Below are 138,546 nucleotides of genomic sequence, written 5' to 3' on the forward strand. Positions count from 1 at the left end.
TCAAAAATCTAAACACATGTTTAGATTGAACATATCAAAGAACCCCAAGAATTCAATTTTTGCTAAAATCAAACTAAGTTTAATTTTGGACCCTTTGGACCTTAATGTAGACCAATTTAAAAAACGGGACTTAAAATTAAAAATCTAAATACACAGTTAGATTTGGAATATCAAAGAACCCCAATAATTCAATTTTTGATGAAATCAAACAAAGTTTAATTTTGGACCCTTTTGACCTCAATATGAACCAATTTGATAGCGGGCCCACAAATAAAAAATCTAAATTCATGGTTAGATTCAGCATATCAAAGAACCCCATATATTCAATTTTTGTTGAAATCAAAAAAAGTTTAATTTTGGACCCCAACTTGGACCAACTTGAAAACTGGGCCCATAATCAAAAATCTAAACACATGTTTAGATTCAGCATATCAAAGAACCCCAAGAATTCAATTTTTGTTAAAATCAAACTAAGTTTAATTTTGGACCCTTTGGACCTCAATGAAGACCAATTTAAAAAACGGGACCCAAATTAAACATCTAAAAACACGGTTAGATTTGGCATATCAAAGAACCCCAATAATTCAATTTTTGATGAAATCAAACAAAGTTTAATTTTGGACCCTTTCGACCTCAATATGAACCAATTTGATAGCGGGGCCTACAAATAAAAAATCTAAATACATGGTTAGATTCAGCATATCAAAGAACCTCATATTTTCAATTTTTGTTGAAATCAAACAAAGTTTAATTTTGGACCCCAATTTGGACCAACTTGAAAACTGGGCCCATAATAAAAAATCTATATACATGTTTAGATTCAGCATATCAAAGAACCCCATATATTCAATTTTTGTTGAAATCAAACAAAGTTTAAATACTGGACCCTATCTTGGACCAACTTGAAAACTGGGCCCATAATCAAAAATCTAAACACATGTTTAGATTCAGCATATCAAAGAACCCCAAGAATTCAATTTTTGTTAAAATCAAACTAAGTTTAATTTTGGACCCTTTGGACCTCAATGAAGACCAATTTAAAAAACGGGACCCAAATTAAACATCTAAAAACACGGTTAGATTTGGCATATCAAAGAACCCCAATAATTCAATTTTTGATGAAATCAAACAAAGTTTAATTTTGGACCCTTTTGACCTCAATATGAACCAATTTGATAACGGGGTCCACAAATTAAAAATCTAAATACATGGTTAGATTCAGCATATCAAAGAACCCCATATATTCAATTTTTGTTGAAATCAAACAAAGTTTAATTTTGGACCCCAATTTGGACCAACTTGAAAACTGGGCCAAAAATCAAAAATCTAAATACATGTTTAGATTCAGCATATCAAAGAACCTCATATATTCAATTTTTGCTAAAATCAAACAAAGTTTAATATTGGACCCTTTGGACCTTAATGTAGACCATTTTGAAAACGACCCAAAATTAAAAATCTAATTACACTGTTAGATTCGGCATAACAAATAAATAAATGTGATCAAAGATTTTACAAATCTAATGCGCCATACTGTGCAATTAAAGATTACTTCTTGAAATTTTTCAATATTTGAAATTTGAAAAAAAAATAATATTTGAAGAATAATTCTTTTTAATTTCTGAAATCTGAAATGAGAAAAAATTGACCCCCCACAATTTCTTTTTATCCCCACCCCCCCTTTTCTCCCCAAAAAAATTCTTTCCATCAAGATATGGTCATAATCTCAATTCAAATTTCCAATGGAGTTGGCAACCATAATTACCCATTTAAATTTACCATAGTGCTAACTTAATCTATTTTATAATAGAATTAAAAACATAGTGTCAAATCTTTCATATGGATTTTTTTGTAAAAAAAAATGATGCAACATTTGCAGATATTTTTACTGGTCTTCCTTTATAAATATGCATTTCTTTAAACATAATTTAAAAGCAGTGTAAGGGAACTAACCAAAACGTTGTATTTGGATTACCTCCCTTACACTGTTTTAAATTATCTTTATTGTTCATTAACCATTACTTTATACATAATTTAAAAGCAGTGTAAGGGAGATAATTTCAATGATGTATTTGATTTATCTCCCTTACACTGCTTTAAATTATGTTTTGTACTAAAGTATTTGTCCATTAACCAGGACAACCTTGTTTTTCCCCCTTTTTCGCCCCTAATTCCTAAACGGTTTGAGCCATAACCCCCCAAAGCAAATCCTAACCATCCCTTTGTGGTATGGAAACTTGTAGTATAATTTCAGAGAGATCCATACACCGTTCCACAGTTATTGTCTGGAAACTAGAAAATGCTTATTTTTGGCCCCTTTTTGGCCCCTAATTCCTTAACTGTTGGTACCATAACCCCCAAAATCAATCCCAACCTTTCTTTTGTGGTATTTAACCTTATGGTAAAATTTCAAAAAGATCCATTCACTTAAACTAAAGTTAGAGTGCGAAAACCAATGTACGAAATTTTTTTGCGGCCGTATAATAATTGATCGGCACTGATTTTTGAACTCTTCAAGTACATTGATGATATATACCTATGATATAAGTTTCATAAAATTCTGGTAAGAATTGTACACATGAGAGTGCTAATGATGCAATTTTCCATATAATCAATATTTCCAAAGGGCATAACTCTTTTAAAAATAATTGATCGGCACTAATTTTTGAAGTCGTCCAAGACATTGCTGATTTAAACCCATGATATAAATTTCATAAAAATCTGGCAATAATTGTACACATGAGAGCGCTAACAATGCAATTTTCCATATAATTAATGTTTCCAAGGGGCATAACTCTTTTAAAAATAATTGATCGGCACTGATTTTGGAACTCGTCCAAGAAATTGCTGATATAAACCTATGATATAAGTTTCATAAAAATCTGGTAAGAACTGTACACTGCGGCCACCCCTCTTTTTCAAAATCCTGGGTTGGCATCAGCATTTTGTCAACAATCTGGAATCTTTCTATTAATTCATTTTCAGGCTCTAAAATTTTTGGCAACAGTAAACAATAATATACACATACATAAAAGTTTATTTGAAAAATGTTTGGTACAAATCATTGACGTTATGACATTGATGTTAGTTAACAAAAAATATGTCCAAGGAACACATATTCCTATGGTCAAATATTTTCCAACTTTTCCCTACAATATTATTGATATATTGAAGTTAACTGTCAATAAATTTGTCATTAACATATAAATAAATGAGATATGGTGTATACCAGTAAGTGTTGAATAAATAAGCAAACAGCTTTCTGTAAAATATTTGAACTTTTTTATGCTATAGCTTTTTTTTATTAGGTAGTCTAATTCTAGTGTTCATTCTAAAGAAGCAATATTAGATTTAAAATTTCTGTTCTGAGCATTCGTGCTGAATATAAATTAAACATGTGCTTTCTATACAATAAATATAGTCAAAAATTCATGTCTCCTCTGGAACTATATATAGTGGCAGTACTAGTGTCTCCTCTGGTACTAAGTTAGACTTTTATTGAAGAATTTATTTAACCCTTATACTGTAACAGTCAGTTCTCCCTCTCTCATTATATACTGTAATTCTAGAATTAGTGCATGCCTTTGTTATGCTGATTCTTCAGCAGCTAACAATAATGTAAAATTAATTAATACAATGCTTCCAGTTATGAAATATTGCTAGCAATAATTATGATTGGAGCAAACTTATATTTTGATATTCAACTTGACACCTTTTTAGGCATTAGTTTCTGAATACAACGTATGTGATTTTATACAGATCTGCTTCAAATCATTTGAGTGCAACATATTAATACATGTCATTAAAAAGTTGACATAAATGAAAATAAAGAAACGTCTATAGAAAAGATATTATGTATACTAATTTTGCTGACGAAGAATGTTTGTGACACTTTCTAAGATAGTTTTTTTTTTCAAAATGAAGCTCTAATAACATTTGAAACAAAAATATTCTCATTAAATCAGTTAATGGCTGTTCATGACACTTCACAGGAATGGTTCTATAGAAAACTCCATACATGAACAGGGGTTGGTTAATTCAAATTCCTTTAGAACATCAGGATGAAGAACTCCAATTTTACCAATCACAGAATTGTTAAATATTATCTCGGCACATCGCCCTTCAAAGTATGTTGCATCTGAAAATAACAAAAACAAAAAAACAGTATAACTGATTCTGTAAAAGAATAAGAACTTTGTTCCTGTTATTAACTTCAGTAGTCTTTATCGATGGGGAAAATGAAATGAATGTTTATTCAACTTAGCTTGAAATAACAATTTTTCTTTCTTTCAAATTCATCAAAAGTATAAGAACTATGATTCCAATATACTGATTGAAAGAATGTTTCAAAATAAAGCCTTAAATCTGTAATACTTCTTCCAGTACTATGTGCATTGTAGAGTAAGTACTGGTGTTAACTTTTTCACAACATATCTTCATTCAGTGCTGTACAGATTCTTCATTTACTTTTGTAGATTGTTCCGTTGACCTGTTCATGTCATTTCTGATTTTGATTATTTTGATTGGTTAAGATCTGTTTAGTCCTTTATAACCAGGTTTCCAAAGATTTGATCGTTGTTGAGTTGTACACCTTTAGCGAAAAATGATACTTGGAGCGTTGTCTGTGCAATAACTTGAAAACGCTTTGAAGAAATCTTTACACATTAAGATATGTTGTTTCCTGTGACTAAATGAAGGTCAAGTTCGATTTTCACAATTTTAGCTTTTATTGTTGTTGAATTGTTGACCTTTAAGTAGCAAAAAGTGATACTTAAGATTGATTTTGGCCTTTCCATTTCTGAACCCTACAAAAATTCATTAATTTTTTTACTTGATCTTGTTTGGGGGTCCAGATTTGCAAATATCATTTTCATGCAGGAAAATCCAGTTTGCCATCAATCTGACAGCCTCTTGTTTTATTTCTGTTCTAATTTTAGACCTTAAATATTATTATTTCTGCTGGACAATGGAGACTAACCTTTACATGACTTTATATGATAGCCTTGTTCTGATAGGACAATGAGGACTAACCTTTACATGAATTTATATGATAGCCTTGTTCTGATTGGACAATGATGACTAACCTTACATGACTTTATACAATAGCCTTGTTCTGATAGGACAATGACGACTAATCTTTATGATTTTATATAATAGCCTAGTTCTGATAGGACAATGACGACTAACCTTTACATGACTTTATATAATAGCCTAGTTCTGATAGGACAATGATGACTAACCTTTACATGACTTTATATAATAGCCTTGTTCTGATAGGACAATGATGACTAACCTTTACATGACTTTATACAATAGCCTTGTTCTGATAGGACAATGATGACTAACCTTTACATGACTTTATATAATAGCCTTGTTCTGATAGGACAATGATGAATAACCTTTACATGACTTTATATAATAGCCTTGTTCTGATAGGACAATGATGACTAACCTTTACATGGCTTTATATAATAGCCTTGTTCTGATTGGACAATGATGACTAACCTTTACATGACTTTATATAATAGCCTTGTTCTGATAGGACAATGATGACTAACCTTTACATGACTTTATATAATAGCCTTGTTCTGATAGGACAATGATGACTAACCTTTACATGACTTTATACAATAGCCTTGTTCTGATAGGACAATGACGACTAACCTTTACATGACTTTATATAATTGCCTTGTTCTGATAGGACAATGACGACTAACCTTTACATGACTTTATATAATAGCCTTGTTCTGATTGGACAATAGGGACTTCCAACAGCTGCATCACTCTGTCTAGGAGACCTTTCATGACTTCAAACCCTGAAGATTTGTTATAGTTTACTGCACATAAACGTCTTTCATTTCTTGCTCCAACATCTGTAAACATAAAGATAACTGTTATTGACTGAATAATTGACTGATTTTTCATTATTTCTCTTAAAAGGGTTTGTATAAAAAGACAGGAGGAAGATAACAAAGGGATATTCAAATTCATAATGTTGATGGCAAACTGCCAATGCCATGGCAAAAAATGAAAATCGACCAAAAGACAAAGAACAGTATTTAAAACACAACATATAAACATAGAAAACTAAAGACTGAGTAACCTGAACCCTATCAAAAACAGGAGGTGATCTCGGGTGCTCCAGAAGGGTAAGCAGATCCTGCTCCACATGTGGAGTAAGTTAAGTATAAGTCAGTTAAATAATATACATCATTTTATAAGTTTTGAACACTTTTCTTTTAAAGTTTGTTTTAGACTGTATACTTAATTTTTTAACAATTATGAAATCTTGAAATTACATTTCAATAGAGGAAAAAAAACAACATTTTTTATATTGCAGTACATGCACTTATTGAAGTGCCTTCCTTAATAGAATTATGTCCAAATACTACAAATTGGATCTACATAATTAAAGTATGAGATAATCTAAATGCTGTTTCTTTTATAATTTTTCAAACATTTGCAGAAGAAGATTTACCTTTAGTTTTATCACAGAACATAACATCAGAAATCTCGAAGAGTTTCAGTGGTAGTGGCATATTCTTGTTGTTACATATAGTCTTCAGAACACCGGGAAGTAATGTGGTTCTTCCTATCTGTAATGGAGAAAAAAAAAGAATATGTGGTATGATTGCCAATGAGACCACTTTCTACCAGAAATTAAATGACATAGAAGTTAGTATCTATAGGTCACCATACAGCCTGATTGAAACTTCTTGAAATTGTTTTACTTACATAAAGCCTCCGAGTTGGAGGTAGGGAGGAAGGGAGGGTCAGGGTCATAGAACTACAAATTATATCAAGAAAACAAAGTAAATAGATAATGGTATACAAAACACCTGATAAAGAAGGTGCAAAGAATTTGTACTGGAGGATGAAGAGAATCTATCTTAAAAATTGACATAAATGTTCTATGGTATTTCAAACATTATAAACAGCTTGTTTTGTATTGTATATAAAAAATATCCCGACTGCAATCACATACAGAAGTTATCTGATTGCTGACATAAATGTTCTATTGTACCACAAACATAAAGTCAAACTGTTTCACAAATAAAGCCCACAAAGATATCCCTACTTTAAAACTTGCATCCCTGGGTTTGTTGTAGCAATTTAATATTAATGTATGTCTGCCTTGACCTTTGGGTCATACAAGGTCAGTCAATCATAAAACGTAGGTCAAGGTGATCCTTATTACCTGAAATTCTAGTGTTTTAGGATTAGCTATATGTACTGCATTTGAATCTTTAATGTTCTTCCTCATTTTAGATGCAACATCATCTCTGGAGCACTGTAAAAATAGAAATAAGATCAGTTAAACCACAGTAAAAAGCTTCATAAAAGATTTGTAATGTTTTCTAAATCAATGTACATCTTCTTTAACACACATCATATGGATTGATTGATTGATTTTTGGTGTTTAACACCAGTTTCAGCATTCTTTGCTATATCTTTGTAGCTTATTGGTCAAAAAGCCAGAGTACCCAGAGAGATTTACCGTCCTTAGGCAGGAAAATTGGCAATCTTAGATAGAAGTCTTAACATACCTATCATGAGCAGGGTACTTCACAACTCACAACCTCAGTGTTGACAGGCTAGAGATGTCAAACCTACCATGAGCAGGGTATTACACAACTCACAACCTCAGTGTTGACAGGCTAGAGATGTCAAACCTACCATGAGCAGGGTATTACACAACTCACAACCTCATTGTTGACAGGCTAGAGATGTCAAACCTACCATGAGCAGGGTATTACACAACTCACAATCTCATTGTTGACAGGCTAGAGATGTCAAACCTACCATGAGCAGGGTATTACACAACTCACAACCTCATTGTTGACAGGCTAGAGATGTCAAACCTACCATGAGCAGGGTATTACACAACTCACAACCTCAGTGTTGACAGGCTAGAGATGTCAAACCTACCATGAGCAGGGTATTACACAACTCACAACCTCATTGTTGACAGGCTAGAGATGTCAAACCTACCATGAGCAGGGTACTACACAACCTCAGTGTTGACAGGCTAGAGATGTCAAATTTTGTGAATGTGTTAAATTGAGCATATTTTAAAATATGAACATAACTCAGACCTAATGTGTCATATCATAGCTTATTCAAACATACATACCAGGACAAAAGCTATTATTATACTTCGAATATACCATTTATAGCTTTTTAATTAAAACTAACCAGGGCAAAAGCTAATACTTCAGTAGAAACCCATCATAGTTTTATCTAAACTTACCAGGGCAAAAGCTGAAACTTCAGTAGAAACCCATTATAACTATTTTATCCAAACTTACCAGGGCAAAAGCTGAAACTTCAGTAGAAACCCATCATAGTTTTATCCAAACTTACCAGGGCAAAAGCTAAAACTTCAGTAGAAACCCATCATAGCTTTTTCATACAAACTTACCAAGACAAAAGTAAATACCTCAGTAGAAACCCATCGTAGTTTTTTTATCCAAACTTACCAGGGCAAAAGTTAATACTTCAGTAAATCCTGCACAAGCTACTTCCTGTCTAAGGAGATCTGTCAGTTTGTTTACAGGAAACTGAAATACAAGCATTGAATTATTTTAGCATTGTGTTTAATTCTGATAATGTTTTCTAATGAACATTGTATATATAGTTGCTAATTCCAAGTTAATTTAATACATGAGCTTTATGCTGTATGACAAATATACCTGATACATATCCTTGCAAGTTCAATGTTTCAATGTGCATCTTTCTGCTTAGCTGTTTTGTTCCTTTTATGTTATGATTGATTGATTGATTGATTGTTGGTTGCTTTTTTTATGTTATGTTATTGGAAATAAACATATATTATTTAAACAAGGAACAATCTTTTTAGTGGGTACCAATTTTAGTGGACAGATGAAAAATTTTATTTAAGTAGTTTGAAAACGTTTGCATACAGGCCTAGAGAAAATTTATACTTTGTTGATTATTTAAAACTGTGGTTCATTTATACCATGAAATCCACATGGGTCAGGAGCAAATCATGAAGAATAAACTGTTAGGAAAATGTAATCACATTAAAAAAAATATAAGTATAATGATTGACAGTTCTGAACTCTTATAACTGGTAGATATGTACATCATTAGAGTCAATATTTAGGACGTTACCTGATCAGCAATAGTACTTGTAGCTGGTATTTTCTTTACAATTTTGTTGTATCCATAAGCTATAGCAACATCTTCTATCACATCACATGGGTGAATCACATGTTCCACTTGTTAAGGTCAATAATTAGAACTATAATATTTTTTTTCTTAAAGTTTATGGTGTTGAACTATCAATATAACTTTTAAAACATTGTAAATTGATTGTTTGAATCCGGGATAGATATTTTTTTCCTTTAAATTGGACAACTGCTTCTTCGAGTTAGCCAATAGTATAATGTATATAATGTATTTAGGGGAAGATTCATGAGCATCTGATGAAGCATGAAGGAGGAGTCATTTCCTCAAAGAAATTTTTAAAAGTGCAGAGAGGCATTACTTATGAATTCATCAATAGACCATAATACCCTTAGGCTATGAGTATGTACATCTTCAGTTTTATTGATTGATTTTCTGTGTTTTAACCCAACTTTTAGGCACCGCTTTTGGGCTATTTCGTGGCGGCCAGTTTTTATTGGTGGAGGAAGCCGGAGTGCCCGGAGAAAACCACCAAACTTCGATAGGAAAACTGACAATCCTAGTCAATCAAGTTTGGAGTCGAGTGCAGTGGCACTAGCAGGGTTTGAATTCACAACCTCAGTGTTGACTGGCTAGTGATTACAGTAGTAACTACTTAGACCACTCGGCCACCGAGGCCCCTATCTTCAGTTTTAAGATCTTACAATATACATCTATAAAGTTTCATGAATATATGACAGTACATATGACAGTGTTTAAGCTAGGACTTAAGGGGTCTGTTTACAAGGATGTCATGTCTCATAAAGTGTGGTAAATGGAATCTCTATCTTTAGTTTTAGCATCTACTATGACTTTAATGTTCAATGTGTTAATGTGTGTGTTTGTATGTTTGTGTTTTGATTGGATGTTGAGAAAGGATATCATGTCTGGTTGGTGGGATCTCTACTTTATGTGTGTGTCTATGTTTGTGTTTTGATTGGGTGTTGAGAAAGGATATCTTGTCTGGTTGGTGGGATCTCTACTTTATGTGTGTGTCTATGTTTGTGTTTTGATTGGATGTTGAGAAAGGATATCATGTCTGGTTGGTGGGATCTCTACTTTATGTGTGTGTCTATGTTTGTGTTTTGATTGGGTGTTGAGAAAGGATATCATGTCTGGTTGGTTAGATCTCTACTTTATGTGTGTGTCTATATTTGTGTTTTGATTGGATGTTGAGAAAGGATAGCATGTCTGGTTGGTGGGATCTCTACTTTTTGTGTGTGTCTATGTTTGTGTTTTGATTGGGTGTTGAGAAAGGATAGCATGTCTGGTTGGTGGGATCTCTACTTTATGCGTGTGTCTTTATTTGTGTTTTGATTGGATGTTGAGAAAGGATAGCATGTCTGGTTGGTGGGATCTCTTCTTTTTGTGTGTGTCTTTGTTTGTGTTTTGATTGGGTGTTGAGAAAGGATATCATGTCTGGTTGGTTAGATCTACTTTATGTGTGTGTCTATGTTTGTGTTTTGATTGGATGTTGAGAAAGGATATCATGTCTGGTTGGTGGGATCTCTACTTTATGTGTGTGTCTATGTTTGTGTTTTGATTGGATGTTGAGAAAGGATATCATGTCTGGTTGGTGGGATCTCTACTTTATGTGTGTGTCTATGTTTGTGTTTTGATTGGATGTTGAGAAAGGATATCATGTCTGGTTGGTGGGATCTCTACTTTATGTGTGTTTGTATGTTTGTGTTTTGATTGGATGTTGAGAAAGGATAGCATGTCTGGTTGGTGGGATCTCTACTTTATGTGTGTGTCTATGTTTGTGTTTTGATTGGGTGTTGAGAAAGGATATCATGTCTGGTTGGTTAGATCTACTTTATGTGTGTGTCTATGTTTGTGTTTTGATTGGATGTTGAGAAAGGATATCATGTCTGGTTGGTGGGATCTCTACTTTATGTGTGTGTCTATGTTTGTGTTTTGATTGGGTGTTGAGAAAGGATATCTTGTCTGGTTGGTGGGATCTCTACTTTATGTGTGTGTCTATGTTTGTGTTTTGATTGGATGTTGAGAAAGGATATCATGTCTGGTTGGTGGGATCTCTACTTTATGTGTGTGTCTATGTTTGTGTTTTGATTGGATGTTGAGAAAGGATATCATGTCTGGTTTGTGGGATCTCTACTTTATGTGTGTGTCTATGTTTGTGTTTTGATTGGATGTTGAGAAAGGATATCATGTCTGGTTGGTGGGATCTCTACTTTATGTGTGTGTCTATGTTTGTGTTTTGATTGGATGTTGAGAAAGGATATCATGTCTGGTTGGTGGGATCTCTACTTTATGTGTGTGTCTATGTTTGTGTTTTGATTGGATGTTGAGAAAGGATATCATGTCTGGTTGGTGGGATCTCTACTTTATGTGTGTGTCTATGTTTGTGTTTTGATTGGATGTTGAGAAAGGATAGCATGTCTGGTTGGTGGGATCTCTACTTTATGTGTGTGTCTATGTTTGTGTTTTGATTGAGTGTTGAGAAAGGATAGCATGTCTGGTTGGTGGGATCTCTACTTTATGTGTGTGTCTATGTTTGTGTTTTGATTGGGTGTTGAGAAAGGATATCATGTCTGGTTGGTGGGATCTCTACTTTATGTGTGTGTCTATGTTTGTGTTTTGATTGGATGTTGAGAAAGGATATCATGTCTGGTTGGTGGGATCTCTACTTTATGTGAGTGTCTATGTTTGTGTTTTGATTGGATGTTGAGATAGGATATCATGTCTGGTTGGTGGGATCTCTACTTTATGTGTGTGTCTATGTTTGTGTTTTGATTGGGTGTTGAGAAAGGATATCATGTCTGGTTGGTGGGATCTCTACTTTATGTGTGTGTCTATGTTTGTCTTTTTTGATTGGATGTTGAGAAAGGATTTCATGTCTGGTTGGTGGGATCTCTACTTTATGTGTGTGTCTATGTTTGTGTTTTGATTGGATGTTGAGAAAGGATATCATGTCTGGTTGGTGGGATCTCTACTTTATGTGTGTTTGTATGTTTGTGTTTTGATTGGATGTTGAGAAAGGATAGCATGTCTGGTTGGTGGGATCTCTACTTTATGTGTGTGTCTATGTTTGTGTTTTGATTGGGTGTTGAGAAAGGATATCATGTCTGGTTGGTGGGATCTCTACTTTATGTGTGTGTCTATGTTTGTCTTTTTTGATTGGATGTTGAGAAAGGATTTCATGTCTGGTTGGTGGGATCTCTACTTTATGTGTGTGTCTATGTTTGTGTTTTGATTGGATGTTGAGAAAGGATATCATGTCTGGTTGGTGGGATCTCTACTTTGATCTTTCCTCCTTGTAATACTTCAGATCTCAAACACATTTTAGTCAGAAGATTGGACATAGTCTCTGCTGAAATACTGAAACACAGTTATATATCTATTTTTAACAACTACACTCGACTTATATTTAGTACTTAATTATCTGCTATAAATGAAAAAGGAATTGAATTGAAAATCAAGTAATGACAGACTATTCACCTGATCTTTATAATGATCAAATTTAACTGATGTATCAATATATCATAGAAAGCTTTATCTATTGTTGAAGACTATATGTTGACCCCTAGATGTCTTTCTTTTCTTCTGTTGTTGGGTTGCAGTATTGTCTGTATTGATGACTTGTATTCCAAACCCCATTGTGATCATAATGATTTTTCTGTAGATGAAAATTCTAAAAAGTTTTAAGGTTCAATTTTGATTTTTTTGTCCTTCCAAAATAAAATTAATATAAATCACCAATGAATAACAATGTCTACAGCCTATAATAGTATAACACTTGGTATCCCTATTTTTCTTATATTTTCCCTATGATTTGTCTGTATTAGAATTATCTATCCCATGCTTCTCGAGTGATATGAGTTTCTATCAATTGAATAGAAAGGGAATGCATGAGGTCATAAGTCTACATCATTGATCTTGCCTAGGGAAAAGAACTAAACAGATCATCATAGTCTGTTCAATCATGAGGCGTTTGTTGCCATTCAATTAGACTGCCTCTGGTTTAAATTAACATCAAAAGTCTATATATACAAACCTTATTCCTACTTTTTTGTTGACATCTTCTACATCAACCTCTTCATATCTGTAGGGCAATTCCTAGAAAACATATTTTTCATATATGATACCTTTAAAACTTAAGAGCACTTTTATTTTCTGATACTTTTGAAATAAGAATTTATCCTTAGAATTTGAACTTCTGGAAATAAAGAAGTTTAAAGATTCTTCTAAAATGAAATTTGAAATCATGAAATGAAAATTAGATAAAAGAAACCTAAATCCAATTTCATCAACAAAAAAAGATGACACAAACATAAAGGGAATCTAGTTCTTTATATCAATATAATTCTGACTAAACAGAGATTTTTATTTTATTGTGAATATACTTACTGGGTACACGTGTACTGAGCCATCAGAATGTGTAACCTCTACTGGTTCTACTCTGAAACATAAATTTAGGTCACATTGATTCATTTTATTTATCAAATTTTAAAATCAAATGGCTCCAGAAATATATGTGTAATAGAGGAAATGCTTCTCAAGTCTGACAATTTTCTGATAAAAATTTGGTAATTACAGTTCAGAAAAATGAGCAAAAATCGTGCTCTTCCCTTAATTTGTACTCCAAGAAGATGGCTTAATTAATAAAGCTTCATAAAATAAATGGAGAATGTGTCCATGGGACACAGATGATGCCCCCAATTGCATATAACGTTATAAAGGGGCATAACTTCGGAACGGTAAAAGTGAAGACACCAAATTCCAACCTGATCTGACTTTTGTGGTAATAAGCATTGTGTACAAGTTTCATAACATTTGGCTGAGGCAAACTAAAGTTAGAGAACAAAAACAAATTCTGGGTGTTAAGTACATACATAAAGATGGACGCACGTAAATACATACAGACAAACAAGGGTAAACCTTAATGCCCCCTCTGCTAAGGCGGGGCATAATTATGTTAAAATGTTTAGCCTAGTTGCATAACAGAATTCCAAATTACATGGGCTTATAAGACAGAAGGTAAAAATCAAAAGTTCAGGATACAGCTGTTTTGTTTTCATTTTGGATCTCAAGACAGTAAAAATTTTATTTCGAAGCATGCTCTCAACTTGGGTATAAAAGGATTTTACTTTGATATGATTGATTCACCATTAGCTGTTCTGCTTATACTAACATAATCACTAACTTTTAACATATAAACTAAACCAAACTTTCAACCTGATGTTCAGTAGTTGTCGTTTGTTGATGTGGTTCATAAGTGTTTCTTGTTTTTCTATATAGATTAGACCGTTGGTTTTCCTGTTTGAATGGTTTTACACTAGTCATTTTTGGGGCCCTTTATAGCTTGCTGTTTGGTGTGAGCCAAGGCTCCGTGTTGAAGACCCTACTTTGACCTATAATGGTTTTTCTTTTACAAATTGTGACTTGGATGGAGAGTTGTCTCATTGGCACTCATACAACATCTTCTTATATCTATTTCAAAGTCAAATAGACCCCCACTGACGGACAGGGTCAAATAATCTACATGGGAATGAGATGTACCAATTCTAATATTTTTATAACTGCTTACCATGTATCATTGACCTATCACATGTTATGTTCCTTAAACTGACATAATCCTAAACTTATACATTGTTGACACGGCCAAAAACGGCCGATTATTCTTTCCTGTTGGACTTCCTGTAGGCAAGACAAGATTAATCACTGAGATTTGTCATAACCATTTCTATGATGCTTTTAGCTTTGATTAAATTCAACTATAGTACATATTTACTCACGTGAATGGTTGATCACAATATTCACTGAACATTGTCACCAGTGTATCTAAGACAATTTTAGCTTTGTTTAAATCTGTTGCTGTAGATTCTATGAAGACATTTCTGGTGTCCAGTGTAATCTTACTGTGGTCACCTAAAAAATGTATGTAGATGGGAGTTAAGTTTTCAAAGCAACAATTTTTTCCAAAACAACAAAATGTATAAGAATGTATAAGAAATTACTTTGCCTTGATATGGAAATATCTTCTCAGCACCCTGTTATCACAAAATAAATGAATCAACCAAATGGGTGATAACATTTTCTTCTTGTCACTTATGGTTAACAATCAGGTTGCCTCACTAAACCCATATCACCATGTATGTATCTAGAATAACAACAACAGGGCTATTCCATTAAAATAAGTGGGGGAGGGAGGTGTAGGAAGGGACTCTCCAAATCCCACCACAACCAACATACTTTCTTTTGTGTAATTTTCCATGCATACAATGGACATAAATCCATGCATGCGGTTTAGTGTGAGCAAAAGCTCTGTGTTGAAGGCCGTACTTTGACCTACAATTGTTAAATTTTTATACATTGTGACTTGGATTGAGAGTTGTCTCATTGGCACTCATACCACATTTTCTTATATCTATACGATTAATGAATCCCCAAACTTAAATCTTCTCTTTCTACACTACAACATTTATTTAAATTTAACAGCCCTAACCTCAAACATGATATTAAATGTTTCAGTGTGAATATTTTTATTTATTTCATTCCTGAAAATATTTCTGTAATATTTACCGTTTATAATAGGTGGCATGGACAGAACAACATTGTTCCTGTCATAAATAACAGGGTAGACTGGCTTTTCTCTGATGATTGGAAGGTATGGCTTCAAGTGACTATCTAACTGTAAAACAGTTAATAACAAAATAATATAACAACATTGTTCCTGATGTAAATAACAGGGTAGACTGGCTTTTCTCTGATGATTGGAAGGTATGGCTTCAAGTGACTATCTAACTGTAAAACAGTTAATAACAAAATAATATAACAACATTGTTCCTGACGTAAATAACAGGGTAGACTGGCTTTTCTCTGATGATTGGAAGGTATGGCTTCAAGTGACTATCTAACTATAAAACAGTTAATAACAAAATAATATAACAACATTGTTCCTGATGTAAATAACAGGGTAGACTGGCTTGTCCCTGATGATTGGAAGGTATGGCTTCAAGTGACTATCTAACTGTAAAACAGTTAATAACAAAATAATATAACAACATTGTTCCTGATGTAAATAACAGGGTAGACTGGCTTGTCCCTGATGATTGGAAGGTATGGCTTCAAGTGACTATCTAACTGTAAAACAGTTAATAACAAAATAATATAACAACATTGTTCCTGACGTAAATAACAGGGCAGACTGGCTTGTCCCTGATGATTGGAAGGTATGGCTTCAAGTGACTATCTAACTGTAAAACAGTTAATAACAAAATAATATAACAACATTGTTCCTGACGTAAATAACAGGGCAGACTGGCTTTTCTCTGATGATTGGAAGGTATGGCTTCAAGTGACTATCTAACTGTAAAACATGTAAAAACAAATAGTATAACCCTGTTCTATTGTCCATAAAGGTTGTTTCTTTCTTGACAATGGACTCTAGTAATTTTTATCTAAATAATATGGTAAAGTTTGAGGTAAATTGCTTAAGGCATACAAGTTCAAGACTGATGTGTTTACACTGGATGAACAGACAGAAGAACTATAGCATACTGTAATACATCTTTGGTTAAAGGGGGAAAATCTGTGTTTTGAATAATGCTAGTTAAGTACAATACAATAATAAAACATCACAATGTAAGTCTCTAAGTATCTAAGAACAGAACTCTGCAATTAGATTTACTATACTGGTATTCAACGAAGCATGAAATATAGTTTGTAATAGCCTGTCCATTCCAGACTGATATGCTTTTATAGCTCAATCCTACTATAACTATGAAACATAGAATGTTATCCATTATCTCATGTCACAGTTGTCTCCCTTGAATTTGAATGTCCAAGTTCATAACCTGTATAAGTTGTATGAATTTAAACACAATGACTTACAGAATACATTTCCATCATTTCTGGAGCAGTGAATTCTTTTGTTTGACTCAGAGGTTTGAATTTGATGTTTGCTGGTGGCTTGGCATCATAGATAAACGGGCCTTGAATTGTGTCAAGGTCATGGGTTCCTATAGCAACCAATGTCCTTCTCCTGAAAACAGAGTACACATAAAAAACAGTTGTTCTTCTACTTAAAAAAAATAATATGTATTTGTTTTTCTCATTTTCTCATCACTTGGCGACCGTCATCTGTCGTCATCCGTCGTTAACATTTACAAAAATCTTCTCCTCTGAAACTACTGGGCCAAAGTTAACCAAACTTGGTCACAATCATCATTGGGGTATCTAGTTTAAAAATTGTGTCCGATGACCCAGCCCGCCAACCAAGATGGCCTCCATGGCTAAAAATAAAACACACACATAGGGGTAAAATGTAGATTTTGGCTTATATCTCTGAAACCAAAGCATTTAGAGCAAATCTGACAATTGGTAAAAATGTTCATCAGGTTAAGTACTAGTTTTATCTACCCTGATATTTTCAGATGAATCAGACAACCCGTTGTTTGGTTGCTGCCCCTGAATTGTAATTTTAAGTCAATTTTGCAGTTTTTGGTTATTATCTTCAATACTATTACAGATAGAGATAAGCTGTAAACAGGAATAATGTTCAGCAAAGTAAGATCTACAAATAAGTCAACATGACCAAAATGGTCAATTGACCCCTTAATAGGAGTTATTTCCCTTTATAGTCAATTTTTAACAACTTTTTGTAATCTTTTACAAAAATCTTCTCCTCTGAAACTAATGGCCACAATCATCATTGAGGTATCTAGTTTAAAAAATTTGTCCGATGATCCAGCCTGCTGACCAAGATGGCCGACATGGCTTAAAAAAGAACATAGGGGTAAAATGCATTTTTTGGCTTATATCTCTGAAGCTAAAGCATTTTTTTGGCTTATATCTCTGACACTAAAGCATTTAGAGCAAATCTGACATGGGGTAAAAATGTTCATCAGGTTAAGTTTTATCTACCCTGATATTTTCACATGAATCAGACAACCTGTTGTTTAGTTGTTGCCCCAGCATTGGTAATTTTAAGGAAATTTTGCAGTTTTTCGGTAATTATCTTGAATATTATTATAGATATAGATAAACTGTAAACAGCAATAACGTTACGCAAAGTAAGATCTACAAATAAGCCAACATGACCAAAATTGTAAATTGACCTCTTAAGGAGTTATTGCCCTTGATAGTCAATTTTTAACAATTTTTTTTAAACTTTTGTAATCTTTTACAAAAATCTCCTCTGAAACTAGTGGCCCAAATAGAATCAAACTTGGTCACAATCATCATAAGGGTATAGTTTAAAAAATGTGTCTGATGACCCTGCCTGCTAACAAAGATGGCAGACGTGGCTAAAAATAGAACATATGGGGTAAAATGCAAGTTTTGTCTATTATTCTGATATCCGTTATAAATAGAGGAAATCTGAAAAGGGTAAAATTGTTCAGAATGTTGAGCTCTACCAATTCTCCATATACATCAAAACTGTCAGATGATTTCCTGTAGGAGTTATTGCCCTTAAATGACAAATTTTACCTCTTTTTTTTTCTCGATTTTTGCCTATTATCTTGAAAACTATAATAGATAGAGAGACACTTTAAATTGCAAAAATGATCAGAAAGACAAGTTCTACAAATAAGTCTTGTGATTGAAATCGTCAGTTGGCTCCTTATTTTGAGTTATTGACCTTTGATGACGATTTGTACAATTTGTTTTGCATTTTTGTCTTATATCTTAAAACTTATAATAGATAAAAAGAAACTTAAATATACAAAAATGGTCAGCAGGACAAGATCTACCATTAAGACAAATGGCGGAAATTGTCCGACGACTCATTATTGGAGTTATTGCCCTTTAATGACGATTTTGAACATTTTTTTTGCGTTTTGTCTTGTATGATAATAATTATAATAAATATATAGAAACTTAAATAATCAAAATTGACTAGCAAGACAACCCCTACTAACAAGTCAAATTTTGCTGATATAATTAGTAACTGGTACTCTTTATAGGAGTTATTGCCCTTAAATTAGGATTTTTTTTACCCTCTTTTATGTTTGGAGCAAAAGCTAAATAAGATAGAGAGAAAATAAACAGACTTCAAAGATGAGCAATATAAGATAAAAAAACAGAGATTTTTGTCATTAATTCTATTCTCGTCTACAATGTTGGAGAGTCCTTTGTTGAATATGCATATAGAACAAGGTGAGCGACACAAGCTCTTTAGAGCCTCTAGTTTGTACTTATGATTGAGGAGCTTCAGTTAAATTTGTTATAATCTTAAAAAAAAATGACCAAAATACCAATTTCTAACCCTAAATAATAATATAAATAGATAATTATTTGAGGCTTTTTCATCTTATCAAATTCAAAACTTCATCATTAGTAAAGGTTCAGTTCCAGAATTTGTCTGTAATTGTCTAGTTTTGTTTAATTTATTGGACTGTAGAATGTTACACAGTGATATTTAATTTTGACCACATCACAAAGTCTTATTTTAATGATACAATTTAGGTTATCTCCTTTTTATGATGGTGGTCTTCATAAGAAGAGTATTTTTTCTTCATTTTCTTATGTAAGCACCAAAAATTCATGATACTCATAAATTGACTTTAAAAATTATTTGTTTGCACACAAAATCCTGTAGCCAAGAAAGACAACTGTAGATAAGGGAGATAAATTGACAGTTACTAATTAAGGGAGATAAATGGACAGTAAATAAGGAATATAAATATATTGAAACAATGATTACATACCGACACAGATTATGATGTAACTTATCCTGTAGTTCAATGAAACTTTTATAACTGTCTGGAGTAAACTTAATGTTCCTAAGAACAGCTGCAACTCCATATGGTCTGACTTGCTGGGTCTGACAAAAAAATATATACATGTAAACAATCTGTTCATATCAAAATAGCCATTCCATATACGAGTTGTAGAATTATAGATGGTTTGAATTAAAACAGTACAAATATGTTCCATTCTAATGTTAGCTATAAGCAAAATTTTCCATGACAACATGTTTAAAAGTTTATGTTTTGCAATGGAGAACCCCAAAAAAACAAACAGAAAAATAAGAGGTGCAAAACTAGAAATGTATGAAGTTAATCTGCTATGTAGCATGTAAATACAGTAGATTTTGTAATCAGTAAGTTTAGCATGGATCAAACATCCTGTCGAAGATGAGAGGGAAGCTTGCTATCTGTGCTGTAGTATTTATAATTCAACCAAATATTTTATTTGCCTTTTGTCATGTAGCATTTAAATTTACCAAAAAACAGCAGAAGAAGACATTATAATGGCGAGTCGAATTACTTACGGCTGGTAGAATTTTCATTTGCTGTAATTTTTGTGGTTTGACAGTTTTATATCTTGGACACTGCTTCCTATAAAATAAATAAAAGCCGTCAAGAATATTTTGGTGAATTGATTTTAAGATCCCTATTTGAACCCTTCTTTATTATCTTCATAATAAGGATGCAAGTTGCATCCTTTTCACTTTATATTTTTGTTACTGTAAATTCAGAAATTATTGCGTGCATTTATTATTGCGATTTTTGAAGAACGGTCAAAAATGCGAGATTAATTATTACGATTTCAGGATAAACTGCATTCAGATATATCGATCAGATATCAGAATGCAAGTTCTTATTATTGCGATACTCACTCAGTCGCATTATTCGCATTAACAAAAACCTCGCAATAATTTCTGAATTTACAGTATATGTTAGTCACTTCTTCACCAAAATTCTTCAATTGCTCCTCAATGATGTTATTTACCAGTCGTTTCTGTTGGCTTATATAGTATGACAAAAACACAAACCACAAACAAACATCAGCATATATACTTCAATTCTTCACCTAACAAAACTGTTTCAGACTAAGCTATTAAGATTTTTATTTGTGAATATGAATGAATCACATTCAAAGCTTACTATTACTTTGCTAAGAATATTGTAAGAAGTGTCTAGGGACTTTAAACATACAAATGTTAATGAACGTAATCTTGATATTGTATGGTATTTTTATAACTCAAAACAAAGTATTTCAAGAAGTAGAACTTTTGTTACTATATCCATCTATGACAACAGGTTGAACACAGGTGCTACAGAATTGTACACAGTCATTGCTATTGGCAAATCTATGGCAATAAACTTTCAGTGATATTAGATATGAACTGAAGAAATTTCTGTTTTGATTGTTTACCCTTTTAGTTTTTGTTTATCCTATATTCATCCTATTTGATATATTGTGTGTCTTTTTAAATTCATCAAATTATGTTAATTTTGTTTTTGGACTCTGAATTACTTCATTTGTTTGGCATAATTAGCATTTTTTCATTTAATAATCAGAATCAAAATGACTGTCTTACAAGCATGACAAGTTGGATGTTTGAATTGGCATGCTGTAAAATCTAGTTCAACAAGGCTAATGACAGTCAACCACCATATGTTCCCATGGTGTAAAATCTAGTTCAACAAGGCTGATGACAGTCAACCACCAACTGTTCTCATGGTGTAAAATCTAGTTCAACAAGGCTGATGACAGTCAACCACCAACTGTTCTCATGGTGTAAAATCTAGTTCAACAAGGCTAATGACAGTCAACCACCAACTGTTCTCATGGTGTAAAATCTAGTTCAACAAGGCTGATGACAGTCAACCACCAACTGTTCTCATGGTGTAAAATCTAGTTCAACAAGGCTGATGACAGTCAACCACCAACTGTTCTCATGGTGTAAAATCTAGTTCAACAAGGCTGATGACAGTCAACCACCAACTTTTCTCATGGTGTAAAATCTAGTTCAACAAGGCTGATGACAGTCAACCACCAACTGTTCTCATGGTGTAAAATCTAATTCAACAAGGCTGATGACAGTCAACCACCAACTGTTCTCATGGTGTAAAATCTAGTTCAACAAGGCTGATGACAGTCAACCACCAACTGTTCTCATGGTGTAAAATCTAATTCAACAAGGCTGATGACAGTCAACCACCAACTGTTCTAATGAGGATATAAGAACAAAATTTACCAAAAACCTAGCCAGTAAAATGGATATGATAATGGTCTCATTGGTCAATATACCACATCTACTTATGTATATTGATATTTTATCTTGAACTTTCTCTTTTTTAATTCAAAGTTTAAGTGTAACTTACTTTTCAAGGAAAACCAACAAAGCTCTTGACAGCCCTTCAATACATAGTAAATCATATCTGAAAAATAATGTAATGATTATTTAAATGATGAACTAGAAGTTTCTTGCTTCTTCGTCATTATACATTTATTGTTCCTAAATGGAAATTCTTATCTTACAGCATACTTTATAAAATAAACCAATGTTACTGATGATAACCATACAGTTCTGTATAGCAAGACAATACAAATGATTTCACCATACAGTTCTGTACAGCAAGACAATACAAATGATTTCACCATACAGTTCTGTACAGCAAGACAATACAAATGATTTCACCATACAGTTCTGTACAGCAAGACAATACAAATGATTTCACCATACAGTTCTGTACAGCAAGACAATACAAATGATTTCACCATACAGTTCTGTACAGCAAGACAATACAAATGATTTAACCATACAGTTCTGTACAGCAAGATAATACAAATGATTTCACCATACAGTTCTGTACAGCAAGACAATACAAATGATTTCTTTCCATATTTCTACAAAATAACTTTAAACTTGGAATAATTTATTATTTTTTTTTACCATTTTGTTCTATAATCATGATAATGTGTAAATTTTTATTCTAGATCAAATTGATTAGTATTAATTCACAAGTTATGAGCAAAGATATTTTTATGTTCATGATGAAGAAAGCAAGATTTTTAGTTTCCATTTTTACCTGTTAGCAGGAATATCAATTTTCCAGACATTAGCAAGATCAGGATTCTGTAGTATTTCTTCTTCTTCCTGTGAAACAGAATAATGTCTCACTTGTATCAAGGTGTTAAAGGTATAGAACCACTAATTCAGGCCCGGTCGGAAAGAACATACAAGAAAGTAGTACATATTTTAATCAAAATAGTTCCTACGTATAGCTGTATCTTTGTCAATAGTAGGAATATTTGGGTAGTTTTAGTATCAAATGAAAGCTTTGGGACTTGGGATCACTGTAGAACCCTTGTTGAAAGTTTCATTTGAATAATAAAGAAGTATATGAAATTTTAATAGGAGGGCTCATTTGGCCTGTTGTTCAGAAGTTCCTGTTTTTGTACTATCAAACTTCCGGGAACCAGTACGCTCTAATATGCAATTAAAGGTATGTTGATTTTTTCAGCACAAGTCAGCATAAGGTACAGTTTTGACATGAAATAACTGCCACTTTATTTGAACTTAAGACAAAGTAGCCATTTATGCTTGAAATTGCAGAATTTAACATAGAAAGCAATGGGGCTATGAATTAGTGGTTTTATACCTTAAACAATAATATAAAGACAACACAAAAACATAGCAACATGCTTAAATTACAAATAAGACTCGCAATATTGCACAGAATGAAAATTAAAGAACAATAAATGTTACAGATTACAACTCTGTAGAATGACTAAATACACAGCCAGATTTCTGAACTTTTATCCTTATCTGTTAGTTTAGGAACTATATCAATATTTTATTTAGTCAATCGTTTAACTGTCATTTGTAATTGTGTGTTGCATTTTCCCACCTTCTGATAATCATATATGTTAATTTTGTTATTTTTTTTGTAATTTTAATTTGGATTTATTCAATAACATCAGAAATAACATTCTTAAAAGTATACTCACCGGTTCTTCTGCTTCTAACCCGAACTCAAAACCTAACTCATCAAATTCTTCAAATGCTGAAAAATAAACACAACAAAGTCAAAACCTAACTCATCAATTTCTTCAAATGCTGAAAAATAAAAACAAACATTACACATTACAAATTCAAACCCTACCACTTCAAATCTTCAAATTCTAGACTAAAATCAAAATTAACTAACTCAAACCCTAACTCGTCAAATTCTTCAATTCAAAAATAACTAACTCAAACCTTGCCTCATAAATTCTTCAAATTCTGAAATTGAAAATAACTAATTCAAACTCTTACTCCTCAAGCTCTTTTTAAATGCTGAATAATATAAGTATAAATCTCAAACCCTGCATACTCGTCAAGTTAATCCAATATTGTCAAACTGGTCCAAAGAAGGACAAACTACTGAAATATCTGTCAAAGAAAGGATTATGATAAGAGCTATTATTTAATTGGCCCCTAAAATTCCAATATAGAAAAAGTCCTGTATCCTTTCTAAATTATGTAAGTTCTACACTATTAACCTGAAAACTTTACTTATGTCGAATTTTCCTACATTCTGAAGGTATAAAAAATGTTCAAATGTCTGATTTCAAATTTTGACACTGTAACAAAACATATGACATCATACTGGTACATTTGTACATGCAAAAGACTAAATCAACAAGTTGCTAACTTTTATTATATACACAGAGAGAATGTTGACCATAAGAGAGTTGGTTTAGCGTTCAACGCATGTCAGAGAATAGACCATTTTCATATTACCAACTTTTGACTCCGGAGTTCATAATTTTTTGACAGGTTACCTTCTCTGTGGTAGGTGATCCTAAGGTATTCAGTCAAGTAAGAGCAAACAAAAAAAGTAAAATCAAGCATTCCATCGGTACAAATGTAGAAGGAAATTAACGGTTGTATGTTTTCTATACACATCAGAATCTTCGGAAAACAGTAAACTTTCCCCCAAAATTGCACCGATTATATGTTTGATTTTACTTCTTTTGGTTGTTCCTACCTGACAGAGTACCAGTATGTCCTACCACAGAAAAGGTAACCTATCAAACAATTATAAAATCCGCAGTCAAAAGTTGGGAATATGAAAATAGTCTATTGGATATTATACAATTACTGTCTTTTGATGAGGCAAATATGTGGTTTTATTGACTTTTGAAAAACTGATATTCACTGAGGCCAACGGTCGAAGTGAATATCAGTTTTTCAAAAGTCAATTAAACCACATATTTACCGAAACAAAAGACAGTAATTGTTTTATTCCATATTCCGAGAGAGTACAGAGAGAAATGTATGTAATGATAATTATTTAGCAAAGCCAATTGTAACGTACATCAAACGATTTTAATATAATTATACACGTAAAAGCACGCAACAGTTTGCGCGGAGAATATACTTTTCCGCAGGTGAATATGCTTATTTATTGAAAATCCTATTCATATAGAAAAACCTAATGAAGTTCCTATCAATATGGAATAATGCTTGTTATTCCATATTCAATTTGGTATTATTTTAATAGGTTTTATGTATATGTATATGTATTGAAGTTTAAATAAAACATGTTATTCAAGATCTTCACATAGGATATTGAACAGATATATCATGTTAAGGAGGGGTATTTGCAAAAAATAACAGTCGAGAGAATGTTAAATTTCGCGAGCCGTAAGGCGAGGCAAATTCATTCTCATGACTGGTATTTTTCGCAAATACCCCTCAAGAACATGCTACATCTGTTTAATTACACCGAATGTTAACATACAAAACGCATTGATGATCGTGACATAAAACGCATTGATGATCGCGACATTACAAGCATCCAGTCGGATAGAGTATTTTTTGGCAAATACCACGGCAGAGAGGGTAAAAAAGGCATATCCTTTTTGCATATACCCTGGCGCTGTTTAAAAATGAACGATATTCATTTGATAAAAGTAAATTGGTGAAAAATACACTGGCTATCAACCAATTAAAACCCAGGATTCTTACAAAAGGTGTAATTATGACTCTTACTCCATATTGGTATTATTTAAGTACGTTTCTCTTTATGAATTGGATTTTGAATAAAAAAGCATATTCACCTGGAGAAAAGTGATATTCATCGCGCTGAAGTTGAATGTCACACGCTTGCACATGTAACGTAATGGTAAAATGTTTGATGTACAATTGGTTTTGGTTAATAATTGTCATTAAATACATTGTTTTCTTTCGGAAAATGGAATAAAACAATTACTGTCTTTTGTTCGGTAAACATCTGGTTTAATTGACTTTGAAAAACTGATAGTCACTTCGGCCGTCTTACTCAGTGAATATCAGTTTTTCAAAAGTCAATAAAACCGCATATCTACCTCATCAAAAGACAGTACTTGTATGATATCAACCCTCATTATTTACTTCAAATATTAAGAATAACCTCGCCAAATAACTTGAGTTGATATCAAGCAGTTCCAATTCAAACTTGTTCTGAAATCTATAACCCTTGCCAAAGTGGAGCGTCTGTTTAGCTGTGCAGGATGTACAAGTGTGCAGCCACGTCCGGTGAGAATGGGAATGTAACAAAAAATCCAATGCCTCATGTAAAGAGAGTGCCACACTCCTTGCACATTAAGAACCTAGCTTTGCAACACCTCTTTGAGGGGTTTGTAGGCAGCCAGTTGCAAGGCACAATTTATTGGCTTATCCAATATACCAGTGGGAGTCATAATTTCCCCACCTTTATTCCAGAACAGGACCTACATATTGAATTTATTGTTAATTTGTTCTAATCCTGAACATGCATGAAATATTTGCCACTGGATGTTAAGTAACCAACAATCGATTAATCCTCTGTTGTTAAGGATGACAAACTAGAACATAAAATTCTGTAAAATAATTTTAACGTTTCTTGTCTATTTATAATGTTATTTTCATTTACATCAAGACATCACTAAGTCTCACTTAAAATACTCATAACACCTTAGTTCAATTAGAATAGAATAGAATAGAATTTTTTTATTCACCAAATTAGGGCCCCAGGAGGACATATAGCATATAAACAATATCATTATTAACAATAACCTATGCAATGCAATCTTGACAATAGATATGTAACGTGTAATAAAAAAAAAAAACAAAGAAACACACACAACAAAAAAATAGCAATATATTATAATTCAATTAATATTATGTTGACATTGCCTCAAGTGCACCAGGTAAGTGTATTTTGACTTTTAGTTCAACTTTATTAACATTTAACTATTTCCAAATTTTGAAATCATTTAAAGATTTTGTTTGAATAAATTTCTCAACTGAATAACAACCCACTTTAAATTTTCTGTAAATAGTTGTTACAATGTATATTAGTTTTACTTTCACTTTACATTGGTTTACAGGAGTGACAAGTCCTACTTTCATTTTTATGTACAGTTCTATTTTTACCAACAAGTCATAAAAATTCAAGGAACCTAACTTATTTTTATCTGTTGGAAATTTTATTTCAAGGAATCATAAATATTCAAAAATCCTTACTCAGTGGTTTTTTAAACTAATCAAATAACAGTGTCTTTCTCTACCTACAAATGTTATATTTAAAAAAATGCCATTTGCTATTTCTTCTATGCACTAGCTATGGACATGACTGAGGAAAGTATTGAAAAAGTTAATAGTTAGATAGCTCTTCATTTTCTAATTTATTAAGAAGTCATTACATAAAATGAGGTACAAAGACAATAAACAAATAATTTGCAATACTGTAACAGTAACCCTTAAAAACTTCAAATGATTTAAAAGTGAATATAAGAACAGAAATAAGCCTGAAGACTTTTTTTATACATGTTTTGTTGATAAGAATATTATAAAATATCATATTTTATTCAAATATTCAAAATTTGAATAAACTTTAACTATCAAAAAGACTTCCAATAGATCAGTTGGTCTTAATTAAATTATATACCCGGATCTGGGACCAATAGATATTAGTCCCAGCCCACATCCTATACAATTTTGTATTACCAGTGTCATATTCTTAAAATAAAATGTTAGTGCTGACTGCTGTAGACACATTTTCATTTGTTAATATCTGTTATCTATATAAATTATATGCAGTAACTAAATGTATTCAATCAGTTAAAATCTATTCTAAAGATTATCCTAGTGAAAAATTTAAGATAGGAGTGAAAGATTAACTTATAAGAAGTGATTAACACATTGTAACACACTTAACTTAAGGGAACACATTTACCCCCCTTCCCTTCTAAATTTTGTTTTTTGTTTTGTGGTTAGATTTGCAAAATTTCCACATTTATTGTTTACAATTCTCTTGTTTATATAAGTTTTTCTTTAATCAAAAACCCTTACAGTGACTTAGCTTGTTCTTTCTTTAACATTGTCTAAGGAAAATAAGTTGTTATAATTACCGACTAATTTATCTATGGACTTTTCAATGTAACTGAATGAAAGATAACTGTTTGTTTTTCATAAATTTGGTATAAATCAACTACAATATTTTGCATTTATCATGGTCTTGACAAAACCCAGCTACATCACATTTCAAGATTTTTCAGTTTTCATTTTAGTTGGGACTGCCTGTTCAAAGCAATGATTGCAGTTAAAACTAAACCTGTATATATACATGATATATATATGCAATTGTGTTTGCATCTTATTGACAACTCAAGTTAATGCCAAAATGATCAATTTTGGAGAAGACGTTACAAGTTACTAAGTTGTAAAACTTGTGTCTGATCTGTTTGTCATTTTATACAATAAAATATGTCCAAACTAATTAATTTTATTAAAAATACAAAAAAACAAAATTTACAGTTTGTAAGTTTACATAGATATAAGAAGATGTGGTATGAGTGCCAATGAGACAACTCTCCATCCAAGTCACATTTGTAAAAGTAAACCATTATAGGTTTTTACGTAAATTGTCATCCTGCCTTTTATTTTTGTCAAGTTGCTCATCCTGCCTTTTTTTTAACTCAAAAATCCTGTCCTGCATTTTTTTCTTCAAATTTCATCCTAGCCCCCCCCCCCCCCCCCCAATAAAAATCAAATGGTAGCTCCATTAGGACAGGTGCAAACAAATGCAGCAGTCTGTTATCATTTTCTTGAGTAAATGTACTATTACAATATTATTCTTAGAAGTATAATTTAACATGGTTATAATAATAATTTTTGAATAACTTACAATATCTCCTTCCCAAAGCCTTGAAAAGAAGATCCTTCTTAACTTCTATGGTCGGCATAGCTCACGTACCAAGATCCCCTAACAGACAGACTTAACACTTTTTGCATACAACAAAAAACACCTCGATAGCTTAAGATTTGTCCTTAGAATGAGGAGTATCATACATTCCTAAATATCTAAACAAATGAATGATGCAATCAGGCCTACTTTTGTTTTCCAAATTTAGCCTTTTTTCTAAATAATTATTGATTTTTATAAAAACCCATTAAAACCAGCCAAAAAACGTATACTATGCTAACACATAAGAAAATATATGCAACCATTTAAATTCTAAACCATATTGTCAATTGTAAGCTGAGCCAATTGCATTGAACATTTCATATCATATTATATTTTTGAAAACATTACCTGTTGTTTAACTATATATATATACTGAACATTTTCAAAAATTAATATTTCTTCTTTTAAAAGTTTTATTGATTTAAGATCTTAATATGAAGGAAGTTTTCTTGGAAATATTGAAAAGTAAAGATATTCTTAAATGTAAAATTTCTTGGAAAAACCTCAATAACAAACTTTACACATATGCAATAATGATATAAGTTTTTAAAAATCTATACAAGTAGCTAATATAAAACATGATGATAGCTATTAACATGATAGCTTTAAACAAAGCTAATTCCACTAAATTAGAAAAATTCAGGAAAGGGCTTTATGATTTATATATGAAAACTATGTTAGTACGTATAAATAAGTACTTGTACAGGAAAAGGTTCCACTCTTAAAGTTAGACGTATGCGTAACATGACTATTGAATGTTTTTAAAATTTTATATAAATCGTCACTTCCATGTTGACATGCTAAGTTGTACTGAAAGATTGTAAATACAATTTTAAACATTCCAACATTGTAAATATGTATAATCATTCTATACACAAAATATAGTTGACCTATTGCTTATAGTACATTGTATCTGAGAAATAGACCAAACACAAAAACTTAACATTGACCTGAACCATAAAAACAAAGTCAAGGTCAGGCTATGCAAAAAAGATTGCTGTTTTCCCCATACCCTGTCAGATCTGTTTTTATCCTTCACGTAATTCTTTTTTTTTACTGAAGAAAAAAAGAAAGAGCAAGACTCTCTTTGAAGACAATAATCATGATCATGATGCTTTAATTGTCTGATAATGTCTTTAAAAATGTTTCATTTATCATTCTTAAAGTTGAGACATTAAAGCGTATAACACAATTAATATCAAGAAATAATGTCAAACAAGGTTTTTTTCAAGAATTTCCTGTCAAAGCAGGTTATGAAAAATTGCATGTATCTCATTTGATTTTGGTCCAAAAATTGAAATAAAATAAAGAGTATCCGGCCAGCAGCAATTTAAAATTTTCTTGTGTTAGGGGAAACCAACATTCAGTTTTTAATAGCCTCAGATGATACCTGCCAGACGGACATGTAAACCTTACAATTATTCCATACACCACATATAAAGGACCTACTGCTTAATGTATTTGAGAAACAGACCTTAAATCATGTAACTCTAACCTTGATCACTGATCAATGAAATGAGGTTGAGGTCAGGTGAAACCTGTCTGACAGACATGTAGACCTTGCAAGTATTCAATAGACCAATTACTATTATAATTGTACTTCATGAGAAAATGCCATATTTGATTGGTTAATACGAGGGGAAACATTTTACTCTATCCCATGGCTCAGCGGGAGAATGTTTTTTTTTTTTTATGTCACCCTCTCCTGCAGACAAATCAAAAAACGATATTTTAAAGGACAATGAATTGATTTACAACAATAATATTAAAGACAATGCTCCAGTCCTACGTTTCGGCCTCCTGACCTTTATAAAAAAAAAAATTTTGCTTCACTTTTGTTGTTTTCCTAATAACTGTAATGTTGTTATGTACATGATGTTATAGTTAATAACTTTGAATTTACAATTTAAATAAATGTGGATAGTGTCCACATGTGGACACAGATGATGCCCCCGCTTCCATATCATATAGTTATAAAGGGACATAACTGAAGGACGGTAAAAGTGACGCTACCCAAATTTGAACTTGATCTGAGTTTTGTGGTAATAAGCATTGTGTGCAAGTCTCATAACATTTGGTTAAGGCTTACTTAAGTAGAGAACAGAAACTAAAAATTCAGCAATTTTTCTATTTGTAAACACACATAACTCAAGAACGGTTGTGTATAAGTTTTATAACATTTGTTTGAGACAAACTAAAGTAAGAGAACGGAAACGAAAAATTCAGCAATTTTTATGTTTATAAAGGGACATAACTCAAGAATGGTAAAAGTGTCGCCACCAAAATTCAATCTTGATCTGTGTTTTGTGGTAATAAGCATTGTGTATAAATTTCATAACATTTGGTTGAGGCAAACTTAAGTTAGAGAACGGAAACTAAAAATTTTGCAATTTTTCCATTTATAAAGGGGCATAACTCTAGAACGGTTAAAGTGACGCCACCAAAATTCAAACTTGATCTGTGTTTTTGGTAATAAGCATTGTGTATAAGTTTCATAACATTTGGTTGAGGCAAACTCAAGTTAGAGAACGGAAACTAATTTTGGGACGTACGTACGTACGTACGTACAGACGGACAAGGGTAAAACTTAATGCCCATGCCACTACGGCGGGGGCATAAAAACAATAATGATGACAGAACGTTCAGTATAATAAATTAAATAACACTGAGAGGCTGATAGAGCAGATTGTACCCCTTGCCTCAGTTCACAATATTTTCTCAGGGTAACAATCTGCTCTATCACCCTCTCACCTATGTCTTATTGAAAAGTTCAATATGACGATGATGGACGCCAAGTGATGGCACTAGCTCACATAGCCCTATGAGAGCCGAAAAAAGGAGAGAAGATAACAAGGGACAATCTAAAATCATAAATCTAAAAAAAACAGACAAAAAAAGTATTGAAATGTAGAATATTATTTTTATTTTTATTTCACTAAAAATTCGTAAGGGTTCCACAGAACCCAGTGTCTCGCCTACTTTTTCTGTTAATCGCAAGCTCAACAAAAATGAGGAAGTAAATCAATAAAAATATTCCTCTTGATACTATCTTTTGATTGTAAGAAGCTTCTGTCCAAGTTTGGTAAAAATCCAGGATATAATAATAATAATAATAAATAATAATAAATTCTTTATTTAAAGAGGGTAAACTCAGTTAGTTACATTAAACTAATCTTCCCTGAGGCCCTCACATACAAATTACAATACAATCAAAAACAGATATTTACACATAGTTAATTTACAGTCAATTAGTTCAATGTAATATTACTAACATGATAAGATATAAGGCTGTTCAAGATGTACATGTAGTCAAAAAATCAAATACAAATAAAAATAAAAGAATATACAAATACATTGTAGAAAATATAATCTTATCAGGACTGTGTTAGGATAGTTTATGAATCTAATAAATGTTTAAAAACTTTAACCACAGAGTGAATGTGTTGTTTCCTGGCAGAAAATCTAAGTCCATTTAAAAGAAAAATACGGAAAAAATGGATTTATTTTTTTACAAAATTTCCTTCTAGATACTAGCTTTTGATCATAAACAAGCTTCTGTCCAAGTTTGGTACAAATCCAAAATAGTATAAGAAAGTTATTAAAATTTTAAAAACTTTAACCACAGAGTGAATGCGTTGTTTACTGGCAGAAAATCTAAGTCCATTTAAAAGTAAAATACGGAAAAAATGGATTTATTTTTTTACAAAATTTACTTCTGGATACTATCTTATGATCATAAACAAGCTTCTGTCCAAGTTTGGTACAAACCCAGGATAGTTTAAGAAAGTTATTAAAATTTTAAAAACTTTAACCACAGAGTGAATGTAATATTTCCCGGCAGAAAAACTAAGTCCATTTATAAGTAAAATACAGAAAAAATGGAATTTTATTTCTACAAAATTTACTTCTGGATACTATCTTATGATCATAAACAAGCTTCTGTCCAAGTTTGGTAGAAATCCAGGATAGTTTAAGAAAGTTATTAAAATTTCAAAAACTTTAACCACAGAATGAATATTTGTGGACGCCGCCGACGACAACGAAGCCGACTGAATGTAGGATCGCTATGTCTCGCTTTTTCGACTAAAGTCGAAGGCTCAACAAAAATGATGAAACATTATGGAAGGCTTGGAGGAGTTGTGTGTATACCCATATTCAAAGGTATTGTGGTGAGAAAAAAAGTTGGTGTATCAGTATTGTATCAAGTTCAGAAAGATAATCATTATTTCAGTTGATAAAACAAGCTAATCTCTTCGACTTTAGGATCAGGTTCAGCATGTTCAGGATTCTGAAAGGTGATCAAAATTGGGTAATGAAGGATTTCAGGAGATGGAAGATATAAGCTCAACCTAATCTTCTTCTTATTCCAGCTTAAGAACAGGAGTTGTTGCTGACTATTTAAAGTTCAGTAGGGCTACTTTAATGTCAGACACACACAGATGAAGTCCATAATAAACATGATAAACGTAATATGGAATTCAGATATGAAGGCAGACATGTTTATATTGAAAATAAATCAGTATTATGGTAAAGTTTCACCAGCAAGAAATTATTTCTTGGATATGTCCTGGGATATGAGCACATAATAATAATATAAGAACAATATGTGATAACTCACCAGGGTTTATTCAGGTGACACAGCAATTATACACAAAATACAGTAATAACAAGCATTCTGTGAGTATTGCATGGCAATACAGTCCCCTTAGTACCTTTTAAAATTCATTGTATTGGAACAAAATTCTAACTTGATCTATAACTTGTCATGGTGTAAACTATATATAACAAATATCAAGTCCATATCTTCAAGCATGACAAAAAAAAGTGTTGAAAACTGATCATTTAAGTCCAAGGACCATAACTCTGCACATTATCATCAGACCGGAACAAAATTCGAACTTGATTTGTAACTTGTCATGATAAAACTACATAATAATTTTCAAATCAATATCTTCAAGAATGACAAAAAAAAGTGCAAAAAACTGATTATTTTAGTGAATTTTCTAAGTCAAAGGACCATTACTCTGCACAAAATCATCAAACCGGAATAAAATTCAAACTTGATCTGTAACTTGTCATGATAAAACAATACACCAAATATCAAATCAATATCTTCAAGCATGAAGAAAAAAAGTGTGGAAAACTGATTTGCCGGACTGACGGATGGACAGACAGACTGACAGACAGACAGATGGATGGAGTGCAAACCTAAAGTCCCCTTCTACTTTGTCGGTAGGGGACTAATAAACAATCAATGCAATCAATATACAATCAATACATGTGGTTAGAGGTGAATAGTCAGAATGTTTCATTATGCATATTACGTCATAGATTCATGATGAGGTACATATGAAACATGGACTGGTTCAGTACTATATATTGGTGTTCAGCACCACAGATGTATATAAAAAAAGACATATATGTCTGTCATATTTGTTTTTCATGATTTGTTTTGTTATAAATTAAGCCATTAATTAGTTTTCTCAATACGTTTGATCCATACCATTTTCATTACCAGAAATACTCTTTTACTATACTCTGATTTCTCAAGTCATTTAAACGTTTTAAGGGCTCACTGTATTCCTGCATCTTTGAACTTATAAAGTAAAAGACCACTATCGAGATCGTTGCATTTCTATCAAAAACTTTAGTTTTTAGTGAACATCATTAGTGTGTTTCTGGCATTGTCACTTCCTTCCCATGTTGAGCAAGTGGTTGAAAAAATGTAATGCTTCACCACGAATTTTTCAGCAAATTGAATTCCTATAATTGATAATCAGTACTGCTGTCATTAGAGAATTGTTAAGTACCTACAGCACAAACATTATTTCTAGTTTATCCTGCACAATAACAATCACAAAGAAGCTTGATGAACTTTAATAGTGCAAGGATACCATAAATGACATCACAAAGACGCACATAATTGACGAACTTTTCCTTGAAGGATGTAATTCAAAAGTGGTCTATTGTGACTGCTTGAAATTTTTCAAACACTCGTCCTTTTTCTTATGTATATAATCCAACCCTGCCTAAAGAAATATATTAATTTTATCATTTAAAACAGTTATTAAGGCAGTCATAAGGAAAAAGTAAAATCACAAAAATACTGAACTCTGAGGAAAATTCAAAAAGGAAAGTCCCTAATCAAATGGCAAAATCAAAAGCTCACACACATCAAACAAACGGATAACAACTGTCATATTCCTGACTTGGTACAGGCATTTTCTTATGCAGAAAATGGTGGATTAAACCTGATTTTAAAGCTAGCTAAACCTCTCACTTGTATGACAGTCGCATCAAATTCCATTATATTGACAATGATGTGTGAATAAAACAAACACATAATAGGTAAAAATGTCAAAAATAGGTGTACAGCAGTCAACATTGTGTTATAATCTTAATCAATATAAAAACAAACAAATATGTAACAAAAAGGCATATATAGACAAAGCATATTAGCAAAAATTAAAGACAAGAATACACAAATTTACCATAGCACAATAACACAATGACGGGATGTATAAGTACCAAGCCACGTCATATGTATCACAGAAACACAAAAAGGCATATAGACAAAGCACATTAGCAAAAATGAAAGACAAGAATATGAGAATTATCATAGAACAACAACACAATGACGGGATGTATAAGTACAAAATCACGTCAAATGGATATCAATAAAAACAGACCAAACAGTAAACAAAGTAATCAAGGTTGGCAAAAACCCGGCTTTTATGAGTATTGCCCAGCCCAGTGGGAAATATTGGAAAAACCCGGGTTTTACTGGGTTTTAGCAGGTCATACTGGGCAATACTGGGTAATAAAAAATACTGGCCTGAATTGTAAAGAGGATTCAGTGATCAAACACAAATGCAATACATTTAAGATATTTTCATAAACATGATAAACATAAAATTGAGAATGGAAATGGGGAATGTGTCAAAGAGACAACAACCCGACCATAGAACAGACAACAGCAGAAGGTCACCAACAGGTCTTCAATGCAGCGAGAAATTCCCGCACCCGGAGGCGTCCTTCAGCTGGCCCCTACACAAATATATATACTAGTTCAGTGATAATGAACGCCATACTAAACTCCAAATTGTACACAAGAAACTAAAATTAAAAATAATACAAGACTAACAAAGGCTAGAGGCTCCTGACTTGGGACAGGCGCAAAAATGCGGCGGGGTTAAACATGTTTATGAGATCTCAACCCTCCCCCTATACCTCTAGCCAATGTAGAAAAGTAAACGCATAACAATACGCACATTAAAATTCAGTTCAAGAGAAGTCCGAGTCTGATGTCAGAAGATGTAACCAAAGAAAATAAACAAAATGACAATAATACATAAATAACAACAGACTACTAGCAGTTAACTGACATGCCAGCTCCAGACTTCAATTAAACTGATTGAAAGATTATGTCTTCATCATATGAATATCAGGCACAATCCTTCCCGTTAGGGGTTTAGTATCATACCATCATAACATATATGAGAAGAACATAACCCGTGTCATGCCAACAACTGGTTTTTAAATAAATGTGTTTAGTGCCGATGCAAAGACCCTATAAGTGAATCAATATTAACGCCAAAATATGCAATCTTTAATGACCTGACAACAGTATCGTAACTATATCCCTTCTTGATAAGTCTATTTAAAGGTTTTGTTAGTTTCAGAGGTGAATACTGACATTTTTGTGCTTTATAAAGAATATTTCCATAAAAAATTGGATGTGAAATACCTGAACGTATAAGAAGTCTGCATGTTGAGCTATATTTACGAATGATGTCCTTATACCGATGATAAAATTTAGTAAATGTTTTGACTAGTTTGTGATATCGAAAACCCTGGTGTAATAATTTTTCAGTAATACATAAATTTCTCTCGTTAAAATCTAAAACATTGTTACATACACGAGCGAATCGTACAAGTTGAGATATATAAACACCGTAAGATGGTGACAAGGGAACGTCACCATCTAAAAATGGATAATTAACGATAGGAAATGAAAAATCATCTCTTTTATCATATATTTTAGTATTAAGCTTTCCGTTAATGATATAGATATCAAGATCGAGGAAAGGGCAGTGGTCATTGTTAGTATTAGCTTTATTTAAAGTAAGTTCAACAGGATAAATTTCTTTAGTATACATACTGAAGTCGTCATTATTGAGAGCCAAAATATCATCCAAATATCTAAAAGTATTATTAAATTTGTGTATCAGATGTTGTTTCGATGGGTCTTTACTGATTTTTGTCATAAATTGTAACTCATAGCAATACAAAAAAAGGTCCGCAATAAGTGGTGCACAGTTAGTCCCCATTGGAATTCCGATAACCTGACGATATACGGAATCTCCAAAGCGAACAAAAATGTTATCTAGTAAAAATTCAAGGGCATATATAGTATCAAAGCATGTCCAATTGACATAGTTTTTTTGTTTATTGCTACTAAAAAATGACCTAAAAGAGTTTGAACATATATATTCACATTCTGACTTTTTAAATGCCCATTTAATTAGGTGTGTGAATTTTTTCTTAATGAGAATGTGAGGCAATGTGGTATATAGGGTAGAAAAATCAAAACTTTGAACAGATTCAAAATCACCAATATATGCATGCAATTTATCAAGTACTTCCAACGAGTTCTTGACACTCCAAAAGTAATTAATTCCACTATTTTCGAAGGCCTTATTTGAACAATTTATTATCAGGTTTTTGATTGTACCAAGTGTACTGGTAAGAAGAATAGACAATTTAGTAGTGGAACAATGGCTTGAAGACGAAATGAATCTATATTTGTAAGGTATTTTGTGTAGCTTCGGAAGCCAATACATAGTTGGGACTTTCATTGTATTTGGTTCTGCTTGTAAAGCGGTAGCTAAAAGTTTATGTTTGTTACAGATGTCGTTTTCTGAAAATGGAGTCAGTTGGAATGTTGGTGAATTGGTGATTTCTTTTTTCAGAACCTCAATGTAAAATTTACGTCAAACAATAATAATATTATTAGCAGCTTTATCGGCCGGGACAAAAACAAATTCCTTGGCTAGTTCTTTTAGTTTATGTTTGATACGAGAAATAGGTTTATTGTGGTTATTGTTAAGAGTAAAATGTTCTTTAAAATGTTGAATACGTATATCAACTATGTTCATTACTGATTTAAAAAAAGAGTCCAAAGATTTTTTGTCAGCTTTTTCCCGTTTTATCCATTTCAAACAGTAAGTATGGAGTGAGTCGTGGATGATATTACGACACTCATTCCAATTAATAATTGACGGGGGACGATATTTAGGTCCTTTACTGAGGAATGATTTTAACTCTCGGTCTTGAACGATGTTAAGATCTCCTGTTATAACATGGGAAATGGGTCCATAAATGTATTCGGAATTACTGCAATTACATGAAGTAGGTGTATTTTCACTGATATTAACATCTTTACACAATTGGCTATAATTAAACACAAATTTCCGGGTAGATTTCTTGTAAATATAACAAATAAGAGGGAGCTCAGTATTATCAAAATATCCCGGAATTTGTTCTTTAACAGAATGGTCGTTAAAAATACCGGCAATATTTACAAAATCAAAACCTTTATTGACATACTTAATTTTAATAAACTGTTTTTTATGATCTTCAGGGCGATCAATTTTGTTTGATAGTTTGATTTGTCTAGATTGGTCAAACTGTTAATAAAAAGCAAAAGAATTCCTTTTTTTTCAAATATACATAACTAATATTAACAATTAACAATTACCTGTAAGAAAAATTACTATTAAGGGAGCTACCATTTGATTTTTATGGGGGGGGGGGGGGGGGGGGGGGGGGGGGGGCTAGGATGAAATTTGAAAAAAATAGGCAGGACAGGAGTTTTGAGTAAAAAAAAAAAGGCAGGATGAGCAACTTGCCAAAAAAAAAGGCAGGATGACAATTTATGTTAAAAAAGTCGGGACAAACTAATAAAAAAAAAAGGCAGGACCGAATAGAGTGAAAAATAAAAAGGCAGGACAAAGATAACAACTAAAAATTTTTCATCCTAGCCCCCCCATAAAAATCAAATGTTTAATTGCTCCCTAAATAATGTATATGTAATTACATCACTAATTAATAAGTAATTATTAGAAATTACAAAACAAGATCATACCAGAACTAGACCTTCAAAATAAAGAAATAACAAAAGCTACACCAACAGAAATTGAGTCTGCAATTAGGAAATTAAATACAGGAAAAGCTTCTGATGAGAACGGCATCGTACCTGAACACTACATACATGCCATTGACGTTATCACAGATGAAATAATGGAATTTTGGCACCCGTCCTGAAAAAGAAAAAAGATAAAACTACCTGGAAACTACAGAGGTATTGTAGTCACTAGTATTTTCTCAAAGATATTCGAAACAATAATAAAAGACAGACTAGAACCTGAGCTTTTTCCATCACAAAATACTCTACAGAGAATATTTCACAGAAGGCGCATCAAGCCTATTTACAGCCTTTATAGTCTCTGAAACAACTATGCTATACAAGTTCCTAAAGATTGTATTAGAACTATTAACATTGGATGCAGAAAAAGCTTTTGACACTGTTAGCCATGAAATAATGCTGAACAAAATGTTCCATGATGGCATCTATACCATCTATACCAATATGACACTGCAAGTTAAATGGGGAGACCAAACAACCCAACATGTCAACATACAACAAGGAATACGTCAAGGAGCTAAACTATCTACTCTCCTGTACAAAAGATATAACAACACTATCCTAAACGCAATCACAGGCAGTCATCTGGGAGCAATGCTAGGTACCATCTGCGTAGCTTCGCCAACCTGTGCCGACGACATTGCACTAATGGGAAAACCACAGGATATACAAGCAATGCTCAACATAATCGAATTCCATATTAAGAGAGACATGGTGAAAATAAACCCAGAAAAATCAGAAGTCCTATGTACATCTAAAGGCAAGAACTACCAGCAAAAAACATACACCCTTGGTGAGAAACAAATCAACAGAGTAGACAAACTAAAGCATCTTGGTATTACAAGGAATGTCAAAAGCAAAGTAAACACTGATGATAGGCTAAAAACTGGTAGACAAACCATATGTGCACTTCTAGGATCTGGCCTACATGCACGTACAGGAATGTGCCCGCTAGTACTCTGCAAAATCTGGAAAACATATGTAGTCCCAAGATATCTCTATGGTCTGGAAGTACAAATCTGCACAATAGCTGATATATATGAGCTGGAAAACTACAGAGAAAAATATTTAGACAATTCCTTAGTCTACCTGAAAGGACTGCATCCTCTGCCCTCTATATTCTCCTTGGAGCGGAACCAGTTGAAACTATATTAGACAGAAATATGCTCTCTTTATTTCTAACAATCTCTCGGCTTGAAAATGCAGTAGAAAAGAAAATCCTACAATGTGAACTAGAAATTGGAAAGGACTTCACAGAATCATTTATAAACAGAATAGGAAAAATCTTAAATAAATACAGTCTGCCAAATCCAAAAGATATTTTAGAAAACCCGCCAACAAAATGCAAATGGAAAAACATGCTGAAAAGAGCCATAAATATATACTGGTCAAATATCTGGAAAGAGGAATGCCTAACAAAAACAACGATTAAATATTTGACAATCCAAGAAAACCCTACTGAAAACCCACATAATATCTGGAAATCTGTCAGAAACAATCAGAATGACATTCAAAAAGCAGAATTCAAAAGTAGGCTAATAACTGGAACCTACATGCTTCAAACAACTAAAGCATAATTTAGCAAAAACCAAATATCTGGAATATGTTAGCTATGTACCAAAGCTGAAGACGACATTAAGCACTTTTTGCTGGAATGTGAGTCTCTGGAGAGTGTTAGACAAAAACAGATGAACAAACTTCTATCTTTAACCGAGTCAAAAGGGGGAGGAGGGTGGTAAAGCTAATTATAAAGAGGAGGATGTGCTTCAAATTATAATGGACTGCTCAAAGTTATCAACAACTACCTTATCCCATATTAAAGCAGATGACCTGATAGAAATAGAGAAACAATCTCAAAATTTCTGTCACCAAATGCATAAGAAACGCACCGAAATACAAACACGATGATACATTAATTAGAGGCTGAAGTGAAACTGCTGAAACATCCAATTACTTCTCTTCAAGACACCCAACAATATGAATTTACTATATCCAGCTCTACAAACTAACATAATGCATATATACAAAACAGGAAAGATGGACCAAGCAGTCTGCATGGAATGCCAAGCTAACTGCCTCCATCTACGACTAGATTAGCTGCTTACATAGATCTAATTATATGCTTAGACCTTGGCAGGGGATCACCTTATATTCAAATTTTACGATAAATGATAAATTTTTAGTTACTGATATATTTTACTTTTGGTAATCTCATCTAAAGCTGATACCATACTGACACAATTTAATCCCAATCTTTTTGTTTTGTTTTAATCAACTTATTTTTACCTTTTTATCCTTTTATTTTTATCCTTTTTCTTTCATATTTTAAATCCTTTAACTTATTAAACTTATGATAGAAACATCCCATTGTCTCATTAAAAGGAATCAAAATGGTACTTAAATCATAAATTTTAACCTAGGTAGATTTATAAATGATGTAAATAGCACATAATTTTAAACACTTGTTTTTAAAAATTCACAGTCTTATCTGTATATAAAGTTTTTTAAACTTAAGCACCCAACCGCACTGTGTAAATATCCTTGTAAATATTTGACCAAGCATTAAATTAAACTCATATATCCCAAGTGGGAGTGCTCCGATATATAACGGAGGAAAATACCTGTACAGCTAGAACAGAACAGAATCAGATTAGAACACCGATTTGTTTATGTAACAATAAATCAGCCTTTTCAATTCTATAAGTGTTAATGACATGAACCCTTAGGTTGTTTATTTAGCAATATGATTATATAACAAATAAAATTTACAATTCACTTGAACACTGCAATATCAGGGAATTTTTTTTTCAAAGTTTGGATTATTGAAACAATGCTTGGAAATTAACAAGGTATCCTAAAATGTGCAAATCTTGTATTCTGCCTACATACATGAATGGAATTAGTGGAGAAGAGAATGAAATTGAATTTTCAAATGACTCTCAATGGTTATCTGTATAAAAAGTATATATTTAGCTATAATACTATGAAACTACAACAAGTCTTTACTATTATGTGTTAAAATAAGCTTAAAAAATCATATTGCCCAGAATTACCCATTTCTGGGAGTATTACCCAGCCCGGGAAAAACCTGGTTTTCCCACCTGGGTTTTCCCGGGGGTAATACATTTGCCAACCTTAAGTAATATTCATAAAGACAAATAAAAGAATACTATAACACGTTATTAAGATGATAAACAACGTCAGTACCCAGAATCTATACTTCAAGACCATCGTGTATTATTTGTGAAGTTGATAAGGAATATTTATCAACAAGGTCTTCAAGTACCTTCCGATGAACTTTTTTAGAAAAATGACGAGACGTTCTTTGACATACCCCAGGTTAATCAACTTTCTGCTCAGACACTGGTGACGTTTACAAAGTCTGAGTAGGAGCTGCAAGCTCTTGAATATCGAATAAGTTTGGAAATGTATATCCCATATGCAGGTGAAGTTGGTATATTGCTACTAAGGTGGGGGAAATTGATAATTTCAAAATTAAAATCGTCTCGTTTGTCATAGATTCTGAAAATGAGGCGGAGGAAGCCGTGTCTGTTGTTTCTTTAATTTCAAGTTCTGGGGGATATATCAATGGAATCCAATCAGGAAAGTTTGGATTGTTAATGGAAAGAACATTATCAATATATCTGAAAGTGAAATTAAATGACCTGGCTTCTTTGATCTTCTTGTTTTTGACAAGTGTCTGAAGGAACTCTGATTCATATGAAAATAAGAAGAGGTCGGCAAGGAGAGGCGCACAGTTCATTCCCATAGGAATGCCGACAATTTGTTGAAAAAGTCTACCTCCAAATTCAACAAATATGTTGTCAATAAAAAACTCCAGCATACTGATCACTTATTCCTCTGTGTAGCATGTTTTACCTTTTTGTTCACTATTAACAAAATAAATTTATAGCATATATGATACCGTTTTTATGTTGAAAAGCGTTGTGGATTATTTCGTTTAGACGATTTTTCAATTTCACATGGGGAACGGTGGTATACAGGGTTGAAAAATCAAAAGTTTTGATAGAACTAATTCCAGAAATAGAACGAGATTTAAAATTATCTAGAAGTACTTTAGAGTTTTTTAGAATCCACATAATGTTAATACCACTACGCGATTAAACAGTTTCACAGTATTTCTGAAGACCCTCTTTCACTGCAGACAGAATTTTTGTTAATCTAATGGACAATTCTTTAATTAGTCAAACATGCAGATGAGCTGGCAATGTACCCTTGTTTGTACAGAATTTTGTGAAGCTTAGGTATCAAATACAAACAAGGTAAGTCCTATGATTTGTTGTTCAATGCAATGTTTATTGAAGCCATGAAGGACTTATGATTCGCCAAAATCTCATCCTTGACAAATGATATTTATCCCCATTAGAATATTCATCCCTTAGCTCAACATACTGATGTAGATTTTATGCCCAACCATGCACAAATACCTTCAAATAACGTGACCTAAAACCAAACATTTTGATGGAAAGATAACGATTGGAATCTAGCATATTTAAATGTTTCACATCTTCCATGTACTCATGGGGCCTTTCATAACCGACTATATGAATGTGGTATAGATTTTCTCATTATTGCAGGCGTGCGGTTGCCTTCAATTGCTTACATCTACTTCATTTGAACTTGGATAGTTGTCTAATTGGCAATAACACCACATCTTATTTTTGTGTATCTGTGACTGAATCCATGACAACTCGCCCCACTGGCAAATCGTCCCGCTTTTTCACCAACTCGCCCCACTGTTTAAAAAATCGCCCCACTCTTGTTTACCAACTAGTACCAACTCACCCCACTTATGAAAAAGGGTAAAATCCCATTGAATATAGGTCTGACATCTCGCCCCACTTATGAAAAGGGTTAAAAATCCCGCTGACTATAGGTCTGCCAAGTTCAAAAATAAATTCTGTAAACTCCTCACGAAAATTGTTTTACTATTAAATTTATCTGTAACTATGATTTCTTTTCTTCAGTCCATCATTCATTTGGATTCTTCTATGTTCCCATCCTGACCCTCATACATTATGTGATGTTAATGTTACCCCACTTTTTAAATAAAATGCTCCACTGGGCGCAGCTTGATACGACCACAGAGGTCGAACCCTGAACAGTTGGGGCAAGTATGGACACAACATTCAAGCTTGATATAGCTCTGAATTTGGATTGTGATTAAATATTTGACACAGCATAGGTTTCTGACACAGAATGAATGTGGACTAAGAACTTGAAAAATTTTAATTTACCTATTCAAACGATATCATTATTATTTGCTTTTATATATAAATCAGAAATAACCAATTTAAAATGGAAAATTTTAAAGAAAAAAAAAAGGAAAAAAAAATTAGAAAAAATCCCCCCCCCAAAAATTTTTTGAACCCCCTTCCCTTTGTGGTATGGTACCTTGCAGTACAATTTCAGAGAGATCCATACACTTGAACACAAGTTATTGTCTGGAAACTAGAAAAATGCTTGTTTTTTTGGCCCCAAATTCCTAAACGTTTAGGGCAATTACCCCCAAATTCAAACCCAGCTTTTCCTTTGTTATATGGAACCTTGTAGTACAACTTCATAAATTTCCATGCACTTACACACAAGTTATTGTCCTGAAACTATAAAAATTAATGTTTTTTGCCCCTAATTCCTAAAATTTTGAGGCATTTACCCCCAAAATCAATCCCAGCCTTCCCTCTGTGGTATGGTACCTTGCAGTACAATTTCAGAGAGATCCATACACTTGAACCATGTTATTGTCTAGAAACTAGAAAAATTCGTAAGGGTTCCGCGGAACCCAGTGTCTCGCCTACTTTTGCTGTTAATAGCAGGCTCAACAAAAATGAGGAAAAAAATCAATAAAAATATTCCTTTAGATACTATCTTTTGATTGTAAGAAGCTTCTGTCAAAGTTTGGTATAAATCCAGGATAGTTTATGAATCTAATAAATGTTTTAAAAACTTTAACTGCAGACTGTATTTAATGTTAACTGGAAGAAAAACTAAGTCCATTTATAAGTAAAATACAGATAAACAGGTACAAATTTTAACAAAGTTTCCTTCTAGATACTAGCTTTTGATCATAAACAAGCTTCTGTCCAAATTTGGTACAAATCCAGGATAGTTTAAGAAAGTTATTAAAATTTAAAAAACTTTAACCACAGAGTGAATGTATTGTTTCCTGGCAGAAAAACTAAGTCCATTTATAAGTAAAATACGGAAAAAATGAAATTTTTTTTTTAACAAATTTACTTCTGGATACTATCTTATGATCATAAACAAGCTTCTGTCCAAGTTTGGTACAAATCCAGGATAGTTTAAGAAAGTTATTAAAATTTTAAAAACTTTAACCACAGAGTGAATGTATTGTTTCCTGGCAGAAAAACTAAGTCCATTTATAAGTAAAATACGGAAAAAATGAAATTTTTTTTTTAACAAATTTACTTCTGGATACTATCTTATGATCATAAACAAGCTTCTGTCCAAGTTTGGTACAAATCCAGGATAGTTTAAGAAAGTTATTAAAATTTTAAAAACTTTAACCACAGAGTGAATGTAATGTTTCCTGGCAGAAAAACTAAGTCCATTTACAAGTAAAATACGGAAAAACAGGAATTTTATTTTTACAAAATTTACTTCTGGATACTATTTTATGATCATAAACAAGCTTCTGTCCAAGTTTGGTAGAAATCCAGGATAGTTTAAGAAAGTTATTAAAATTTCAAAAACTTTAACCACAGAGTGAATATTTGTGGACGCCGCCGACGACAACGACGACGACGGAATGTAGGATCGCTATGTCTCGCTTTTTCGACTAAAGTCGAAGGCTCGACAAAAATGCTTATTTTTGGCCACTTATTCCTAAACGTTTTGGGCAATTGCCCCCAAACTCAATTCCAGCTTTCCCTTTGTGATATGGAACCTTGTAGTACAATTTCATAAAGATCCATACACTTACATACAAGTGATTGTCATGAAACTAGAAAAATGCTTGTTTTTTGCCCCTTTTTGGCCCCTAATTCCTAAAATTTGGAGGCAATTACCCCAAATTCAATCCCAGCATTCCCTTTGTGATATGGAACCTTGTGGTACAATGTCAGAGAGATCCATACACTAACACACAAGTTATGTCTGGAAGTTACAAAAATGCTTATTTTTGGCCCCTAATTCCTTAACTGTTGGTACCATAACCCCCAAAATCAATCCCCACCTTTCTTTTGTGGTATTGAACCTTATGGTAAAATTTCATAGAGATCCATTCACTTAAACTAAAGTTAGAGTGCGAAAACCAATGTGTCTTCGGACGACGACGCCAACGTCATACCAATATACGACCGCAAAATTTTTTGGCAGTCGTATAAAAAAGAAACAAATGATCCCAATCCAGAATTTTGGTCTGTGCTATTAGAGTTTGTGTGCGAAGGAGTTATTTCCCAAAAAATCATCCACAGTAACAGAAATGCAAACCTTTGATCCCGCTGTGTCGGCGGGGACAAAGGTGTTTCTGTCAGGATACTGGAAAAAAAACTTCTCATAAACATAGAAACTGACGATAGTACGGTGAAGGTGAATACCATAAAAGAGAGCGAAAATGGCAAAATACACCAAAGTGTCAAAGTATTTACTAGACACAGAGTAACATTTACTGTAATATTAAAGCCCTATTTTAGTTCTGAAACTGTTTTAAAAATGATAAAATGTGTTTACCTAATTGTTTTACATATGTCTGTAGTATTAAAATATATTTAGTAAAAAGATAATTAATTATTTTAATGATATTCACTTGTGAATAACAGCATAGGATTCCTGTCCTAAGTCAGGAATCTGATGTTCAGTAGTTGTCGTTTGTTGATGTGGTTCATAAGTGTTTCTCGTTTCTCGTTTTTTATATAGATTAGACCGTTGGTTTTCCCGTTTGAATGGTTTTACACTAGTAATTTTGGGGGCCCTTTATAGCTTACTGTTCGGTGTGAGCCAAGGCTCCTTGTTGAAGACCGTACTGTGACTTATAATGGTTTACTTTTATAAATTTTGACTTGGATGGAGAGTTGTCTCATTGGCACTCATACCACATCTTCTTATATCTATATATGGTGCTTAATATATACAATAGTACAAATGTTTGTTCACGAAAAGTGTCAACAAAGGGATGTAACTCGTAAATTACTATCGGAACCGCTTCGTCCAAAATATCGACACATCGAAGTGGCACATTTGCGTATAATAGCATATTAAGTGGCACAAATTTGACACAGGCCAGTTCATAAAAAGCCTCATCACATATTTTGAATTCAGCATCGAGGTTCCCTAGAAGTTAAGAAATTTCAACTGATGAAAAAAATTGACGCGACAAGTGACGACCTTGGGTTTGAAGGCTTCGTATTGTAATTCAGTACGCTAAATCAAAACAATTTGTATGTTAGAACTTCTAAAAAGTATACACAGTTGGCATTTATAATGTACAGCATGCTTTGATTTCATTTGATATGACTTTTTTGAGGAAACAGACTTGTTTCAGTTGAAGAAAAAATGACAGAAAAAATGCCCAAATATGGTAGTCACATGACTTCCATTGTTGCTTTAAGAAATGGGGTCAAACCGGGGTCAGCTTTCCCACTGTTCGTCCAAATTTAATTTAGAAACTCCTTCTATGTTTTTAATCCCATGTCATTTACTTGCGTAAAATAAAAGCTACTTTTTAACTTTCTAATTCAATTATTTTATAAAACATTTTTTTACAATATGGTTTGTCATGTCTGTGAAAGAGATGGATACCTGTCGACAAGACAGTAATATAATGACCAGAGTTGTAGTATCTCATAATATGATTTCCAAAAAACAAGTCTATATCCCAGGCTAAATGTCATTATTGTAATAAACTATAGGCTACTGTATGGCTTACCCTGCAGATAGTATTCTATAATGACCAAAGGGTATCAAAACAACCTGTGTAAAACAATTCAAACGAGAAAAATAACGGACTGATTTCTATACAAAACAATATACAAAAAACAAATAAGAAGATGTGGTGTATTTGTCAACGAAACAACTATCCACCAAGGACCAAATGTCGTTGATGTATACATGTAATAACATTATGAACTTCAACGTGGAGCCTTGGCTTACGTCGCATAGCAAGCTATATAGGACCACGAAATGACTAGTGTAAAACAATTCAAAAGAGAAATACAACGGCATGATTTATAAACAATACAATAGACAGCAAAAAACAAAAACCATTGCCTGAACCCCATTCCTGTTACACCATCACACTTTAGCGTGTTAAACCAACGCACTTTAGCATGTCATATACCATCGCACTTTAGCGTGTCAGACCATTGCACTTTAGCGTATCATCTAATCGCACTTCAGCGTCTGACACCATCGCACTTTAGAGTAGACCATCGTACTTTAGCGTAACCATCGCACTTTAGACTACCATCACACTTTAGAGTCCTACATATTTAACGGGATTTAACCATAAATTACACAGCATTGATTCCATGCCTAATATTTTCATAACCTTTTTCATAAGTAGGGCGATTTTTTTTTAAAGTGGGGCGAGTTGGTTAACAAGAGTGGGGCAATTTTTAAAAAGTGGGGCGAGATGGTGAAAAAGTGGGGCGATTTTGTGTGGGGCGATTTGACAGTGGGGAGAGCTGTCTTGCTTCCTCTGTGCATGTGTGACTGCATGTCCACTGATCTGATCCAGCCTGCGACACACCACATCTTACACAATCACTAGACTAAATAACTCTGTTGAATTAAACTATACGTACTGTATTTTCTACCAAGATTTCTGAACAATTCTTCCTTATTTACACTTATTGTCGGCATTTTATATTCTGCACATGTAAAATTATCGGATGACGAAATCCTAAATTTACCGGAAACTGAAAATGATAGTCTTAAATTAAGTATCATTCTATTGATTTTGAATTGTGTTTCATTCACTTTAGTAATGTTATAGAAGTGTTTTTTATTCTCTAAGTAAGATTTTACATTACTACGTGATTTTAGGACAACAATATTTTTTTTAAGGATTGTATATATACTAATCTAGTCCGTTCCATGTCTTTAAACAATATTAATTTAAAATAAGGGCTTTCTTTTTTGTTTACCGTGTGACACGGGTGCTCCTTTTTCGGAGGAATTTACCTAGAGAAGAAGAAGAAGTAAGTAAAAGGATATTTTGAATATGTCTGCAGTCTGCTAGTAATTTGAAATGGAACCATGAGTGAAAAAAATTACAACAATTTTCCTTGTGTTAGCAAAACCTTCTTAAAATCTACTTTCGTTTTGATAGGATTATATCAAACATTCCAATTTATTTATTTATTTAGGTATATATACAAATAGGCCTAATCTTTATTCAACTGAAAATAAGGGTCAGTGGTGATTCTTAAAAGAAATATAGTATTGATCAAGCTCTAATATTTGTAATGCCATAGATCATATATCCATATTAAACTTCCATCTGGCCCGAGAACACAGTTATTTCGTAGTGCATTTCTTTTAGACAATAAATTCAATTTTAAAAAAATCGCACCTGCTCTATCTTAAAAAGATTTTTACAGTGTAGTATACTACTATTGATACAAATAATGTCAAAATTATAGAAACTTCTACCAGCTCTAACTCAAAATATTGACAATTCTGTGTTAAGGGGGCTAAAATTCAGTTTGACAGCTTCAGACATTCTAATTTTTGACCTTTTTTAACTGGACCAAATCACTACTTAACATAAAGATTCAGCACCCAAATTTTTTTAACATGTAATTTCATCCCCTTACTTAATATTTCATGCATAAAATATCAAGAAATAAATTGGGAAAGTGTATCAAAAAAAAATGCAAGTTATACACTGTTCACACTAGGGACTATATTCGTAGACAACGAAAACCAAAGGACGATAACTGTGTCCTTGGACCTAATAGGATAGAAAGACTTGACCAATTTTAATAAAACTTTGCATGACCTAAGCTTAGGCAATTATAAGATAGTTGGCCAAGTTTCATGGCCATAGGATATATATTATAGAAACTAGGGCCATTTTAATATTGAAATTTGGATGTTTATTTTTGACGTTTAAATCAAATAATTTCAACTGTCAAGATTTTGGCCTAAAAAATTTAAATATTGCAAAAATTTGCTTTTTAAATACTCTTGAATTTAATATAATAAGTATTAAAAGCAACGGAACACTCATTTGATTTATCAGATTTATTACAGTTATTCAAAAGTCAAATTTATATGAGCCTGTGCCTGAAAATAGAGATTTTAGAATTAAGGGAAGCCTTACATAAACATGCATTTTTTTCAACCAATTTGAAGTTTTTTAACCATACATTATTCTTCCATATATATTAAATGTACTTTAAATGTAAAGAAAAGTTACAAAAAGCATACCACATGGGTATAAAATGGTCTTAGGCCATGTAAGACTGAGAATTATTTAGAGTGGATTTAGGCCGTAGCCCATATTTACATATAAAAATGCACACAGAGGCTATAAGAAATTGAAATTTATTACTTTTTGCTCATTTCTATGCTGAGATGTCATGATACAAGAAGTCTAATTGCAAAAGGACTCTTGAATTCAACTTTTTTTTGCAGACAGTATGGTCTGATGACCAGTTTTTCACTTTTCAATGGAAAACTTGCATGTAGTTTTAGTCTCATTTGGCATATATTTGAACCACTTACTATCCTAAAGAAGAAAATAATGGTAGCATATGAAATGAATAGGGTGTACTGATCATTGTAAAGTGTTTTTTTTACAGATTTAGTGAAATATTTGTGATGGACTACAGATTTTATGTACAAAGCTCTTCACATTTCACATACATCAAACAGGCCGTTTAACCAGGGACATAAATACAAATATTCTGCACATTTTTTCTGTGATAATCTACTTTACTCTAGATTCCGAGTTCACAAATGGTTAATTAAATTTGATTTAAGCATAGAAACACAAATATCAGGAACTTCAAAAAGCTCTCAGATAGAAATTCAGCATGGCTCTTAGGCATAAAATGGAAACTGCTTTAAAATGCTTATTTTAGCCGTATAATGCCAAAATGGGACATTTAAACAGAATTTCTGTCAAACAAAGATGTAAATGCTTTACTTTTATTGAGTTTGACAAATTGAAACCAGCAAACTATTCAGGAAAGTTGCCAAAGTACAGAATCTACATTTACAGAATTCATCTCTTAGGCCCGAGAACACAGTTATTTCGTAGTGCATTTCTTTTAGACAATAAATTCAAATTAAAAAAATCGCACCTGCTCTATCTTAAAAAGATTTTTACAGTGTAGTGTACTACTATTGATACAAATAATATCAAAATTATAGAAACTTCTACCAGCTCTAACTCAAAATATTGACAATTCTGTGTTAAGGGGGGCTAAAATTCAGTTTGACAGCTTCAGACATTCTAATTTTTGACCTTTTTTAACTGGACCAAATCACTACTTAACATAAAGATTCAGCACCCAAATTTTTTTAACATGTAATTTCATCCCCTTACTTAATATTTCATGCATAAAATATCAAGAAATAAATTGGGAAAGTGTATCAAAAAAAAATGCAAGTTATACACTGTTCACACTAGGGACTATATTTGTAGACAACGAAAACCAAAGGACGATAACTGTGTCCTTGGACCATCTGACATCTTAAGGTAGCACAATACAAAGATTTTATACCTCCAACTCCCCAGTTTTAAAATGCTGTAACTTTCTTTATAATGCTTGAAAATTTATAAAAGTGGTATTTATGGATAGCTAACAGATTACTCTTTCAAATTAATGCAATGTTAGTATTATACAACAATTATGTAATTAATTATAATTTTAACTGTGTCTACAAAATTTTACAAGAAATTTCCACTTTCAATTGAAATTAGCTTCTTCATGGATACCCCGAGAGGGTTGATTTTATAATATGTTGTTCCTAGAGCCATTATCAATATCTACAAAAGGCAAAATGAAAGGGTGTCTCAGATTTTGGATAGAATGTATAGATCAAATTTTACACCTAATCAAATAATCTCTACTTTTATGTGGTAAGGATGTTTACACTAATTACAGATTTATGAGAGAATGGAATACGATAGCGATAATTTGAGACACCCTTTTGTAGCTCCTGCTGTGTTGATTAAGATAACGTTAAAATTGCTTGTGTAGTTATAGAGATGTCAGAGCTAAATTCATTCAAGTGAACTGACCAAGATTTTTCCATTAATTGCATAATAATTGATTACATAATTATTGCATAACAAAAATATTGCATTCATTTAAAAGATTAATCTTTTATCTATCTATAAATACCTCTTTTATTAATTTGTATGCAGTCATCAGAAAGTAACATCATTTTAAAGGTTGGAGATTGGAAGTAAAAAAATCTTTGTATTGTGTTACCTTAATGTCGCCTTTTGGTAATTTTTAACAGGATTTTGGGAGCGTAGCTATAATACGACATCCTGAAATTCTGACAGTCCTGTAGTTACACAGTCCGACAGTCTATTAGTCTGACGGTCCGATAATCCGATAGTTTGTTAATCCATCAGTCCAATGCCAATGGTCAGACATGAAGCTGTGCAAAGGATATGGATCTCATCTTCATAAAAGCTTATCAGTATACTGTTGAAACGCAAGCAGTGTTTGAAATTAAAAAAGTGGAATGCATTGTAATGGGATCCAAATTAAATCCTTTACTGTTTGAACAGTTAATCTAAGATTTCATTCCTGTTCATCATCTCTTAAAGTTGATAACGAGAATGTTTACATACATGTACATGCTCATGTGTAAATCAAAATTCTATCCGGATGAAATATCATCTGGCGGTAAATATGTTACAGATGATCTTGTAAGATTTTTTCTGCAGGAAAAATTTCATTGTGAGATATTTTCCCAGTGCCATGAAATTTTATCCTGGAAGTTAAAATATTAAATTGTTAATAAAAAAAAAAAAAAAAATAAATCTTTGCAAATACTATGGACTAATAATAGTGTATTTGAATATAAGCTAAATTAGTGAATAAAAAAAGAAATAAATGTATTATAATGGGAAATAATTACACAGATTATAATTAAAAATAATATCCTGAATTAATTTTTTAAGTAATTAAGTCTCCCAAACGAAGTTTGGGAAGACTTATTGTTTTTGCTCAGTTCTTATTATTATTATTATTCTTCTTCTTCTTCTTCTTCCGCCACTTTTAAATTTGAACTTGTCCGCACCCGTTCTCCAAAACCGCTTGTCAGATTAACTTAGGGTTTCACAATATGTTAGACTAACATGTCTAGTGGTGCAATCAGGGTTTTGTTTGTGCAATGGGGTTTATAAAGGGGTACTTTGAGGGGCAAAAAGAAAAGAGGGTTTTACTATAGAACCCTATGGGATTTTATTTTTTAAAATTTTCAAATGATTATAAATTGAAAACCGTTTGTGATAGACACAATCTTTTTAATTGAAAATGTTCTAAATGATAAAGCCCATTAAATGAAATACAGGGTTAGTCCCCAGGGGTCACCCCCACCCCCTGCCATTTAAGAAAGTTCTAATACCTTGTAAGTGGTCAAGATCCCCACCCCTAAACCATATATATTTTGGTTTGTTATGCTAAGATGGTTTGAATGATATACAGGGTTAGTCCCCAGGAGTCACCCCGACCCCCTGCCATTTGAGAAAGTTCTAATATCTTGTAAATGGTCGAGATCCCCACCCCTAAACCATATATATTCTGGTTTGTCATGACAAAGCACATCAAATGAAATACAGGGTTAGTCCCCAGGGGTCACCCCCACCCCCTGCCATTTAAGAAAGTTCTAATATCTTCTAAGTGGTCAAGATCCCCACCCCTAAACCATATATATTCTGGTTTGTCATGCTAAGATGGTTTGAATGATATACAGGGTTAGTCCCCAGGGATCATCGCAACCCCCTGCCATTTGAGAAAGTTCTAATATCTTGTAAATGGTCGAGATCCCCACCCCTAAACCATATATATTCTGGTTTGTCATGATAAAGCACATCATATGAAATACAGGGTTAGTCCCCAGGGGTCACCCCCACCCCCTGCCATTTAAGAAAGTTCTAATATCTTGTAAGTGGTCAAGATCCCCACCCCTAAACCATATATATTCTGGTTTGTCATGATAAAGCACTTCAAATGAAATACAGGGTTAGTCCCCAGGGGTCACCCCCACCCCCTGCCATTTAAGAAAGTTCTAATATCTTCTAAGTGGTCAAGATCCCCACCCCTAAACCATATATATTCTGGTTTGTCATGCTAAGATGGTTTGAATGATATACAGGGTTAGTCCCCAGGGGTCATCCCGACCCCATGCCATTTGAGAAAGTTCTAATATCTTGTAAATGGTCGAGATCCCCACCCCTAAACCATATATATTCTGGTTTGTCATGATAAAGCACATCAAATGAAATACAGGATTAGTCCCCAGGGGTCACCCCCACCCCCTGCCATTTGAGAAAGTTCTAATATCTTGTAAGTGGTCAAGATCCCCACCCCTAAACCATATATATTCCTATTTGTCATGTCTCGAACATTTGAATGACGTATACGGTCAGTCCCCAGGGGTTCCTCCCCACCCCCAATGTTCTAGTATCTTGTAAATGGTTGAGATCCCCACCCCTAAACCATATATATTCCTGTTCGTCATGTAATGAACATTTGAATGACGTATAGGGCCAGTCCCCAGGGGTTCCTCCCCACCCCCAATGTTCTAGTATCTTGTAAATGGTCGAGATCCCCACCCCTAAACCATATATATTCTGGTTTGTCATGCCAAGATGATTTGAATGATATACAAGGTTAGTCCCCAGGCATCACTAATGCATATAACTTTACTGGACTAAACCAATTTTCACTGGAAGTTGCCCAATGTCAGGCGACCCTGGGAATTACGAATTATGGGAGCTTCGTTTGGGAGACTTCGTAACAGCATCCTGTTACATTCATTTCTTGTTTGAAATATAATTATTTTGAAAGACAATAAACATGAAACATATGAAACAAAACCAGAAGTAATTTCACAGATCTTAATTGTGAAATAATATCATGATCAATTAGAAAATAAGGTAAGTGAAATACATTAGTAAGAAGTGAGATTATGTTTTCAGATCTCAGTTCAAATACATTTTGAATTTAATGTGCACATTTATTAAAAGTGCAGTTTAATTTGTAATGTAGTTGGTGATAATGTGACAAAAGCAGATGAATCATAACACAACAATATATAGGAACAAAAACAATTTCAACAGCTGGATAGTATTTACCTGTGAAACATTTTCTGTCTCATCAATTTTTAATTAAAGTCATCCTTATAATTAATATAAAGAATAAAGAATAAAGAACAAATTTCACTATGAAATCAATTCCGGAATATAATATCTATAAAATGAAAATTTCTCATAATTACCTCCCTTTGATTGATAAATTATGCAAATATGTTCTAACTTGGTGACTCATTTATCATTATGGTCAGGTATATATAGATTGCAAGTACCTTACATAGTAGACAATGGGATTGTATTTCACAAGTTTGTGTAAAATGTGGAATGGAAAAGATTTACTGTAAAATTCTATCCGTATAAGTCTGGATAGAATTTCACTCCTCTGGAAATACCATGTCTGGAAAAAATTTACTGTGACAAATTCTCCACAGGAAAAATTATCACAGAGGAAGAAATAAACCGTTACACATGCACGTGCATGTAACATATTATGTGGTTGAATGTGAAATGTATAAGATGTATAATGCTTCTCATATCTGTGGGGCGTAAGATGACTACATCAGATTGTTTACATAGACTCAATTAAGTAATAAATAGGTTTTTTTTATCTAAGTTTCCCTTATTCTTAAAAGAGCAATTAGTTTTGATAAAATAGTAATAGTGTTATTATCTCAAATTTTCCAGATGCAGTACAACATTTTCAGAGGATGTTTCATAGTTATGGATTTGGAATGAAATCTTAATAAATTGTGTCTATTTTTCTGTCATCAAAATGATACCTTACATGTATCACTGCTGTTTGTCGAGCCTGCGACTTTTGTATGGCAATATAAATCGCTGTAATATCTTGACTTTTTCTGTATGTTACCAAAACCTGAATTTTTTGCAGATAAATGATAACACTTCTATGTAAATTATAATATGGACCTTAGCATTCCTAGCCTTTTACTGTTTTAACCCCATTCGTTAAAACTCATTTGATTACCTTCCACTGTCCAAGGGTATTAGCGGATAATTCGAAAAATCTGATGATTAAATAAAGCCCGCTGGTTCATGTCTGGTTTGTATGGGATTACTGCGGCCCTGTACAAGACATCTTACTGACTGATTTGATCATTTTCTGTGTGAAAAAATAAACCAATTTACAAACATAACATGTCTATATAGGCATATTTAAAAATACCGGGCGGCTGTCATCCTCTGGTCTAGTTAGCGCTCTCATGTGTACAATTCTTGCCAGATTTTTATGAAACTTATATCATAGGCTTGATATCAGCAATGTCTTGGATGAGTTCAAAAATCAGTGCCTATTAATTATTTTTTAAAGAGAAACGCCCCTTGGAAACATTAATTTTATGGAAAATTGCATTGCTAGCGCTCTCATGTACACAATTCTTTCCAGAATTTTACGAAACTAAAACCATCTCATGATCATCATAAGTTTATATCAGCAATGTCTTTCACAAGTTAGATAAATTGCTTCACCGAGGGCAGCTGGATACGACCGCAGAGGTCCAAACCTGAATAGTTGGGGCAAAAATGGACACAATATTCGCGCTTGATACAGGTCTGAATTTGGATCGTAATTAAATATTTGACACATAATAGGTTCTGACACAGAATAACTGTAGTCAAAGAACTTAGAATTGAATATATGATTTGAATTTATATTTAATTTTTTGCTTTTGTGCAATACACTATGCTATTGAGAATTGACCCTCCCCCCCCCCCCTTTTTTTCAAATATTTGAAGAAATTTTCTTTTTAATTTCTGAAATCTCAAATAGGAAAAAATTGTCCCCCCTCACAATTTCTTCCCCCCCCCCCCCCTTTTCCCCTTTTCCAAAAAAAAAAATTCTTTCCCTCAAGATATGGTCATAATCTCAATTCAAATTTCCAATGGAGTTTGCAACCATAATTACCCATTTAAGTACATCATAAAAGTCTTAGAATAGAAAATAACATACATATTCATGGCTAAAATTAATATATTAAATATTCCTTAATCAGCATTTTTAAATAGTAACTTCTAAGAATAAATTGACAGCTAATCACCTCAAGACAATACAACATTTCTTTATACATAATTTAAAAGCAGTGTAAGGGAGGTAATCCAAACTTAACATTATACTTTTTTTTAATTGTCCATTAACCAGGAATCCCTTGTTATTCCCCATTTTTTGCCCCTAATTCCTAAACGGTTTGAGCCATAACCCCCCAAAGCCAATCCTTACCATCCCTTTGTGGTATGGAAACTTGTGGTATAATTTCAGAGAGATCCATACACTGTTCCACAAGTTATTGTCTGGAAACTAGAAAAATCCTAATTTGGGCCCCTTTTTGGCCCCTAATTCCTAAACTGTTAGGACAATAACCCCCAAAATCAATCCCAACCTTCCTTTTGTGGTTATAAACCTTGTGTTTAAATTTCATAGATTTCTATTAACATTTATTAAAGTTATTGTCCGGAAACCAAATGTCTTCGGACGAGGCTGACGACGATGACGACGACACTGCTGCCGCCGCCAACGATGACGACGACGTGATACCAATATATGAATAAAAATCAGTGTCGATCAATATTTTAAAACAGTTATGCCCCTTGGAAATATAAATTATATAGAAAATTGCCTCATGAGCGCTCTAATGTGTACAATTCTTGCCAGATTTTTATGAAATATATATTATAGCTATATATTTTTAATGTCTTTATCGTATTCAAAAATCAGTGCTGCATTTTTATGCATTTGTCCTAAGTCAGGATTCAAGAGCTATTTCAGTGGTTGTTCAAAGGTGTCTCTTGTTTCTCATTTTTATACGACCGCAAAAATATTTTGCAGTCGTATATTGGTATGACGTTGGCGTCTTCGTCGTCATCGTCAGAAGACACATTGGTTTTCGCACTCTAACTTTAGTTTAAGTGAATGGATCTATATGAAATTTTACCATAAGGTTCAATACCACAAAAGGAAGGTTGGGATTGATTTTAGGGGTTATGGTACCAACAGTTAAGGAATTAGGGGCCAAAAAGAGGCCAAAAATAAGCATTTTTGTAACTTCCAGACATAACTTGTGTGTTAGTGTATGGATCTCTCTGAAATTGTACCACAAGGTTCCATATCACACAGGGAATGCTGGGATTGATTTTGGGGGTAATTGCCTCAAAATATTAGGAATTAGGGGCAAAAAAAGGGGCAAAAAACAAGCATTTTTCTAGTTTCATGATAATAACTTGTGTGTAAGTGTATGGATCTTTCTGAAATTGTACTACAAGGTTCCATATCACAAAGGGAAAGCTGGAATTGAGTTTGGGGGTAATTGCCCAAAACGTTTAGGAATAAGGGGCCAAAAAGGGGCCAAAAATAAGCATTTTTCTAGTTTCCAGACAATAACTTGTGTTCAAGTGTATGGATCTCTCTGAAATTGTACTGCAAGGTACCATACCACAAAGGGAAGCCTGGGATTGATTTTGGGGGTGATGAATCATAAGGGGGTTCAAAAAATTGGGGGGGGGATTTTTTTTTTTTTTCCTTTTTTTTCTTTTTTTCCTTTTTTTTTTCTTTTAAAATTTTCCATTTTAAGTTGGTTATTTCTGTTTTATATTTAAAAGCAAATAATAATGATATGGTAGGAGATACACACCAAACAGGATGTGTAAATTATTATATAAGAAATTTTCAATTGCACAGTATTGCACAATAGCAAGAAATCTTCAATTGCACAGTATTGCGCAATAGCAAGAAATCTTCAATTGCACAGTATTGTGCAATAGCAAGAAATATCCAATAGCACAATATTGGGCAATAGCAAGAAATTGTCAATTGTACAGTATTGCGCAATAGCAAGAAATATTCAATTGCACAGTATTGTGCAAAAGAAGATACTTCGTATAAATTGCTTATTTCTTGACCAATTTCAATGGGGTTTTATTCTTGAATTCTTGGGGTTCTTTAATATGCTGATTCTAACCGTGTATTAAGTTTTTGGATTTTGGGCCCCGTTTTTAAATTGGTCCACATTGAGGTCCAAAGGGTCCAAAATTAAACTTTGTTTGATTTCATCAAAAATTGAATTATTGGGGTTCTTTGATATGCCGAATCTAACCTTGTATTTAGATTCTTAATTTTTGGTTCTGTTTTCAAATTGGTCTACATTAAGGTCCAAAGGGTCCAAAATTAAACTTAGTTTGATTTTAACAAAAATTGAATTCTTAGGGTTCTTTGATATACTGAATCTAAACATGTATTTAGATTTTTGATTATGGGCCCAGTTTTTAAGTTGGTCCAAATCGGGGTCCAAAATTAAACTTTGTTTGATTTCAACAAAAATTGAATATATGGGGTTCTTTGATATGCTGAATCTAACCATGTATTTAGATTTTTGATTTTTGGGCCCCATTATCAACTTTGTCCACATTGAGGTCAAAAGGGTCCAAAATTAAACTTTGTTTGATTTCATCAAAAATTGAATTCTTGGGGTTCTTTGATATGCTGAATCTAACCATGTATTTAGATTTTGGATATTGTACCATAATAGGTGAATGTCCAATTTAAAATTTTTAAGTTCTTAGACCACATTCATTCTGTGTCAGAAACCTATGCTGTGTCAAATATTTAATCACAATCCAAATTCAGAGCTGTATCAAGCTTGAATGTTGTGTCCATACTTGCCCGAACTGTTCAGGGTTCGACCTCTGCGGTCGTATCAAGCTGCGCCCTGCGGAGCATTTTATTTTCAATTGTGGCTATAGATATAAGCAATAGTTGGAGAGAAATTTAACACCACAAAAATGGTAATTGGACAAAATTTACAAATGAATCAAGTTCATGAAAATGTCAGTAGACTCTATATGGGAGATATTGTACATAAATGAGGGTTTTTACCATTCTACATTTTTGTGAAAACTACAAAAGACATATAGAGAGAAATAATTATATACAGCAAAGATGGTCAGCATATTTGGATACAAATAAATCTGCATGACCCTAATCCTTCAGTGACTCCACATAAGGTATTTTTACTCTTTTAATGTTTCTGGCTATAATCTTGATAACTAAAATGGACAAAGAAAATTCAAAATCAGCTAGAAAAGGTCTTTATACAAATACTTACCATCAGTTATCTCCAGGCATGTTTGCCTCTGAATAAAAATGTTAACTCTTTTTTGTGTTCTTGGTTATAATCTTGAAAACTATACTAAATAGTGATAATGTTTAAACAAAAGTGATTTAGGAAGACATTTAGATCTGCAAATAATTAAGTCTCCCAAACGAAGTTTGGGAAGACTTATTGTTTTTGCTCAGTTCTTATTATTATTATTATTCTTCTTCTTCTTCTTCTTCCGCCACTTTTAAATTTGAACTTGTCCGCACCCGTTCTCCAAAACCGCTTGTCAGATTAACTTAGGGTTTCACAATATGTTAGACTAACATGTCTAGTGGTGCAATCAGGGTTTTGTTTGTGCAATGGGGTTTATAAAGGGGTACTTTGAGGGGCAAAAAGAAAAGAGGGTTTTACTATAGAACCCTATGGGATTTTATTTTTTAAAATTTTCAAATGATTATAAATTGAAAACCGTTTGTGATAGACACAATCTTTTTAATTGAAAATGTTCTAAATGATAAAGCCCATTAAATGAAATACAGGGTTAGTCCCCAGGGGTCACCCCCACCCCCTGCCATTTAAGAAAGTTCTAATACCTTGTAAGTGGTCAAGATCCCCACCCCTAAACCATATATATTTTGGTTTGTTATGCTAAGATGGTTTGAATGATATACAGGGTTAGTCCCCAGGAGTCACCCCGACCCCCTGCCATTTGAGAAAGTTCTAATATCTTGTAAATGGTCGAGATCCCCACCCCTAAACCATATATATTCTGGTTTGTCATGACAAAGCACATCAAATGAAATACAGGGTTAGTCCCCAGGGGTCACCCCCACCCCCTGCCATTTAAGAAAGTTCTAATATCTTCTAAGTGGTCAAGATCCCCACCCCTAAACCATATATATTCTGGTTTGTCATGCTAAGATGGTTTGAATGATATACAGGGTTAGTCCCCAGGGATCATCGCAACCCCCTGCCATTTGAGAAAGTTCTAATATCTTGTAAATGGTCGAGATCCCCACCCCTAAACCATATATATTCTGGTTTGTCATGATAAAGCACATCATATGAAATACAGGGTTAGTCCCCAGGGGTCACCCCCACCCCCTGCCATTTAAGAAAGTTCTAATATCTTGTAAGTGGTCAAGATCCCCACCCCTAAACCATATATATTCTGGTTTGTCATGATAAAGCACTTCAAATGAAATACAGGGTTAGTCCCCAGGGGTCACCCCCACCCCCTGCCATTTAAGAAAGTTCTAATATCTTCTAAGTGGTCAAGATCCCCACCCCTAAACCATATATATTCTGGTTTGTCATGCTAAGATGGTTTGAATGATATACAGGGTTAGTCCCCAGGGGTCATCCCGACCCCATGCCATTTGAGAAAGTTCTAATATCTTGTAAATGGTCGAGATCCCCACCCCTAAACCATATATATTCTGGTTTGTCATGATAAAGCACATCAAATGAAATACAGGATTAGTCCCCAGGGGTCACCCCCACCCCCTGCCATTTGAGAAAGTTCTAATATCTTGTAAGTGGTCAAGATCCCCACCCCTAAACCATATATATTCCTATTTGTCATGTCTCGAACATTTGAATGACGTATACGGTCAGTCCCCAGGGGTTCCTCCCCACCCCCAATGTTCTAGTATCTTGTAAATGGTTGAGATCCCCACCCCTAAACCATATATATTCCTGTTCGTCATGTAATGAACATTTGAATGACGTATAGGGCCAGTCCCCAGGGGTTCCTCCCCACCCCCAATGTTCTAGTATCTTGTAAATGGTCGAGATCCCCACCCCTAAACCATATATATTCTGGTTTGTCATGCCAAGATGATTTGAATGATATACAAGGTTAGTCCCCAGGCATCACTAATGCATATAACTTTACTGGACTAAACCAATTTTCACTGGAAGTTGCCCAATGTCAGGCGACCCTGGGAATTACGAATTATGGGAGCTTCGTTTGGGAGACTTCGTAACAGCATCCTGTTACATTCATTTCTTGTTCAACATGTAAGAAATCATCAATTGCCTCATTTTAGTAGTTTTTTCCATTAAATCATGATTTTAGTTTACACATTTTTGTGTTATTGGCATTTAATCTTGAAAACTCTAAATTAACAGAGAGAAACTGTTTCCTACAAGAAAGGTGAGCAGGTTATCATCTACAAATAAGCCAACCTTAAACATTGTGAAAAGGAAGATAATAGCTACTATTTACTTTTCTGATGTTGTGAAAAGGGAGATAATAGCTACTATTTACTTTTCTGATGTTGTGAAAAGGGAGGTAATAGCTACTATTTTTCTGATGTTTTGAAAAGGGAGATAATAGCTACTATTTACTTTTCTGATGTTGTTAAAAGGGAGGTAATAGCTATAAGTTACTTTTCTGATGTTGTGAAAAGGGAGGTAGTAGCTATTAGTTACTTTTCTGATGTTGTGAATAGGGAGGTAATAGCTTTAAGTTACTTTTCTGATGTTGTGAAAAGGGAGGTAATAGCTATTAGTTACTTTTCTGATGTGAAAAGGGAGGTAATAGCTATTAGTTACTTTTCTGATGTTGTGAAAAGGGAGATAATAGCTACTATTTTACTTTTCTGATGTTTTGAAAAGGGAGATAATAGCTAACATTTACTTTTCTGATGTTGTGAAAAGGGAGGTAATAGCTACTTTTTACTTTTCTGATGTTTTGAAAAGGGAGATAATAGCTACTATTTACTTTTCTGATGTTGTGAAAAGGGAGGTAATAGCTATAAGTTACTTTTCTGATGTTGTGAAAAGGGAGGTAATAGCTATTAGTTACTTTTCTGATGTTGTGAAAAGGGAGGTAATAGCTTTAAGTTACTTTTCTGATGTTGTGAAAAGGTAGATAATAGCTACTATTTTACTTTTCTGATGTTTTGAAAAGGGAGATAATAGCTACTATTTACTTTTCTGATGTTGTGAAAAGGTAGATAATAGCTACTATTTTACTTTTCTGATGTTTTGAAAAGGAAGATAATAGCTACTATTTACTTTTCTGATGTTGTGAAAAGGGAGGTAATAGCTATTAGTTACTTTTCTGGTCCGAGGACACAGTTATCGTCCTTAGATTTTTTGTTGTCTACAAATATAGTCCCTAGTGTGGACAGTGTATAACTTGCAAATTTTTTTCATACACTTTCCAAATTTATTTCTTTATATTTTATTCATGAAATATTAAGTAAGGGGATGAAATTACATGTTTAAAAAATTAGGGTGCTGAATCTTCATGTTAAGTAGTGATTTGGTCCAGTTAAAAAAGGTCAAAAACTAGTATGTCTGAAGCTGTCAAACTGAATTTTAGACCCCCTTAACATAGGATTGTCAATATTTTGAGTTAGAGCTGGTAGACTTTTCTATAATTTTGATATTATTTGTCCCAATAGTAGAACACTACACTGTAAAAATCTTTTTGAGATAGAGCAGGTGCGATTTTTTTAATTTGACTTTTTTATATTGTCTTAAAGAAATGCACTATGAAATAACTGTGTTCTCGGGTCTTCTGATGTTGTGAAAAGGGAGGTAATAGCTATTAGTTACTTTTCTGATGTTGTGAAAAGGGAGGTAATAGCTATTAGTTACTTTTCTGATGTTGTGAATGTTGTGAAAAGGGAGGTAATAGCTATTATTTACTCTTCTGATGTTGTGAAAAGGGAGGTAATAGCTATTAGTTACTTTTCTGGTGTTGTGAAAAGGGAGGTAATAGCTATTAGTTACTTTTCTGATGTTGTGAAAAGGGAGGTAATAGCTATAAATTACTTTTCTGATGTTGTGAAAAGGGAGGTAATAGCTATTAGTTACTTTTCTGATGTTGTGAAAAGGGAGGTAATAACTATAAGTTACTTTTCTGATGTTGTGAATAGGGAGGTAATAGCTATTAGTTACTGTTCTGATGTTGTGAAAAGGGAGATAATAGCTACTATTTACTTTTCTGATGTTGTGAAAAGGGAGATATTAGCTAATTGGTTGATTGTCTGCATCTTTATTCTTGGTCCCTTTAATTTGTTAAAAAAGAATCGAGAGAGTTACTCAGTATATGACAAGGAACAAATATTTTGATTTAAGCTTACATGTTTAATATTAGAAAAAAAATGTATTTTTCATCTACTCAGATTTTTTAAGTACAAAATGCAAATAAAAAATAATTTGAGATTAATTCTTACTTACCTTTTATTTAGGAGTGATGATAGATCATGGATGAGATACACAAGAAGGCTCTTAACCAATGTAGAGTCAGTTTGGTTAAAAATATTATCTTTGAGAGCGAATTCTGCGACCTGATTAAACAAAAAGAAATTTTTACTGATGGGATGCTTGAAGAGATTCAGGTAAATTTTGCTGATAGACTGGTGGATATGAGAATTTGACTCACCTTATTCTAGATATTTTTGGGGGGCAAAGATTGCATAATCAAAATCTTTATGTGGCTGGCTAGATATTTATCAATTTTCAAGACTTTAATTATCTCTACATTTGAGACGGACGAAGTGTTTTTTGTTCATTATTTTGTACATAAGTTAGGCTGTTAGTTTTCTTGTTTGAATTGTTTTACATTTGTCATTTCGGGGCCTTTTATAGCTGACTATGGGGTATAGGCTTTGCTCATTGTTGGAGGCTGTACAGTGACCTATAGTTGTTAATTTCTGTGTCACTTGGTCTCTTGTAGAGAGTTGTCTCATTTGCAATCATACCACATCTTCTGATTTTTCTATGTACACCTAACAAATATTCCATTTAATAAATATAGTTGACCTATTGCTTATGGTAATTGAAAAACAGACCAAAACACAAAAACTAGACAGGTACCCCTGACAATTATTCCATACACCAAATATAGCTGACCTATCGCTATAAGTATTTAAAAAACAGACTGAAACATTAAACCTGAACAATGACCAATGAACCATGAACATGAGGCCAAGTTTAGATGATACCAGTTAGACCAACATGTACATCTTACAATCGTTCCATATACCAAATATAGATGACCTTTTGCTTAAAGTATTTAAAAACAAACCAAAACACAAAAATGTGCTTTGCCAAGTGCAGCTGGATACGACCACAGAGGTCCAACCCTCAACAGTTTGGGCAAAAATGGACACAATATTCAAGCTTGATACAGGTCTGAATTTGGATTGTTATTAAATATTTGACACAATGTAGGTTTCTGACACAGAATAAATGTAGTCAAAGAACTTGAAATTGGTTATATGATTTGAATTTACATTCAATTGAAGATGTCTTGCTGTTGTGCAATACACTGTGCTGTTGCGCAATACTAAGTAAATCTTGTTTTCAGACTATAAACAAAGAATTAGCAAAATAAATTGTGACCCCAATCTTTTTTTGGGAAAATTGATTTCTTAAATATTGAGGTAAAAAAATTGACCCCCACCCCCCCACCCCCCCCCCCCCCCCCCCCTAAAAAAAAAAAATATTTGAAAAAAATTTCCTTTAGTAATATGTCATTATAGGTTTCTGACACAGAATAAATGTAGTCAAAGAATTTGACATTGGTTATATGATTTGAATTTATATTCAATTGAAGATTTCTTGCTGTTGTGCAATACACTGTGCTGTTGTGCTATACTAAGTTAATCTGTTTTCAGACTATATACAAATAATTAGCAGAAAAAATTGGGACCCCCAATTTTTTTTGTGGAAAATTGATAATTTCTTAAATATCTCAGAGTACTCGCAGTAACTGACAGCTAGATCAAAACCAATAACAACTACTAAAAAACATCATGTATCTAAGACTAAAATATCAATCAGTACACATCCAACATACAATGAATATGGTGTAAAGACGTCATTAACAGTCAGAGAAAAACATGACCTTGTGCAATGCCAAGATACAGGTATCAACAGATTGTAGAGCCATGAATTTGTAGATAAAAATAATATTTAGTTTGATTTTAATTTGCTGATACATGTGATAACAAAATCAATATTAATACCAATAAAAACAATATTCAAAGATCTAATTATAGTGTTGAATTGGTAACCTTTTAGAATAAGTTTATTTAAAGGATCGTACATGTCTGACAGGATTTATCTGACCTTGACCTCATTGTCATGGATCTTTAAAAATGTTAAGTTTATGTGATACAGTCATACTTGTAGTAAAATCTTTATCTTTAAGACTTTCAACATAAAGTCAATGGTCAGTAAAGCAGATGAGACATTGTTATTAGGTAAAAGTACACAATACAGGTTGATTGGCAACTGCCATGATCAAAACACAATCAGAGACAAGATGGAGCCTTAATTGGTATGTCCCACCCTCTCAAATGCCAATCAAATGACAAAATACTTATTAACTTCAGTCTTACATAATTAAACAGACACTTTATTACACAACTTAATACATAATTCTTGTCTCATTAATGAATACACACATGTTTAATTTTAAATTAGATGTTTAATGTATAGATATAGAAATGATAGATTTAATAATCAGAATAATACTTTAAATTGCATAAATGATCAGCAAAACAAGATCTACAAAGAAATAGTCAGTTGACTCCTTATTAGTGTTATTGCCCTTTGATGACAATTTTTACCAATTTTTTGCATTTATGCCTTATATCTTAAAAATTATAATAGATAGATAGAAACTTATAAAAGCAAATAAGATCAGCAAGACAATTAAGATCTACAATGAAGACATTATAGTGGAAATCGTTTGACCACCCCTTATTGGAGTTATTGCCCTTCAAGTTGGCTTGGGTGTCTTCCTCCATCTTGGTTTTGAAAAAGCATATAACAATCAGTCTAGCTCTTTAAGGAAACGTGCAAATTTCCGGAGTAGTATGTATTTCATGTCTAAGACCTTTCGTGTTGATATAGAAAATTATGTGTTTTATCATATTTACGGCTGTATTTTACAAACAAGCAGAATCTTTTATCTGATTTTTTTTAAATTTGCCACATAAGGTGTAATACCACCATTGATTTTTCCCTATTAGTCTTTGTAAAATTTTGCACTTTTCAAAAAATTGTGCAAAATTTATCTTTGTTTCAAATAAAGAAATACTTGGCATGAGTAAAGTTTTATCCTGTCCCGCAGTACTATAGAAAAAATTTCACATAACATTTCATTGCATATAAGAAATAACCATCACTGGAAGTTAACCACCCAAATTTTCCCCTTTTATTAACCTGTGTACAAGCTTTAGTAACCATGTAACCTCAAGTTTCCAAAATATTCTATAGAAACCCCAAATAAAAGAATGATGGTGCTTTTAAATACCCAAGATATATGTTTATAACCCAGAAATGTTTTACTGCAATGAAATGTAGGATAAATTACCTACAACTGTCAAATTCAAGGGAATATTTTTTTTCAACCTATTTTCGTATGCAACCAGATGTGACGTACTATGATTTGGTGGTATTACACCATAAGGGGAGGTAATTCAGATAAAGTAATTTTTATAATAAAATGTGTTATGAATTTACCTTTATTATTGTGTAGGAAGAAAACGAGTCCTGTGACCCCATTTTTTTAACCGGATTTTCGAAGGAAAAATTGGTTATTGATTTGGGGATGTACGGGTGGGCGGCTGGCAAACAGTGTCCGTTCATTAACATGAAAACACTTTGACGAAATCTTTTCAAATTTAAATATGTTTTTTCCTGTGACTAAATGAAGGTCAAGTTCAATTTTCACGATTTGAGCTTTTCTCGTTGTTGAGTTGTCATCCTTTTAGTATCCAAAAGTTATACTTATTATATGATTGAGTTATTTCCCTTTGAACAGAAATTGTGATTTGCAAATATCATTTTCATTAGATAATAATCTATTTTTATTAAAGGATATATTTTATTACATTACATTGTGTAGATAAAATTGTTGACATTGATAGATAAGTTGCAGATCTATATTAGTTTGTGACAAATGAAAGAACAATATTGGGAACTATTAATTATATATATAAAGTTTGATTACACCAAGTGTTTTTAAATAATTTTCACCTGTAATCATTTTCTGTTTCTTAAGTGTTTTGATGATGATAAGATCTGTAGGACTGTATAAATAAAGTTTGAAATTTACTGTTCATTATTAGACATTTTGAAGATAATTACAGATAAGTTCTATAGATTTTTAATAGATATTGTATTAATGATAAATGACATTTTGGATTTTTTTTCTTCTTTTCTTTGGTAAATTGTTTGAAGAATTTTGTGGTAGGTTTGTTTGTTATTCTGTATAAAATTATTTTCTGAATGCTATATATATATATTTTTTTGATGAAGCAAGCTCCTTTAAAAACTAAGCTTAGTTTGTCTATTAATAAACATATATTTAGATTTCTGATTTTGGGCCCAGTTTTCAAGTTGGTCCAAATCGGGGTCCAAAATTATACTGTGTTTGATTTCAACATAAAATGAATATATATAGGGTTCTTTGAAATGCAGAATCTAAACCTGTATTTATTTTCATTATTAATTAGATAATACCACATTGAGGTCCAAAGGGTCCTAAATTAAACTTTTGTTTGATTTCATCAAAAATTGAATTCTTGGGGTTCTTTGATATGCTGATTCTAACAATGTACTTAGATTTTGGATATTGGACCGTAATAGGTAAATGTCCGATTTCAAGTTTTTCAGTTCTTTGACTACATTCATTTTGTGTGACAAACCTATGATGTGTCAAATATTCTGTCACAATCCAAATTCAGAGCTGTTTTAAGCTTAAATGTTGTGTCCATACTTGCTCAACTGTTCAGGGTTTGACCTCTGCAGGAAAATCTTGTTTGCTGTCACTCTGACAGCCTTTTGTCTTTTTCTTATCTGAAAGCATATTATTAGAGCTATCTTCTCACATTTTATCTTTAAATTCTATGGAGTAGTTTTCTTTTTATGACACAAAATTGGGTTTTCCATGCATAATCTATACAAAAATCTGACAATTTTGCACAACCCAAAGCATGACCCAGTACATACTTTTTATTATATTTTTGAAAAAAGCATGAAATAAACTACATTTTGACAAATTATAAAAAAATTCTATGGAAATTAATTTAGACCCCCATCTACCTTAATGACCATTTTCACCATTTTTTTGCCTTTTGCCTTATTATAAAATTATAATAGATAAAAAGACACTTTAAATCACAAAAATGATCAGCAAGTCAAGATCTACTTACAAGTCAAATTTTGACGATATAATTAGTAGACTGTCACTCTTTATAGGAGTGATTGTCCTTAAATGAGGATATTTTTTACCCTCTTTTGTGTTTTGAGCAAAAACCAAAGAAGATGGTGAGAGAAACTAAACAGACTAAATGGTCAACGATACAAGATCAACAAAACAGATTTTTGTCATGAATTCTATTCTTGTCTACAATGTTGGAGAGTTCTTTGTTGAATAGGCACGTTGACCAAGGTGAAAGTTAACTTTCTGAATAATAGTACTGTAAAAGTGTCACATTCATTATGTCCTAAATTTTCAAGTCACTGGACTAGTTTCTTCATATAATATGTTATATTTTCAGTCTTTATTTTTTGAATAACAAAAAGATATAACAAAAAGATATAACAAAAAGATATAACAAAAAGGACAATATGATATGAAAATCTTAACTCAGTAATAAAGATTAAAAATAACATGATGTGTTTAATCAAAAGTATTGAAATTATTTTTTTTCTTCAACTTTTTAAGATCACCTTTAAATTTCTTTCATATTTTTAAGCAGCCATTTTGTTTTTACCTTTAGGCTCAATTGAATTACCATCATCATGAGATAATTAGATAACAAAATCAAATGGGTCAACATATGTGCAAAATGTGAGCAGCTGCTCATATGAGCAAACTGATAAAATGCACAAGTGAAACAAAAAGCTCACATGAGCATTTGCAAGTGAGGTTTTTAACATGTAAATTAAGTTAGTTTCATACGTGCAATTTTTGTGATCACAAAATGCTCACCTTATTTGCATGTTAAAAACCTCATTTGCAATTATGTTAGTTTTTAACGTTAGATCATTTAAATGTGAAAATCTTATGTGCAACTTGTTAGCACCATTTGGTATTTAAAGGGATATTCAATAAAACGAGGAAAATAATTTAAAAAATAATCGATTTGATTTGATCTTTCAGGCTAATACTTCAAGACGTAAGAGAGTTGGACAATTATTGGATGACCTAAGACGTAGAGGTCCAGATGCTTACAACAAATTTTTATATTGCTTAGAAAATTCAGGCCATAGAAATCTTGCAGATGCTGTAAAAGAGAAGGAGAAACAAATCCGTAATGAAAACCAACAACCAGTACTTCGGGAAACAATCCATGGAGCTCAACATCTGCAACACAGCATATCAGCACAGCCTCTTTTATCTCCAGATCCATTATCAAACATGAATTCTAGTCAATCTGCTCCAAATCTAGCATCATCTGGTTCAATAGTTGCATCACCTAGTGAAGATTTACAGGATATCACAAGTAGAAAGGAGGTCCAGGGCAACAGTAATTTCCAAAGAGAGACTGGTTACAATGAGGATATAAGAATGGATGTAGCTGACCACATCAACCCAGGTAGATCTCAGTTTGTCCATAATATCCTCAATTTATTTGTAGAAAAACTTAATTAGATGCAACTATAATGTAACATTAGACTTTTGCTAATTTAATTAGGGCCCCGCTTAGTTGTTGAAGGTCGCCCTATATTGACCAGTCTGTCTGTCCCTTACAAACATATTGTGTCTGCTCCATATATCTAAAGAACCTTTATGATTTCATACTTTATACTTGACAATATATATAATAACGAACACCAGAGGATGTGGCATAATGTATGTACAACTTCCTAGGTTAAAGGTCAAGGAGTTATGCCCCTTTGAACATAGAATTTTGGGCTATGGTTGCAACAGCTTGTCATCACTAAACTAAATCCACACAAAAGAATTTTATGAAATTTTGTATATAGTTTGGACATACTATGTAGATGTACATATCAACAAGAAATTATTATTCTATTTTTTTCTATGTCCCTTTTTATTTAGAATTTTGGCCTGTATATACTACATATTACAGCAACAGTTTGTCATCTCTACTCCTCTGAATTCACACAACAGAATTTCATGAAACCTTGCAGATAATAGCGACTTAATATGTTAATGTTAATTATATCCACAAGAAATTTTTATCAGTTGACTTTTGTAGAAGTAATGAGTCTTTGACACTATTTTGGTTGCCAAGTGTCAATGTGGGGGTGTTGCGTATGTGAGTGTGCTCACAAAGGTTCTTTAATTTATGATGAAGTGAATCCCTTTGAAAACTAAGCTCATATTGTCCTTTTAAAAATAAATTCATTAAATTCTTGGTGTACTTCTTTATGCTGTTATTTATCCAAATCGGGGTCCAAAATTAAACTTTGTTTGATTTCAACAAGAATTGAATATATGGGGTTCTTTGATATGTTCAATCTTAAACCTTGTATTTAGATATTTGATTTTGGGGCCTGTTATCAAATTGGTCCACATTGAGGTCCAAAGGGTCCAAAATTATACTTTATTTGATTTCATAAAAAAATAAGTTCTTGGGGTTCTATGATAACGCTGAATCTAACTGTGTATTTAGGATTTGGATATTTGACTATAATAGGTTAAAGTCCAATGTCAAAATTTTCAGTTCTTTCGGTATCCCAAAAAAATTAAGTATCATATTATAAAAATGGTATACAAAAATGATCAGCATAAAATACCATTTCAGCAGTGTTAATGAAGAACATTTATATGGTCATGACAGTCATTTGATATTGTTTCAGGATTTTCAAACCCTTTACCAGGAGCTGAATCTAGTAGAAGCAGTTCATCAGGCGGGCTTGGGGTATGCAGTAAATTTTAAGACTTTATTACAAATTATTTTTCTTTCTTTCAAGGCTTATTTTGTCTTCATATATCAACAAGTTAAGTACTTCATTTGTCTAACCAATTATCTATCCTCAAGGCATCATTCAACTTAAAAGAGTTGATTAAACATGTTAAAGAGAAGGAAGCAAGGAACACGTCACACAAACAGGTCCAAAGCACTGTTAGATAAGGGATAGCTTACTCGTATGTATATAAATTAAGGGGGTCAGTATATCGCTAGACTTAATATTTTGATAGACATAGCTAAAACATGAAGAAGGTTTTCATAATTTAATTAAATGTATCAATTAAGATGAATGATAATAACAATCAATAAGTAAACAATGCCTTATAATAATAATATTCTAATAAAAGCACAAAGTTTAAAAGCCAAATATCAAATCCAAAATAAAACTATTTCTTTACAATTTCAAATTAAAATATATTTCAAAAATACTAATTTATAAAATGAACTTAATTTCAAGCCTCATACAAAAAAAGTTGATATTTTTCTTACATTGACCTTATATATATTGTATAATGCATGAAATATATGTTTTTTTTCAGAGTTACAATATTACAACTGATCCAAGGGGAATTGTCCTTATTATAAATAACATAAACTTTGTTAGTAATAATGAAAACAGGCATGGAGCTGAAATAGATCAAGAAAAATTGATGGAAATGTTTAGAGACTTTGGATTTGAAATACGTGTCCATATAGATAAAACAGCTCAGGTAACAGAAACTCTTAGTTTTGTGTTGAAAACAGGTTGTCTGAGTTTATACTTTTCTCTGCATGTTTTTATATTTTGATGAGTTTTCTGTGGTGTCCCAAGTATTTAAGTAATTTGTGTTATTTTATCTTAATTTTTTATCTTACAAAGTGTTAATCATTTTAAAAAATTTAAATGGAATAAACTTCAAGGAATTTTTTAAACAAAAAGTTTGAAAAAGGTAAATACAAATATAATTTGTGTGCATCACAAAAAGACACCTTTACCTTAAGTATATGAAACCTGTATTAATTTACTAGTAACTACTACTGTATGCAACCACGACTCACATGGGAAAATCAAAACAAAACGTTACAACAAAAGAGACAATTTTTTTGTTCCTTATTGTTATTTTTTCTGATTTCAACTTTATGCTCCTTTGGTTTGTTTTTTTTTACTGTGTGTATATTTCCCAATTCTTTGCTATAATTGTTGTACCTGCATGTGTATGTGTGACATTTTAGATTTCAATGAGTGTAAACTGAGTATTATATGGTGACATATAGTTGCTTAAATCTATGTCATTTGGTGGATTAGTTGTCTCATTGGCAATCGTACCACACCATCTTATTTCTAAACTTACCTCTAGATTGACAAAAACACTTAAATGAAATGCTTTAAAGAAGAACTTGTCTGTTGCGGTTCTCCAAAACTTCTTGTCAGATTTACTTAGGGTTTCATAAAATGTTAGACTAACATGTCTAGGCGAGCCATCAATCTTTCGTTTGTGCATTGGGGTCTATTAAGGGGTATTTTGATAGGCTTAAAGAAGGGAGGGGTTTACTATAGAACCCTATGGGATTTTATTTTTTAAATTTTCAAATGACTATAACTTGAAAACAGTAAGTGATAGACACGCGCTTTCTTCAGTAATGATCACAGGGCAATACAACAAATCAAATAAAATACAGGGTGAGTTCCTGGGGGGTCACCCCCACCCCCTTCAATTTGAGAATGTGCTTTTATCTTGTAAACAGTCCAGATCCTCACCCCTAAACCATATATATTCTTGTATGGGACAATAAAACAAATGAGCTGCGTCGAATAGAAAGCGACCTTATGCAAATAAATATCTGCCATTATCAATGCATCTGTTAACTTATTTAGGGTTGAAAAAAATCTTTATGCAAAGTCTGTAACTGTTTCGAAATTGAGATTGATATAAGAACCCTACTAAACAGACCAAAATTAATCTTTTATATCGTATTTGAATGTTCCAAAACCAATCAAAGTCGTATATATGTACATGTATATGTGTATTGCATAAGGTTGATTTATATTTGACGCAGCTCAAATCAAATGAAATAATAGGCGAGTACCCTAGGGTCACTCCCACCCCTCTTCTGTTTGAGAACTTGTAAACGGTTGAGATCCCCACCCCTAAACCATATATATTCATGTATGGGACAATTAAACTAATCGAATGAAATATAGGGGAAGTCAATGAGGGTCACTCCCACCCCTCTCCTGTTTGAGAACTTGTAAACGGTCGAGATCCCCACCCTGAAACCATATATATTCTTGTATGGGACAATAAACCAAATCAAATGAAATAAAAGGTGAGTAGCCTGGGGTCACTCCCACCCCTCTCCTGTTTGAGAACTTGTAAACAGTCGAGATCCTCACCCCTAAACCATATCTTCTTGTATGGGACAATAAAACAAATCGAATGAAATATAGGGGAAGTCAACGGGGGTCACTCCCACCCCTCTCCTGTTTGAGAACTTGTAAACGGTCGAGATCCCCTCCCTGAAACCATATATTCTTGTATGGGACAATAAAACAAATCAAATGAAATAAAAGGCGAGTACCCTGGGGTCACTCCCACCCCTCTCCTGTTTGAGAACTTGTAAACAGTCCAGATCCCCACCCCTAAATCATATATATTCTTGTATGGGACAAACAACAAATCGAATGAAATAAAGGGCGAGTCCCCTTGGGATATCCCCCCTCCCTTTTTTTGAGAACTTGTAAACGGTCGAGATCCCCACCCTTAAACCATATATATTCCTGTTAGTTAAGAAGTTTGAATGACAATTACCGGGTCAATCCCTAGGCTTTACTTATGCATATCACTTTACTAGACCAAACCAATTTGTACTGGACTTTGCCTAATGTCAGGGGACAATGGGAATGACAAATTATGGGAGCTTTGTTTGGGAGACTTCGTAACAGCATCCTGTTACAATTATTTCTTGTTTACTTTATGTCTTTCTCAGACCTGCCACTATTGAAAATCCCCATGGGGGATTATTAGTGCCCGACCAGATTTCTAAGGGTTAACATTTTTTATTCTCGCACCATGACTAAAATATGAGTTATCTTTCTTGGTATTCAAAGGTGCTCCTACGGGCGGAGGTTTATACACAGTAGAAGTGAACACAACATGCACAAAAGGCGTTGATTACAAATCAGAACTGGAAAGATACAGGTCTGATTTCAAAAAAAAAAAAGAAAGATAAATGATGTTTCATAATGCATTCATTACAGTTTTTGTCTTTCAGTCAATTACATTTTTGTCAAAATACTACAGTAAATGTTGCAAATTGTGATCATATGAGAAATTGATTAAGATTGAAATTTATCTTGAAATCTGTTAACATTATTGAAATCAGACGTGTATCTTTCCAGTTCCGATTTGAAATCCATGCCTTTTGTATTCATTTCTACTAACAAGTCAAATTTTGCAGATATATTCACTAGACTGTCACTCCTTGTAGGACTTATTGCCCTTGAATCAGGGTTTTTTTAACCCTCTTTTGTGTTTTGAGCAAAAACTAAAAAAGAAAAAGCGACCCTAAACAGACTAAATGATCAGCAATACAATTTCAACAAAACAGAGATTTTTGTCATGAATTCTGTTCTCGTCAACAATGTTGGAGAGTGTCCTTTGTTGAAGGAGCCTCTAGTTTATTGGATTTCTGGGACTTGTTTTTTATTTACTATCCTAACACAATGATACCTTGCTAACATAACTCCTCTGTGAGTCTTTGGCATAAAGCTCTCATACTTGGTAGGATTGTTCATGCAATCATGTGTAATGGACCATATTGTACTGTCATAATGAGTCCATCATTTTATGGGAGATATGAGACTTTAGCATTTTTATACGCCCGTTTACATGATGTATTATGGTATACTGTTGTCCGTCCGTTGTCAACATGTCGGACATTAACTCAAAAACACTTTGCATAAAACTTTGGTATATTGTTTATATCTATTGAAGTGAGCTCCCTTTAGTTTTTCATAAATTTTTGATTTTCCGTTTCTGAGTTATGGGGTTTTATTCATTAAAGAAATGGGGATTTTACAGTTTTCAGACAATAACTCAAGAATAATGCTTTCTATGTTGTGTCATCTGTACTATTATTTGTCTGTTTTTCTTTTTATTTTTGGCCATGGCGTTGTCAGTTTGTTTTCGATCTGTGAGTTTGACTGTCCCTGTGGTATCTTTCGTCCCTCTTTTACACAGCGCGTGGGACATTTCACAACAGCATAGCAATCTTGTTCTCATTATTGAAAGATGTATGGTGACCTAAAGTTGTTTATCATGACTTTAACGTCTTTTGTACTCTGTTAGATAGTTGTCTCATTGGCAATCATACCACATCAACATGAAAAACATATTCATAAATTAATTTTACTTCTACATGCATCGTTGCCATATAAGTGAATTAGAAGAATTGTCCCTATAAAGGCAACAAAATATAAAAAAACAAGCAGTGGAAATCTTTTTATTTAAAAATGCAATTTTACTCATTCATTATACATGATACAATGGTGGAGATAGACCTTTACAGAATAATTCTCTAAATAGGACTGGTGCAAAAATTTGGTACCTGAATGGTTTCTTCTGGTTCAATGTATGAATCTGTATTCAAAGACCATCTGTGTGTTGAGAGACCACTTTTGTCTTTTCCCATGAGTAGTCAGGTTTGACTGTAATTGCATAATTTATTAACTGAAAATTTACCATTAAAATGTATCATGTCAATCATGCCAGTACCAAATTATTATATCTCTACTTGTACAATTTTATTTTTGTAGTTTTGACATATATTTGTGATGCAGTATTTTTCTTTGGTTACAGGAAATAGAAGAAATATTAAAATATTTTTCAAAAGATGAACAGCTCTTAGAAGTTGACAGTTTGATAGTTGTTTTAATGTCGCATGGCAATAATGAAATCATATTAGGAACCGATGGAGAATGCAAAAATATCATAGATCTGATAACACTCTTTAACTCTAAAAATTGTACATCAATGACAGGCAAACCAAAGATGTTTATTGTTAATGCTTGTAGAGGTGGTAAGTCATTTTCTAATTTTTCAATTAATTGGCCAAAGTCTAGAAAAATTTAACAGCTACTATCAAAGGGTTGCCACCAACACCAAATGTAATATATATAGTCACCCATTTATGAAATTTATTGAAGTTATAATGGTTGTCCAGTCAGAATTCCCTAGGTAAGTTAGAAAGAGTGCTTCCTTTTTGCTATCATTTTTCTTTACTTATGGTGTTAGCACTCTCAGGTGTACAATTTTGGCCGGATTTGTATATTTTATAAAATGCATATCATTGGTCAATAAAAAAAAGATATCTGAGCAATGTGTCTTGGACAAAATCAAAAATCAGTGCAGATTAGATATTTTTAAAAGTGTTGTTCCCCTTGGAAATACTAATTATATGAAAAAATTGTGTTATAAAAGCTCTTAGTGACTATTTTTTAAAAGCGATTTGCCCATCAAATTTTTTTTTTTAAAGTTTTGACCCTTGGATTTATTTTTCAGATCTAATTAATTTTATCTGAAATTGCATTGCATTTGCTCTCAAGTCTTCATTCCTGTAAGATATTTATACAATTTTTAATTTTTTCTTTTATTTTATTGATAACACTAACATATATGTAACACTCAGAAACGTGTCCTTCCCCCCAAACGTGTCCGATTCCCCCAAACGTGTCCACATGACGTCACTGAACTGCAAAACAAGTCTGAATGTAAAAGGGCGCCAAAGCGTGTCATTTATATAAACCCCCAAACGTGCCCAATCTCCCAAACGTGTCCAATCCCCCAAACGTGTCCATATCAAGCTTTATTTTTTTTTCTTTTACTGGAACTATCATTCGTGTTCATATTATAAATACGTAGGTTATTTGGTTATTGCTTTTTCATTAACGTATACTCATTTTACTATTTAATTAAAAAATTGAAAAAAATTACTTAAGGTCTTTTTTAAACCCGCAATATAACCTGGGTAAAAGTGGGGCGTCCGTTCAACTATGTTCGATGTAAATGTAAGCAGCCATGCTCAGTTAATTTGTAGATATTAAATCAGATACCTCGTGTAGGGAAAATGTCACTATCTCTGCGCATTAAAACCTCTATAGCATTTCACTCTTTCATGGTGCCATCAGTTGTATTTTGGAAGGCAACATTTTTTTTTTAAATTTCCGTAACATTTATTTAAAACGGCTTCTATTACATAACGGAGATTGAAGTAGTTTCTTACTGAAGTAAAAAAAAAGTCGGCTTTACTGGCTCTTAATTTTTTTAGATTAAAATTCCAACTAGTGTTAATCCCGAGTAACCGTAAAAATTTAGGCCCAATCCAAAATTCCCGGAATAATAATAGAATCTATCTACAGTATTTACTGATGTCGTTCAAATAATGCATGAAATATTTGGCACCGGACGTTATGTCTCTTGTTCCTGTGTCTTTAGTGATGCTCGAAACCTAAAATTTATTAAAAAACCTGATAACCAGTTTATGATTTGAAAAGCTTTTAAAATATCAGAACTGTTGAAAAAAGGGAAGTCAATTCTGGTGAAAGCCCGCCGTGCAATATTCGGATTAATATAAAAGGCATCATCGGAGTTTATTAGTACAAAATAATTTACACAGTAAACGATTAATTCAACTGTACTAGAATATGTATGTTCGATCTTATTGAGCATGAAATACTTGCAACTGGACAATAAGCAATTTCAGTCAAAAGTTAATTCATATGTTACAGATTAAATTTGCAATTATACAAACTAATGCTAATAAATGACCACTGCATCAACTGTCTCCCCCATCATAGAATTGCCGTTCACGTTATTGATTTCATTAGGAACATACATGTATTAGCGCTAAAAGACGTGAGACGTTCTGGCGTTTAATAGTGGACACGTTTTGGCGAATAACAATTATCGGACACGTTTGGGCAATATTGAATATAACGATATTATAATATATATGATAATAAAACCTAAGTACAGTATTTATTGTTAACATGATGTCGTTCAAATAATGCATGAAATATTTGGCACTGGACGTTATGTCTCTTGTTTGTGTGTCTTTAGTGATGTTCGAAATCTAAAATTAAAAAAAAGGCCTGAAAAACAAGTTTGTATCAGAACTGTTGAAAAAAGGGAAGTCAATTCTATAATAGAAAGCCCGCCGTGTAATATTCGCCGACAGGAATGACATAAAAAGGCATATATCGGAGTTTAATAGTACAAAATAATTTACTTAGTAAACGATTAATTCAACTGTACTAAAATTATTTGTATGTTCGCTCTAAATATGCATGAAATACTTGCAACAGGACAATAAGCAATTTCATTCAAAAGTTAATTCATATGTTACAGATTAAATTTGCAATTATGATCATCATTAACAACCGGCGTTGAACAAACTAATGCTAATAAATGACCACTTCATCAACTGTGTCCCCCATCATGGAATTGCCGTAAACGTTTTTGACGTTATTGAGGGCATACATGTATTAGCGCTAAAAGACGTGAGACGTTCTGGCGTTTAACAGTGGACACGTTTTGGCGAATAACAATTCTCGGACACGTTTTGGGTTTATGAAATCGGACACGTTTGGGCAGCATTGAATATTACGGACACGTTTGGGGGGAATAGACACGTTTGGGGGAATCGGACACGTTTGGGGGGATGGACACGTTTGGGAGTGTTACATATATATTACAAAATATTGTCAGTACTTTATTTAAATTTATATGGTAACATATGGTACAATTAACATATATGACATTTTTGGAAAGATCGGAACTTGTTCAAATTCTTTCTTAAGGCACCAGCCTCCTAAACAGAAAATGGACAGATAAGCTACTAAATCAATACACACGAACGTATAGTTCCCCAATGTTCCATGTCTGTGTTCATATGCACAAATGAACTGTAAAAAATTGTTACATCTTAGTAAAGAGTATTTTGTCCCCCCCCCCCCCCCCCCCCCCCCCCCCAAAAGATAGTCATTACTTTTTCAATTTACTGCCTAGTTTTGTCTTTTTATTTAAATAAGTGTATTGATACATTATCAGTATGATTGACAACTGTCATTATCAAGAAACAATTAAACACAAAGGGTTGGACAATAATTGGAATTCTAAATAGACCCCTCCTCCTTAATCTTAATCATAATTGACCAAATTACATAACTATTGAGTTTATACAAAAATATGGCAGACCACTCAATTCACAACTTTTAACCTCATTAGCATCAGATATAGTTTGATCTATACTGGTCAGTGTTATTAGGTGACCTCTATCTTCACGTGTGATTGATACATTTGTACATATGGTTTACACATGGAAGTATAATATTGACAGGAACTCCAACAAGCGGACTTCAAACGTTTATAGTGCGATGCCGCAAAATCGTTAACTATCTGCTAATTAACTCGACATGTCGTATGGATGCATGGGTTCCGATCAAATTTTTGGAACCTCGAGATTGATCGTATTTACGGAACATACCGAAATAAGCGGATGTGTACTTAATTGCCAAGGAAATAACATTTACCGACCATGTCAAGTCAGTTTTTCGGGGTTTTTCTGCTTAAAAACAAATAAAAAGAAAGCAATTATTATCGCGTTTTACTGCTAACTTTGACAAACATTTTCATGAAGTGTTTACTGTAAGAAATTTCCAACAGAAAAAAAAAAAAAAAAAAAAAGAATTTCCAACAAAAATTTGATTGAAAAGTTGGTTCCCTGTAGCGGCAGTGGGCCGGGGAGATGAAAGGGTTTTGATGGCAAATGATGATTATGTGGAACAGTAGAACTACATAAACGGCAAAGTTCCTCCATATCAGTTTACTGAAAAAAAAGTATTGCTATTCTTCATTTGATTTAGTTGCAGTAAAAATGTAACCATCCCCCTTTTGTGCTACCAATGTGAAAAAAATATTTTCATTACTGACAACCAACTGATTAATTTCAAGAAGATACCATATGAAACATTCCCCCCCCCCCAAAAAAAAATTAAAGAGTTAAACCACAATTGTTTGCATGGACATCATTTTCATTTGCAAATATCTATTTATTTCTATATTGACTCACATTTGTTTTTCTGTTTTTTGTTTTGTACATAAATCAGGTCAATAGTTTTCTCGTTTGAATCTGACTATGCGATATGGATTTTGCTAAAATATGTTAAAGGCTGTACGGTGACCTATAGTTGTAAACTTCTATGTCATTTGGTCTCTGGTGGAGAGAAGTCTCATTGGCAATCATACCACATCTTCTTATTTTATATTGAATTATAATTAATTTCTTGTGTAAGGAAAAAAATAGTTGTAATCTGCATGTATAATTGAGGTTTAATGCTAACTTTGACAAATATTTTGTTTAATTGTTTACTGAAAGTCCAATGTCAAATATTTCATGCATTTCAACAAAAACAAAATATTATAAATTGCTAAACAAATGCTGCAAGATGTTTCAGAGCTGTTAAAAGCCTTTACAAATAAATTTAATTCTAATGATAAAATTTTAAGAATATACTGCTTAAGACCCAGCATTATGATAGTTCGTTAAATGCATCGAAATATTTAAAGTTAAGCCATTATTTCCCAAAACAAATCTGTCAGACGGTAGAGCAATCTCGGACTAGGTTGAAGGTTGTTTTAAACTTTTGAATTTATTCAAAAGGTGTACATGTAATCGGTGTTATAACCTGATACATGTTATATGAAGAGGCCATCACGTGCGTGTAATTATCCACCTCTCTTAGTGTTTAAAACATTTTCTATTAATATGTTAAATTACATTTTACGATATTTTACGATGGAGAAACCCATAAATATTTGTGTTACACTTGATAAAAGTTTACAATCTTTAACTGAAAATTTGAGTTATCCTGCACCATACGGCACACTTCACGCGCATCACATTAATTTCTGCAAACACTCTACTTCAGAGTCATGTAATTTTCATAATCAGATATTTCCTGATTTCCTAGTTCCAGTGATAAAAGCATATTTAACAAAACTAAAAATAATCTTAACTTCTTTCCGAATAAAATTAATTTTCTTTTGTCATTCTGTTAAATGTGGACTGATTTTTTAGATTGTTTCAGCTGTAGTCTTTAATTATTGAACGGAAACAGGTGTCGTTATTCATGTAGCGATTCGCAAATAGCCACGGGTTTCCGTGTTTATTTACATTGGTAGGTAGATAAGACCTTCGATAACAGATCACGTTATAAGATCAGTTTCTGTAAACTATACAGGCGAAGGCGGCATCGCAGATACCCCGCATAGGAGTTATCACGTACTTGACAAACTGAGTCGGAACCTTTTATTTTCCTAAAGAAATCAGTGGGATGCGAATGTGCTAATTTTTTGTTGGAGTTCCTGTCAATATAATACTTCCATGGTTTACATTAATATTTGTTTAATAAAATTATAAATAGCTGATAGATTTAATCCTTTATCTATATATAACTTTTAAGGATTTACACTGCATTAAATAAACTATTTGTAAATTTTGTCTGAAAGGTGGTAAGAGTCATTGTTTAATTAAGGATTAATACAATGTATTATTTAGTTAAAGAAAAGACCAAAATGAGCATCTGTATGAGCAACACATCCAAGTGGAGTCTTTTTTTTTTGGCAAAATCTCTGCAACAATTATTTGTATTTATTAATCTATAATTTAGGTTACATTTATCAGTGAAGGTATTTGTAGAGTCTAAAACAGGAAAAGTATTTTTGCAATGAAATGCTTACCCTCATTTTCACATCAATAAGATAAATATCTTAATTTTTTTCATCTTGAAAAACCTGTTTTTGGTAAACATGAAATGAAATTCAATAAAAATCCTTTGAACATTCCTCTTTCTTTCCATTATGTCATAATCAAGATTAAAAAAAGGACTTTAAAGTTTCAACTTCAAGTCTCTTAATCTATTTGTCCAAGCTAGGTTTACTGAAAAACTACAAAGATGATTTTTTTAGGTGATTTCTTCTGTTTCAAAATATATAAATATTAAATTGCAATTTAAAAGAAGTTATTATGCAAATATATTGACCCACTGACAAAACTCTATTCAGTTGTCTTTTTTACCCACTACAAAATTGCTTATCTGTCTAAAAATCTGCAGTAATGTAACTAACAAATATGTAACAGTGCTTTATCAAATTGTTCTTGTCCACCATCACTGCAATGAAGGAGTAATAATTGACATTATACACACAATTCTTTTTGTCTATCTGAAAGACCCTGAGTCTCAGGAAAGACCTTTGAAAGAAAACTTCCGTCAAACTTTTCTTAACTTCTATTTCTGGCGCTTGATAATGTTGAGTTGTAGCTTGTAAGCCATTTTTACATCAGCACTGAAGCCACTTCCTGTTTGCCTATAGTTTGGAATTTTACAACACTCACTGCATGTACAAGGAAATTTTTTTCAAAATTTTTTTGGCTTCTAAGAAAGGGAATGATCAGTTACTTTTGAGTTTACATGTCTTTATAGCCAGTTGCATGCAGCGACGCAGGTCTTTAGACCAGGTATTGGTCTTCTTTACTGTTCGTGCAGTATCATTGATTCCAGTTGATCAAATGCCTGTTATATTTGTTTTATGCTCTTACTCATTCTCAAATGAAATCTGGTTTCATTAGATTTATTTTAAGTTGAATATACAATTCTATTAATAGGTCAGCTTATTGTCATCTTTTGTTGTATTATTTCTTTTTCAGATGGTAGAGACAAAATATTTGGGAAAACTCAACCTGTTGATGTTCATGATACAGTTCATACTGATGGTCGAGGGTTAAGTAAACAGCCAGCAAACTGTGATTTGTTAATAGCATACTCAACATTTCCAGGTATATATATATAGATTTTTAGGAAATCATTTTCAGCTACTGGTTTTATATTGTCATCAGTGTGACATTAATGTAAAATATTGACATTAGTACACTCTCTATAGGATTCTGCCACATAATCTCTTCTATCTAGTAAAATGGTCTTCAATAAATAATTATGCAGCAAGATCTCTTTTAGTTGTTAAAGTTCCTTTTGAAGTATTTGATCTTACTAAAATACATTAATTCTGCATTCAAACAATCGATTAAAGCCAATTTGTATTTTATTGGTAATACTTTTATAAATTCTACTTTTGATTGTGTATACCATTTGTCTCAATAACTACAAATCAGAGCTTCCTGAAGTTTGTTATCATGCTTCATGTAAACATGCTTAATATAACCTATTAATGTGGTTTCAGATTCATCTTCAACTTCCTGTATACCAGTTCTACTTGTTTTTCAATTAAAATTTCAATGAAAAATGGGAATGTGGAAAAAATTGAAAACAACCAAAGTTAATCACATAAGTATAGATTCTACCACTGCATCGAGTTTGATACGATATTTATCTACTGGAGACAATTAAATTTTCAAATTTAAAACGTAAGGCTCGCTGAGCGTTTTAAGTAAAGAAAATTTTACTCTCAAGTTTGGATAGATATCGTATTGCACAAGATGTGGTGGTGGAATCTGTTTCTCTAATGATTCAGCTTAGATGATTTGCAGACAATCTTCATCCTTCTTTTCGAATGACCTACAAAAAGATGTGTTATTTCTATGTGACGTCATCAGACATGGTCACCTTTTTAGCTCACCTTGCCCGAGGGCCAAGTGAGCTATTCTCATCACTTGGCGTCCCCTGTCCGTCATCGTCTTCGTTGTCGTTGTCCGTTGTCGTCGTTAACTTTTTACATTTTGAACTTCTTCTAGAGAACCAATGAATGGATTGGTACCAAACAGCGTGAATGTTCCTTTTGAGGTGCTGACCAAGTGTTGTTACTTTGAAGCCGATCCATCATCCAAGATGGCCGCCAGCTGGGGACTTAGTTTAACATAGGACCCTACGGGAAATACATACAAATGTCTTCTTTTAGAGAACCAATGAATGAAATGGAACCAAACATGGCATGAATGTTCCTTTTGAGGTGCTGACCAAGTGTTGTTACTTTGAAGCCGATCCATCATCCAAGATGGCCGCCAGCTGGGGACTTAGTTTAACATAGGACCCTATGGGAAATACATACAAATGTCTTCTTTTAGAGAACCAATGAATGAAATGGAACCAAACATGGCATGAATGTTCCTTTTGAGGTGCTGACCAAGTGTTGTTACTTTGAAGATGATCCATCATCCAAGATGGCCGCCAGAGGGAGACTTAGTTTGATAAAGGACCCTATGGGAAATACATACAAATGTCTTCTTTTAGAGAACCACTGAATGGAATGAAACCAAACATGGCATGAATGTTCCTTATGAGGTGCTGACCACATGTTGTTACTTTAAAGCCGATCCATCATCCAAGATGGCCGCCAGCGGGAGACTTAGTTTAACATAGGACCCTAAGGGAAATACATACAGATGATTTCTTTTAGAGAACCACTGAATGGAAAGAAACCAAACATGGCATAAATGTTCCTTATAAGGTGCCGATGAAGTGTTGCTACTTTGTTGCTGATTTACTGTTAAAGATGGTCACCAGGATTTTTTTATTAAATTACAGGGCCAATAGTAAACCAAATTTGGCCTCAATCATTATTTGGGTATCTGTTACGATTTTTATCTATTTTTACATGATTTCAAAAACCAAAGTAGAGTGAGGTGAGCGACACAGGCTCTTGAGAGCCTCTAGTTTCATGAAGTCACAATAGGAATTTCAGAGGAAAGCAAGAAAATTTTACGTCATAATCGAAGAACTGAGATCAAATGAACCACACTTTGATTAAATAAAATTAATCAACAGGTCAGGAAAGGGATTAATCGAGTTTGAATCAGAGAAAGCAATGTATGTTGGGTAACTTATAGACAATTTGAGATATTTTTATACGACCGCAAAATATTTGGTGGTGGTATATTGGTATCACGTCGTCATTGTCAGCATTGTCCGAAGACATTTGGTTTCTGGACAATAACTTAAGTATAAGTAAATAGAAATCTATAATTTCTAATAAATTTAAACACAAGGTTTATAACCACAAAAGAAAGGTTGGGATTGATTTCCGGGGTTATGGTCCTAACAGTTTAGGAATTAGGGGCCAAAAAGGGGCCCAAATTAGCATTTTTCTAGTTTCCAGACAATAACTTGTGGAACAGTGTATGGATCTCTCTGAAATTATACCACAAGTTTCCATACCACAAAGGGATGGTTAAGATTGGCTTTGGGGGGTTATGGCTCAAACCGTTTAGGAATGAGGGGCAAAAAAGGGGGAAAAACAAGGGTTTTTCTGGTTAATGGACTATTACTTAAGACAATTTAAAAGCAGTGTAAGGAAGGTAATCCAAACACAACCTTTTGGATTACCTCCCTTACACTGCTTTTAAATTATGTATAAAGGAATGTATTGTCTTGAGGTGATTAGCTGTCAATTTATTTTTAGAAGTTACTATTAAAAATGCTGATTAAGGTATATTAATTTAAGCCATGATTATGTATGTCATTTTCTGTTTTAAGACTTTGATGTATTTAATATTTAAATGGGTAATTATGGTTGCAAACTCCATTGGAAATTTGAATTCAGATAATGACCATATCTTGAGGGAAAAAGATATTTTTTTTTTGGAAAAAGGTGGGTTAAGGGGGGGGGGGGGGGGGAAGAAATTGTGGAGGGGGTTGGTTGCAATTTTTTCTCATTTCAGATTTCAGAAATTAAAAAGAAAATTTCCTCAAATATTTCTTTTTGCAAAAAAAAGGAGGGGGGGTGTAAAAAAACTTTTTTCTTTGGGGGGGGGGTGTGTCAATACGCAACAGCATAATGTATTGCACGAAAGCAAAATAAATGGGGGGAATTTTTTCTTTTTTTTGGAGGGGGGGGTCAATTCGTAACAGCATAGTGTATTGCACAAAAGCAAAAATTGAATATAAATTCAAATCATATAACCAATTCTAAGTTCTTTGACTACAGTTATTCTGTGTCAGAAACCTGTTATGTGTCAAATATTTAATTACAATCCAAATTCAGACCCGTATCAAGCGTAATATTGTGTCCATTTTTGCCCCAACTGTTCATGATTGGACCTCTGTGCTCATATCTAGCTGCGCTCAGCGAAGCAATTTATTCAATCTGTTTTGATTGTATGTTTATTTGGCAGGATATGTCTCTTTTCGAGATGATAAGAATGGCAGTCCATTTGTAAAATGTCTTGTGGAAGTTTTTAGAGAGATGGCACATTTGGTACATGTGTTAGACATGTTGACAGAGGTAAATGCTTCTTAAATCAGTTCTAGAACTTTTTACACAAACTTTTTAAGATATCATGAGATATATTTCACGCTCTTGATAAGAATAAGAAGATGTGGTATGAGTGCCAATGAGAAAACTATCCACCAGAGTCCATATGATGCAGATGTAAACAACTAAATGCTACTGTACAGACTTCAACATTGAGATAAAATTCATACTTTATAGTCAGCTATAAAAGGTCCTGATATGATAATATGTTGAATAAATCAAACAATGGCCTGATTTATGTATAAAACACAAAACAGAAAACAAATGAAAAAGACAGCAACTACAGGCTCCTTACTTTATACAGGCTCTTTATGCATTGGTCGATTGTAAGAAGAAAGAAGGGATCTTCTAACATGAATGTAAGAATGAATTTATTTTCAAAGTAAATTGGGAGATTTTATAAATCTTTTTATCCAAGAAGGGCAAATTGTAAGGTTGTATGGGATAAAAGTTTCTAGTTTGTAGTATTTAAAGGGCACAAGTTAGTATCACCTGTTGGATTACCTTACTTTTTTAATTCTTTTTCAGGTGAACAATAGAATGGCAGATAGCCACAATCAGATTCCAAATCCTACAAGCACATTACGGTTAAAATGGCACTTGATGTAAAACCACTTGTATCAAAATTTTAGAGTATTGTCATGTAAGATTATTATGGCAGCTTTGTGTTCACGTTTTAAAATCTACCATTTTAAGCTGCAAAATCCAATCTGGAATAGTTTGTTTCTGGTTTTTTCTCTTGCCTGCAACAAATGTCATTCATTGCAAAATTTTAGATATATTATCTAGTGCAAATACAGTGATGGGGGCATGGGGGCTTAGCTCTTCAATCAAGCTTTATATTTCATAAGGTAGACGACTTGCATTTTTATTATTTTGTATACAGATGTCTTTGGTTACTGTACAGACTTCAACAATGAGAAAAACTCATACTTTATAGTCAGCTGTAAGAGCTAGGTCCTGATATGATAATGATAAGAAGTTTGCAGCACACATTTTTTTTTTTTTTAATTTTTCATATTTTATTGAAATCTGTGCATTTGTTAGTTGAAAAACATCATGTACCGGTACCTTATCCCTTACTTGATAACCTATTTGTACAGCTGTTAGTATTTGTTAGTAATATACATACAATATTGCATACTCAAAAAATTATATAACATGTCAGAAATATCAATTAAGAAGCTTACCATTAAGATCATCAAATATAATTTTCTAACATAGCAAATGCACAGGTTATCAAAAATATAGTTTGTGTAGTTAAGTGATATTTTTAAAGATATGTGTTTTGAGTGTGTCTGTAGATTTTTAAACAATCAAAAGGAATTATTATTTTTTTATAGAAGAGTTGTTTTGTTTGTTTTAATTTTGTCTTTGCACAGATTAATTTTATAGCATTTTCCCATAAAAGAACCAATTTATCATATGACAATTTTATCTCTACTAAATTATGTACACATAACGTCACAGTACCAAAATTGCACCTATTCAGGAAAAATTGCAGTGGAAATGGGGAATGTGTCAAAGAGACAACAACCCGCCCATATAGCAGACAACTGCCGAAGGCCACCAATGGGTTTTTCAATGCAGCGAGAAACTCCCACACCCGGAGGCGTCCTTCAGCTGGCCCCTAAACAAATATGTATACTAGTTCAGTGATAATGGACGTCATACTAAACTCCAAATTATACACAAGAAACTAAAATTAAAAATGATACAAGACTAACAAAGGCCAGAGGCTCCTGACTTGGGACAGGCGCAAAAATGCGGTGGGGTTAAAAAATGTTTTTTAAGATCTCAACCCTCCCCCTATACCTCTAGCCAATGTAGAAAAAACAAACGTACAACAGTAAGCACAGTAAAACTCAGTTTAAGAGAAGTCCGAGTCCGATGTCAGAATAAGAAACAAAAGAAAATAAACAAAATGACAATAATACATAAATAACAACAGACTACTAGCAGTTACTGACATGCCAGCTCCAGACCTCAATTAAACTGATTGAAAAATTATGTCTTCATCATATGAATATCAGGCACAATCCCTCCTGTTAGGGGTTTAGTATTATACCATCATAAAATATATTAGAAGAACATAACCCGTGTCATGCCAACAACTGGTTTTAGAATAAATATGTTAAATTCCGATGCAAAGACCCTATAAGTGAATCAATATTAAAGCCAAAATATGCAATCTTTAATGACCTGACAACAGTATCGTAACTATATCCATTTTTGCATTTTTGTATTTTTATGATTTGACATTATACACGTCTTTCAAATAAGTAAATATATTTTAATATACACAAAACGTTCACAGTATATATCAACAGATAAAGTATCCACTGGAAAAAGTTAAATCTACTGAAACGTCACCAAGCGACGTCCACAAAAAGTCATCTTTTAAAAATGAGCAAATAAAATATGTTACAAGTATCCATTTCTTAAGAATTGAATACTAAGCATGGACTAATGTCAAATTGTTCTAAAATATTTGAAGAAATAAAACAAAACATCTGTCATTCGATTTTTGAGGATGTGAATTTAAGCATGGATGCAATTTGGGTACTCCTCATTACAGAATCATGGATCGTTTGGAGGTCGGTTCAAACCCATTTTTCTATTATTCAATATGGATTCAAAATTAAATTGGTGTAACTATGTAGAAAAAAGGATACATCTACAAAATAAACACAGAATGGAATCTTTTGTCTGGATCATAGATAAACAAAAACTGAAAAGTATAGCAAAAACATTCCAATTCTTGTTAAAAATATCTACTCTCATTTTTAACAGCAATTATTTTTACAATGCTGTATAAATAAGAGACTTTATTCTATTAAGCACTGCCTGCAATGTTAAAGCTTTTTCCAAATATTTGCAGTTAAAAATATATTGTTTTATTTGCAGATGAATAAAATTAACAACATCCCCCTAAATGATTTTGTAATATCACCAAACAGAAAACTTCTTATATATAGCAAATGGAACATTTATACCATTTGACAAAAACCAAGAGTTACATCATCAATGAATGTTTGTACAATCCCACAATTCCCATATATGTTCAAATAATTACATTACATGTATGTTTCAGTATCATACGTTATTTTGATTGGTTAACAGCAATCTCGCGTCATTCTGAAATTAACCTTCATTTCAAAATAAAATGTAACATTCATGATGACACAAGCTTTGACAATAAAGTGCACAGGTGAATAAAAGAAAAATTTGATAGAAATCGTGTTTTCATGATCCTAGCAAAAAAATGTAATTATAACTATTGAATGCTTCTTTTAGTAATTTTATAGGGTTGTAAAAGCGTTGACATTTTTAGAATGAAGCGATTCCGCAACATAATTTGTAAGATGTTTTCAGCTTAGATTACAATAAGCATTTACACAAATTTTTTAATTCAAATTGAATGTGATTTCTCTAGCGAGATCAGGGTATGGTATGATGCGGTAGAGGGCTTTGATCGAAAAAATATTGTATTTTGGCAATTTTTCTTTGTCTTGTTTCACTGGGCGCTATTTCTACCATTTCAGTTAATTATATCACCCCTTTCTTCAAACCCTGGTGAACATGATACAATCAAAATAACCAAAAAGATATAACAGTGCTGTGGCCCAGTCATCATGACCATTGTTTAAATCAATTTAGAAATATTTTACCTAAATTTAAAGTTAAACCATTCATAGTTTGAAGTTGCTTTGAATTTGTTTTATCATTTTGATATTTTTTACATTTATACGTTTACATTTTTCTACAATGTGAAGATAGTGAAAAACATAAATATTTTTGTAACACTATAGATGAAAAATTGATAACATTTGAATTAAATTTTGAGTTATCCTTCGCCATCCTCCATGCTAAACGTTATTTTATGCAAAAATTCTTTATTTGGTACATGTAATTTTATTATTGGAGATTTACTGATTTAAAAGTTTCAAGGATTAAAACATATTAAACAAAAATAAAAACAATCTTATATTCCTTCGATTTGCAATTAGTTTTCATGCGTTATTCTGTTAAATATTGACAGATTTTTCAGATCTTTTTGGCTTTAGACTTCGTTAATTGAAAGAAAACAGGTGTTGTCATTCATGTATATATATATAGTGATCTACAAATAACCATGGGAGTTTACATGTTTATTTAATGTAGATTCACTGTACACTGCCATCTTGGATTGTACAATGGTCTAGTTCTTTGCCTAAATCTGCAAATTTTGAGACAGATTTGCATTTTATGTGTAATTCAAGAAAAATAAGTGATTTATTGTATTATTCAAAATGTTTAAACAAATACCAAATTAATGTGTTTCTTAGAATACATTTTTCAAACTCTTATAGTAAAAAATTAAACTGGAATGATAGTGAAATTATCATTTTTTACTTGTAGAAAGAAAACAAGTTCGGTGACACCATTTTTCTTTATATTTTTTTTAAGGCATATTATAAAACCTATCTTCTCTTATTTTATTTTAAAATTCTATATCATAGATTTCTTTTTATTCACAAAAATGTGTTTTTTCATGAACAATCTGTGCAAATTTGGGCAATTTTGCACAACTTGTGGTTTGAAAATTGCACGGTGACCCATAGTTTTTATTATATTTTTGAAAAATGCAAAGTAAAACCTTCATTTAGGCAAAATATAAGAAAATTCTGTCTGAAGAAATATATACCGACGATCCACCTTAAATTGGTAGGTAGATGAAACATTTGATATCAAATCATGTGATAAGAGCAGCTTCCTGTAACGTAACAGGCGAAGGTGGTATCCCAGATACCCTACAAAGAAGTTATCACGTACTTGGCATTCTGAGAACTTTTGGAAATGTGCTAGTTTTATGTTGGAGTTCCTGTCAATATAATACTTCCATGCTGAGATATTGTAGGCAATTATATAGGGCAACTATGTTTGGTGTATGGAATGATTGTAAGGTATACATATCTATCAGACAGGGTTCACCTCACTTTGACCTCATTTTTATCGATCAGTGATCAATTATATCTTATGTATGCAATGATTGTAAGCCCTCATGGAAAAATAAGGCTTCTTGCAAATATTTGCGGCAATGTTGCTGCAAATATTTGCGGCAATATTGCTGCAAATATTCATTTTTCGTATGCAAATTAGTTTTCTTGCAAACAGTTGCTGCAATATTGCCGCAACAATTTGCGGCAATATTGCAGCAAATGTTTGCAGGAAAATCAGTAGCTATGATTGTTGCAGCAATATTGCGGCAAATTCATTAGCTGCAATGTTGCAGCAATATTGCAGGAAAATTAATTTCTTGCAATATTGCAGCAATATTGCAGCAAATCTTTCAACAATTTCAGTTGAAAAATTAGGAATTAAAAACTAAGCATTTAAAAAAGTATGATTTAATAATAAAACTAAATTTTCTCTGTCCTCTATAGGTTGTTGTGTTACATATCTGTGTATCCTTTAGTTCTGTTTCTCTGTACTCACTGTCCTTAAAGTTGAATTTTCTGATTTCAAATACTGCAAAATAAAAGTTGAAGAATTTAGCATACATTAAAAGAATAACTAAACATTATAAGGATATAAAGATATAAGTTACTACTATATATTGTAAATTCTGGACGTAAAATGAAAATAACTCTTTATAAAGAGATGATTACAGACCAATTTTTCCAGCATTTGTTTCATTTAAAGGGTCAATGTCTAAAAGTTATCAAGTCCTTCTAGAAATTGCATATTACTATACATTTAACCTTATGCCAGTACTAGGTTGTTATTGCTTTTTTGAATATTTGTTTTTCATTGAACTATAACATAATTGGTCTTGTCTATTCTTTAAAATTTTTGTGATTAGTTGTGTATATATAAAAGCTAAATATTGTTGCCATTTGTTGAAAGACCTCTTATTGGCAGTCAAATCACAGATCTCTAATTTAATACCAAACTGCTTTTATTAGAAGATTTCTTGTTTCAATTTAAGTAATGTCCTTTCTAAAACATATAGTCTTAAATAGATTTAAAAAAATATCTCCTGTCTTACACAATTTTAATAATATTCATTTGCATAAATCTATTGTCTTATACTTTTGTCAACTCTATTAAGTTTAGAAAACTCTTTGAATATCACTATTTTGAACTGTAAATAAGAGCAAGCACTTATTCAAAATGGTGGACATTCAACTCCATTGTACTTACCAAAAGATGTTATCCAAATTATGTGTAAACACCAATCTTCCTAAATCCAAGAGTCATGTCAACTGAAGGCTATCATATGCACTATCCAGTGTCAATAGAATTAATTGGAACTTTTGGATCTAAATCCATTGTAAAATTCATATTACTTTGTTCATGATAGAAGACATCTTTGTTTGTTGTATGCATGTTCATGTCCAGTTCAAATTTTGAATATGTTGATCAAGGTTGCTTAGGGTATTGTGACAGTGTGATCCCTTTGAAATTTGCCCCTAATTATAAATATCAATTGCCTAAATCTTGAATATTTGTTATATATTATAATAAAAAAATAATTATATATATATATTTTTTTTTATCTTTGATGTTATAAGTTATAATGGAAATATATACAAAGAAGAAATGCTCTACCCTTAATTTGGCCTCAAACTCTGTGTACATTGATTTATGGTACTTCCTGTCTTTACCACTACACAGAGATAAATTGAAACCAGATGGCACATTACATTTCTATCACCAGCTCATATTACTAATTGAGATGAGAAAGATAATTTGTGTATACATAGTTTTAAAATAATGATACTAGAAATTAAACAAAATGCAACCTGCAGGTGAGGCTAAATTCATTTGATGGAAAATATTAGAATTAAAAATATTGTTCATAGAAAAATGTCACAAAAAAGTGACAAAAAGGCATAATAATACATGTAGAACAAAAATTATTATGACTCAATTATTTAGATTAAACTTGTTGAAATAAATACCAAAGTATTCTTAAAATTCTTTCCTTACAAAATATCATATAAATGTGATGTACAGTTTAGGAATTCTAAAAATATAAGCATTGTTATTTGAAGATTTATTTAAAATAAATTATTCAAATATCCAGATATTTCTGAGTAAAATAAAGTATGACGACAACAAATTAAGATAGTTAGAAGTATCCATAACCAAATGTTCAAAGAAACAATATGTTGTGTATTATTTGAACCTTAAATCTTAAAACAAATAATCATATGTAATATTTTAAAATGCTTGAAATATTGGTGCAAACTATCTGATTGTCTGACATTATTAAAGAAACTTTTCTTGCAAAGTTGTTGCAAAAAGTCATTCCTTAAATAATAAAAGAAAAGGTTCCTGTAACTTTCTAGCAAACAAATTCTTTCTTGCAACATTGCAGCAAACTTGCTGCAATTTTCTTGCAAACAAATTTTGTTGCAGTAACATTGCGAGAATGTTGCAGGTAGCTGCGACAACCTGCAACTTTCTTGCAAACACTTCTTGCAAACAAATTTGTTTGCTGCAATATTGCCGCTATATTGTTGCAATATTGCAGCAAACTTTTCATTTCTGTAAGGGAGCCCAACCAGTGTAATTGTCTGCCGGTCAGGGTTCATGGATCCATGGTAATGTTAGGATTATGCGATAACTATGATAGCTAAAGCAGGCAATCATTTTAGCTTGTTTGCTCTTGTGGGAGGAATTAATGTTTGATAAAAAAAAATTGTTTTAATAGAATAGCTGTTTGGAACAGCTTGGCTTAATAAAAATTACCAGTACATTATATAACATTATATTAGGGAATACTGAAATTCATTTGCCTTCTTAATGTTTTAGGAATTGTTTTTATTACTTTGTGATGTTGTTTCTTTGATAAACAGAATTATCTATAAAATATTTCATTTTTGTACATTTATATCTGCAAATATTAATCACATACTTTTATTGAAGTTAATTTATAAATTACTATTAACAACAAATTTTGAATTTATGTTTGTAAAATAAAATAAAAAATGTGATAACCAAATGTTGTTTTTAAATTTATGTTTTTAAAGGCATTATTTGCTGTTTTCATTATTTTAAATTTTGTATTATAAATTGTTGACTTTTGTATATATCTTTTTCCTACTCCTGTTAAATTATAACAAATTAATTTTGGATGTAACACATCTTCTGATTGGCTGAAAGTTTTTTGTCTATCAGCTCATAGACATAATTTTGTCTGGTGACCGTGACGTCATCAACGTTTTTTCATGATTTACTCCTTGAAAATAGAATTTAGAATTAAATTATAAGGAATGACTGTAATATTTTTTCTGTCTATTCGAAATAACATAAAAAATGTGGTGCACACTTTTAAATAACCCTCTACAGGGGTTATTCAGTGTGTACCACATTTTTGATGTTATTTCTTCATAGACAGAAAAAATATTACAGTCATTCCTTAAATGGAAGTGAAAATTATTATTTTCACTTTTGATATACCGGTGCTTTATTTACCAGTACATGTTTGAGGGGGGTAGGACCTTTATCGGGACTTCGGGATCGGGTGTTTTTAAGCTCGGGATTTCGGGATTGATCCTTTCGGGATCCGGGAATTCTTTTTTCAAATTTCGGGATGTCGGGATTTAAATTTTTTTAAATTCGGGACCTCTGGATTCCATGTTTTTAAGCCCGGGATTTAGGGATCAGGACCCCTCCTACCCTACTAAATATTTTGGATTATGAATAATTATTTATCCTTCATCAGTATGAGCAACCTGATGTAAAATTCTCATTTGATACAAAAATCAATAAATATATTTCGGAAAACAAATATCCTTCATCAATATTAGCACCCTGTTTTAAAACTCCCATATTATATAAAAATCAGTAAATATTTTGGATAACAAATATCCTTCATCAGTATGAGCAGTTTGATGTAAAATTCTCATTTGATAAGAAAATCAATAAATATTTCGGATAACATATATCCTTCATCAGTATGAGCAGCCTGATGTAAAATTCCCATTTGATACGAAATTCAGTAAATATTTCTGAATTAATAATATCCTTCATCAGTTTAAAGTCCCACTTGATACAAAAATCAGTAAATATTTTGGACAACAGATATCCTTCATCAGTATGACCAGCCTGATGTAAAATAGCTTGATGATTAATGGCCATTTTATATCAGGTGGCTGATAATGATGAAGGATATTTGTTTTTATCCAAAATATTTCGATTCTTGAATATATTATTTAATATTCTTTATTTTTTTATTTTAGTGTTGTACACTTTTAAGACGTAGATTGTATATTGTATATATATCTTTTTATTATTTAAGGAATTCACATTTTTAAAGTTATGAAGTACCATAATCATTTGTTAAAAAACAGAGGTGGAAGATACCAAAGGGAAATTTTCATTAATGTAAAAAAATATCTTGTACAGAATGATTGTGTTAGTCTTGTTAAAGTGTAAGTGAGAGGTTTGGTGGTGCTGTTATATTACTGTATAAGAACTTGTGAATAAGAAATTGTTTAAGAAGCAAAAATACCTAGTACTATTGAAATTGCTAGTTATTTCATTTTAGTTTCCTTTGAATGTGATTTGGTTATACTTTTTCAACAATGGGCTTAAATATTGGTAAATAAGAGTACAAATGTACAGGGATTTTATACATAAATTTGATCACTACAAGAATGTCAGGATATGAGTAAAAACATGTTAAAATAAAGGAATATTTATTAAATAGCAACTTTTTGAAAACATTTAAAAAAATAAAATAAAATAAAAAAAGGTTCATGTCCCTAAAGCCAATAGTTCCAAAGTTATGGAAAACATCAAAAATTTTGTCAAACCTGTTAGTCAATTTTGAATGAGAATGAAGTTTGAGATATAAAGGAATACATGAAAAAAGACTTTGATAATAAATGTTTAACACAACCTCCATTATGTATTCTCAAGTAATTTTGATTTCATAATTGCTTGGGAATCAGAAATGAAGGGGTTTGTGCAATTTGTGATTACCATAAGTTTTATTATACCATCTTGATTTATTATATATTACACCAGTTTTATTCTTTTGTATTTTTATGCCCAAGTTAGGGGTATTATGTTTTTCGGTCTGTGCGTCCGTTCCTCCATTTGTCCCGCTTCAGGTTAAAGTTTTTGGTCACTTAAGGTTAAAGTTTTTGGTCAATGTAGTTTTTGATGAAGTTGAAATCCAATCAACTTGAAACTTATTACACATGTTCCCTATGATATGATCTTTCTAATTTTAATGCCAAATTAGAGTTTTGACCCCAATTTCACGGTCCACTGAACATAGAAAATGATAGTGCGAGTGGGGCATCCGTGTACTATGGACACATTCTTGTTGATATGAGATTTAATACACTTATGCTGAAGTCTTAATTGTATACTTAATATAAAATTAAAGTGACAAATTTATTAGATTAAAATCTTTTATCTTTATTAACCTGCATATGGTTTTGTTCAGTTGCTGATAATAACTATTTCATGAGAAAGATGTTATTTGTGATATCTTTGAACTATTCCTACCATTAGAATCTAAAGGAAATGTAACTAAGGTTTCCTCATTTACTAGTATATTATACTTTGGAAGACCAGGTGCTTTGTATGCTAAAACACCAAATCATTTCTTTTCTATTATATATGTTTTTTTCCAACTTGTCATCTGATGGAGGTGTACCTTGATTGCCTTCTGATTATTATTCTTTTGAAGTCCAACAGTCACCCAGTATCTTAACTTACCTCTGTATCTTTATTGTAGTTATAATGATTCCTAGATGTGTGGTTTTCTCAATTGCATATCGTTGGGTCCCATTTTAAAGGTCTGGTTGTTAGGTTCCTATTTACACTTTTTGTGGGAATTGTTAAGGACTACACTTTTTGTTGGTTGTAGATTGTAGCCTTTCATATATGCGTAGTCATAAGCCATATTAATGAGTATTTGTGCTTGATCAGGGTCTTGACTGATTAGTGTGATGTCGTCTGCACATGCTGTACTATTAACACTATTGTTTCCTATTTTATAGCCAGCTCCAGTTGTTTCGTACATCTTAAGAAGTTGATTTGTCTGACTCCTTGGTTTAGAGAAATTTCCTTCCCATATGACTAATCTTTGGCGTTTTCTTGCAGGTCTTTAATCATTAATCAGTCACCAATTTCCATCATCAATGTCGGCCAAGAATACCCTATGATGCACGTGGCAATGTATTACTGTGTCAAATGCAGCATTGCATAAGGAGTACAAGGTAGAGAGTTGTGTTGTAGTCTTTTGAATGTGTGTACTTTTCTTCTTCTGGTAAGGCTGACCCTACTGTAAAGTCTTTTTGTTTTTTATTTTGTGTTTCTAGGACACCGTCAATTGTACGTTCTTTGATGATAGTTTCTATAATCTTCCCTATGACTGGCAACACAGTGATCCCTCTGTAGTTTGATACTTTGCTGCCTTGTTCCCTTTTTTTTAATACTGGTGTTAAAAGGTCCATCTTCAGTGTTTCTGATACGCTCCCATGTTTGAATATGCATTGTACCAGGGGAACGAGAAGTTTCTCTGTATCAGATCCTGCGTAGATGATATGCTCTATTGTTATACCATGGTAGTCTGCCGATTGTCTATACGTGTTTTCTGATTGAATGTTGCCAGACTGCTTAAATGTTCTTTAAATCCATTGATGATATTATCGCTCTCAAAAGAAAGGCGAGAGATACCAAAGGGACTTCAAACTAAAAAAAAGTCGAAAATAAATTGACAACGGCTAAAAAAGAAAAAGACCAACAGACACAATAGCACAAAAAACACAACATAGAAAACTAAAGACTGAGCAACACGAACCCAACCAAAAACTGGGGGTGATCTCAGGTGCTCCGGATAGGTAAGGAGATCCTGCTCCACATGTGGTAATCGTCGTGTTGCTCATGTTAGTACAAACCCGATAATACGTCTAATTCGGTAGGTCAAATTCGGGGAAAAGTGGACGGGATTGTAGTTACGACATTTGGAACATATCCGCTATCTGTGATACGGATATTCCATAACGATCAATCAAATCGTGATGGCGTCCGTAAAATTTACGATGGGATGATTTCAACTTCACCACTTGGAACTCCTGGTTTAATAGCTTCCTTGTGAGCATCAATCCTCTATTAAGGAAATCATGATAGTAAATACAAGCCCTGGAATATCGTATCAACTGGGAGATATATACTCCGTATGCAGGCGCTGTTGGAATGTTGCTACATAGAAATGAAAAGTTCACAATTGGGAAGCTGAAATCATCTCTTGTCGTAAAGTTTTGTTTTCAAGCGATCCTCAATGACAATTTCTAGATGTAAGTCAAGATATGAGGCAGACTTAACTGTGTATGTTGTATCCTTTTTCTCAAGTTCGATGGGATAGATGCGGTCAACATAGTCACCAAATTTTGAATTCTTTTGTGAAAAGTAAAGTTAAGGGATACTGCTTACTTCTTTTCTTTCTTCCTAAGAAGTTCCTGTATAAAGTCAGCCTCATATGAATAAAGGAACAAGTCGGCAAGAAGATGGGCACAGTTGGTTCCCATGGGAATGCCGATTTTTTGTTGAAAAATACGTCCTCCAAACATAACAAATATGTTGTCAATCAAGAAATCAACCATCTTGATAATGTTAGTTTCAGAGAGTTTTTTTGTTTGAATCAGAGTAAATTTTTACAAAATAGGATTTATCCCTCCCTAAGACAAGATACTTGTATCTACGTTGGCCATTCTTTTTTATGAAACAAAGCAGGACCAACTCTTTCAATTTGTCTTTAAGTTTGGAATTGGGAATACTTTTGTAAAGTGTAGAAAAGTCAAATGTTTTAATACTATTTCAAGATGAAAGAGTCTTAGATTGTTTGTACTCTAAAAGATCTTTAGATTTTTTTAGTATCCACATCTGATTCACGCCACCTCTAGAATAGGTAGTTTCACAATAACATTGAAGCCCGGCTTTGATTGCTGATAAAATTGATGTTAATAATTTAGAAAGAAGTTTCGTGGAGCACTTGGAAGACCCAGCAATATAACGTTGTTTGTAAGGACACTTATGTAGTTTAGGTATCCAATACAGTGATGGAAGATCCAGTTCTTTATCTTTGGTTGAAATTCCAAAGGAACATAGAACAGACCTATGATTATCCAGGATTTCCTCTTTAGTAATTGTCGTGAAGGTATATGTTGAGTTTCCAAGTGAATTGTCAATACCTAATTCATTAATTTTATCAAGCAGTTAATGTAATGTGATTTACACACAAAAACGATGTTGTTTGGGGCTTTATCTGCAGGGACAACAACATATTTGTCATGGAGGTAGGACAAGTGTTTTGCAACATTTGGGTCTTTAAAGATTGATGTAGCATGGGTATCCATAGACCCATTCAGTTTCTTAATTCTGATTTGTATTAACGACCTCACAGCCTTAATCCATTTGGAAAGATAAAATTGAGAATGGAAACGGGGAATGTGTCAAAGAGACAACAACCCTAACAAAGAGCAGAAAACAGCCAAAGGCCACCAATGGGTCTTCAACACAGCGAGAAAATCCCGCACCCAGAGGCGGGCTTCAGCTGGCCCCTAAACAAAAATGTGTACTAGTTCAGCGAAAAAGGACGTCACAATAAACTCCGAAACATATAAATGAACCAAAATTAAGAAAAACATACAAGGCTAACAAAGGCCAGAGGTTCCTGACTTGGGACAGGCGCAAAAATGCGGCGGGATTAAACATGTTTTGCGAGATCTCAACCCTCCCACTATACCTCTAGCCAATGTAGAATAAACAAACACACAGCAATACGCACCAATAAAAACTGACCGCCACGAAATAGCACAACAGTGATGAAAGTGGCGTTAAACACCAATCAATCAATCGCATCTTTTGTCCATGTTTCCTTCTCCTTGTTTTTCAGTTTATCTAGCTTAATTCGTACTGCACGTCTGAAGTCCTTTTTATATTGCCCTTTCTCAATAAGCAGTTTATTATTTTTGTTGTTGGGTTTCCCATGATATTTCCATATTTTATATTTTTCCTTGCTGTTTTTAATGTTATTGGATTTCTGGTGTCCACACTTTTAATTTTGGTTTGGCTCAAAATTAAAAGTGTGGACACATTCGGAAAGGCTGGTGATCCGATGTATTTTCTATCAATTTGTTCAGGACTTGTTTTGTTTGAAAGTCTTGATCCGCAAGTTTATGTTAAAAGTACCGGTAATCAATTTCTGAGGATCCTTGTCCTAGTGAGTTAACAAAAGTTGTTTGCCTTGTTGTCATATTTTAAACAGCATTCATTTATAAAGTCTCGCAGGTATAGATTGCGTTTTGTGCCTGTTTGTTGATTCAGATCCTCGTTTGTAGCTCCTATAATAATTCTATATGTTTCATTGTATTTTTGGTAGAGGTCATAATATTGATCAATTACGATTCTAAAGATGGTTTTTACTCCCTTTTGTTGGTAGGTATACTGATGTAAAGAGTATGTTGGAGTGGGAGTTTTCCTTGTTTTTTATACACTGTATTCTTTCTGACCCTAGGTCTATTGGTTTTATCATGTGATCAATATTTTTCTTCCGTAGGATGGCTACTTCAATGTATCCTCGAGGCATACATATTGGTAACAGCGGATCATTCATATCAGCCCCTTGCCTATGTAGTTTATATGTTCATTAAGTTCACCGAGTAGATGTAGCTGTGTTTGGAACAACCAATGCTCCTGAATGAGAATTATATCATTACTTTGTAAAAGTTTATGTATTTTTGATCCACACGTTTTTATGTTTTAACAGTTGAATGAGACAAGGTGTAGTTGGAAACTCTCTGGTTTTTCGACGCCTGTTTCTTCTGTTACATACGGTTTAGGTTGAGGGTTTGTTGTGCTAAAAAAGGCTGTTGTGCTGAAGTTGGTATAGTATTTCTATTGCCACTAATTTCTTGTTTATTTGGCGTTGCAGAGTATGCTGCAGTATTTGGCCACAGATGTTGATGGTGAGCAGTATGATAGTCTATATTTTGCTTATTGCCTGCATATCTCGGTATTTGCATCGGTGGTTTGATGCTATAATGCATATCTTTCTGTTTTGGTAATTTCGGGATTTTTTGTAGCTCAGTGGTCGCCCAGTAAGCTGTTGCACTGTGTTTACACTGGCATACTTTTTTGATATTATTAGGACCAAATCCTTCAAAAAATCTATAAATTTATTTTTTAATCATTTCTCTAAGTAAAACACATCTGCCAGGACAGAACCTTATTACATTGGAACTAGTGAAGAAATTTGTTTCAAATTTAAAATAATTTTCAAAGAATGATTTTTTAGATTTTATTCAAAGTTTGCAGTTAAAGATTATCAGTGTTAGAATCATTAAAGTGAATATATTTAGAGAACATAATTATTGGTGTGTTCATTAAAACATTATTTACTTACTTTGTTATGTTGATTAATTTGATCTCTTTTCAGTTTATTAAAGGCAGCAGACAGGTCATTGAAAGGGCATGGGCTTATATTTTATTAATCAAAAACATTTCATACACATACATATATATAAATCATCATACAATACAATGAAAAAAAACACAAATGTTAAAAACTGCAATCTTTTTTTTTTATATCGGAAGTAAAATCTTAACAAATTAAGTCCGGTAAATTATGTTTTGACAGTAATAAAAACTTCAAAGTCACTGATTGGTGTCAAATCCTTCAAAAGGTGTTTATTCACTAATAAGTAATGTGTTTAGAGCACAGGAATGTGTCACCTTCTTTCATCCCCGTACACGAAACGTGTTTCCAAATGTTGCATTTCTTAACTCCTTTCTGCCATTCACATGTCTTCTACTGAATCACATTTGCCACACTCACAATTACATTTCACCACACTAGTTTTATATTTCGGTTTATCTTTCATGCTAATTTTTTTCTTTGGAAATGGAATAAATTCACCTTTTTCCAAACAAATCACAAAATGTTCTCTAAAAAGTTCAGTGTCAAATTCAACATGTATCCCGGTACGTCTAAACACCGCTCAGGACCTCCTGGGTGCACTCATGACATACAAGGTGCACTCAGGAAAGTAAGTAAGTAAGTAAAACTTTATTTTGATTCGGCATATTGACAAACATACAAACATAAGCTCTAATGAGCTTTTCACCGAATATAAAAACATATGCAATAACAAATAAAACAAGGCATGCAGCATGCAAATAAATAATAAAAAACAGCACCACATTTAACTCTAGCATATACATGTATCTTGCTAAATGCCAAAACATATATATGAAGCACTAATACAGGAATAATTTCATGAAAGGACATGACATATATGTTTTGGTTAGTGGTGAAGGTATGCATTCGATAGATAATTTAATTCTTCATCTTATAATTTTTGTTTTGATAAAATCAATTTAATATTTAAAAAGTTATTAAGGTTTTCATCGGCACGCGCCGTTTTTATGAAATATGTCAGGCATGACCGATGATTATATTGAATACCAATTATCATGTTGATTAGGTCGTTTGATCTTTAATAATTAGGAGTGATTAGTGATGGTACTTACCTCATACAAGTAAGCTTGGCAAACAAACAAAATCAAGATGTTTTTTGAAAAATAAAGAACAATGAAGATATATTGTTTTAGAAAAAACCCGTTAAATAAACATTTTTCTTTTTGTTTGTAATAATTGAAGCCAGTCGAGAAATATGAGAAATCTACATGTATAGTTGGGAAATTTTCATTCAATTCATTTCATTTCATTAACTTAATAGATAAAAAAAATATCGTTATTATTTTCTTTGTATAGATTTTCGTATTTTATTAAAATTTCGTGCAATAAAAAGTTTAGTTTTATTCTTAGTTCAAAAATTAAGAAGAATAATTCTTTCGTAGTTTCATATCTTTAGATATATTACAATAGACTTTAATTGCATTGTTCCATAGTAAAAAAAAAGAATCGGTGAAACACCATTTATAATTTACTTTCAAGCTAACAGTTAATCTGATCACTCACTAAAAATAGCGTTGAATTAGAAAAAAAATATTGGTATCATTGCGTTCTAATTCTTATTTATATAATTGTGTGTGTGTGTTTTTGTTCTATTTTCTTGTCTTTGAGATTCATTCAAATAATTAACAACTTTTTGACCAATGAGAGGCTGTGTATGTATAACATAACGATTCAATCAAAATTTCATTTAGTTAGATTTATTCCCCTATTGAAACTCGTTCTTGTCCAGTAATAAATCCCTTGAACGAGTTTGAAAAGGGAAATAAATTTGTCATACTTTTCATGAATTAAGATTTAGTTTTGTAAATGGAACCCGTTCTTAACTGTAGAAGCCGTACTAGCCAAAATACGCTTTTCAAATAATCAAATCTCATATAGTTAGTGTTCTTTCTCATTTTTATCGTTCTTGTCCAGTAATTTCATTCTTGAGTAATACGAATGTTTTAAAAATCCGCATTTATTAAGATTTGTCTTTCTCATTAAAGTTGTTCTTGTCTAGCTGTAATACAAGCCTTGAACGAATTCCAATGTGAAAATAAATTCTGAAAAATTAATTTGTCTCCGTTTTCTGAAAATTATCATATTTGGGTATTATTTCTAAATAGTTTGTAAGTAAAAGAAATCCGTTCAAACCACGACTAAGTTTTCGTGCACAGAGTTTGAAATGCCAAAACCCCAAAAACTTGCTCGTAAGCCAAACCAAAGGAAAAGACCAAGGACAGCACGTACGCAGCCAAGATATTAGACTTAGAAAATCATATAAATAAATACTGATCTGTCTTATTAAGGTTAAGTTCTAAATATTGTCATTGAAAATATAGGACCAGTTCATAATTTCAATAAATTTGTTATCTATATCAAGGCTGTGAAGATCTTGAATAAATTTTGAACATTCATGAAAAAGGTTATATCGAATATCGTCATAAAGTGTGCATTCCATAAGGAAATGTTTTTCAGTCTCGACACTGCAACTTTCACAAAACTTAATAACATCGTGTTATTCATTTTAAACGTAACACAGTACTTCTTCTTCTTCTTCTTCTTCGTATTTCCTTCCAATTAGGAACACCAAGTAGAAACGGAGTTGTTTTCACTTGTATTATTTAAGATTATTTTTACAGTACTATATACATCGGATAGTTTTAAAATGTAAAAATTTGTTGAACAACTCCAACCCCCATGTACAAGATAAAAAGTGTCATCCACTAATATATATACAACTCTATCGTGCAAAGCATGTGCAACATATATACATCCATATCCTTGGGTTATGCTACAGGAAGGTTAAAATGTTTATAAGAGTAAGCACATTGTCTAAAAGATAGCTCATGGTCAAAGCTAGCAAAATTCTTCTTTCCTTCGGATAAGATTTTGTACAGTTAAAATGTTATTCTTATTTCATGCGGTTCACCATAAAATAAAATTATATTTCAAAAGCACTATTTGGTTTCCTCACAAGTACGTTATGAATGTGGAGAATAGTTAAAACATAGAACAGTTACTTTCATGCAGCATTCAAATATTTAGAAGGATAAGTTACTATATTATACTGTTTGTTAAAAAGTAGTATCTTTAAAATCTAAGAATGATTGCTGTTTGTTGGTTGGGAACCTTTATGTAATATTCAGTTCTAATTTTAATTTCAGTCTTTTATGATGGATTTCATAGCACATTTCACTTGTTGCTTATGTTATATTTACTAAATTTGATGAGGATTTCATTGTTTTACTGTAATAGCTGGGATCAACTATCAGCTGTGTTATTGATTGTTTATCAAAAAAGAATTCATTCCATTGTCTTAGTCCAATGTATCCAATGATGATGTTTTTTAATCGTAATAGATGTGTTTTTCTGACACCATGTAGCAGTATGCAACTTGTGAGCATGTGTATCATATCTTCCTCTTCTAGACCACATAATGGACATGTTGCAGTTTCTTTATTGATACTGAATTTAGCTATGTTGGTTTGTAGTAGGTATGTTCCTGTTGCTATACGACAGTGGTTGATAGACCTTTTCACCTCAGTGACTGATGACCCAATAGATTGCCAAATTTTATGCGGTTTTCCTATTTCCACTTGATCTACACAGAGATGTTTTAGTGTTGATTTATTGGCTGATTGGTCTTTATAGGTTTTTGACCAGTAGTTATTAATCGCTATCTTATATTGATGTTTCCACTGTAATTTGTTCATTTGATTATTTAGTAAGAATTCTAGATTCGGTAGGTTATACAATTCCAACGTTTTGGATACTATGTTATAAAAACTTCCTGGGTTGTTGATGTTGATAGAGATCTGTCTTTGATTAAGTTGTTGTATACTATCATTTTCATTGTTTAGAAGGCTATATAAAAAACTCAGTTGACGTTTGTGGAGCTCTGCTTCTATGGGTAGTGCACCAATAAGTAGATAGACGGCACAGACGGCTGTTCTTTGAGACAGTGATTGGAATTTTCTTAGGCAGTTTATGTGGAACTTTCTAAGGCGGTCAATATCTATTTGTTTTAGTGGTAGTATTTCAAGTCCAAAAAGAAGTTTAGGTATTACATAGCTCCGATATATTTGGTAAGAGGTGATGGGATTTAAGCCATTTGATTCATGAAGTCCGCTGTTAATTAAAGAGTAGAGTGTCCTGCGGGCTAGGGACAGTCTGTCCTCTACATTTATGTTATTTTCTTTAATTTCAGCTCTTATTATACCTAGATGTTTAGTTTGGTTGGTTGGTGTTATACAAGTGGTGCCGAGATTCCATTGTAGGTTTTTTCTTACAGTTTTGCCTTTATTGATGATAATAGCATTTGTTTTTGTTGGATGAATTGTGACCCTGTCCTGTTTGGCATTTCGTAGAACAGTGTTTAGCATAATTTGTAATTCTTCACAATCATAAGACAGAAGTGCTATATCATCTGCACAAGTTGGTGTGCCAGTGTAAATATTTCCAATTTTCATTCCTACACAGCTTTTCATTAGTTCATTCAGTACGTTGTTAATGTAAACCTTATATAGGTGAGTGGAAAGGACTCCACCTTGTCACACTCCTTGTTGTATTGGAAATTTGTCACTTATTTCACCTTTCCATTTTATTTTTGAGGACATGTCTGTATATAGATCTTTGACTATGGACCAAAGCTTTGGATGTATGCCACATTCATACAGTTTATCTAGAAGAATGATGTGAGAAACCACGTCAAATGCAGTTTGGCTGTCTACTGCAATCATATATAAGGGTTTTAAAGTTACGTGTTTGGATTCTGATTTACATTCTGATACGAGAAAGGCAGCTATTAGCATAGAGAGACCTTCTGTAAAACCAAATTGCATGTCTGCTTGGATAAAGTTTTTGGTAAGACGTGGTAACAGAACATATTCAAATAGTTTGGTGATTGTTGGTGTCACTGTGATACCTCTGTAACTTTCTACTAATGTTGGATCCTTCAGCTTTTTTAGTACTGGGTTAGTAATTCCAGTCTTAAAGAAAAGCGGTATTTGTTTTGTAGCTATGATTTGATTAAAGATGGAGGTGAAAATTGGTGAAAGAATACTTCTAGCAGTTTTGAGATGTTCTGCGGAGATGCCAAATTCATCCGTAGCTTTGCCAGTGTTTAGTTTTCCTATTGCTTCAAAAATTTCGGTTTCTGATAGTGGTTCTAAATCAATGTTCATGTTGTCATAAATGAGATCTATGGCATTTGTTCTGACTGTACTTAATTCTAGAAATGTATTGTCGTAGTTGTTATCTTTTGGTACAAATAAGTCTTCCATATATTGTGAAAAGCATTTATCTTGGTTCTTCGGATCAGAAATATCACAATTTGGTCCTTTTATTATGGAGGTTGTTGAGGTTTTGGATTGGCCTCTATTTCTATTGATAAGTTGGTAAAATTTCTTCATTGATGGGTTTTGCATAATTTCTGAATATATTTTTTGTCGATCTTCATGTTTTTCTTTTCTCATCTGTTTTCTGAGTTCTCTTTGAGCATTTATTTTTGATGTTTTGGAAATATCATTTGGTTTTCCTTTATCGACCCATTCCTTGTGTTTTATTTTAGCTGCTTTTATCAGGGGTAGGACAGATGGAGAAGCCTTCCACTGAGGGCCCTGTAATTTTATTATTTTTGATGGAACAGCAGTGGCATCTGCTTTTATCAATTTTTTCATGACATATTGTTATTTTTCTTCAACAGACATTGATGTTGTTAGATCGGCTTTTAAGTTTGAAAGTTCATGCTGGTATGCTTGGGTATCGACATTTGACCATTGTTTTTTGATAATTTTACCACTTTTTGGGGGGATGGTATTTTCCCTTTGGAGATTGATTTTTATCTTTGCACTGACACAAGTGTGGCTGGATGTGTTGACCGGATCCATTTCATGTATTTTATATTGATCTAAGATTTCACTTGGGGTTGATAAGATGTAGTCGATTTGAGACTGAGATTTACCATTGTGATGGATGAAAGTAGACTGTGTTTCTATAGTATATTTCAATTGGAGATCTAAAATAAATTTCTTAAATTGTTCATCATGCTTGTTGTATGATCTAGAGGCTAATAGAGTGGCATTAAAATCTCCTGCAATAACAATTTTATGTGTGTCACTAAATTTGAATATGATGTTGAAAAGAATATCTAGGCAATCTGAGTACTCGTCAATGGAGTGTACTGATGGATTGTGAGTTGGTAAGTAGGTACAGATGATACAGAGTTTTGTTTCTGTATTTATTTCAATAGCTACAATTCTTTCATTTCCATCACTTAACTTCTTTACTAGATGTGAGATATTTGAAGGCCATGATATTGATACCCCTCCTTTACCTCTAGGTAGATTTATAGATGAAATATCATCAACAGAGTCAACACTACGGGCAGTTGTGTTTATTTGGTAGATATTGGTCTAGCTCATGTTGCTGGAAGCTATTGAGCCAATGTTCCTGAAGGCATATAATGTCAAACTTTTTACATAGGTCAGTGAGGTATTTACTGTTTGATTTTACCCCTTCAATGTTGCAAGTTGCTATTGTGAGATCCGAGACTGATTTTCTAGGTTGAGTAGTGCTCTGTCTGGAGGATCTTGATGGATTTGAGCGTGGTATAAAAAACAGTTCTTGGGTTCTTGAATCATATTTGGAGTCGGCACTACATTTTGCTCCTGGCTTGTTATTTGGATTGGATTCAAATTAGTTTTGTCTATGTCATGGGATATACCCTGATGTGGTTGTGTAGTTCCAGGTGGACCGTTGGATTTAGATTCCATCAAATTTAGCCTTTGTTGGATATGGCTATGCTGCGGTTTTTTGTCCCTAGTATCTTGACCCTTTGATGTGTTAGGGTTGTTCACAGGTGTTGGTGCATTTATTAAAGTATGCATGTCAACTCTGGTTGTTTCAGATGAGTTTGATTTTGATGGTCTATTACGACTCTGGTTCTGAGAATTTGGGTATTGATTGTTTGTAGGCAGTGTTTGTTGATAGCCATAGAGTAGCCTTGTTGTTACATCGGGTTGTGTTGGTTGTTTTACAAATGTATTTTGATTGACATTTGTTGGATGGTATTGCTGCTGAGTTGGGATGGTTGGTCTGTAATATTGTGGTGCCTGTCTATACATGAGGTTGGTGTTTACATATTGGTGGTTTTGTGGTAAATACATTTGGTGGACAGCTTGAGGTGGCATTTGTGTGTAAACTGAATGATGGTATTGAGGAGGTCCAGGAAGTTTTGATGGTAGATAAGGTTGATGGTGTTGATGGCTCTGAAATTGCATCATTAATTGTTGATATTGAGCTTGCATAGTTTGCATATTTTGAAGCATTTGTAGTTCTAAATTCCTAATTCTGTGCTCATTTAATTTTTGTTCAATAAGTTGGCTACAGAAGTTGTGAAGATGCTGGTTTTGAGAAGCACTATTTATTGAAGTTTGGTCTTGGTGTATGTTTGAAGGTTCAGACCAATGGTTATTTTGTTGTCTGCCTAAATTTTGAGATTTTTGTAGAATCTCTACTGTAGAGGTAAGCCTTTCAATTTGTGTCTCTAATTGTGAGATATATGCCTTATCCAGACTGGATTCTTCTTTGGCCTTAGATTTTGTCTGTTGTTTTTTCTCTTTGATTTTGGGAAGATCATTTACTTCTTGTTGAATTCCTCTTTGTTCAACATTTAGAGTTGTTTTATTTATTTCATTGATCTCATGATTTTCTGTATAATGAACCTCTTGTTCTGGAATTAGATTCCTAATTGGTGGATCTATTACAATATTATCAGGCTTATTAGTGACAGTTTTGGTAGAGTTTATTTCGCTGTTATTATGCAGCGTTTTTACTGTAGTGAGGCTGTCATTATGTTGGTGATCATGTTCATTTTCTAACTGATTTGTGTAATACAGAAGGTTTTCACTACAAATGTGACATATGAAATCATTTTGTCTAAATGTTTGCAGATTTTTGTCTGAGGTTCCAGCACATGTAAAGTGTAGCCATAGGCTGCATTCACTACATTCAATTGTATCATCCTGCGAGGGTTGTTGGCACAATGGACAAAGATCTATATTTTGAAAAGATGATTCTTGAATAGAATCATTGCTTACTAGATGGCCATTTCTAGAAGTTTCAGCTTTATTTGTGGTATTTCCAACTCTTGAGATGTGTTAGTTGCATTTTGGTCCATAGTTTGTAAATTTATAGATGACTTTTGTTTTAATTCCAAATTTTCCAAGGTTTCAAATATATTGTTGTTTACGACATTTAAATCATGATGTTTCTGTTTTATTTCATTGCATAGCTGAGAGTAAATTTCTTTCACAAAAATGTCAATGTGAGCCCCATTTATAAGTAATTGTGAGGATGTATGGTAGAAATTAATAGTGAATTTCTTTTGTTTTCCTTTGGAGCCATCTAACTTTTTATTGAATACTTGATACATCTTATCAACACTGACCCATTTGTTGTCCACAGCATTACGTTCTTCAGTTGAGAATGTTTCCATATGGCTTGTGAGAATTAAAGGTATAATGTGTTTTGCAAGCTCATAGGCAGCAGTGCTGAGTGAGATAACTAAATTTTTGCCTGGTTTAAGTTCTACAATTAGATGTTGTCTGTTGCAGTTTTCACCCTTCTTTTGTAATGCTTTTCCTTTATTAAGGTCATATTGTTTTTGTATTGGTGCTGTAGATTGGATGGCATTTGAGAGGGGGTTAGGTATGTGCTGGATGTTGCTAGCTGAAGCATGGCGTCTTGTAAGCATGATTGATAGTTAACTGAGACCTAGTATAGAAAAGCCCACACTGACTAGGTCCTACAGATCCTTTTTAGTCTTATTATGGTGAGTTATTCAGATGAGTATTAGAGCTGTTGTCTCACGTTCTTTACTATTAGGTGCTACTGTAAACCTAGTATAGCGTAGAAAAGCCCACACTGTACTAACAACACAATTCATAAACAACAATAAAGATAATCCAATCAATTTTGTTGATTGGATAATTCACGGCTCAGTAGTTGTGTAATCAGTGACACGTGCCCTCATTATTTCATAAGAATTAACATATCTATCTAAGTTCGATTTCAAATTGTACCAAAATTTAACTCTTAAATAAGCAGCGTGTAACAAATATATTCATCCATCCTGTGTGCAAATACGATGACTATAAAGGGTCCTGAGTGCACATTGTATGTCCTGGGTGCACTCAGGAGGTCCTGAGCAGTGTTTAGACGTACCCTATGTATCCCACCTGAAAAACTTGTAAAACAAAATTCTACAGCATTTGCAATTGCGAACAACCCACAATCTATGGAGTTAGTTTGTTTCTGAACTTCTTGTATCTTGACCAACAGACGTATTTTATTATGTGAATATATTTGTAAAAGTTGTATTTCTGAAGATGTTGTAAGTGTGTCGTACATGCTGTCCAATAGATAACCTTCATTTGATTGTTTGGTTAAAGAAGTGACCCAGTGTGAATGCCCTGTATGATGAATTTGTACAGCTTGGTCCTGTGTAGGTGTAAAACTTGTCTCAGAAAGCCATTTTTTTAGTCGATTACAGTACACTGGAGCATAACATGTGTTCTGGAAACCCTGGATTAATGGAAACTGTTTTAAAAGAATGTTTTGTGCATAATTAACAATGTCGGAAGTTAAACACTTTCTATCTGAAATTATTTTGTTGTCTACTTGTTTCAGTGTGCCCACTGTATTCTTAATAAATAATTAGAACTTAAAACAATTTATATCTTCTCATAGGTATTCATTACCACACGCTCGTTTACGGTTAACATAACAAAATACACAAATACACAGATTCAATGACTGGTCGTAAAGATTGGCACGTGCCAACCAAATATTTAGCTATAAAACGACTGTTGGGCAGATTGTTGAGGTATTAATCTATTATCAAATGAATATTTTTTATCTTTTCCTAAAATTTATTAACAAAAATAATAATAATCTATTCAACTTTCTATTTCGATTTGAAACAAATTCTCCACAAGTTAAGGCATAATAAGTTACTGTCCTGGCAGATTTGTATTTACTTTAAAATTGAAAATTGTTCAATTTCTTTATTTTTATTTTATAATTGGGTCTGTTACTTTATAATAGTAACAAAATATTATGCCAGACAATCGCAATAAAGAAACTATTTCATTTATACTGTTATAGTTAGAAATTGCGATGTTAATTTCCGCCATTTATACAGAAATTTAACGGAGTAGGCTACTGTCCTGGCAGATTTTTTTTTGTGTTAATGAAATAAAAGTTCATATAATTTTATATTTTCATAAAGCTTATATTCTAAACTTTCAAATGAACCAAAATTTGCTCACCAGACATTCATTTTGAAGAAGATATTTAACTTTATATTTTGATTTTGAGCTAATTTCAACAAAATTTCTAACGTAATAGGCTACTGTCCTGGCAGATATTTTTCCCTTTAAAAATCGAAAAAATATTAAATTATAGATTTTTAGAATGATTATTCCCTAAACTTTATAATCGTACAAAAAATATTATGCCAGACAGTTGTTTTGGAGAAATTATTTCAATTATCAGTAAATTTTTCTCGGCAATTTCAGCCATTTTTTTCTTAAAATTTAACTGTCCTGGCAGATTTTTTTTGTATTATTAATTTTTTTTTTTTTATTTTTTACAAATAATGTAAGTAAATACCCTGTTCTTTATTATACAATTTAAGTTTTAACAATATGTAGGTTAAAACAAAAGTTACAGATGAAAATGTATCAAAAATAACTGTCCTGGTTTTATCTGTCCTGTTAATAGACCTTCCAGACAGATTGGATCCTTTTTTTGTGTCGTTAAACAATTTGTTCTAATTCGAAGTTTCTGGCTTCTAGCTGTTGACATCTTGATTCTAGCAATATTTTCTCATTTCGTATCTCATTAAGCGATTTTTCCTTAATTTAAATTAAGTTGCTCTTCTATTTTTTTAACTTTAATTTCTCTTGCTCTTAGTTCATTAAGTTTAGGTAGTGTTGGATCATCAAGGTTTTGTTGTTTCATTTTGGGTTTTCTGGGTTTAGGTATTAGCTTTGTATAAGTTGGTGATGTTGATTCATCATTGAGCAATGTTGTTTCTTGGCTTTTTCCCCAAATGTTCCTGTGAGGGGTTACGATAGCTAGATCTTTGTTGATGTTTTCTTGCAGCTTAAGTTCTTCTTGGAGTATGATACAGGTATGCATGTATGTATGTTTCGTTTATTTCGGTCATACATTTGATGTGGCATTTGTTGTTACAATCTTCGCATATGTCCCAGGCTGGATCTATAAGTATAGTGTCACACATACTGCGCGATTCTCCTCTGGTTGGCAGTTTGTTGATGTTTCATCTTTGTTGCACACTTTCAATACTCCGGTTTCTTCTTCAAGTAGTTGTTCGACATGAGTTTTACTCTGTGCGCACCCCTTCAATACCAAGATGGTAGATTTTTCTTCACAGCATAGCTTGCATTAATAGTTCTCCTCGCTGTTTGAGTTTTCTGCTATTTGTATCTCTTGTTCTGTTAGTTTCGGGCATTTATAGTGTACCCAGCGATTTCCAGTATAGCATTAAGTGCTTCTAGTTCTACACTTTTTGTTATATTTGGTACAAGTTTCATTGCCATCTGTATTTAGTTGTTCATTCATCCTCTTTCCTTTGGCAAGGTCGTTGTTGTCCAGTAGATTTTGTAGTTGGTTGCCTATAGTTGCCTGTTTAGCTCTTCTGTGTTCAGTCCTTTAACACCTTGTTCTTACAGTCCCTTGAGGACAATCTCATGTATGTTGTAAATCTGCCACACAAATTACTGGAATCAAGTGAATTAAACTGTTAAATAAAGGAACTTATGCAAATTGTGTGGGGGGTAGGACGTCACTGTAAATATGAGCACATCAGATGTTGAATGGTGGAGGGAGCAACAGCACTGTATATAGAGAGCACTTGAGCTGAGCGTGTAAATATGGTTAGATGCCCAATGGTGGAAGGAGAAGCAGCACTGTATATAAAGAGAGCACCTGTTCTACATATGAAAATATGGTTCCTCTGCAAAGGGGGTTTAAAGATAAGTTAGATTAGATTAGTTGATATTGGCGTTTAAAAATGGTCAGCTTCAGTTCCATTTATTAGAAGACGGCTGGTTGGGTTATATATGTTGATTGTGTAGCTTGTTGTTCAGGGCAGCTTTGTTTATATGCTGCACTGTTGTTGTTTGCGATTTATCTGTTATTTTCCTTATATTTGCTCGGCTGCAGGTTATAGAAAGAAATGTTAACATGGTTAAGATAAAAACTAAGTTTTTACGGTAATTAGGTAGTAACTCCAGAAATTAATTCAAGTAAAATTCAGGAAAACCAATTGAAATTTTATTATTTTTTATATATATGTTGCAAAGACAAGTCATAAAACATTCGTTTATTGTACAACTTTGCACTGGTACGAGTTGACATGGTACGAGTTTACAATGGTACGAGTTAACTTGTTTCTGCAATACCTTGGATCTACTTTCGTTTTTGCCAACAATAGGAATCCTGTATCTCGTCGATTTGCGTAGTGTATAGAAGGGTTAGTGATTATTTTCAGAAGACTTATCAATGTAAAAGCCCTTTAAATGTTTCCTCTCACCGGGCATTCCTATAAAAGACCCAGAATTTATTCTTCATTTTCAGATTGGTGCCCTTAAATGTTCTTAAATAAACTGTGAAGTATATAGATCTAGGATGTTCGGAATTTACTCATCATTTTTCTGTAGCCGAAAAGGCAGTCATATTTTAAGAGACAGCAGTTTAACATCTTTATTTTTTAATTTCTTTTTCATATTCTGATAAAATTTTGCCTTTTTAAAACACGAAGTCCAGAACTGTTATACTTGTAAAGTTCCTGTTGCAAAGACAAAAGAAAAAATCTTTTAATACTGTTTTTATTGTGAAGTGGAGCTGGGTTATGGAAATACTCAGCTCTCCTGCCTTCAGCAAGGACTTTCTATACTAACTATTAGTATAGAAAGTCTTAGTCCAAATAATTATGACATCTTGGAAGGCTATTTTAAATTTTTGCTTTGACGTCGATGTAAGGCGTCAAAGAAAAAAATATAATAGCCTTTCAAGATGTCATAATTATTTGGACTTAAAGAAAGTCCCTGCTTCAGCTATAAATTGAAATAAATTGAAGAATTTTTTAATTGACATTAATTTCTAGAAAGAATAAAAAAAATCTGTCCATCCTTTATAGGGTCCTGCTGTGAAAACCTTGTTTTTGTGACCAAAACAATTGGTTTCTGGATAATAACTTGATTGGAATGGTGCCTATCCAGATGAAAAATGAAAAAAAAAGTAATGGGTAGAAGTCTATTGATTTGGAGTCAGTTAGGTCAAAGGATAAGGTCATTGTTACTTAAAATAGATTTTGTTCTAAAGTTTTTGGATGGTATCCCACTAGGATTCAAGATTCAAGATTTATTATCCAATCATGGACCCTCAAGGGGCCTATACAAAAAATACAACAATTTTACAATGATTAGCATGGCATAACAAATTATTAAAGGTATTATTATAAATTGTAACTAAATAGCCATAGAAGTACATGTTTATTTGTCCATCCAAGCATATTAGTATTTTGAACTCCTGAAATAAAACTGTTTTTTCCAAATATTAAATAACTTGCTATTAAGGGAGCATCAGTTCGCAGGCTTTGTTTTTTACTTGCAAAGTAAAAATTAATGAGAATCAACATTGTAAGTGCTTTCATGCCTACATTTCGAAATATGAGGCAGGCGTTACCTGTGAAAGGGGACGAAGTCCACATAAATTATTTTTTGAATTCAAGCATCTTTTTTTACTTCAGAATCTGTTGAAAAAGAAAGGGAAATATGGAAACGTTTCTGATGTTGGTTCTGTTGTTAGGGATTTTAGTTGTGACGTCATTTTCAATGTAAACAAAGAAATGCTATCATCAGGTAACGTTTTTTTTCTTCATATCAATAAATTATCAAAATAAAATTGTTATTGTGCTCCTTCCTATATTTTATTTAAAGTCTTGTGACAAGTAAAATAAAAAAAGTTAGAAAAAAAAGTTAAAGATTTTGAGTACATTAGTAGATTGATTTTTTTTTTTTATTGATTTCCTACTGTAACTGGGGACTTCGTCCAAATATAATTTAATAAAGTTTACAGAAACAGAAGTGGGAAACATACTTGAAATACAAATTAAATTGCAGTTACTTTAATGAAAAAAACAATTGTTTTTGAAATTTGTCAAAGGTTTACATCAACAATATCTCAGGTGATTTTAAAAACCACTGGCTAAAGATTTTTTCTCTGAGAAATTATGTAAATGATATGGAAAATTCTAGTATATTAGAAGGTGACATGGGTTTCTCTGTAGCATTAAATCTGCATTATTTTGTTGCACCATTGAACATAAATATTTACATCATCTTTTCACATACTCCTGAGATTTTCACCTTAAACCTGTAAAGTTAATAATTTAGATTTTAAATTTATTACTAATAAAATTTGTTTTTGATAGTCACAGTTTCATATTTAGAACAATAATGTTTACAAATGTTATATCTAAGTTATTATCAAATATCTAACATAATTTTCAAATAAATCAACAAAAAATGGGCATCTATACATGTACATATTAAGTCCAAGAAATCAAAGAGAAATATTAGATACAAGAATTCACAGAAAAGAGAATTAAACATAAAAATGATGTAATTGGTCAATTCAGAAACTCGACTTCTATTCTGTGGATTAAAAAAATTTCTTTGAATGAAATAATGCCCTGAAAAGAATATATAATGACTTTGTTAATGTTTTTTATAGAAATTTAAAATTTTACAAAAATGAAATAGAAGATTGATTGACTGTTGCTTGCTTAATGTCTAGTGGCAAATATTTCATGTATATTCAGGAGGAGAACAAATTAAAATAATATATATATAAAACGTCCAGATATTTGTCAACTTTCTTTCTTACTAGGGGGCACTGGATTGTTATGAGGAAAGATCTGTACACAATAAATACATTATGTATAGAAATCGTGTAAAACAACACCAATATTAAAAAAGGGAATCAATTAATATAAGTATCTATAAATATTTCGGATAACAGATATCTTTCATCTATATGATTATGATGTAAAATGTATATATTAATGAATCTTTCAGATGAGATGACTTAATATGGACAAGATTCACAGAAAGGCTTTAACTCAGTGTAGATCAAAGATTGTTAGTGATCTGTCACCAGACAATGAATTCTGGGACAAAATTGCTGAGAAGGAGATTTTTACTCCTCTCATGTTAGAGTACATCCAGGTATAATTTTTATTTAAATAATCATTTCATTAATGTGGTGGGGTTAAACATGCTTTTGGAGAGTTCAAAAATCCCCCTAATCAGAACAGTGATTGTTCTTATGTTGTACTGTTACACCGCTGTCCAAGGTGAGTGGGCGGGTTTGGAGCCAGCAAACATGTTTAACCCGGCCACATTCTGTATGTGCCTGTCCCAAGTCAGGAGCCTGTAGTTCAGTGGTTGTCGTTTGTTGCTGTATATCATATTTGTTTTTTGTTTATTGTTTTGTACATGAATCAGGCCGTTAGTTTTCGCTTTTGAATTGTTTTACATTTGTCATTTCGGGGCCTTTTATAGCTGACTATGCAGTATTGGTTTTGCTGATTGTTGGAGTCTGTGCAGTGACATATATGTATGTTAACTTTTATATCATTTGGTCTCTGGTGGAGAGTTTAGTCATTGGCAATCATACCACACCTTCTTATTTTCATATTGGTAGAAAAGTACAACAATAGAATAAACTAAAAATCAGTTGAAAAGGGGCTTTTCAGATCATTACAAGGCATAAAAAAAACTTACAAACTATGACAATAGAGAAACAAAGCTTTCAGTAACCGATGATTTGGTAAATGATATAATTATGAGACAGTACTCAGTTACTAAAAAAGAAAATTCTATGAAATTTCTGTTATAATTGTAATATTCTTATTGGCTAAGGAACCAATACTGTGGATTCATTTAGTTTCATGGGTATTGAGTTTTGTGGATTGAGGATCAATTGTATACTGTAGATATTTGATTTTGTGGTTTTGCCAAAGTTGGCTTACAAAGCTATAGATATTTAACTGAACATATAAATTCATGTTTTACCTCTACCCATGAAATATACATAAATTTGTACCCACTAATAATAATGAATCCACAGTTCTATTATAATCCTAGATATAAGTTTAAAGGGGCATTCAAATTCATGTTCACCGATTTGACTCAAATTCTCATATTTGATTTATAACATACTAAAACGTATATCCTAATTACAATAAGTCTGAAATAAACAATTTACAATGCACAGACTCAATAATATATATCGGCATTTCGTGTGTATTTTAGTCTAGACGCCATCTAATGAACCATCTAGATGACCTCTGAAGACTGTCGACGGTCACATAACCAGATATAAACATAAATATAAATGGATATATATAGCGACCTCGTGCAATTGGACTTTTCTAGGTCTGTTTGATTTCATGTTATAGGTTTAAAAAATAAGTTAATCATCGTTATTTTTATTATCTCTTAGCTAATGCCCCTTTAACTATTTAACAGATTTAAAAAAAATTTTGTTTTAAATGTTTAGAATATTATAAATGTGTATTCCGGTATTTTAGGCTAAATATCCAAGACCTGAAAAGGTTAGACAGTTATTAGATGATTTATTACGGAGAGGTCCAGATGCTTATTGGAAATTTTTGTATTGTTTAGACAATTCTGGACATAGACATTTGGCAGATGTTATCAGACAAAAGGAACAATTGATCCTAAATCCAAATTATAATCCCATTATCCAAGAAGCACGATTCACTGGTAACATTCGAGGAACCAGTACAAGTTTCCAGCCTACAGCTCCAAATAACCAAGGTGACATCCAGCTGCCACACAGTGTCTCAGCACAAACTATTAATGAACGCAATACAGCAGGACAATTTCCTCACAGCCAGTCAAATCCAAACATCACAAGTTCAGGAACACCAGTAACATCACCTAGTGATGAGTCAGCAAGTTCAGTAACAACATCATCAAGTAGTACCACATCATATCCAAGTACTCAGTTGCTAAGCAACACAAGTGTGTCTGGACAGAACAGCAGTAATAATGATATCAGTATGGAGAATGAACATGATGGGTTAACTTCACAATGTAAGAATATAACTTTTGTGTAACCTAATGTTTGGATATCTTGTAATTCCAAAATTATTATTTTTTTTTTTAATTAATCAATTTTATTGCACCTTTGCTGTTAACAATTTACTCAATCTACAGCTTCAATTAAGTATCCCTTTAAATTAGTTATTGAATATCTAGGGAAAGATATTCAATAAAGTATATCTATAAAGTAAGTTATATTAATACAGATCAATACATTAGAACAATTCTACATAATTTTTGTTTTTTACCGGAATACGGTACGTTTCTTAACCTATACTGTGTACGATTTTTTTATTAAAGCTTCACTGAACCGCGAAATTGATGATGTATTGATCTTTGATACTGATAGTGATAGCATGACTCTTCAGCCGACAATAGAATTTTGAACTTAAAACTTTTTGTTTTGTTTACAACACTGAATTATATAAGAAGTCTTGGATGATGAGGTAAAAATGTTTTTTTTTTCACACATTATTTTTTAACAGTAAATGTTAATTTCTATGATAAAACCGAAGATCGAAAATTGATTGAAAGTACAAAATTATTTGATATTCACAGTATAAGTATAAGTCAATGTTTACTTTTCTGGTCCAATACTGGTGTTTGGTGTAGGATAACTATTGTTTTATATAACAAGTCACATGAAATGGTTCCATAAAATTTGGTACATATACTTTTCCACATGTCATATTTTGTCAGCTAAAATTTGCATTGACTGAAATTCTTCAATCTTGATATTTTCAAAAATGTTGTTGCATAACTGTCTAAACTCCTTTTCAAACAGGTGACTTTCTCTATTGTGGATACATTTAGTTTGTGGTACATGTAGCAATATTTTTGGATTGAGGAAAATGTTTTTTTTTTTTTATTTCATAGATTTGCAAAAGTCTGTTTACAAGCTCTTTAGATAATTTGTATTTTGTTGAACATTTTGCTTTGTGGTTTACATATTCCCACAAAACCAACAAATTGGTATCCCACGAATAATAATAAATCCAAAGTGTTTTTTTTTCAATGTAATGAAACTTTTTTAATAGAAAATGTGGATCGTTTTAAAGGTTTGTTCAAAATCATTTCTAATAATCAGTTAAATGCAATATTTATATATCATGTATATGATGTTAGGAAATAATAGAATTAATTGTGGAATTAATTTGAATATTTTTTTCCTCACTATGAATGACTTTTTGATTTATTTATCAAGTGCCAGGGACCAGTTCACAGTATGACAACAGGCAGCAGACTTCAAGCTTAGAAAGTACACCAGAAACAAGCAGTCACCAGGCAACAGAAAGGACAAAGGTCAAGATAAAAATAAACATTTAAAAAAGAAGCAACCAATGCACATTTTCATGTTGACAATGCAAAATGCTAATACTGTAGTAGATGGTTTGATTGATTAATGGTTGTTTAACATTAAAATTTCATTGTTTCATGTTTGTTTAAGTCGAAAAAATGTTAACACATAATAATTGATGTACAAATATTTTCAAGCAAATTCAAGAACAAAGATGTACACAATTACAGGTCACTGTAGTGCCTTAAAAAAATTGCTAAACCTATACCATATAGTAAGCTATAAAAGGCTTCAAAAGGTAAAACAGTTCAAAACAAAGAAACCAAGGGTCAGAAGTTCACAGCCAACTGGTAGGTCTTCAACAATGAACACTTTTACTACATAGATTTTTCTTAAAGAACTTTAAATTATGTTGTTGATACATAAATTTCTGTTTTTATGATGTAAAGTGATAATAGGGTCACTGACTATGTCTTCACGGTATACATCAATCAAATCAGTGTACTAGGTAAAAAAATATAAAAAAACATCAAAATAATCGTAACGTCATCTTGTTGTAGACCTTCTAATATCATTTTTAAAGGACCGCAAAAATTTATTGGGTTCGTATAATGCTATGATGTTGTGGTCGGCATTGTCTGTGTCGTCGTTGTTGTCGGAAGACACATTTGGTTTCCGGACAATAACTTTTGTTTAAGTGAATAGATCTCTATAAAATTTTACCAGAAGGTTTAATACCACAAAAGGAAAGTTGGGATTGATTTTGGGGGTTTTGGTACAAACAGTTTAGGAATTAGGGATCAAAAAGGGTCCAAAAACAAGCATTTTTGTAGTGTCTGGACAATAACTGGTGTGTAAGTGTATGGATCTCTCTGACATTGTACCACAAGATTCCATATCACAAAGGGAAGGCTGGGATTGAGTTTTGGCGCAATTTCTGGGGTGGCTCATACTTTTTTCTTCAAAATTTTTGAAATTTCAAATTTTTGGAAAATTTTCCAGAAGAAATCTTCAATTGCACAGTATTGCACAATAGATTTTGAAGATCTTTGACCACATTTATTTTGTGCCAGAAACCCATATTATTTTAAAAATTTGATCACAATCCAAATTCAGACAGTATCAAGCTTGAATATTGTGTCCAAATTTGCCCCAACTGTTCAGGATTCGACATCTGCGGTCGTATCAGGCTGCGCTCAACGAAGTATTTTATTTTTTATGTTTTTCACTACCTACAAGGTAACTGATTAGTTAATATACAAAAAAGTCGGTGACCATTTGATTATTTTGTATCATTAAAACAGAAATTTATGTATCAACAATATATAGTTTTTGTTAAGAAAAATCTACGCTTTAAAAATTAAAAAAATTAAAATTTGAAGATAAATTCATGAACGTTTTTCGTCAATTTCATGTGCTTCCTATACAAATGTTCACCCATTTTGAAAGAATTCAATAAGGAATATTTCAGAAAATAAAAGGGATAAATGTATTATTTTTTGATTTTCCAATATAATTCACCAAGTTATATGCAAAATCTTACAAAAATAGCCCATTTACTGTTCCTTGATCTTAACCAATTTGTATGAAACTGTTTATATCTATTGATGTAAGCCCACTTTCGATTTTTACAAATTTTAGATTTAACGTTTCCTAGTTATGGGATTTTATTTCTTTAAAAAGGGGAAATTTTCCAGTGTTCAGACAATAACTCGAAAGTAATTTGAGCATTTTTCATAAAATTTCTGAAATGACATGGGGAGTTATGGAACTTTATTCCTTGAAAAAGAGACAGGAGTATCATGCGCTTATGGAACAGCTCTTTATTAAATGATAGTCAAAAATTAGTAATTGTTATAGTAAAAACCTTAATATTCATGAATATTGTATGCTATAATCTATAAAAAATGTATTCAAACATTTTAAACCGATATTCTTATGTTAATTTATTCCAGAAATACAAAATGGAGTCCACACCAAGAGGTTTTGTATTGATTATTAATAATATTCATTTCCGTAACCATAAACATCGACCAGGAGCTGAACAAGACAGAGACAAATTGAAGGCCATGTTTGAAGATTTTGGATTCGAGGTGGATGTTAAGGAAGATCAAACAGCTATGGTAACCATAGAAACTTATTATTATAATTTTTGTGTACCATATAAATTTTTTCTTTCATAGTTTTATCTAAATGCTATCAAATAATCAGGTTTTCCTTGCTCAAATACACTTAATTCCAAGCGTTATCTTTCTGTCAAAGTATTTGGTTTAAGGTGACGTTATTTGATGTTATTTGTGCATTTGTTGGGCATAAAATCTACATCAGTACATTGAACAAAGGGGATGAATATTCTAATAGGGATAACTTCCTTATGACTGCTTCAATAACTGTTTTTAAAGGATAAAATAAAAATATTTCTTTAGGCAGTGTTGGATTAATATCATAAGCATAAAGAAAGATGTTTGTAAAATGTCGAGCAGTCACAATTACTTTATCAGTTCAAAGATGCAGGTATCTAGTTAGCACATAAAACGTTTAAATGACTTGAGAAATCAGAGTAAAGTAAAAGAGTATTTCTGGTAATGGAAATGATATGGATCAAACGTATTTGATAGATTTTAAAAGTTAAATTTTTTCCTGTATATTTCAGCAAGTAGAAGAACTGCTCTCACAGTTTTCTTTACTACAAGATCTTTATCGTGTGGACAGTTTGATTGTTGTTCTAATGTCACATGGTAACGATGAGTTCATCTTAGGATCAGACTGCCAGAGGTTAAATGTCATCAACCTGATCAAAAAGTTCAATGCTGACTACTGTCCAGCTATGATGGGAAAGCCTAAAATGTTTATTGTAAATGCTTGCAGGGGAGGTAATTATTGATACTTATTTTAATTTGTAAATGTTTGCAGGGGAGGTAATTATTGATACTTATTTTAATTTGTAAATGGTTGCAAGGGAGGTAATTATCAAAAAAAGTGAAAAATGCTGCTTTCTTTATCATTTTTGTCGAGCCTGGGAAATTTATTTTGCAAAAGCGAGGAATAGCCGTCTGCGGCATCAACATTTAAGTTCAGTCTGTAGTTAAAGTTATATTAACACATTAATAATTTTCATGGAATTTTATGAAATTTGGACAGAAGCTTGTTTATTACCAATTATACAGTATCCAGAACAAAATTTTAAAAATAGTTATTTTCATTTTTCCGTATTTTACTAATAAATGGACTTAATGTTTTTTACAGTATAACATTCAGATTTAGTCTGAGGTTAAAGTTTTTCAGTCATCAATTATTTTATCAAACCTTCTTGGAATTTGAGGAATTTTGGACAGAGTCTTATTTATAAACAAAATACAGTATTTAGAGAAACAAATTTTAAATATTTATTTTCATTTTCCATAGTTATCTGATAAGTGGACTTATTTCCTTTTTTTACAGTTAACAAGTAGATAAAATCTAGAGTTAAAGTTTGCTACACATCAATTACTTTTAATATGAAACCTTCATAGGCTTTTATGAAACTTTGGCACTAGCTTTTTTATGATTAGGAGATAATGTCTGATGCAAACTTTTGAAATTTTTTTTTATTTTCAATTTTTTCTGATACATCTATCAGAAAAAATAAAAAATAAAAAATATTTTTTTCAAAAATTTGCATCAGACATTATCTCCTAATCATAAAAAGGCTAAGACTAAGTTTTTTTAAAGTTAACATATACAGAAAGTCTGGGATTAAACTTTTTTGACCTGATAAATTTTTAAACCTTCATGTTATGAAAGTTAGACAGAAGATAATCTTATAGACCATGAAGTAACATCTAAAGAAATTAAATTTTGTATTTAACTGATAAATGGACTCATTTTTTAAGTCAGCATTACACTTTTACACTGATAACATCAATTCCGCAGAACCCCTTACAATTTTTTATGCCCCCGCTGTAGCGGAGGGGGCTTTAAGTTTTACCCTTGTCTGTATGTCCGTCCGTCCGTCCGTCCGTCCATCTGTCTGTATGTCCCAAAATTGGTTTCCATTCTCTAACTTTAGTTTGCCTCAACCAAATGTTATGAAACTTATACACAATGCTTATTACCACATAACACAGATCAAGTTTGAATTTTGGTGGCATCACTTTTACTGTTCTAGAGTTATGCCCCTTTACAAATGGAAAAATTGCTGAAAATTTTGTTTCCATTCTCTAACTTTAGTTTGCCTCAACCAAATGTTATGAAACTTATGCACAATGCTTATTACCACATAACACAATCAAGTTTGAATTTTGGTAGCGTCACTTTTACCATTCTAAAGCTATGCCCCTTTACAAATGGAAAAATTGCTGAATTTTTCATTTCCATTTCTAACATGAAACTTATGTGCAATGTTTATTACCACAAAACACAGGTCAAGTTTGAATTTTGGTGGCCTCACTTTTACTGTTCTAGAGTTATGCCCCTTTACAATGGAAAAATTGCTGAAATTTTTGTTTCTGTTCTCTAACTTTAGTTTGCCTCAACCAAATGTTATGAAACTTAAACACAATGCTTATTACCATAAAACACAGATCAAGTTTGAATTCTGGTAGCGTCACTTTTACCATTCTAGAGTTATGCACCTTTACAAATGAAAAAATTGCTGAATTTTTCATTTCCATTTCTAACATGAAACTTATGTGCAATGTTTATTACCACAAAACACAGGTCAAGTTTGAATTTTGGTGGCCTCACTTTTCCTGTTATTGAGTTATGCCCCTTTACAAATGGAAAAATTGCTGAATTTTTCGTTTTTGTTTTCTAACTTAAGTTTGCCTCAAGCAAATGTTATGAAACTTATACACAATGCTTATTACAACAAAAGTCAGATGAAGTACAAATTTGGGTATTGTCACTTTTACTGTTCTTAAGTTATGTCCCTTTATAACGTTATATGCAAGCGTGGGCATCATCTGTGTCCCATGGACACATTCCCCATTTATTTCCATATATGTTACTGCTCTTGAATATAATTAAACTTATCAATTATCTTGGAAGTGATTGCTTCTGTTTTACTTACATAATTAAGTTCATATTGATCATGAGTTTACATGTCTTTGAGACAGGAAGTGACCGACACAAAACCTCCATTTTAGCAAATGACAGCGACTCATTTCACAAAAAATCTCCCAAGAAAAAATACTTGTAAGTCATAAACTTTTCAGTTTAACTCACAATCATTTTTATCTGAACATTTTTTGTGAAAAGAGCCACAGGTGTCTAAACAATTTTGTCAAGCTGGTTACCGCTCAGAATATAAAGATGTGAATAATATAAAAAAGACTATCTACCATCATAGCAAAATTTTCCAATAGCCAAAACACTAATACATGCAATCATATGACGGAAGACTATTACTGATGAGGTTCAACTGTTTTGTTATAGATTAGTTGGGTAGTTTTCTAAATTGAATTATTTCATATTTTTCATGTCGGCCTTTTATAGCTGACTATACAGTAAGAGTTTTTCTCATTGTTGAAGGTTGTATAGTAACCATACATTGCATAATGGTTGCATATAATTGCTTACATCTACCTTGCTTGAACTTTGGTTGATAGTAGTCTCATTGACAATCATACCACATCTCCTTATTTTTATATAATAGGTTCATATGTCAGAGAAAAAATAAATATGCTAAAAACCAAGGATAATTTCAAGAGGGCAATCAATTTAATATTTGCCACTAGATAACAACAACATTACCCTGGTTTGAATTTAAGGCTGATGGATAAGGATATGTTTTACTATTACATTGTTATCTACATTTAATGCTGTTATATTTATCAATTTATTGACAGATGATGTAGACTGCAATCCAATATTAGGAAGCACACAGCCATGTTATGACAAAACTGAGACAGACTCTGGGCCGACATCTTTAGATAGAAAACAGCCAGCCAATAGTGATTTATTGATAGCTTACTCCACGTTTCCAGGTTATGTTTCCTTCAGAGATGAAGAACAAGGCAGCTGGTTCATACAGTGTTTGGAAGAAGTGTTTAGGGAATCAGCCTCTGATGAACACGTAATGGATATGTTAACACAGGTAATATGACTTAATATAGATACACAGGCTAAGTGTGGGTCTCCTCAAATTAATCTTGGGCAGTTATTATTACTACTTCCAACTAAAATAGTTCAGAAAATGATTGAAATATTACAATGGTAAAATTTTACATTGTGTACACAATAGTCTTATTTGATGAATATCATATCTCATTAATCATTGTATCAACGACATCAGAAGTATCAGTAGTTGATAATTGTGTATGATTATCAGCATATTGTTAACTTATTCTCTTACTCAATAAACATGAACCATATGCAACTTTACATTATGATATCTAACATTTTTTTCCTAAATAATATATTGTATTTTATGAATATTTTATATTCAAATTAAAATTCTTCATTTATCTAAAGTTGAACATTTTTTCATCAATGCATATGAAAAAATATAACTTGAACAATATAACAGAAAGAACAAAAAAGAGCATTTCCTGAAAAATCTCTTATATAAAGGGAAACAACTCCAGTCCTCATAAAGTGGGATAAGCACTGTATTGTTTAGCAGTAATCAAATTATGCTTGTATGGAGGACTTGAAATTAATTTTTCATTATTTTCACAAAGCATGAAGAAACCAAATTATCATAAATGATTTTAGATCCACAGTTGATACTTTCTTTCACTGGAAATGTAATAAAGTCTTATGTATTTTATTTTTCCAGGTAAATGATAAAGTAGCAAGTAAGAGTGAGAGCATGATGGGTTACAACCAGACACCAGCGCCATCTACAACACTACGATACAAATGGTATTTAAATCCTCAGACTGTCTGATAATCAAGCAAAGTGTAATTCCTATCTCTGGAATTTCTGATATTGCCCAAAACATTGTTTTCTGATTTATACATGGTACATGAATCTTGTATTAAGTTGAACATAACAACATAAGTTTATAATGAATAATTTACTGATTTACAGATATAAGATTTAAAATAACATTGTGTTTAGTTGTTAAACAGCTGTATGTGTCAGACAAAAATAATACATTTAGCCTTTTTCTGTTTTTTTTCTCAACAACTTGAATTTAAAGAAATATGACATATAAGCCTCGTTTGCACCCAGAACTGTAAAAGCAAGTTCTTGTAAATATTTTTCCTGGAACATTCATCTCTCTCTTTAATAATATAAAATTTCTTTTTAATCCATCATGATAATTATATAAATACCATGTCATCAGTGATCGGGAAGGATGTGCGCCTTGCGCCAATTGCGCTTATCGACCAGAAATGGCGCATAGAGTGACAAATGTAAGCGCCCGCGTGGCGCATGATATTTTTCACTTCGTTTTGAAACGTAGAGATATCGTCAAATGGATTTCTGATCGTATTTCGTGCCGCCATGTGTGAGTACACAACTGTGTAGTGTTTACTTCAATGATAGGAGCACTTATATATTTTTGGGACGTCTCGGGTGTTTTCCTATGGTAATAATGGCTGTGTTTGGATATACGCCAGAGGTGGCCTATGGTTATCCATAGGTACCTTTGGTTTGATATTCTATATATCAAAATATCAAACCATTGGTACCCAAAGATACCTATGGGTAACCATAGGCTGCCTTAGGCGTATATCCAAACACAGCCAATAGCAACATGCGGTATGACTGATTACCCAAAAAATGTAATTAACCATCATTCATGATATAATTTTTTATAAACAACTTTAAATTTGTGAAAATTGGCTAGTACAGGCGAGAATTCTTCTCTAATTATAATCTTTTAAGTAAGCTTGCTATTATTTCGATTGAAAAACCCAAAAGCCTTTTTATGAATGGTATGGTATTTGTCTCCATAAAAGGGGCTTAACTGTCCTTGACAATTTTTTTGGTCTTTGGCTCGTTTTGACATTTCAGCAAATTGTTGTTTTGTCTTATCAATTAACGTTGCTCTCTACTGTTATTCTTGTCATCGTGATGAAGTAATAATAGTACAAGTGCAGAGGAAATGCCAGAAACGTCCTCTAATACGGAACGTCTGGAATAAGTATGGTATCGACGAAGACCCAAATTTAATGTAAAAAAAAAAACATGAACATGAACAAGGGAACAGTACCAGTTTTAACATTGTAAATAAAGGTTATCGTAAATATTGCCCGGTTTGGAAGAAGTTATTGTATATTCATTGAAATTGAAATTACAAAATCACAGGAACAATATCCATGATATTAATTAGAATCATACTTGTTACGTTGTAAGTACAGTGAAATATACACTTTTTTTATTTTTTTTATTGTAAATGAATGGCCCACAATAATTCTAAAAATGGCCCATTGAATTTATTTTTGGGGGGCCCTGGGCCCATAGAGAAAAAATCCTTCCAGATCACTGTGTCATGCATTATTGAACCAATATTTCATGCATGTTTTAATGCATAATAGGTTGGAACATACCGTTGTTTTTGAAATTGTATGCTTCAAATCTAAACTACATGCTTTTTAAACTGAATTTAACTTTGACAAATGGAGACAAAAGAGGGACGAAAGATACCAGAGGGACAGTCAAACTCACAGATCGAAAACAAACTGACAACGCCATGGCCAAAAATAAAAAGACAAACAGACAAATAATAGTACAGATGACACAACATAGAAAACTAAAGACTAAGCAACACGAACCCCAGCTCCGGAAGGGTAAGCAGATCCTGCTCCACATGTGGCACCCATCGTGTTGCTTATGTTATTACAAATCCGGTAAATAGTCTAATTCGGTAGGTCACATTCGTGAAAAGGGAAGGGTATTGTAATTACGACATAAGGAACTTATTTGATATCATCTGTGAAATGGTTATTCCATAATGGTCAACCAACTCGTGATGGCGTCCGTAAAATTTACGAAGGGATTATTTCAACTTCACCATTTGGAACTCTTGGTTTAATTGCTTCCTTGTGAGCAGCAATCCTCTATCAAGAGTGATGAGCCAATCAAATTAAGTTTTTAATGTATTTTGAATCATCTATATATATCTGCATGTTACCATAAATCATTTACATAAAGCAATTTCATCATTTTTGTGCTTATAAGGAGACACATTCACCATGATTATGATATATTTAATAAGACACCTTAGATGAATGAACTGATGAAACTGGATTAGTTTTCATGGTGTAATATTGACATGTTAGCCCTTTCATTCATTTGTGTTTTTAGTGTCGTCAAATATATGTAACCTAAAATCTGTCAACCAGAAAAAATGATCATGTGATGCACTTGCAGGCCAAGAGGATGATTTTTTTTAATCACGTTTTTGTTGGAAATTGTATATATATTGTTGTTCATAAAAAAATGGTACTCTAAAATAAGTTGAAATGATCGATGTCATCAACAACAATTATCAAGTGAAATCTTGATTCTAAAAGGTGGCCAATTTTGGGTAATGACCAATTTAAGGGGCAGAAGGATATATAAATAAATAGTTACTTTGATTGTATATAATTATGTATTAGCGAATGGACCATCGCACTTCAGCGTAGATCATTGCACTTCAATGTGACCATCGACTTTGGTGTCCCCATCACACCTCTGAGTCCTTCATATTTTTTTTTGTAACAGATTTAATTTTCTGAAAAATTTGACCATTTTAAAATTAAATTGTTATTTAATTCTCTCTGTTCATACTGTACCAAATTTTTAATGCAAACTTTTTATGCCTTACAAAATTTGATAGAACATTTATTTGTATACGACATTGATTTTGAAAGGAGATTTGTAGGTATTAAATTGTGACTAGGATGGAGAGTTGTCTCATTGACACTCATACCACATCTTTTTATATCTAATTAAGGCTTTATAACACAAGTATAAGTCCATTGTTTTAGTATCTGTACCAATACAGCTGTTACTGTTGTTATATTTATATGGTGTCACCCTGCAGTTTTCATGTTGGAAAAAGAATGTATTATACATTTATTTTTATGGGTGGTATTTTTGGTATGTCCTTTCAATTTGATAAGATTATTATTATGTATAAAATCAATTCTTTTTGTTATTCACCATGTATACTTTTGCGTAAAAGTTCATTTTCAAAGAGTTATTTTTTTATATATATAGTAAACAAATATCATAGTACAGTTTATTTTTGTGAAATGAAAAAAAAACCAAAACAATTTGTAACTTCCATGAATGTTGTTTATCATTCCACACATTTATTTATAATTTTTATTGATTTTTCACCTGCTTTTATGAAGAATGTTAAGTTGATGTTTGCATATAAGAAAAAGAAAAGTTTGTATTAAAATAAAAGTATAGTAATCATGTTTATAGTTAGGTTAGTAATATAAATGACCTAAAAGTGCTCTATGCATTTTTTATAGTTAATTGTACATTTTCATTATTTTATGCTTACTTTTGTTATATATGTGATCTGTTGTGTATATTTTAGTGTTCATCTTTAGATATCAGAATAAAATATTTTGATATTCTTAACTTGTCGACCAATTTGGAAAAAAAAACAAAGGACAAAAAAGAAAAACAAAGTACAAGAAAAAAAACCCAAAGGACACCAAAAATCCAAATGACACCAAAAATCCAAAGGACACCAAAAACCCAAAGGACACCAAAAATCCAAAGGACACCAAAAATCCCAAGGACACCAAAAACCCAAAGGACACCAAAAATCCAAAGGACACCAAAATCCCAAAGGACACCAAAAATCCAAAGGACAAAAAAAACCAGGTATTCCAATTACTCCAAATAAAGTAAGACAATGTGCATTGATGAAGTAAGTGTTTCCTGCATCATTATCACCTGCCATACTAATCTATACTCAAGTCACAAAAAAATCACTCTTAAGTTAAAGCCTAGAGCAGCAGAAATCAGAGAGAAATATTAGATGCCCTTGAAAGGTAAGCATACATTGCTTTGGTTACAACACCTCTCATATAGACCAATGGTTAAGGCTGATAATTATATCCACATTCAATCTTGGTCAAAATAGATCAAACTACAAGAAATGCTTGTAGAACTTATCCTCTGTCAATTTTGATATACAACCCTACAATAGCTACAAATGATAAAATAGATTATATTGACTGTAAACATTAGAAGTATGATTGACAGTTTGACAGTTATTATGCTTTCACTAGGAAATGATTGATTGATTATTGTTTACTTGAAAACATTATGAAACGCCCTGATTTAGAAACCAAATTGAAAAATCTCTTTACATTATATTATTACACGAGATCAAATATCGCCATATTTAACTCTCGGTTTAATACAAAAAGGATTTCAAATTTAAAAAGACTAAATTTATTACAGTAATAAATGAAAATAAGTCCCCCTTTTTAATGGACATTTTATTATGTATCTGTTTTTATTTTTTTAAATTTTATTAATATATTATTTGTTTTTATGGTTTTTTTTGTTGTTGTTTTTTTGTTGGTTTTTGTTGTTGTTGTTTTTGTTGTATAAATTTACTCCACTTATCTTTAAATCTTGTGCATTGCATGTTGAATCATGCTTCATTCTCTATACCTTAGTTAATTGGTTTTACAGAATAATGTATGTTATTTTCTGATCTTAAAGGAGACATGACACGATTTTCAATTTGTGTTTCAAAATGTTTATTTATACTTAACTTTCCCCAAAAATACATCGATAGCAATATAAGTGTCAACTATTTAGGAAAATATGTATTTAATGAGATTTTAGTGCAACGATTTATCGACCTGTCAAATACATGTATGCATATTTCCATCCCAGAAGTCACTCAGAACGAGGCTACTACGTCAGTGGTTACATTCATTCATATTGACATATGGGTACAGCACAAATTTAGTTTCGATTATTATCCAAAAAAACGCATGACAGTGATAAACAATGATTATGTGTGATGCCGATGGATTCAACAATATAATTAAAAAGAATATTGACATGATATTTTCTGTTTTTTGAATGACACGCAGACGTAGAAGGTGTAAAGATGGGACTTTTTAGCAAGCCCAAACTACACTTCTTTTCGCCCACTTTCATTAGGATTCCAGAGTTGGGGTCTCGGATGCAATGCCATGAGTTCATCATAGGTCACAGGTGTACGGTACAGATGATTGAGTTTTGCAATTTCAGGTCTCGTTTGAAGTTGCAAACTTCAAGTGTCACTCCACATGGGGGATTGATAAAGACATAGTGATTACGCAATATTACTTCATAAACTCTTTGTGTACATCCTGGATGTTGGTTTTGCCGAGGGCACAGGTGAGATTGGAATATATTATTGTTGTGTACAGAAAACAGGCACAACTACCTGATAATATATGTTTAATGAATACCTGTAGTACGACCATACAATACCCTATGTACTACCAATTAAATACCCTAACCCGTGTTGATAAATATAATAGACAACCTGTATATAGATCTTATTTTTATTGCTTTTAAGAATATGCAGATATATATAAAAAGGTTTATAACAGATGCAATTTTTAATTGACTTCTTGAGATGGAATAGTAACATTCTTGTATGCTTGCAAGTCTATAACTTCGTTAGACATAAAGCATAAAAAGCAAACAAGGAAATGATACGAGAATGTGAATCATAATTCTTTTACATTCTTTTTCTGACACATTCCCTATTTCCATTCTCAATTTTATTATATTTTGAACATCGAATATAATTATTGACAACTATTTAGTTGGTAAAGATTCAGATGATGAAAAACATTTCTTTTTAAAATGGAAACTTCATAATAAATGAAGAAAGTGTCGTTTACCGTACGGCCTCCAATAATGAGAAAACCCGATACCGTATATTCGGCTATAAAAGTTCTCAACGTGAAAATCTGAAACAATTTTAACGAGAAAACTAACTTATTTATAACAAAATAATTTCCGTAGAAAAAAATTGACAGACATGAATCAACGACAACAACTGATCTATATGCTCCTGATTTAAGACAGGCACATTCAAAATGTGTCCATGGTATATGTTTGTGAGCGCCTACGGTACCCTCTCCCCCTCCCAACGTGTGACAGTGGTCTTACAGCAGTACATTAGAACTATAAAAACCAGTCTATCGCAAAAGATCGGTACGAAGTAGAGAAACCACTAACGTTAAAACAATAGAGACAACGCACAAATACTGTTAGCTAGATCAAAGCCAAGTACAGCTAATACACAACTCATGTTCTCTAAGACTGAAGTATGTTACATGTTAACATTTTCCTGCTCAGTCCGATTGAAAATCTAACATTTATTCAAATGACCCCTTTTAGAAAAAATATTTTGAAAAAGAACATTATGTGTTGCGAATATTTTTCCTGGACTCGAGCGTTTCGCTGGTAGCAATAAACAAATTGATTGCTAAATGATATTTGGAAGAGAGGGATGGAAATAAGTGAATTTGAATTTACTTTGTGTAACTCCTTAAATTTGAAGTTAGATTTATAACGGTCTGGATGGAATAGCATACTTTAGAAGTGTAATATAACTATATTAATTATTTCAACATAAGATAGTTTTTCTTAGAAATGTATGATTTTTAAAGGTAAATAACATAACACCTGACTAAATCACACTACAGGTGCCTTTTACCTTTCGCCTGGTCAAGTATGCTATAGGTGTCAACATTTAATCACTAAAACAACAGCCTCTAATAAATGTTTTGTATTGTGTAATTTTATACATTAGGTGAGACGTAAATAAAATATTGAATTGAATTGTTTACATAAAAGGGGGAAAGTAATAAAATTGTTAATTGAATATCCGAATGCAGAAATAGTGTGATAAAGGATTTTTCACTATACAAATCCTTTGTGTGATGTATGGTTTCCAACCAAAAAAATTATAAGCATAACTTTTGGTGATAATTTATACCTATTAAAAGTCTCTATGTAATAAAAAAAATAATAAAAACGGACACTTTGCGAACGCCTAATTTGACTTTTACTATCGGTTTTTTTCTGCTTCTGGCGCACACATAATTATAACATTACCGTAACAGAGAGAAAAAAAAGAACAATTTGATCATCAATAATTAGAAATTTATATTTTCAATCATGATTAAAAAGTAGTTTTATTTAAATGAAAAAAATGCAGAAAGCGGTCTATTAAATTTATTCATCAGACAAACCAAATATGTATGGTAACAATCCGATCGGTATTGTCTGAAAAATCGTCGTTTTTGGACTCTTCGCATAAAGAATTAATATCCTTTTCTTGGTTATTTTTCACACACAATGTCTTTATAGTTTGTCAGTAATCTGGAAAAGTGCTGTCAATACCGTCCATAGTGTATCGACATCGTCCAGTTAAGAGACATTTTCCCAGCTTGTAACCACTGACGTAAGCACGATCACGTGATCGTTATCTAATTAAAAATCATTCTTAGGCTGTGTTTGGATATACGCCAGAGGTGGCCTATGGTTATCCATAGGTACCTTTGGTTTGATATTCTATATATCAAAATATCAAACCATGGGTACCCAAAGATACCTATGGGTAACCATAGGCTGCCTTAGGCGTATATCCAAACACAGCCTTAATAACAAGCGCTTGATTCTTTGACCAGAAAAATGCTGATTTATCAGGTTTTGGCCAGCAAAATTTTACAAAACATGTTTTAAGACTAATATTTATTAATTTAATAAAAAAAAAAAATAAAAAAAAAATCGTGTCATGTCTCCTTTAACATCTAGTGGCAAGTATTTCATGCATGTTCAGGATGTGGTGGATGATTGAGTGACCTGGCAGTGATTATGCTCTCAAAAGGGAGTGACTGTAATTGACTGACAGTGATTATGCTCTCAATAGGGATCGACTGTTCTTCACTGACAATGTTTATGATCTCAATAGGAAGTGACTGCAATTGACTGACAGCTATTATGCTCTCAAAGGGGAGTTACTGTAATGGACTGACAGTGATTAAGCTCTCAATAGGGAGTGGCTGTAATTGACTGCCAGTAATTATGCTCTCAATATGGAGTGACTGTAATGGACTGACAGTGATTAAGCTCTCAATAGGGAGTGACTGTAATGGACTGATAGTGATTAAGCTCTCAATAGGGAGTGACTGTAATGGACTGACAGTGACTATGCTCTCAAAGGTGAGTGTCTATAATGGACTGACAGTGATTAAGCTCTCAATAGGGAGTGGCTGTAATTGACTGCCAGTAGTTATGCTCTCAATATGGAGTGACTGTAAAGGACTGACAGTGATTAAGCCCTCAATAGGGAGTGACTGTAATGGACTGATAGTGATTAAGCTCTCAATAGGGAGTGACTGTAATGGACTGTCAGTAACTATGCTCTCAAAGGTGAGTGTCTATAATGGACTAACAGTGGTAATGCTCTCAATAGGGAGTGACTAATGGACTGACAGTGATTAAGCTCTCAATAGGGAGTGACTGTAATTGACTACCAGTGATTATGCTCTCAATAGGGAGTGACTGTAATAGACTGCCAGTGATTATGCTGTCAATAGGGAGCGACTGTAATGGACTGACAGTATTTAAGCTCTCAATGGGGAGTGACTGTAATGGACTGACAGTGATTAAAGCCTCAATAGGGGGTGACTGTGATGGACTGACAGCGATCATGCTGTCAATATGGAGTGACTGTAATTGACTGACAGTGATTATGTTGTCAATAGGGAGCGACTGTAATGGACTGACAGTATTTAAGCTCTCAATTGGGAGTGACTGTAATGGACTGACCGTGATTATGCTCTCAATAGGGAGTGACTTGTAATTTACTGCCTGTGATTATGCTCTCAATAGGGAGTGACTGTAATGGACTGACAGTAATTATGCTCTCAATAAGGAGTGACTGTAATGGACTGACAGTGATTATGCTCTCAATTTGGAGTGACTGTAATTGACTGACAGTATTTATGCTCTCAAAAGGAAGTGACTAATGGACTGACAGTGATTATGCTCTCAAAGGGGAGTGACTCTGATGGACTGACCGTGGTTATGCTCTCAATAAGGAGTGACAGTAATTGACTGACAGTGAATATGCTCTCAATAGGGAGTGACTGTTATTGACTGACCGTGATCATGCTCTCAATAGGGAGTGACTGTAATTGACTGCCAGTGATTATGCTCTCAAAAGGAAGTGACTGTAATTGACTGCCAGTGATTATACTCTCAATATGGAGTGACTGTAATGGACTGACAGTGATTAAGCTCTCAATAGGGAGTGACTGTGATGGACTGACAGTGATTATGCTGCCAACATGGAGTGACTGTAATTGACTGCCAGTTATTATACTGTCAATAGGGAGCAACTGTAATGGACTGACAGTGATTAAGCTCTCAATTGGGATAGACTGTAATGGACTGACCGTGATCATGCTCTCAATAAGGAGTGACTGTAATTGACTGCCAGTGATTATGCTCTCAATAGAAAGTGACTGTAATGGACTGACTGTGATTATGCTCTCAATAAGGAGTGACTGTAATGGACTGACAGTGATTATGCTCTCAATATGGAGTGACTGTAATTGACTGACAGTGATTATGTTCTCAAAGGGGAGTGACTATAATGGACTGACCGTGATTATGCTCCCAATT

General features: G+C 32.5%; 3 protein-coding genes and 1 long non-coding RNA gene across 6 annotated transcripts; 2 read left to right on the forward strand and 2 right to left on the reverse strand.

Moving 5' to 3' along the window:
* Window positions 1-3,019: 3,019 nt before the first annotated feature.
* Window positions 3,020-49,242, reverse strand: LOC127719332 (phenylalanine--tRNA ligase beta subunit-like). Of its 2 annotated transcripts, none has more exons than XM_052225392.1 (18): window positions 49,140-49,242; window positions 23,902-23,957; window positions 22,980-23,047; window positions 22,272-22,328; window positions 20,432-20,498; window positions 19,866-19,981; window positions 17,047-17,197; window positions 15,736-15,844; window positions 14,949-15,081; window positions 13,561-13,612; window positions 13,208-13,269; window positions 12,426-12,531; window positions 9,136-9,234; window positions 8,481-8,561; window positions 7,199-7,291; window positions 6,479-6,596; window positions 5,718-5,873; window positions 3,020-4,138 (listed from the first exon to the last, which is right to left on the reverse strand). In XM_052225392.1, exons 1-18 carry the CDS (start codon window positions 49,195-49,197, stop codon window positions 3,987-3,989), a joined length of 1,734 nt encoding a protein of 577 aa, XP_052081352.1. In that variant the 5' UTR covers window positions 49,198-49,242; the 3' UTR covers window positions 3,020-3,986. The 2 variants fall into 2 exon arrangements, with proteins under 2 accessions (XP_052081352.1, XP_052081351.1); XM_052225391.1 differs by lacking the exon at window positions 49,140-49,242 and adding an exon at window positions 29,088-29,279.
* Window positions 7,298-8,182, reverse strand: LOC127719333 (uncharacterized). The gene is made up of 3 exons (XR_007990229.1): window positions 8,015-8,182; window positions 7,611-7,958; window positions 7,298-7,547 (listed from the first exon to the last, which is right to left on the reverse strand). It is a non-coding gene; the product is annotated as an uncharacterized LOC127719333 (long non-coding RNA).
* Window positions 49,243-49,644: 402 nt separating the features above from the next.
* LOC127719338 (caspase-2-like) lies at window positions 49,645-89,708 on the forward strand. The gene is made up of 9 exons (XM_052225406.1): window positions 49,645-49,703; window positions 64,938-65,087; window positions 70,871-71,306; window positions 72,538-72,599; window positions 73,190-73,360; window positions 77,489-77,708; window positions 84,396-84,524; window positions 87,813-87,922; window positions 88,481-89,708. The coding sequence occupies exons 2-9, from the start codon at window positions 64,953-64,955 to the stop codon at window positions 88,559-88,561; spliced, it is 1,344 nt and encodes a 447-aa protein (XP_052081366.1). The 5' UTR covers window positions 49,645-49,703; window positions 64,938-64,952; the 3' UTR covers window positions 88,562-89,708.
* Window positions 89,709-115,931: 26,223 nt separating this feature from the next.
* On the forward strand, window positions 115,932-132,458 carry LOC127719337 (caspase-2-like). 2 transcript variants are annotated; one of them, XM_052225405.1, is made up of 9 exons: window positions 115,932-115,986; window positions 117,265-117,376; window positions 118,595-118,744; window positions 120,112-120,640; window positions 121,854-121,951; window positions 123,902-124,069; window positions 124,600-124,819; window positions 127,775-128,022; window positions 128,707-132,458. In XM_052225405.1, the coding sequence occupies exons 3-9, from the start codon at window positions 118,610-118,612 to the stop codon at window positions 128,815-128,817; spliced, it is 1,509 nt and encodes a 502-aa protein (XP_052081365.1). In that variant the 5' UTR covers window positions 115,932-115,986; window positions 117,265-117,376; window positions 118,595-118,609; the 3' UTR covers window positions 128,818-132,458. The 2 variants fall into 2 exon arrangements, with proteins under 2 accessions (XP_052081365.1, XP_052081364.1); XM_052225404.1 differs by lacking the exon at window positions 117,265-117,376.
* The last annotated feature ends 6,088 nt before the right edge of the window (window positions 132,459-138,546 follow it).

Source organism: Mytilus californianus, unplaced genomic scaffold (genome assembly GCF_021869535.1).
Source record: "Mytilus californianus isolate M0D057914Y unplaced genomic scaffold, xbMytCali1.0.p SCAF_11, whole genome shotgun sequence".
Taxonomy (NCBI): domain Eukaryota; kingdom Metazoa; phylum Mollusca; class Bivalvia; order Mytilida; family Mytilidae; genus Mytilus; species Mytilus californianus.

Bases quoted from the DNA above. Each gene is read 5' to 3' on its own strand.
- LOC127719332 (XM_052225392.1), bottom strand. From the start codon at position 49,197: ATGCCGACAATAAGTGTAAATAAGGAAGAATTGTTCAGAAATCTTGGT. The intron at 23,958-49,139 runs GTACGTATAGTT...TTTATTTTTCAG, and splicing joins AAATCTTGGTAGAAAATACA to CATTTGAAGAATTTGATGAG. The intron at 13,270-13,560 runs GTAAGTATATTC...TATGTTTTCTAG, and splicing joins GCTCAGTACACGTGTACCCA to GAATTGCCCTACAGATATGA.
- LOC127719338 (XM_052225406.1), top strand. From the start codon at position 64,953: ATGGATGAGATACACAAGAAGGCTCTTAACCAATGTAGAGTCAGTTTG. The intron at 71,307-72,537 runs GTAGATCTCAGT...ATATTGTTTCAG, and splicing joins AGCTGACCACATCAACCCAG to GATTTTCAAACCCTTTACCA. The intron at 84,525-87,812 runs GTATATATATAT...TTTATTTGGCAG, and splicing joins AGCATACTCAACATTTCCAG to GATATGTCTCTTTTCGAGAT.
- LOC127719337 (XM_052225405.1), top strand. From the start codon at position 118,610: ATGGACAAGATTCACAGAAAGGCTTTAACTCAGTGTAGATCAAAGATT. The intron at 124,820-127,774 runs GTAATTATTGAT...ATTTATTGACAG, and splicing joins TGTAAATGCTTGCAGGGGAG to ATGATGTAGACTGCAATCCA. The intron at 128,023-128,706 runs GTAATATGACTT...TTATTTTTCCAG, and splicing joins TAATGGATATGTTAACACAG to GTAAATGATAAAGTAGCAAG.